Source organism: Aphelocoma coerulescens, chromosome 6, assembly GCF_041296385.1.
Source record: "Aphelocoma coerulescens isolate FSJ_1873_10779 chromosome 6, UR_Acoe_1.0, whole genome shotgun sequence".
Classification (NCBI taxonomy): Eukaryota; Metazoa; Chordata; class Aves; order Passeriformes; family Corvidae; genus Aphelocoma; species Aphelocoma coerulescens.
Genome location: NC_091020.1, coordinates 26,904,900 through 27,015,490, shown reverse-complemented (window position 1 = coordinate 27,015,490; position 110,591 = coordinate 26,904,900). Strand labels below are relative to the sequence as shown.

Here is a 110,591-nt window from a genome sequence, read left to right as displayed (position 1 = left end):
TCTTAGGGCTTACCTCTGCCTGCTCCCTTCTGGTGGTGTGACAACAAAGGGTCCACAGAAAGGGAGTAACAGGCTGAGACAGGCCTGGAGAATCTCAGCTCAGCCTGGTTTTCCCATATGGTGACTCTACTTTGTCACAAGGTTAGTGAGACAAGATGGCCTGTGCATTTTCTCCTGATGCGAGAGTTTCTCCTATTAAAGAGGGGGAAATCACCCTCACTGCAGCAGGGAGAGCACAGAAGAGCTATTTGCATATTGGCAATACTCCAATGTCATTCTTAAAGGCAGGTTTAAGTATCTGCTCTCCTCTCCCACTCCTCAGGCTGTCCTGAAGCAGTACAGAGCTCCTTGCAGGGGCCATGAGCAGAGGTGTGATGAGTCTTCCCTGCTGAGTGCAGACCTACTGTAGGTTTGGGACAAGACTGTGGAATTTCTCTCTGACACAGGTTATGCTGATATTTCCAGAGGCCTCAACCTGACCAGCTCACACTTTAGCCCTTCTTTGCCCTTTCCCTGCTGCAGCTTTAAGCCCAGAGAGATGAATCTGCCTGTCTGCTTCATGCTGGCCATTCACCTCAGCATGGTGTAGGTGGCTCTATTTTAAGATAATTCCCAGGTTTAAAAAAAAAAACAAACACACCAGGTGAGAGGTAGATGTGTCTGCTTCTGCTGCTCTTGCTGTGGGGACAGAAACCTGCAAGTGGGAGATGGGGCAGATGGATACTAGGGGCAATCAGTGCCCAGAAGGAGCAGCAGGTAGGCATCCTTCCCTCCATTAACACCCACCTTGGCACCATTTAGATCAGAGGCTGGTGCTGGAAGGTGCTGCATGGCGCAGCCCCCTTCCTACAGGCTTATTCCTTAACAAGAGGGCATTGTCCCTGCCGGCAGGAGCCCGGCCTCATGATGCTGAGCAGGACAAAGGCTCAATTTACCCTGTGAAAGAGCTGGAAACCAGGAAAGGGCCAGAGGCAGCCAAAGCCCACTCTCCCTGTCTGAGACACTTTGGATTTTGGTGCAGTGGGTTGGTCAGCTGCAGGCACAAGTGATCAGGGCGTAGAGCTGCCTGCCTTCAGCAGGAAGTGCTCTGGGACAGTGTGGAAGTGGGAGGTGTTGGGGCTTTATTCAACAAGAGAAGCACTTCAGATGCTTCAGACATGAATATACTCATACTGGCATTTAAGTTAAAGTCTCCTGCATTGCATATCCACCCTAGTGCACAAGAGAAAAAGTGGGGCCTGATATTTGGAAAAGCCACCTATGATTCTCCAGCTTTTTGCTGCTGGCAGTGCTCTGCCTGTTTCAGAGGACAATACACTGTGTGTTGTTCTCTACAAATGGTTTCTGCCCTCCAAAAATACTGAAATTCCTGCCTCCTGCCATGCACCAAGATAACCAAGACAGGAATTATGGGGAAGATTCAAACATCCCTCTGAATGCAGACCTGCAGAGAGGAGGAGGAAACCCTTGTCCAAAGCCAAACACAGGACCATCTCTTCCAGGTCGAGTCACACATGTCAGTCAGTGACAGAGAAAGACTCTTTGACTGCCTTTCTGGAGGGTGGAAAAGACCCTTTGTTTCACCATCTCTGGTTAAAAAAGACAAAAAGGGTTGAAATTAAGAAGATAAGGGAAAAATTGTGGCACTGTCTAAAGTAAGGCAAGAACATGCAACCACAGATGACTTAATTCATCGTGGAGAGGGAGGAGCTCAGGGAGCTACACAGGCATCTGATCTGGAGAGAGTCTTGACACTGTTGTGAGAAATGCCTTCCTCCAGCCAGAAATAAAGCAGTTTTGTATCACACCAGATGATGGCTTGGACAGGTTGATCCAAACATTCTCCAGGGGGCTGTACCCAGACACAAGCACACAAATGTGCAAAAAAACCTTCCACAGCCAAAAAGAAGAAGAAAAAAAACCCCAACCCCAAAGAACTTAATTGGAGGCAGGCTTTAGGACAACTTAGCACCTATCATTTTTCACAGCAGGCAATTTCATCCATTTGTTCAGCTTCAATTCTTTGTCTGCAAATTCAGCACTTAGGCAGAAGACATTTCTCCAGGCCAGTCACAACTGACAGGATCGTCACAATACATATTTATTCTTGTGTGTTGTAGCTGTCAGCCTAAGTTGGATCATTTTGAACACCCCAGGAGAAGGCACAGTGAAGCCTGTCACATTGGCTGCCATGCAGATGTTGTCTGGGGAGGCAGGAGGTGATGTGACATGCTGAGCTCAGTGCAGAAGGAGGTGGCCACACAGCCACAAATAAACTCTTTCTGGTGGTGGACACTCATTAAACACTTGGCTGCAAATGATTCCCAGTCCTCCCAGGCACCCATATCAGCTGGATATGTTAGAGAAAAACCAGAGGAGTTATTGACAGGAGTTTTGACTCTGACATTTGGGATTAGGAGACACTGTGAGAGCAGTGCTGTCACATCAAGTATCATCCCATCAATTCTCCAGTGAGCACAGGTCAGTGGGAGATGAAGCCCATCAACAGGCAACAATTGTGGTGGTATTTCCTTGCTGTTGAATGCTAATAGCTCTGGCGTGGAGGACTGCACTGCAAAAAACATCCAGATACAGAAATTCTCTCTTTCAGCTCCTTTTTTCCTTCTCTTTTTAGATTAGAGTTCAAGAAAGGATATGGAAGTAGAGATAGATTTTATATCAGATTTTGGTTACATCAGGCTCTGTCTACAAGATTAATTGCAAGGTTGTTTTAGCTGAAATGTGCATTGCAAAGGATTTATAAAAACAACTGTAATTAAACTCATATTGAAGCATTTTTCTTTTGCTCCCAAACATAAGAATTGGATTGCATCTCTACATAAAGCTGCCAGCCTGCTTATTCTGCAGAACTAAAAAAGATGCTCTTGCTGTGCATTGCTGTGGGCCTGTTTTTTGAAAGGTTCCTCCTAACAATGCAATCCCAGCTTGATTAGCCATAGAGTGCCTATTCCTGAAAAGGGATTTTTCTATTTCAGTTTCTTCTTCCAGCAGGGGATTCCCTCTTAATCAGCTGCAGTAAAAGATTGCAGAACAGATTTGGAGGCAGAGAGAGAAGAGAGTGTGGAGGTCAATTCTTTAAAGTCAGAAGGGTTATTTCTCACCAGCTGCTGCAGAATATTTTGTCCATAACTTCTCTGAAGAAAATAAATTGCAGTCCTCTAGAAAATTTTGCAGGATCACTAGAATTTGAACTTGAGTTGCTCTCAGCCATCTGGCTTATTTCCACTGCTCACGCTGGATGAGACCTGCACAAAAGGCAGCAATGGAAAGCAAAAGTCAACCAAGTTCATGTGAGAAATGAGACTCACATTTTTAGCAGCAAGAATTACTAACCACTGGAACAAACTTCCAAAGGAAGTGGAGGAGTTTCCCTATCCCAATGTCTTCAAAGCAAAAAGTGCTCTTGTCAAGTAGGAGTTACAGGGTTTGGACCAGGAATCGCTGGATCAGTTTGTCACACCTTAAAAACCATGAACTGCTTGTGCTGTGCAGACCCAGGGATCACATGGCTGTCCTGTGCTCAGACACACTGGTTGGAACCTATTAGCAGCTGGCTGTAGTGTAGCTACGGATGAGGTGCTGGTAACAGTTCAGCCTGGCCCCTGTATCACTGCGCAGGGAGGAGGCAGGAGGGCACATCCTGGGATGGCTGAGCAGGTGTGCTGTCCTGAGAAAGCTGCTGGTATACAGCTGTAAGTGTTTAAAAGCTGACCAGGACATCTTCCTGCCTGCTTGCAACACCAGCCCTCAACTAAATCAATACTTTTAAGGCAAACTCGCAACATGTCATCAAAGTAACTGATACTTGCAACATCAAGAGAAAAAAAACTATCTGGGAACACCTGGCTTTGGCACTGAATGCACCCAGAGACCAGAGCACTTACAGAAAGGAAATTGATAAGGAAAAGGACACCATCCTGTAGATACAGGAGGGATCAGAGCTGCCAAGTGTGATCATGTGTGGGGCTGGAGTCCGGGATCCCAGAGCTCCTGATGCTGGTCTTTGCACCAAGCAGAGCTCTGGGATAGTGCCACTAGCAAACTTCTAGGAAGGAGCTGACCTCCCCAGCCCTCACAGTGGGAATGGGGGTCCCTAAAGACATCACAAAGCTGGGATTCCACCTCACTATGGCCACTGTCACCTAAAAGGATGAGGCTCACATACAGCTGACAGAATATACTTGAAAAATTCTTCCAGCCTCAACACATCTGAATGACAAGGATTGGTCCTTGGCAGATTCCCACCAGCACAATTCCCCATGGTCCCCTATCTGCCCCTCTGCAGCCCTGGGGCCCAAACGTGAGGAGTGCAGTTCAGATCCTCAGGCAACACAGAAAAATGGGGAAAAAGTTGAATATTTATATCTGTTGTGGCTACAGCCCACTTGAGACCAACAGCCGTCAAAACAGTCTCTGAAGTACAGTTCTGCTTCCACCCAAACTGAGGACTACATTGTCCTTACAGGGAGGTCATGCTCTTAACTTCATTTCTCTTGCATCTGGTGTGAAGAGCACTCAAATGTGAGAGCACATGAGTCTCTTCCCTGTCCATGGGCAGAAAGATCACCAGTGCACACTATTAACCGAATCTATATTAATTTCCCATTTTTAAGAATTTGAGTGGGTGCAATGTAAAATCCTTCAGCAAGTTCTCCTCTATCGAGTAGGAGAAATCTCCTACTGCCATACTAGAAACAAACACAAAACCCAACTGGGTTATGTTTGCACTTCCAGCCAAGCCTTAGCCAGCAGACAGGCTAAAGGGGAACTTTGCTTTGACTACTACCCACCCAAAGGTCTGGCTGCCACATTTGTGCTCCTGCACTTGGCACCAAGACACCTCTTCAGCTCAGTCCTCCTCCATGGCCAACCTCCACACAGGGGAAGAGATCCCCAAGGGGAGCAGCCTGTGGGTTCCCCAGTGCCTACAGCTGTGAGAACACATATTCCAGTTCAGGCAGGCCATGACTGATACCTCAGTTACCTTTGATTTCACTCGAGCAAATTCAGAAGGGCTTCATTGTTCATCTAGTGCTCAGTGTTACTTACAGAGCTGTGTCAGCCTCCCAGGCCTTGTCTGGGGTTTTTAGCCAATACCAACCCTTCCCACTTTAATTCAGGGTGCCTGTCAGCAGGGCTGACATGCCCACCTGGACAGGGGACAAATTTCACTTTCTCCAAGGCTTCAGCTTGCAGGAATGCTGGAGTTTGAACAGTGTATGCAACTCATGCTTCCCATGGTTCTTTCAGATTCTCAAAAGACACAAATTCACTTAGCCTTCCTCACTCTGGGAAAGAGCCAGAGAAGCTCAGCCTGCAGAGATCCAGGGCACCATGGAAAGTCCTACCAGGTCAAGGGAGCAGAGACAGCAGCAATCATACAAACATTTGAATCCATTTATCATGCCTGATAAGATTTCTTCAGCCATGTAATCTGTCAAGAGTGGGATCTCAAAGGTGTTGATGAAGGGGGTCTGAAAACAAAGGTGATCTTCAGGACATCTTACTGCACCCCCTCCCTACATGCTGCTGCTCAGCCACCTCCTCAGCTGCTCCTCACTATAGATCACCCAAGAATTACTTGCCCAGGGCAACAGCAGCAAGACATTACACGGCTTTGTGCATCTTCTGATGCAATTTAATTGCTGGAAACAAAGCAGAAGAATGTTTTCCCTAAAAGTTCATGGAGTTACCAGGGATCATATGTATATTGGAGCTCTCCAGTGGGCTCTCCTTACACTTTGTGAGCACAAAATGAAAACATTGCCAGTGGAAAGAGACATGGAGAGAGGGGCAGTGCCAGAGATAAAGCAATAAGAAAAGCAGGGTGTCATCCACCTGATCCTGCAATCATTATCTTGGATAGCAATTCCCACTGCTTTCATCAGGTACTCAGGCAAAAGGAGGAATTCGGGATCTGGCCCAGTATGTGTGATGATATCAGTGGCTCATTGTCACGGAGCTGGGAATTACTGCCAGCATGCTAACAGCCCCTGCCACCCACACTTTTATTCTGTAACATCACACTCTCTAGAGAGTCGCTTGCTGCTGCTGCACCCTGCTCAAAACACCATGGGCAAAAAGGTTTAGTGGAGAGTCCTCAGCCTGGGGGTTCCTTCTGCCAGTCAAACCCCTTTGAGCTCCTAGCAAACCAAGCCATAGGGCTCCTGTGTGCCAAAAGCCCACGGCAGGGCTAAGCCAGAGGCGTGGGGAGGGGAGATTAGTCAGAGTCAGCAGGCAGAGTGGCTGGGCTCCCCAGCCCCTTGATTTGTTTGTCTGACTGTAAATATGATGCAACCTGACAGCAGCACAAGGGTGCAGGGGTTTCATTATATACCCACACACCACCTACATTTTCTGTCCCTGACCCACTGAGGTGCAGCACACCTGCAGCACAGACAAACATCAGCAGGTTTGAGAGCATTCAGCCCACAGCTGTATCTCTTGGCACTACACAGATCATAGTCAGACAGCCTGATTGCCTTCTTTAAAAAAAACAAAGTCTGTAAGAAAGAGGAAAGAGCTTTCATCTTCTTTCACCATTCTTACCTGGGGTTTCTGTCTCTCAAGGCAGAGGAGAAATGGTTCTTGCTCCTCCTTGCCTAGGGGACCACAGCTCTTGCTGGGAATCAGCCTGTGGGGTTGGGCTCTAGTTGCGGGCATATGTGGGATACACTCACACAGAGGGCAAACTCGTGCATCACCAGTTTTGCTGTTGCAGTTCAGGCCTAGAAGCATTCCTCATACCTGTTTATTAATAGGCACTGACAACCCCTCAGCTCCCAGGACTTCAGTCCTCTTTCCAGTGAGAAGAGGTGCAGTCACATCACTGGTGCAGATGCAGCATTTCCAGTGAATGCCACCAGCAGGGGAAGGAGCTGCGCACACTGCTTCCCTCCCCACCTTTCAGCAATGCTCCCAAAGACTCTGCAGGGAGCAAAAAGCTCTCAACATGAAAGCAAAGAGGACAGGACACAGCCTGATTGAATTTGCTCATGGTCAACAGCAATCTTTACCTCTCATTACCACTCTTTATATGTTAATCCATCCTCCATTTTCTCCCCCACTCTTCCCAGGTGAACTCCCTCCCTCGTGGGTCTGACAAGAACCTCACTCTCATTAGGGCAATTAATTAGATGGAGAAACACACCACTGAAGAAGCCAAAATCCAAATACGCTTTATATTCTCTTTCACTATTTCCTGTATCAGGCTTTGCTGAGATTTGTGTTTTTCTGTTGTGTGTGCAACTCTCTCCTGCTGGTTTCAAGCCCTGCCCACTGATCCTCCACGGATGTACCCAAACACAAGGGTGAGGAGTGACAGTGCTTTAGGCCAGGCTGTATGTCAGGGCTTTCTGAGTGCTCTTCCAGTCAAGGCCCTGTGAAGCCCCAAATGGCGAGAGGCTGTTCCTCAGGCACTGGGGCATTGGCTGAGGCAGAGCCCTGGTGTCTGGCATGACGTATCTACCATGGGACCCCACCTTCTGCTGGCCCATGACCAGACTGCCCAGAGTGTTTGAGCTCAAACAAATGCCTTTTCCTAACTCACCAAAACTACACTGTCACCTGACAAGCACGCAGGCACTGCACAGTTCAGTGCACATCTGATGTCTCTCTGGTACCTCAGTACCTTCCTGGATCTGTAGGATCTCTCCTTGGTCCCCCCTTCTCAGTGAAACACAGTGGAGAGAGCAGAGTAACACACCATTAAAGCCATGTCCCTCTCTCCAAGGAGCTCTTCTTCACAAAACTGCCTGAAGAAATTAGATGTTTTGGGCCCCTTTGCATTGCACTGACAGCTCTCCAGGGCAGCACTTGGACCAGTAAGGGCAGCATGTGCATCTCCTGGGTGGTCTAGCCTTCTTCATGCCCCAGTTGTGTAAAGAATTATCACAGGCAAGAAAAGAAAATCAGGGCAGTGAAACCACAGATGAGACAACACTTACTAGGCAAAAAAGATGCAGGGGAGGTGAACTGGAGACTGGACTCTGAAAGCATATGTGACAGGGCAAGTGAGTGGCTGCAGAGAAAGGGCTACCTTGGCAGAGAGAGGAGCAGTCTGGAAGGGGACAAGTCTGTCACTTGGAGACTTGCAGACCAAGGTGAATGGAACACAGGCTCTAAGAGCTGAAAGAATGTGGTAGGTAAACAGAAGCTGGAAATAAGCACAAAGCCACAAGTTGCCTTTTAAACCTGGTATTCAAAATTAACAACACAGCAAAGTCAACAAGCTCCTGAGAGTACCTGGTTTCCAGGCAGTTGTGTCTACAAACTCATAACGCACTCAGAGGCACTGTGGGAGAGCTGAACCCAGACTGAGGTCAGTGCTGTGCAAACACTGCAGGGCTCAGGTAGTGAAAAGCTCCAGAAACCAAGCCCCACCATTTGCTTTGCACTGGAAGAATGCGAATCCACAGCTGCAGCCCTGCTCTGCCATGTGTGGGGCTTGTAGGAGCACCCCATGCTGCTCCATCCATGCACATGTGATAGCAGAATGCCTGGACAGGGTGTGTGGGGGACAGGGAGCAGTGGTTCTCCACCAAACCCTGCCCACCACCTGAAGATAACCAGCTTTCCACAGAGCTCTGGCTCTGAGAGACATCCTGCAGTCCCTGTCCAGGTGTGCAGCTATCTGGCTCCCTCCTCACCCTCAGCAGGAGCACAGCCAGCACTGTGCTGAGCAATAACCCAGAGCAGGGCTACAACCCCTTCGGAGGAGGTTTTCCCTGGAGACTCACAGCAGACTGAATTTGTTCCAAGGCTCCTGTTCAGTGAGCCCTTGTCACTCTTTCATGCACAGAGGTTATCCTGCCCTCTCACCACAGCACTGCCAGCAGCCCACAGCCCAGACAGGAGCTGGTCTCATTTAAGCCCAAACCATCTCAAGGGTCCCATCTGTTGGAGTGCTGACGGAGAGAGCACATGGGGGCAGACCCCCCTAGACAGGGCACCACAGGAGGGACATAGTCTACTTCCTCCTGCTGCCGAGTTGAATTCCTGTTTCCCTCTAATTCATGCCATTGCTCACTGATGCCTGTCCCGATCGCTCCATGGCTGCTGGTGGGCTTTGGCAGCTTCTCCTTGCGGCACGGGTTCCCTCCTTCCTGTGCCCCTGCATCACCCCCACACAGCCCTGAAAGTGGGCAGCGAGGTTGGGAGCTGAAAACACTCTCCCCAGGCCTCCACACAGCTCCATGAAATGAAACAGATGAATCCAGACTGTTTCCTGAGAGACAAGAGTTTCAACAATCCCTAAAGCCTCTTAGGCAGCAGCAATATCCTAAATGGGAGCTTTATTCTCCTACACTGCTCAACAGAGCCTGTATTCAGGCATGAAATGCCGGAACACGCTCTCAGGAGCCCCCTCAGGACAGGAAACCTTCCCTGCAGGCGTGGGTGTCCTGGATCATCCCTGAGAAGCTGCAGAAAACTCTCCCACTGATGACCTGTAAAGGCCAGGGGGAATAGGATGCCCCAAACCAGAAAGCTCCTTGTTGGGTTCAGAGGTCCCCCTTGAGCTCTGCACTTTCAAGCCTTGCTGATTCTCCCTGTTGATAGTGGCAAATTTTGTGTTCTGACCTGTCCCCTGCACAGGGGGCAGTGGCACATGGACATGTCCAGAGCTGGTGGTGAAACCCAAGAGTGTGACCTTTGGTGCTTTTGAGGAAGCCAGAGGCTTCTCTACACCTGCAAACAGGGAAGAGGGAGGGCAAAGTGCCCCACTGTCCCCTGTCTCACACAGAGGACTTATCGCTGAGGGCGGGGCAGAAATGAATCTGGGTTCGCTGCAGCCACCTCCATCTCCTCTGGGTTTCACACACCTCACATCCCTGTTCTCAGCCTCCTCCTGGCCAGGGATGCACAGTCCCTGCTGGGAATGGTGAAGGGTGAGGGAACCAGCAGCTGCCAAGGGTTCACGTGAGCTCACAGCATTCCTCCAGAAGCTTCTCTAATCTCCGTGACCTCAGTGGGTGGATGGCAGCCAAGTGCCATCACTACATCCTTAGCAGACCTTGGCTGCAAAGCCAAAGTAGTGTTACCACTGGGGGAGTTAAAAGCGAGGGGGAGAAGAAAAAGGAAAGAGAAGAAAAAAACCAACTTGCCTGGCCGGTCTAACTGCATTTGGTTGATCTGATTTCAGGCGTCTGCTAAGACACAGCAGGCCTATTTATCATAATCAGCTTAGGGCACAAGGACAGTGTTAACTAGGCTTTACCAGATTAAAACCTGCCAACTAATTCATAGCACCTACCCAAGCAGTACAAGTGGGCTGAGTCTCTGTGCTTTGTCTAAAACATTTGAACTGGGCATTAAATAAAGCACCTGCAGAAGGTGGAAGGGTACAATGGCTCTATTGATCCACCAGCATTATGAGCAAGAAAAGGGCTTGGGAAGTAGAGTCTCATGGCCCAAGTGCAGGCAGGTTAATACAGAGCAGAGCTGTAAAAGCACTGAGCACAAAGACTGTTCCTGCCCATTCAAACTGCTCAAGGCTCACTCTGAAATTGCCAGCAATATGCCTTAGAATCAGCTGCAGGATTCAAACTAAACTGGAATTTTCAGATAAAACATGGTTAAATCAGCCTGGAAGTGCTAATATAAATGGATATTTTGAGGGTCTTGGCATAAAGAAATGCAATATATATTTGAAGTCCCAAAGAGCAAATGTTAACCACAGCAGAGCCCCCTCAGATAATACTAGTGTGAGCAAAAAGGGAATTTCACTGTTCCTGCAAAAGAAGATGTAAAAATAGAAATAATGCTTACAAAAAACCCATAAAAGAAATCCCCACAGTAGCATGGATGGAAACCCTCAGCATCCATGACAACACCCCTGAGCAAGCCCAAGTCTCCCCGCCTTCTGGGCTGTGGAGCCTTGCACATATAACCTGCCACCTAAGACTGTTTGGAGTGCCTGTAAAGCAGGAGACAATTTAAACATTTAAATATTTAAGGTGCTTCCTGTGAAGGTGATTACACTATAGAGAATTGCTTCATATTACAGTAAACTTCTGCTGGTCAATTACAAAGGAGTCCCTGGATCAACTGAGATGAGTTTCTGACAAGAACCAGCCATTCCTAAGCGCTAGGAATCCTGGCTAAGAAAAAACCCCAACACCCCAAATCCGGATGCCTTCCTGCCATGGGTATTATCTCATCCATCCTCCTCAGGGAAGTGGTGTCCAGACCATGAAGTGGAAAGGCCTGCAGCTTTACCAGTGAGTTACTTAGCTGTGTTGGACCCTCTACCCAACCCTCTCATCACACCTCCACTTGTACACAGTGCTTTTACTCCCAGTCTTCTTATTGCTGCAGGGTTCTGTGCATTGAACCATCCCAGTGACCCACAACACATCCCAATGATCCACATGGCAGGACCTGACAAGTTTTTGACTGGCTTGTCAGATGCTCTGCAAGCCCAGCTCCTGTGGTCCTACAGGTTACCTCAAGGCAGCCGCTTTGATTAAAGAAAAATGCAAACCATATCCCCTGAAGGCTTCAACATAAAAAGGAAGCAAGAACCCCAGTGTACTTTCTTTGCATGGAAAACCCACACTGGGGGACAACGGGAAGTGGGTTGACTTGGGATTTTTACATGTTTGAGGTCAGCAGAGCTGGTGTTTGTGCATTGACACATTAGATAATTAAATGCAGGCAGAGTCAGGTGTTGGCTGTAAGCTTCTCCTTCCTCCATTTAAGCCTCCACCTCCTAAAACAGGAGATGACCTCTGATTTCCCAGCAACACCCATATCCTTATTCAAAGGTAGGAGCTGCTCCTCACTGGGGTGGTCAGGGAGTTACTGCAGCTCCTACCCACATCCTGTAACACAATAACTGGTGATTTCCCTCCAGTGGGCCCTGCTCCTTGTGCTGCAGAAATCCCTGGATCCTGGAGCAGATGAGCGAATGTAGATGAACCAAAGTAAAATGGGGGGGGGGGGGGGGGATCCCAAGAATGTATTAAGCCATTCTAAGGATCTACAGGATGACCAAAGAATTCGTGTATCAACATCCCTCTTTAGCCAGCTGAGTCCTTAGAGTTGTCAGTGCTGTTTGTCTTCATCCAGGTACATCCCAGCAGGAAGTGTAGGAAATGGTAAAGGGGAGGATCATAACCACGCACTAAGCCTGGTATTACTGACTCCATGAATCCAATCTGCATGTTGCAGACTGAGTCCCTTGGCAAGAGTTGCCAGAACCCAACTCAAGGACTGAGCCCTACCACTTGGCTCCCTTTCTTTTCAGTGGGACTCTGTCATGGCAGATAAATCGTATTTACTGCCAACTCCCTGTTTATGCTGCTGCTTAATTTGCACATATGCAATGTACTGAGGTAAAGTGTCCAGCTGCTGCCTCTCAGCAGCAGCCAAGCAGCCTTTGCTGCAGCTGGGAGGAACTGGGGGAGAGGATGGGGCTGGGCCAGAGCAGGAGTGGATGGCACCACCCCAAATACTTTTTCCCTCCCACACACTCATGCTGCTACTGGCACATTTATTCCTGCAAGCACTGATCAATTGTGACTCAAGCAAAGCAAAGCAGACCTGGCTCCTCTGCAACACCCACATCCAACAAGAAAGTTGGTCCCTGTGTTAGGCACCTTTCCAAGAAGCCTTCTCCCCCGTTTCTTGACTCCTCACATTCACCATTGACACCTCTGCTGCCAGTGTGGCTAGTAGGGTATCATCAGCTGGGGCAGAGCAGCTGCAGAGTCAGGGATGCCGACATGTCCAGGAGGACAGATCCTGCTCTCCAGCCTGCTCACAGCAGCAGGTCAGAGCACACAGCTCAAGGCAGCTTGCTAAACCTTACCTGGGAGGCTCCCAGGACTGAGAACACCGTGATCTGAATGGAGCATAAAGGTCTGAACAGTGGATTTGTTCCCTCTCTTGGTTTCTGGTTATAGTCTTCTCCCCACCCTGCATCTCAGTTTCCTCAGCTGTACTCAGGGGTCAGTGGTGCTCAGAGCACAAGCCACTCTGAGTTGGCAAAGTGCTTTTTATGGAAAGCCTGAGCACAGCACAAGAGATATTTACTGCACCTCAAAAGCAGCACATGATACCTGATGTTTAATATGCATGAAAAAGGTCTGGACTTTCTGAACCGGGGCACTGTGAAGTCACACCCTACCAATGGATCTCATGTGTGTGCAGGTACTGCAGAGGTCTGGGAAGGACTCATCACCCAGCCATGCAAGAGGCTGAGGATTGTTATGATTAATCTTTCTCTGTGATGTGGAGGTACTAAAGGACTCCAGCACTTGATCAGACTGGCAGGAAGCCAGATCCTGGATAAACACAGACCCAATAGATCATTTTTGTCTCAAGGCATTTATAACCTAAGATGCTCAACAGGAATCATATATGCAACGGTGGAGAATCCAAAGGGAAGGTGTAGTAATTACATATTGAATGTGGAAAATACTCTGGGCTACTGCAAGTCAACTTTGCATACTATGGTGAAGAATTTTGGGGTGATAAAGCTAATGGTAATTTGTAATGCCTAAGTAAAATGGATCCAAGCTCCTTCCCAGGCTCAGGCTACAGACTCCAGCATTCCCAGGGGTTCAGAATACAAAGCACTAGTTAGCCCTTCCATAAACCCTGGCTAACACCTACCTCTTGCAGAACATGCTCAGCAAGGCAATCTGCCCTCCCACCACCTCCTCCAGCCTTGAGCTGGGCACAGAGCTGTCCTTCTCACCCAAGAGGCTGCAGATGGACAGCCTGGACACCTCAGGGGGACGTTTTGCAGCTGCACTGATTTAGTAGCCAGCGGCTTCCCTGCAGCCCCAGCACAGCACGAACTTGGAGCCAACCCCTATGCAGCAGAGCAGAGTGAACAAGCTCCTCTCAGCTCTCACACTGAAGCAGATGGACAAAGATGTGCCCCACATGCCCTTGACAACTCCTGTTCACACCAGCAGCACGTGAGCCCCACTGGCAAACCAGGCAGCTACTTACCAGAAATAAATATGTACAGCAGTGAAACTGTACAGATGGAAAGTTCCTGTTTTATCTGTGGCACTATCTGGGGTTGTTCCAACATTAGACAGAGATCACTTGCTGTTGGGTTCTTTTTGATGTACTCTCTTAAAAAAAAATCCCTTAATAACATCCTAAATTAGACTACAGAGAGGAAGGCTTCAAAATAGGAAAATCCACACCACTTCTGCTTCTTAGTTGCAGAGGAACTCTTGAAAAAAATTTCTTTGACTTCAAAAAAAACCCAACCCAGAAAAGAAAGGTACTGTCCACCTTTCACACTCTGTTTGCATGGCATTTCAGGTTCTCAGGTACCAATTTCCTCTCCTGAATGTGGCTTTCACAGGACTGAGTGGGCAAGCTCAAAATCCAGTCAATCACTCCATCACTGCTGTGAGCTTTCTAAAGTCTCTTACAAGGCAGTGATTCATGAGAATAATTCTTTCACCTGATTAATAATATTTGCAGAGAAGGTAGACAGGCTGTCAGATGACCAGTGCTTTCTTCCTAAATCTGTTTGTGACTCTGTACAATTTTTATCTACCTGTCAGTAACTCACTTTTTACCTCTCCATTTCTGTCACCTTTCCCTAGATTTCCTTTTGAGGTGGGGGAAATTGTCTCATGCCATCTTCTCCATAATGGGGCTGAGCTGTGGTTCCTGGAAGCTGCTGTACTGCTTTCCCTTTTCAAATGGAAGGTGGAACACAATTTAATGTCCCTCCATTTCAAATGTCTTAAAGCCTCTTAATTCTTGTCCTTTGAGAGCTGGGTGCTATTTTCATGTCATAAAGTAGGTACAGTGAGAGGATAAGTCTTTAAAAGTTGTTACTAAAATCAGAGGGATGTGGGTTTGTAACGGCTCAGAAAGGCTGTACAACATCACTTGCCTCCACATCAAGGGTCTGAACCTCTCCTGAGTGGAGATTTTAGCAATTCTCCAAACATCCTCTGTTCAGAGGAAACCCCTTTCATTAATATCTTATACAACACAAAAGCCTTTTGCTTTTCTTTTGGTGGTGGGCAGAACAAAAGTTATTACAGTTATATAAGCAGGATACCAAAATAACTATTTTTTTCCCATAAGGAAATATGGGAATCGGAGGCTTTTATTTTTAATAAGAACCTCAGACTATCTAACAGAATATAGCATGAAAACAACCACCTTGAGAGAAACCAAAGACTCTTCTATCCCAGTATCCTGTCTCCAGCAGTTGCCCATAGCAGTTGCCTAAGGGAAAAGCGTGAGGTTGAACAGGCAGCAAAGCTTCCCCAGCATGCTCTCCCCTTCCATGCCCAAGGGTTTCTTGAGCCAGAGACACTGTGCTGATGTCTAACAACCCGTGAGGGACTTGTTTTGCTCTGACCTATACCCCTGCAGACCCTGGGCTGGTGAAATGTGAGATGCAAACCCTTTGTGCCAGTACAGAACGCTCCTCCTGTCTTTGAGATGCTGCTCGTTCTCTGCTGTGATATAGGCCCTCTCATAGCTGCTCCCCACCTTCTGACATGAGCCAAATCTCCATAAATCATCAGAGATTTCCCTTTCTGAGGGTCTCCCTCCTCAGCCCCAACCTTCAGTAGGAATAGAAACAGGTCAATACAGAGAAACTACTGAAAATTCCACCCTTCATTAACAGTTGCTTATAATACTGGCTCATCCTGAGTCATGACATAACTCTACCCAGTAACCCACATATTGTACACAGGATATGTTTGCACTGCAATCAAAGAAATAATTATTGAGATGTTTGCTACAACCAGACGTTATATAATAGTTGTGGCTAGTCTTACTGGCTACATTGGTCACATAATCCAGTATTTCCATGCTGATAACATAAGAGTAACAGGAAACAAACAAGCAAAACCCCCACAAAAATCCAGTCAATAAAAACCTCTCCAAACACATTTGTACCAATGCTGCTGTTCTGCCTCCCAACTTCCTCCTGTATATCTCACTAGAGTATCTGGAGCACTTGCTGGGACCATCTCTGACCAGATTTTGAAAACATTTAGGTGTAGAGAGCCAGAGAAAGGTATCTAGTCAGGGCTTCTAAAGCACTGGACTTTTTAAGATTAAGATATTGATACAGTAATTTTAAGCTTGGGTTGAGTTCCCAGAGGAGCTGTGCCATTTGGGTGGCATTCCTCTTCTGCCCACGGCTGGCACTTAGGAGTTTCATCTTTCCCCATTGCCTAAGCTCCTAAACAAAGGTATCTCCAGAGAATTACTTATTCCATTAAGATGGCAGCTAAGAGGATAAGGGAACAGACTTTTTACAGGTGCTTCTCTTCTTTAACTACAGGAGGATTTACACAACTAGTTTACACCTTGTGTTTGGGTGATTAACAGTAGCTAAGAAGAATTCATTACTAGGTGCCCACAGCTGTGTTTTAGATGTGATTTAAGTACTGAGGACTTCAGATCTGCTTTTATATAACAGGACTTTGGTTTTGAGATGTTTTTGGAAACAGTCCTCTAAATTTGTATTAACTATGACTGCAGTGAGGGATGGGATGCAGTCTTCTTGCTCCATCTTTTGCCCATCAAAGCATCCTGTGAGAACACCTACCTGCTAATTATGGGTATGCACACAGGCCCAGGGCATTTGTTTTTGCCATGTTATTACAACATTGTACCTGACAGGGTGAGCTGGGAGGTCAGGGCTGCAGATCAGTAAACAGGAACAAAACTGGGAAATCATGAAGACAACTATAAAGCAGAGTTTTTCCACTCAAAGTTTGATCTATTATTGTAATGAATGTTGCATCCTGCAACAGGAAGACAGAAAAATAACAGGAAGGATTCCAAGGAGAAGAGGACAAACCTGCAGTCAGAGAGAGCTGGGCAAGAAAAGTCTTTGCAAGCTCATCAGCTTTGGCTGAAAAATGGCTTTCAGCTTACCATGCATAATGTGATTTGTATTCTGTCCAGAGCAATCATTAGACGAGGTAGTTATCTGGCTCTGTTATGTATTATGCTACAGGTGCAAGGTCTGGAACCCCATATAATTGCTGCATAGATCTAGATTTAGCTTATCATCATTTTTTTTTACGTTAGGTTTCAAAAGAACAGAAATAGCTTTGCAGCTGCCCTGGGCTGGGCTGTGCAACCAGAGTCACTCCCTCAGCAACCCCCCTGTAAGGATAAGGGAGCACTCTGGGCTAGCAAGTCCTGAGAAAGGGATGCCCAGCTCACACTGATGGGCAGTGCTGCACCCAGCTGCAAAGACTACAGCCAGATCCAGTATTTTGAAGAAGAAAAAACAAGAAACAGACAAGGACCATTCATTAGCTACCCCTCTGAGTATTCATGGGGCACCTTGTCCTTGGGCAACCCCAAAGCCTCCCTAGCTTCCAGACCCCTCATAGCCAGACCCGTGTGGAGACTGATGCGTGGAGAGGATATAGGGTTTGCCCAACGTCTCACAGAAAGCAGTGGCAGGGCTGCACCTACACAACGTGAACCCCTGTCCCAGACTTTAGCCACAAAAACATCACTGTTGTGTACTTAGGCTGACTTGGCAAGGGTAGATGAGTTTTGTTTAAAATCTACTACGAAAGCCATGCCCTTGAGGCTTGTTTTGGCAAGCACATCCCAGGGAGTTGTTTGCTGCAGCCCGTGCAAGGGGCACACGGCGTGCCCCTGGCACAGCTCACTATCCACAACTGTGCCAAATCCTGCCGGATACTGCTTGGGGCAGTGTGTCACGGCGTCCTACTAACCACGGCTCACCTGCCCTGGCAGAGTGACCCACACTGCTCTAATCTGTAAATCGTTCAGCCTAACGCAATCCCCACTGGGATGGCCAGTAATTAACACCATGCTAACCATGGGTGGAGTACAGGGTGGAACCACTGGGCGAGCAAATAAAACCAGGACACTGAAACCAGGCTAGCACCCTTCTAGCAATGTCACCTCTGCAGCCAGCAACCTGATTTCCCCATCAGAATCCATGGAGACTCTGAGTTTGCAGCTGTGACAGGGGTGACTCACGTGAGCTGGACGTGCTGACGTGCTTGCTGTACAGGAGGGTTGGCACAGTGCAATTCAAAGAGCATGTAAATGACAGAATCATAGAATGGTTTGGGTTGGAAGGGACCCTAAAGTTCATCTAGTTCCAATTCCCTCTTGTCCTATACTTTACTACAGGCCCCTTGTGAAAAGTCAGTCCCCAGCCTCATTGTAGCCCCCTTTAGGTCCTGGAAGGTGATAAAAGACCTCCCCTGAAGTCTTCTCTTCTTCAAGCTGAACCACTCGCTCTCTCTCAGCCTGTCTTCAGAGGAGAGATGCTCCAGCCCTCTGAGCATTTTTATGGCCTCCTCTGAACCTGCTTTAAAACGTCCATGTCCTTATTATGTTGTGGTCTGCACCTTTGGTCAGGAGCAGCCTGGCCTGCCAAAAATGAGGAGCAGGAGAAAGGAACAGTTCATACTCAAGAGTTTCTCTGGCTTGGCTGCTGTTCGCTAGGAAATCAAGCAGACATCCACAGGCATTCAGAAACAGCTCAGGTATCTGGGAATGTTGAATGCCAATAAGCAGGTTTTTCCACTGGTCGACTTTATTTAGTCTTAATAAATTAAATAGTAATAATAATAATATTAATTTTAAAAGCCCTTTTCACTTTTGAAATTACTTCAGATGCAGCTTGGCTGCCAGTTCAGGCTGTCAACAGGTGTCCTTTGCAGCAGAATTTTGCCTTGGTTCATGGGGTATCATGTCACCTGTCTGACATATCCAGTGCTCTACTGACACCACTGTGGTTTTGTGAGTGGCAGGATCTTGTGCACTTGCTGGTCCAAAAGCAGTGGTGGTTCATCAGTCCTGGCTCTTCCCCTACTGCTGCTCCTTGGGCAATACCAGAAGATTCTGTTGTCAGTGGAGCAGCTTGTTTTCTCTTCAGAAGCCCATATTTTAGGAGTCCCAAAATGCAGGGAATTGGTGAGGGAAGCTGGGAGTGTCAATTCGATTGTGAGAGCCTATAAAAAACAGAGATGTCAGAGAAGTCCAGGAGAAATGATCACTTTAGAAGGGTTGTGGTACTGATGCCAAAATTATGTTTGTGTGCACCAAATTGTCCCCTCTGAATCCAAACCCGTGATGGTGTAGGAAAATTTGGGTTTATACCATAGGGCAGAGTTTCCAAAGTGACCAGAGTTTCCAAAGAGAGTCTTTCCTGGTTGCACTTTGTTTTGTTGTAAAAGAAGAAAATCTAGCAAATCTCCAAACACTGCTCTGGAGACTCTTACATAGCCCTTGAAAAAACAGGCAGGGCCTTTCTCTTACATTGTCTGAAGACTCCAGGGCTATGTGAACATATGAAAACTGACACATTTGCAAAATATAGCTCCATTCACACATGAGAGGTCAGGCTAGTTGGCTACCACCTACTCAGGACCAGGTCATGCAGAAATAGCCCACACTGTAATCCAGCAAGATTTTCCCAACCCCCAAACATCCCTCTCCAATGGCATGCAGATTTCAGTGAGGGATGAGCTTCCTTATCACCACTGAGCAAAATTCTGCACTGAAAGCTTCCCCCAAGCAGGGAACTGAGCAAATGAGCTATGGGAAGATGGTGATTTTTACAGTGGGGTATTGTAGCCAGGGACAGGCTGCTCCTCGGGCAGCCAACCTGGCTGGTCATTGAAGGCAGGCATCCTGTCTCTGGCAGCAGCCCGTGACAGATGCCCAGGGAAGATGTAAATGACAGGAAAGCCTGTAGTGACCCTTCCCCAGAAATACCAGAGACTTCCTGAACCAAAGATACTATCTCCATATTTAAAGTGGATTTTTCATTCACCACAGTGTGCAAGACAAATTGTGTGGAAAAGCATACTCTACTGTTCTACAAACTGCTTTGATATTTTAATCTGATTCTCCCTCATGTAATGACTGCTCCCTCATCACCACTCCTGTGCCACCCCAGATGTCACAGGGCCTGGAGACCCATCCCAGCTGTTTCGAGCTTGTCTACTCGGTGCTTTTTACAGAAGCTGATCTGGTTCTTTGTCCTTTTGTGTCTCAAATCTGGTACCCTGTGGAAGAGATCCCCCAAGGAAGTCAAGGGAGGACCATGGCTGATAACGTCTTGGACTAGGTCACAAAGTAGGAGAGGATATGGCATAGATCAATGCTTCTCAAACCTTTTTTTTGCTATGGCTGTGCACAGTAAACTCTGTGTTAGCACCTGAGAATGTTTTTCTATGGTGACTGCAAATGAGGTCTTTGATAGTGACGCTCATGAAGGTCAGGCTCCAAAAAGACCTACCAATTTTCTACCATTATGACTGAAAGTTGGATCAAGTCACAAATTATCTGTCTGAAATGATGAAGCATCCCCCACAAGAGAAGAGCCCTGCCTGCTGTGACCACATCACTACATGATTCAGATCCAGGTAACCATCTTTAGTTTCTTCTGACTTTGCTCAGGTCTTAAAAACATTGAGTCAGCATAACCTCTTACCATTTTTTTCTTAGTGCATGAAGATACAATCGCTCAGCACCAGAACGATGACACAGAAATCTGCAGCAGAGGATCAAATGTGCAATAATAAATTGATACTGGAACCACCTCCTACAACTGATAATTGCTTAGTCATTTCTCTCTCCTCCTCCTGTGTTCAGTCCCAACACTGCTACCCCTTCCACAACTCCTGGGACATCCCTAACATGGTCTAAAAACTTCTGGCTGTGCTCTCAGGAAACTGGAGAAACAGGGAAAACTGTTGTCTTGCTGCTGAACCTGCTCTATGTGTGTTATTTTTAAACCATCATGCAGAAGGATGAGGTTCCCATCAGCCAGGGCATTTCTGAGCTTCTGTGAGACAGGGCTTTACATTTCAGAAGGTAGAAAAGTGGCATGTGCTACTGCTGTTGCTGTGGCAAAACCCATGTGCAGTGAATGCTGTAGCCTAAAGTCACATGTTAAATAAACACACAGCTACAACACAAACTAGCCCAGAGCAGCTGTTATTTAGATTGTGGACATTTTCTTAAATTAAATGCTTTCTTTTCAATATCCCTATGAGAAGGTGGAGTATGCAAAGTCAATCTCAGCTCACCAGAGACTGATTTATCTGCTTTCTCTCCTGCTGTGCACGACTGGGGGACACATCACCAGCTGAATCACTGAGACCCAGAGGAGCGGAGCTAGTGCTGGCACTGGCACTAAGGACCTCACTTGCTGCCCATGCTTGTACTGTTGTGGCAGTAAATAAAGTTGGGGCACACACAGGTACATGGCTGAATTTTATGGCTGGGGAGGAAAAGGATGAGAGCAGGTGCGAGGGGCACAGAAGACAGAATGCAGAGAACGATCCTGGATCCACTGCCTGTGCTGCTCTCCATTCCCAGGTAGTCCCACACTGTGAATCTCCAGCAAGTGGTGATGTCCACCTCACAGCACAGGCTCCCAGAGCAGGACACTGGTGCTTCCTCTCTCCCCTCTCTGGCAGCAGCCCACCTGTGAGCTCCCATTTAATTTCACCAAGAAGCATTTGGGTTCACAGGAGATGTGAAACCCCAACATGGCCAGCCAGCTCCTGGCTTTAGGACATGTCTCACTCTTGCTTTGCATATAAAAGATGAAGCCATCTATAATTCTCCCTGCAATGATCACTCAGTTGCACAGGCACTGTTTGAAGTCTGTGGGCTGGGTGGATAAGAGCAAAGTATTGTACCACTAAGGAAGGGAAATTCTCTTTCATAAGGAAAAAGCATTGGGCTCAAGACCTTACACCCCTTACGCTTCCTTCTCCAAGCTCACAGACAGCACTGGCTTCCTGTCACAGCGTTACTTGTCTGTCACTAGCTCTGCTCTTCCTCTCCTGGCATACTCCCATGAGGCCCCTATCCAGCCATCTTATCTTGAATGGCATCCAAAAGCTCTTCCCTTCCCCTTCCCTTTCCTCTTCCCCTTCCCTTTCCTCTTCCTCTTCCCCTGTACCTTCCCTTCCCATTGGCCTGTTCATTTCCAACACCACCTACTCTCTAGCTTTGCATTTCCTCTCCTTAGCACAGGGATTTTTGAGGAGCCCACACAACACAAGACGTCTTTGCAGTTTGTGAAATCCCAAAGGCACCCCAGGTGTCGCAGCTTTGCAAGCAGGTGCCCAGGACAAGGCACTAAGAGCCAAACATGTCAATCACCCACATGTATGTGCGTGTGATGGTTTGCATCTTTACGTTATATTTTATAGGGAAAAAGGCAAACAGTGCTAATAGTTCCTAAAAAGAGGCCTAAATAAAACCTCAGCTTCTCTTTTTCATGCCAGCACAGGCATTAGGTCATCACCCTGTCCTGGCAATAACTGCTGACTGCCCACGAACCCCTGCTGAAACAGGTTGGGGAACTTGAGGAGCTAAATCCTCCTTCAGGGTTTCAAAGAAGTTTCACAAGATGGTTCAAAGCCTCAGCAGCTGGAACAGTGATACATTGCCATGTGCTGCAGATGAAGTGCTAATACTTGTCCGTAATGGATTTGCCAGAATGTGTTCCACGTTTGCTTCCATCTGTTGCCCCTCTCTCTTGGCATCCTCCCTCCCCTGGGGTTTTGTCTTCATAACTTAAGATGCCTGTTTGTGAGGAAGTGGAGCTAGGTTGATCTTACTCTTTTTCACCTTACCTTCTTGTTTCATGCTGACACAAGAGTTCATCACTTCCCAGGAGCGGGGTGCATGGTCTGGGAGAAGGAAAGCAGGAACAGCCTTCTCCGAGGCTGTTAAGGTAACCAGCTAATTAAAAGCTTGCTGATTGCTCTTTTAAAAGAGCTACAGTTAACAGAGGACACACAATGTATATCTTTTTTGCCGTAAGAGATGCTTGTAAATGAATTTACATATTACACAAAGTGGGATTACTTGATTTGATATGTCATGTAATTGTCTGGAGCAGCTATTGGGGAGAAATCATGACCAAAATCAAGCTCCTGCTCTGCTGCAGAAATGGGATTTCTCTCCCCAGATTCACACATTCAATCCTGGTCCTGACATTTTTTCTGTATACACAGACTTGGTATATTAAATGAGATGTCTTTCCTGCCAAGCATATATGAACTTCAAGAAGTTTACACTTGCGGGAAGAGAAGAATAAAGTCTGCACTGTACCTAATCAGCCATTCTTTCAAGCATATGCTCTCAGACAGGCTTGGGGTGGAAAGGAAAGGTTAGATGGTTGGAGCTCAAGTCCTCTCTCCTGCTTGGGCCACAAATTCCCCGAGAAACTTTGCTTTCTGACCTCAATTTTTCCCCCCAAAGGTACCTGATGCTTTGTCCAAAGTGCCCATAAACCACTCAAAACTGTCTGGGATCCTAGGTACTTAGATTAACTCAATGAGAGTCTGGTACCTTAAACTGTAGGTAGTCACTTAAAACCAGATTAAAAACCAAAGGCACACATGTGAGGCGACAAAGACTGTCCATGGCCAAGAAAGGATCTAAACCCAGGGCTCTAGTTAATCACAGAATCTTAGAGTGGTTTGGATTGAAAGGGACCTTAACGATTCACCTGTTCCAGTCTCCTGCCATGGTCAGGGATACCTTTCACCAGACCAGGCTGCTCAAAGCCCCCCCATCCAACCTGGCCTTGACCAATTCCAGGGATGATGCATGCCCAACTCACTTTGAAAGTAGCTGGTCTGTGCCTCCATTTCCCAGGCTATGGCGTGAAAGGGACTCCCCTCTCTTACAGGCACAAGGCAAAGCTGTGTTTAGATATTGCAGTGATATATAAAGGACCGTGGGCTGGGAGCAGTAACAGGAATCATCAATAAGAAATTAAAATTACTTTTAATAGTGAAATAAGCCACAGTACAAGCAGGGCCAAATTTCTTCAAAGTTCAGTTGCATCAAAGCCTGAATTTCAATAAGGGTTGTGACAGAAATATTTTGGGGATATTTCATTATGGCAGCTAGCAGAGAAATGGAAACTGAACTTGCTCCCACGTCACAGTTGAAGGCCAGCGGACTAAGTCTGACCTTCTTACTACATCAGTCACGGTTTCCTCTCAAACCTTGCAGCTTAAAACTGACTAAGTGCAGCCTCCGGAAAGTCTCAGTTTAACTGGCTGCAGGAGATGCTACCAATAGTCCCAAAGGTCAGGCCCCTTCTGTGCGAGCGAGGAGGCCGGGCTCAGGTCACCGGCAGTTGTCACTGGAGGTGGAGGAGGAGGCGACCACCCCTATTTCCAGAGGAAGTCGCACGCTGGGTTCGCAGCCCGTCTCACACCCGTGCCACCGCCGGCTCTGCCAGGGCAGAGGCAGGGGCAGGGGCAGAGGCAGGGGCAGAGGCAGGGGCAGGGGCAGGGGCAGGGGCAGAGGCAGGGGCAGAGGCAGGGGCAGGGGCAGGGGCAGGAGCAGAGGCAGGGGCAGAGGCAGGGGCAGGGGCAGGGGCAGAGGCAGGGGCAGGGGCAGAGGCAGGGGCAGAGGCAGGGGCAGGGGCAGAGGCAGGGGCAGGGGCAGGGGCAGAGGCAGGGGCAGAGGCAGGGGCAGGGGCAGGGGCAGGGGCAGGGGCAGAGGCAGGGGCAGGAGCAGGGGCAGGGGCAGGGGCAGGAGCAGAGGCAGGGGCAGAGGCAGGGGCAGGGGCAGGGGCAGAGGCAGGGGCAGGGGCAGGGGCAGGGGCAGGGGCAGGAGCAGAGGCAGGGGCAGGGGCAGGGGTAGGGGCAGGGGCAGGGGAGAGCCGGCAGACAGGGCCGTGCGGCGGCTCCAGGACAGCGCCCGGCGGGTCCGGAGCAGCGCGGCTCCTTGGGGAGAGGCACCGACGGGCCAGATCCCGCGGCTTCCCTGAGGAACCGCGTACGGCCCCGGCTACAGCGGGGCGAGGCTGAGTGCCCACTGCTGCGGCAGGAAAGGCGTCTGTACGGCACGGCTGAAGTCACACTGACTGAACAGGGCTGAGAAATCCCACTCCCCTTCCCTTCAGCTCAGTACCCCCCTTGCCCTCTCACTCTCTCCTCTTTGCTTCCCCCATCCCAAAATCACTTCCTCTGCTGCGACCAGTGCAAGCCACGGTGGAACCGTGCTCTGGAGCTGATCCAGGTTCGTGCACGCCGAAATCCACCCAATCCCAAACCACAGCCTGTTTTATTTTAGCAGGGCTATTTTCAACCCCAACGGCACAACAGAGGGTGAAATGACACGTCACGGTGGAGCTGCTGCGGCCAAAAGTGGGAAATGCTCTTCCTCCTCCCATCCCTGTTTGTCCCTGTTCCCATTCTCGCTCCTGGGAGAAGTTCCCATTGCCTCCTTTGTGTTGGCTTTGGGGTACATAAGACGTGCTTCAGCTCATTAATCCAGCAGAAAACGATCTGTTTCAGCTTGCTGGGTTATTTCTCTCACTGGGGCGCCATGTGAATCCAGGTTAAGCCACTCTTTGTAACTTCCTAAAAACCCCTCTGGTGATTTCAGCGGTCCGGGTCACAGCACAGGCCGCCCACGTCTGCCCTGCGTGGGAGGAGCAGCACACAGCAGTGGGTGGGCACGGCTAGGGCAGGGATGGGGAGGGGAAACCTCTCAAACCAGCCTGAAAATCCTAATGGCTGGGAGCAGGCTTAAACAATTTGACAAGATGATCCACAGGGAGACTTGCAATGCTGTGTGAAAAGGGGACCTATATTTTTTGCGATTCCCAATGCAACAAAAAGTTTTTCGGAAAGGTCAAGGTTCATGACTGACAGTAAAATAACTGACCAGGTCCTGAAGAATGTCGAGTGCCTCTTTCTCCTTCCTAATTATACAACTCACTGATAAGATCATTAGGGGCCATTTAACATCTGATTGTCATGTTTGTTTTTGCTGTTGCTGTAATATTTTTGCCTTTTAAAATTCCAGAACTTGGCTTTTCATGAATGACTGAGGTGTATGCGAGAGAAGTCTGCATCCTTGCCAGGGGAACAAGGATATGCTTTATATCTGGACTGCTTAAAATATCCCTGAGCATCAAGGCTCCTGTTGCAGCTACTGTAATTTCTGTGTTGTGATTGTGTAGGACCTTCTTAGTCTAGAAAGGTCACTCCAAGACAAAGTGGTACTGCTTGCTTTCTTTTCCTGCTGGATATCATTGTTTAGTAACTTTAATTCAAAGGTCTCTTCTGCACTTGAGATGGATGGAGTGGGACCAAATTTCCTACATAACTCAGAACAGACAATTTCATCAAGTGGCTAACAGCAAAAAAGAAGAGAAGATATAGGATACAAATTACTGTGGCTTTGAGGAACTCTGCTTTGCTCTTTCTTCTAAACACTAGGAAACAGATTTCCAAGTGTCTGGACAGTGCAGTGGCAGCACACCCTCCTACTGAAGAGCAGTGCTGCACATGATTTGCTGGTCTGAAAGTGCTTTGTTGCAAAACAAGAATATGTTGAGGAGCAACATCTCTAAGTGCCAGACATCAACAGCAAACACAACTGTCCAGGCAGGACCCTGTTTGAGTTCCTTACTGGGGTGGCCATTTGTCAGAGTCATACTTTGATCTGTTGTCTCAGTAATGTCTTCTTCATACACCAATACCAATGGTCTTTAAGCTCTGCAATGGCCTTTGCTGACCCAACTACTGCCCAGATGTCTTGGAGACAGACTGCATCACATAAAATTCCACGAAGCCCCCTCAAATATCTAATTTAAAATAATCTAAAAGTCTGGTACAAGCATGAAGCCTTCCCAGGAATCCCTTCAGGACAGCAGTCCTCAGGAGGATTACACTAACCCACTTACTCAGCTATGCTAGACCATGGTACAGTGCTGTGCTAATCCTCACCCAGAGATAAACAACTCACGCCATGGGAATGACGTGATGCAAGTGCTCTGTCAAAATGCAGTAAAAAAATGCTGCCAACGCATTATGGAGCCCAGTTATGGATCAGTCCTACAGATGCCTCTCAGGTAGACCTGCTAACTACAGTGATTGACTTACAGCTGAACAAGCTGCAGTCAGGCACCCACAGAAGACCAGCTCAGGAGCTCTCTGATTTCTGTATGTTCATGGCTAGCATTCACAGCACAAGTCTGCTGCTGCTGCCCCTTCTCAGCCTGTGACAGACTGAGAAGTCCCAGTTATGATGTCCCAAGCAAAGCTGTCCAGGCACTGGAGCAATACAGTCTCTTCTCATCATAGCAGAGACAAGTCATTCTGCTCCTCCAGACAGCCTTGAAAAATCTCGCCCTCATTTTAATATTCAAAACATTTTCAGTTTTGTGGAGGAGGGTTTCCTAATATTTCAGAAATGTGAACTGCTTCATGATCTTGTAACTAGGGAGCAGACAAGAGCTCATTAGAAAATGGGAAAGGATTGCAAGGGAGTTGCACAATTCCCACCTAACTCCTGTGGTCTTTTGCATTACAATTCAGAAGCTTAAACGAGGCTTCTACCACAGATCTTGTGATACAAGGCGTCTTCCAGGAAACCCATCTTCTTGGGAGCTGGAGCAAGAGCTGAGACCTCAGGAGTTAATACCAAAAGTAAAAGCACAGGTTTCTACTTCACAGACTGAAAAATGTGGGCAGTAGTAAGCCTCAAGATTCAGAAATAGGTCACCTATCAAAAAAACCCACTCTGAAATCTCAGTTTTTATTGTTGGTTTTGGAGGGTGTAGCTAAGGGCTTTTTATCGCTTAAACTTTAACCCCCAAGCACAGTGAGTACTAATCAACTTCCCTGCATGCTGCCTTGGGAAAAAAAAGAAATTATTTTCTCATGTGGGATAAATTTAGCATGTACATCTAAAGATAATGCTTCCTGGTCCATATATTGGAAGGCCAGGAACAACCATAGAATTTTAATGCAGCCTTTCTGGTCAAGCTGTGGTTGAGATATACAGCCCATAGCAGACCAGAGAGCCTGTCTCCTCACACTAACATCAGCATTTTGCCTGAGCAGGAGTAACACGGCTCTTTCTCAGGTGGTACCATCTCCTCTGGGGAAATCCCACTCATCTGTATCCTGTTCCTTGTGGCATGTCGGGTTTTGCTTTACAGTCTCCCCATCAGCTGATGGGCCAGCACTTTTGTTGGACCCAGCTGGTCTCTTTCAGCTGGGCATAAGGCAGATTAACAAATAAATAAATATGCAGTTGATGTTTTGTGGTCAAAACATCAGTCTCCTTTCTTCCTTTAGTCTCAGCATTTTGTATGGGGGAAAAAAAGCTGTCAGAGATCTGGTCACTCTATTCAGCAGGTACAGATCTTTTCTGTTGCAATATTGCTACATTTCTTCTACTCAGAGGCTTTGGAAGAATATGATGCCTAAAATAATTATACTTGGAGCAACAGAAATAAAGTAAAATCCCCAGTTGTAGACAGTTCTTTATCAAGTTCACTATTGGTGTTGGATGTGCTTTTTCCTAGGGTTTTTTTTTTTTCTTAAGGGAACTATAAGGGAAGGAGCAAAAGGCCTGTTAAATAAACCTTTTCTATCCAACTGTTAAATTGTCTGTGATTTCTCCTGGTGACAAAGCCACAGTGGGCTGGTTACAAACTCCATTATAAAGAGACAATTGTAAAGAGTCACCTTGGAAGTAATTAATCTTATCTAGGTCTTTAATTGTAAATTCATGAAATGATAATATGCTAAGCTTAAGGGTGTTTCATTTGCTGTTGAATACTGGTAATAGGATAGGATTTGCGACACCTTATTGATCTGTGTTTACAGAACACCACCGAGCAGACAAGCTTAAGGGAAGGACCACATTTCCTTTGATGAGGGATATGCCAACTACCTTCTGATGGCCTGACAACAGGGAGGAAGGGAAAGAGCTTGCTCCGTTTGATTCAGAGATACGGGCTGTGCACAAGTCTCCATTTCATTAAAGACAGAAGATTTGCGGTCAATATCCTCCTCTTTGATATTCTTCCTCAAGAATTTCTGGAGGGAGCAGAGCAGACTAAGGTGCCAGCCCCTCCTTAGTCCTTCCTCCAGAAGGGAAGTGGACAGGGAAGTAATTACTTTTTTTCTCATAGCATTACTTCTCTCCCAGCTCAGTTTCCCGAAGTGACTAATTTTCCAGCCACAACAACGCTAGTGCTGGCTCGAAGGAGGGAACGAAACCACAGCAGCTCTGGTTTACAACTGCACGAGGATGCTGTGATGCTGCATGTGCCACTGCTGTGTCTGTGAAGGCTGTGCCTATTTCAGACGTCCCAAAACAGAGGTGAGGAGCTCTTCAGGAGGAAGAGTAATTGCCTTGCATGCACGGGTGAGCCAAGCACACTGCGAGCAGCCCCAAAATACAAATCAGAAGCCATCGTTTCTCTGATTACAATGTGCAGAGAGGCTGGCAGTCATTTCCTGACTGAAGAGTGGAGGGACTTGCAGTGTAAGTCCATTCATATACACACATTCTCTCTCTCCCCCTCCCTCTCCCAAGAAAGTAAATGCCACATCTTTTGTATTTCTTAAAATATCCTTTGTTAACATAATGAGGCCATTGACAGTAATCTCAACTCAGCATCCTACCATGATTCTGACAATTCAGCAGCATCCTCAGTGCTCCAAGGAATTGGAAAACACAAGCAGAGCGGAAAACACAAACATCAATGTGCAAAACAAACACATTTGATGTATCAGAACAGCAACAAAGAGCCTCCAGAGACTCCAGGGAAAGCACCTATTTGCTGGGGAGAGCAAACCCGGGGGACATAATGAGCTGGTGAAGCACGGTTCAGCTTCTTGGGATTCAGAAGGTAATTAAACAAGGCAAAAGTCAGCAGAACAGCATATTACAACATGAGTTTGTTAAAGTCATCAGCACTCACCCCCACTGAGGAATCTTCTTTTTCCCTCTACCCACAATCCCAGCACATTTTATTACCAAAACCCGGGGTCACCTCACATAAATGGAGAAGTTAATCTTACACTTGTTCAAGATGCAACTTGGAATCTTTGACTTTCTGTGCGGGAAGCATATAGAGGAAATAAAAGAAAATAAAGTAAGAAGAAGGTTAGTCAGACAGCGAAACGAAATGAAACTACAGCTGCAAAACTTCATGGATTTTTATGTCTGGGGGAACCCAAAGAACATTCTGGTCTCCTGCCAGCACAGGCAGCACAACCCCCCCCCACCATATGGTTCAATCAGTACATATCTGCCTCAAACTCTACTGAAACTGGGCCTGATACCTGGTGCCAACACAGCTCTGTCCTGAGCTCTAAACAAGTGTTTATTTTAACAACCAATAAAAGAAAAACCTACATTTGGTTGCCATAATACACTGATTAGAATGAGATATATCTGACACTGAAGACTGTGCTGGGCTAAAGGGTTGCTTTCAAGCCCATATGGTTATATACTTCCACATATTCAGGTCCTTGGAGATGGAGTTTTGGTAGGAGACTTTGCTGCCTCTCATTTGCTTTTTCATTTTCATTCATAGCTAAATATCATCTGTGTGATTGAAAGTGGACGAAACCCACTGTTATGAGAAGTGACATTTCCAGAAGTGGCATTTCCAGGCAGGCAGGGTACCTGGGCGTTGCAGCAGCACATTGCCTGTGCTGCAGTAACCAGAGCGTTTGGAGATCTTTCCAGAATGACGCAGTACAGGGAACAGCAGGCATGCCCACGCTGCTCTGCAAGGCCAGCACCACATGGCCCAATACATCATCCCAGATGAGGCCAGACCCTCTTTGCAAGCTTACATTTCCAGAAAATGGAAAAGATCAAAGCTGTGGGAGTACTTTTAAATATAGAGAGGACTACCTCACTCTGTTCTGCTGCATGAGAGAGGGACTCTGTTGGAGAATTAATTGCTTTTATATGAGAGTAACTTCCACTGCCTCCACCCCGTTCCCAGCTATGATGACCTTCATTACACCTTGACTCCTTCAGCCCGTTGGGCTATAAATTAGGAGAGACGTGTTACACCTTTTCCTTCTCCTGTAATGCACATGAACATCTCAGCAGTGCTATTGGCACATAAAAGCTTTTGCCCTCTCTGTTTCCCTCCCTAGATAATGAGCCATCCATTAAGCAGGCAGATGCAGTTCTAGCTGGTGATACATTATGTAATTTTGTGGGTGAATAACAGACAGATAGAACGGAAGATGGTGGAAAAGAAAAGCCAAACAGGCAGAATTTCCAGAGCCCCAAGAGCTGTAACGTCATCAGTGCTCTTCCCTTTGGTACGTCCTCACTGCTGGAGCGTGCAAGAAAAGGTTTGCTCCCCACAGCTCCCAAGCACCTGGACTGGACTGGACTAACTTTAAATAAGCCTTGAAGTCCAGTCTATCCCACTAGTGTAAAGTTCCTACATCAACCAGTCCAGTCATGGGGCTCTCCTCTGGGAGTTCACCCAGAGGAACAGGGTTTTGCCTGAGGTTTGTGTGTCTCCTCAATCCCCCACTCTTAACTGCCAGCCAATTAATATCTTTCCACTTACTTGATTTCTTTGGTATAATGTCCACTGTGTTTTTGCATGCTCTTCCTTAGATTGTGCCTATATCCACTTACAGATACTCTCCATGCAAAACTCATGCAACTAAGGCTGAAAACAATTCTTATTCAGGCAGTAAATATTGCAGAGGCAGTCTCCTGAACAGGAAAACAGGAATCTTGCTGTCGAACAGGGAACAAGGGTATAAAAAAAAGGCAAGAAGTTAAAGCATTTTTCAGACCTCAGAAGGTATGGGTAGAACAAACATTCACAAGTTTGTGATCCCAAACATTGCCTTGCCTCAGTGCAGATTTGTGATTTGTTCTAGATGTGGGTGCAAATACCCCCTGAGTCTTCCCAGCCTTCTGATCTGAAAGGCAAGTTTGGCCTTGAGATGTAAAGAAAAGGTTTGGGGTTAAGTTTTGGGCAGATTGCTCCTGATCTTCTAGTTCTGTTATTTTTACTCCAGTTACTCACCCCTCCCTACCCTAAAGCTGACTTAAGCTTGGCTCACAGACCTCTCCTGTGGGATCCACTGATAGCTGCCAGCCATGCACACACACATTAAATCTTACCTAATGAATAATTACCAGGGGGCTGGGACACTTCATTCTCCTGATAACAGCACTCACCTCAGGGAATGAAATAACGTTTCGAGGCTGGACACAAATGCACGTAACACAAAGATGTCATGGTTTACCCTACGTGACAGTCATTGCAAAGCCCAGACACAACATGATGAAACAGGTAGGAGAAAAAGTGCCCTATGGGACTAGACTCTGCATATTAACCTGAGGATGTGCAGGAGAACTTGGTGGCAGAGATACAGACACTTTTCTCCTTTGTACCTATTTCTTCATGCTTTGACTACATCTTCCTTTTTACTAGTGGTGTCTGAACCAAAGCACATGGTGGGGAGCTCTGTTTGCACAGGCATAGCTGGAGCAGCAAAGGTGACCCAGACTTTCAAACAGAAACTGGAAATCCAGCATGGATGTCCTGTCTCCAGCCAGGGGCTACACTTCAGCCCCCAGTCCCAAGAAAATAGGTGTTTTCCTAGGATACTCACTCCAGAGAGCTGTTACTCTGCTTCCTCTTCTGCAGCAAAAGTAGATATGAGCATCTGCCCATTACAAAGCCACAGACAGCTTTTACATCAAATGTGGCTGCTTCTCCCTAGTCTCATTCTTATTTCATGCTGGTGAAAAAGCACTTGGCTGATTGCACCGGGCTCTACTTACCCACATGCCAGAGCTATGAAATCTCTCTTTGCACCCACCCAGCCAATCAGCCAATGCATGTGCACTGGGATGTACTGGGGCCAGCTTGAGGCTGGAGGGGCAGTTTGGTTCTCATTGTTCACTCCCACATCAGCCTCTCAGACAAAAACGCAGAGAAAAGACTGCCAAGTGGAAGAGGTCAGGGAGGCAGGCACACACTTGTCTAACCAGATTTGCAGTGACACTTCTAACCCACAGGCCAGCACGCTGCTGCTGCTGGTGCAGGGTTGGTTTCCCTCCTGCCCAACAAACCCAGATTTGCATTCAGTAACATACTGTAGTCTTTGCTTCTAATTTCTTGCATGGCTGACTCCTTTACCCTCTGTGTTACAAGGGAATTTGAGTCCAAAATGTGAAAGAGCTCTCATGCAGGAGGCAGAATGATACTGGAGAAAACAAAACAGGATCCTGTAAATAAAGACTACATGAGAGGAAGCATTCAGAAAAGGTGCTAAATTAAACTTATGGACAACTTTAGATTTGGATGTAATTTAAATAGCTACATAGAATACAGAAGTGAATACATTTTCCAACCTCTAAAAGGGATAGTCTATAAATAGACTTTTAAATCTATTAAAGGATCTTTTATGACCCACTAAAACATTCAGCAAATACATTAAATTATATTTATCCCTCAAACTCACCACCAAATGGCTACAGCCTTACCCCAATTTTTCCCCCTTTGAAAAACAATAGGAAACAAACTGGTTTATCTTACTGTACCTGCTGCAAATACCTTTATGGCAAGGTAATTGCTAAGAGCGCTGTGTTGAACAATTCATTACTTTGTTACAGGAACATTTGTCATGCCCTTTGGAGATAGCAGAAGAGAATTCTCCCGTGACCTTTGAAAAATGAAATCAGTGGCATTACTCAGAAGCCAAATTCAAAGTTTAAAAACAGATTTAAGAAGTTTTCCCATGCCTCCTGAAAAAGAGACAATCTGCACTTTCACCGTAGCCGAGCTAGATTATTCCAGTCCTTTTAGACCATTAATGATTTGTGCCTAATGAGCATTTGGAGCAGTGATTCACTGATGAAAGCGCTGCAGGGCTCCCTGTCCTGTGCACAGCCCTGTTCTCGTCATCACAGCAGTACAGGACATAACACCGTGGGCTGCCTGCACTGGAGAGAAGATCATGAGCTTGATTGTGTGCTACACACAAAGGGAGAGCCATTATCAGACACTGCCTTGCCAGGCTGCATGAAAAACCGCCTCTGCAAATTGCATAATGCCCCTGGATATTCCCAGCAGTGCTATGGCAGGCCCACGGGGCTGGCGCTTGGACAGGGAGGAAGCCGGATCTCCTCCCTCCCACCTTCCCTCCCAGCATGGGAAAGCTCAGGAGAGCTGTTGTGTAGGCAAAAAAACCCCTCACTTATCTCCTGGGAAAGAGCTGTGCTGCTCTGGGGTGACGTCTGACGCACAGCGTTGTGGTCATGGATCAGAGGGAAGTCGGCATGGTGGGAGCCTTGGGAAGCACCTAGAGAGGGAAACAGGAGAGGCATCACACTTGGTCTCCTTGAGTGCATATCACATCCCTGTCCCTCATCCTGTGCTTGTCCTGTTCCCTGAGACAGTGCATCCCAGTTTTGATCAGTCCCGTGCATTACAACAGGAAACCATCTAAAGGACGGGAGAATGCTGTAAGCACAAAGCCTGTCTGTGCTGCAGAGCCCACCTCACACAGTGTGGAAGAGCTGCAGTTTAACAACACAGAGAGGCTGGGGTGATACCTTGTTCCTTGCTGCTCATGGACCAGGGAGTGCCTGTGCCTGCACCAAGGAGGGACACGAAGAGCAGCACAGCTGGGGCAGAGGGAAGGAGCTGCTCGATTGCCTGAGAGGTACTGTGAAAATGCAGCATGAGGGTGAAATCTCCAAGGAGCACAAAATTCCCACTGGAACAGCAAATGGTGATATTCCCAGCCGTTGTTGAGTGGGAAAGATTTCACCATGAGCGAATGTGACCACGATAAGCAGCATGTGTGACGTACTCAGCTTCATTTCCCTTGCCTGAGAATCCATATGCTTGGAATGCCTCCTCCTCCACCTCCTCCTCCTCTGCCTCCTCCTCCACTCTTGCTGGTGGCACCAGGGATTTACAAAGGCAGCAGGGAGCGTTTCCTCATATTGGTTGGGTGTAACTTTCCAGCATGACTGTGCTATTAACTGTGGCAAGGGGAAGAGCACAAGTGAGCAGCATGGGAGAGCACTTTAAAAACTGGAGATGAATGATAAGTGATATTAAATAGTTCAATGTATACAAAATAAACCTTTGAAGCTTTCAAGACTACTGTTATAGACATTGCTGGGTTTATTAGAAAAGGGGAAAGTTATATAGAAAAGTGAAACGTAGAAAAAAATGAGACCTATGTAAGCAAGACAGAAAGGAGCTGGGACTTAATGGAGTCAGAGTTAAAAAGGAGTTTTAAATTAAAGACAGGGTAAGGGAGAGGTGTGGAAGAATGCACAGTTTGGTTGAAGCTCTCAAACGTCTCTGTTAAGAAAAAGAATAGGACAGAAGGTGATGGAGATAAGTGGAAACAGAAAAAACAGGTCTCTGTAAATGAAGCCCTAATAAAGTAAGATGCACATGCACACACAAAGCACACAAAAATAGGAGCTAGTCCACAACCACCTTTAAAATAATTTCCGTATAAATAGCAGTGATCTGAAAATAAGGAAAGATGAACTAGAATGCCAGAATTCAAGTAAGGATATTGGCAATCTATGCATCCGGGAAACTTTCTAGAAAAAACTAATTAGTAAAATACTATTATACCAGGTTCAAACAGTATAAATGCCAGAACAGTTCATGCCAGAGAGAAAGATAAAAGTGACTCAAGTCCTCAGAAAAAGTACACAGATTGAATAGCAAGCTAAATGTTTGGCTTTAAAAGGGAAAATCACATAGAAGTAATGAAATTCATTGAAATCAGTAGCTAAAACCAGTAAAGTGCTTTTAGATGACATCAGATTGTTTAAAGACACTATACAGCAGACTCCTCATCAAATAAAAAATATTCAAAGCAAAAAGAAAAAGTAAGCCAACATGACTAAACCATTTAACACTTCTGAGATATCAAAATAATTTCTTTAAAAGATTAAGGGAGTTAAGGAAGATGCAAAACAGCACAGACTGACAAAGTCAATGTGAAAGAACCATAAAGTACAAGAAAATGAAAAGCAGTTTGCTAAAGGCATAAAATGGAATGATAGGACATTTTCAAGCACAGCAGAAGCAGGAGGCTGACAGAGAGTTCATGGGGTCCATGGATGAATAGGAGCACATAAGAGAGAGGACATTATAGAAAATCAAATTAAATTTGTCGTGTAGCTGCCCCCTCTGGAACTCCCATGCTGAATTACTCTTTAAGGAGTGGTTCAGAGACAAAGCAGATGGATGTCAGCCAGGTGATTCCTGGAGGCTACTAAGGGCTGGTATCCTTTACAGAGCTGACACAAAGTCATGTTGTGCTATCCACAGGAAAAAGAGATTTCGTACTTTATCCAGACCCAAGAATATCCAGACTTCTGAAATCAATCACAGCCAGATATACAAATAGATGACTGTCACAATATCTGACATGTTAACACTAAATAAAAAATAAATTAAATTAAGATAATGGCCTTTGATAATTGCCTCTTTTCCTGAAATTTGGTTATTTGGAATTTCCTAGCCACATGGATCTCCCAAACATAGAAGTCAAGTGGTTGATTTCTTTTCCAAGTGTCAACATGCTCTGTCTCAGGGCACTGCAGACTTTTCAGGGAGGTGTGGTTAGAAACACTGTCTCCTTTCCATCCTACCAAGCTCCTGAGCCACGCTGGTATGGAGGACAGGCAAGAGCACTGTTCACATTCTTCTGGGTAAAGGTAGAAATCTTGGCAAATGCTTTGGATGCACTGGGTGTTTTATTCCTAGCATGTCTTTCTGAAACACCACATGGTCCAGTCATGCCATATGGTCTAACAAACAAGCTTAAGGTTTAGGGTGTTGTTGCCTTTTCAATCAGACCTTAGGTCACCATCCCTTAAGCCTTAGGCACTTTGAAGCTCACATATGCAGTTAAATCCAATTAAATGAAGGCAAAAATCCATCTTGTCTCTATACCATCTTGAGTGCTGACCTGAAATAAGCTAATGTTGTATTTGCATTTTTCAATGATCTCCACAGTGGAGATCAAACACATCCCATTTCTCACTCTGGGATTAATAAGTGACTTCCTGGCTCATAGAACCTTTCAGCTTCCATGATGCCAATATATCCAACACTCTGATTTCCAAATATTTTAGCCACTTGCATGGTTGCCATTACTGCAGTGTCTGATCAGTCTTGAATGTGTCCATACCCATCACATCTCTGTGATGACAGCTGCTCTTTTGCCAAGACAACTCTGGGCCAGAGAAGGGAATACATATCCTGCACTGTGGCAGACACCTTCCAGCTGCCTGGAGTCCTTGGATGCTGGCACAATCACTGCACCAACTTTTTTTCCCATTTCCCCTCTAGCAAAAGACATGGGCCAAATCCCACTGGCATCTATGAGCATCTTACCATAGACATCACAAACCTTCTACTGACTTCAGCAAACTTGGCTCAAACCTAATTGCTTCTGCCAGCCTTCCTGTGTTCCTGGACTTTGCAGGGTAACTGCTAAGGACAGAAATAAACCCTTTGTTTACTCTGGTAACTGGAGAGCTGCTTTAACCTCTGGCTAAAAACAGGTGCATTTTCCTATCAGGTTCATGAGTCACTTGTCCCAGGAAAGACTGGTGAACTTGAAAAGCCCAGTGCTCATGGAACAACAGGAAAGGATGACTTTTTAATTGAATGGTGGCAAATCTCATAATCTGGTTTTCCTGGGTGGCTTTTTTCTTTCTAAGTCATGTTAAGTCATTGGTTTAACATAGCTCAGGCCTGTTCCTTGCAAATTCCTAGTATTTTAGCATCACATCCAGTTTGGGATGGAAAACACTACTGGTATTTGGCTCCTACAGGAAACAGCAGGTGTAATGTGTAACTACATAAACAGCACAAGCAATTAATACCTCCGTAATAGATTTTGTGCTTGGTCCAGCGTAATCAGGTCTTTCAGCACAGGTACTTGTATTTATTCTTCTCTTCTCTCTTCTCTTCTCTTCTCTTCTCTTCTCTTCTCTTCTCTTCTCTTCTCTTCTCTTCTCTTCTCTTCTCTTCTCTTCTCTTCTCTTCTCTTCTCTTCTCTTCTCTTCTCTTCTCTTCTCTTCTCTTCTCTTCTCTTCTCTCTCCCTTTTCTACTGAGCTGTTTTCAAAGAAAACAGTATTGCTTCTCACATACCATCTGGTCAGGAACAGCCAAGGAATTCTTAAAAGGTGACCTTCAAGGTGACTTTTTTTGGATGAATTAAAAAAAACAAACAAAACCAAACCTGCAATATTATTCCTCTCCAATTTTAACACCAGAAATTCAAGTCTTACCACCCTGTTTCCCACAACTGTAGACTTATGATGACATCCTGAGAAATATCAGGGGATATTTCTCCACTGCACAGTTAACTCATGTTCTGACTCAAAATCAGTGGCTCTTGGCATACACAGAAGAGAAACTTTTGACAGGCCAGAGTGTGCTCCCAGTCCAGTCCAGACCAGACCATGTGGTTGGCTGTAGGGTACAGAGCCTTGAACTGGACCTTACCTGTTTTGCCCTGTGACTGCACACAGGAAAATGAAATAAATATGATTTTTAAATTCTGGTGATTCTCCAATGCACCTCCTGTAGCTCCTCTGTGGCAGCCAAGTGGCTGCAAAATAATCACACAGCCTCTGAGCACCAGAGAAGTCTGGCTCTGTGGCCAGACACACAGAGATCAGCACAGCATCATCAAGGTCACAGAAATATGGGCAGGTGTCTGCTTGAGATGGGGGCAGGTTAACTGTGCAGTAAAATCAAAGCTTGGTGGGGGAACTGATTTAGCAAAACTGAGGGTTTTGCTAAAAATGCTTCACTATGTTAAGTGTTTTTGAAATAAGGAGAAGTCACCTGGTCCCTTCATGGCAGGGATGTTCAAAAGAGTCCCCTCTTGATGTCTGTGTCCTTTGAGGAAGTTCAGTGCATGAATGGTAAAGAGAAGACTCAACATTCTTGGCACTGTAAATTAAGTGGGTAAGTATATCTTTGGTGTAATGGAGGAAAACATACATAAAACCCTCTCAAGAGAGATATGAAGAGGAGCATGACCAAAGCATCTCTCCCCTTACAAAAATCAAAGGCTTTCTTTGTTTGATATAGTAAGCCACAAATATTTCCAGTTTCTGCCCATCCCCACCCCATTCCTCCTTCTCCCCCTGCCCTCTCCCACTTCAGGTGGCTTGAAATGACAACAGCACTACTTACAAAACCAGCAGAAAGTCAATTACTCACACATATTATTGCAGGGCTAATTTTTAACCTCTTCCAGCTGCACAGTCAGCTGGCTCGGTAAGACCTGTTCCTCTAGGCAGTTATCAGCTGGCAGCTTTCCATTCCTGTCATGCATGATTTGGAGGATGCTGCACCAGCAGAGTCTCACACAGCTGCACAGTGTGCTCACCTCCCCATCCTGAGGCTACTCTAGGACAAAAGAAAGAGGCCAGAGGACTGCAGAAGCCACATGTGCCCAGAGAGTTGCCAGAATGGATGTCAGAGGGATGTGAGACGAGTGGAACACATGCCTCTGAGAACAGTGGCATTAATTTGGTGTCATTGTGAGTCTTGGAGGTCTACAGGAAAGGTGCTAATGTCACAGCCAGTGCTTATTCACCATGACCAAAGGCGGTGTCAAAAGGTTCTTGTAGAGCAGAGTACTGGCCAGCATGAGCTCTCCAAGGAGCAGAGCACTGGCCAGTGTATGTCCATGAGCTCTCTGGGGACCACAGACCCCAGACTTGGAGAAGCAGACACCAGCACACACTATGCTTACTCCTTGCTGTCAGAGAGGATCTGCAAAGCAGAACTAAACCCTGGTGGAACACTTACCTGAGTCAGTTGTTGCTTGATTCATGCAGGGACCCACAGCCTTGCAGTAGCATCACCTGCCACCCAAGGCATGGGGACAAGGGTCATGTGGGGCCCTACAGTGTGGCGTGAGCCCAAATGAAACAGATTCTGCTCCTCTCTTGGTGCCCAGCCATATGCTCTAGCTGATCCAGCTTGCTAGCCCTGTAAGCTCAGAAAAATGTGAAATAAAATAATATTTATAAAAAGGGATGAGAAGATATTTTCTAGCATAATAATTTAACCAGCTCATTCAAAGCATTCCAGGAGCACCATTTGAGGAGCTGTTGTAAATGGTGGGAGAAGGTGGCAAAGACCAGGATTGTGGGGGGAAAAAAGATTTTCTGTCTGGTGACGGGTAGCTGCTAAAATGCCTTGCACTGTGATAAGAGCCACACACCTCTAGGCTGTGTGGAGGGAACAGCCACTTGAAATTGCAGATATCTGAGCAAGACAGGCAGTCCCTGCCCTCTCCCTGGCATTCTCCTTCAGCCTTCCCTGCAGTGGTACCCTGTGTCCCCACAGCCACAGGACTAATGCTGGCACAGGGGAAAAGAGATTAACACTGGATCCAAGTGTCTGTGTGCCATCTGGCTATGGCAGGAGTCTTACAACAACAAGGAAGAAAGATTTGTATCTTGCTGAGAAACACTTTTTAAAGTGTGTGAAGCTTGACAAGCCTCATTCTGGAACTACATCCTGTGGACTTTTCAATTGAAAAGCAATTTTCTCCTTTTGAGTTGAACAAGAGGTATTACCAGAGATATGACCAAATCTGAAAACACCCTTAACTGAGGAAAGCCACACATGTAAATATTTTTCCCATAGGTGTAGTTCAGAACAGAATAGGATTAGAAAAGCATAAGAAAAAAAAAAAAATCAAAACAACAAGGTTGGTAATGCCTGTACAGGCAGTGAAATCTCAGCCTCCAGCCCTGCTCCCAGCAGCCAAGCTCATGCATGAGAGTAACCTTTCCAGCTAGATAAGTCTGGAAGGGCAGATTTTAACAATTAACCTGCCTAAACAACAGCCCCAGCACTGCTAGCCCAAACTGTGTGAGAAGTCAAGAGTAAAATTCAGAAGCAGCAATGGAACCATGGTTAGACATAAAAGCGACCATATGTTCTACTTAAAAATAATTATTCTGATCTCAGCTGTCCTCAGTACCACTAGTAAGAAAGCTGGTTACGTTATTATGTGTGTCTTTTATGAGAAAAGAAATACAACTACTACTGAAAATACCTACGTCTGCAACAAAGTAGTAAAGGTTTCTCAGTTCTTCTCCACATTCCTGAGCCCAGTGGGATTAGCCCAGCATTAGGGCAGTTAGCATAAGATGCTCTGCAAGAACAAACACAATTATTTCTAGTTGTCAGCTTTGGGGCCAGTGCACTCCGTGGCCAGCTCAGCCTGATTCAAGTCCATCTACCCCAGACACCACATCCCAGGTGTGAGAACCCACTTCTGTTTCCATCACACTCCTTGCTAAGCCATCACCATCTCTCCTAAAGGCAGGGAAAGGGAACTGGTCAAAAACAGGATGAAAGATGTTTCTGCCTTGCTAACATTACAGACTGAAAGTGCCAGAGAATAGGAAGGTGATATTTTCACAGCAGAGAGGAGAAGGACGTCAATAAAACAGAAAAATGCACCCTGCAGCTCTCTTGGTACCAGTGCTATAACATGCATTTCTGGGCCAGCTAATAATAGCAGAATATTGATAAACAGAGGGCTGGGACTAGGCTGGACAGTGAGTGGGGAATGTGATGACGACAAAGGAAAAGCTGCTGTGGGAGGAGGCAGGAATTGATTAATATGAGAAAATTAGGAGCATGTAGTTAACACCACTATCTTCTGTCCACTTGCAGGTGAAGGCCATAAGTAGGCAGACTGGCCAAGGTGACAGCCTGGCTGCTGGAGATCTGGGGAGTTCATCACCACAGAGGTCAAGTGTCAGGTGAGAGACCATGGTCTGATGGGAGGAAATGGCTTCTGTTTCTACAGGGCTCAGTTAAACCCAAAGCAGCTTGAAACAGCACAGCCCCCACACCCATCAGTCCACTGTTGGACCAGGTGCTCTGCTGTCCAGTCCCCAAGGTGGAGAGGGAAGACAGCTTTATCACTGCCATGTACCCCCAACCCTGCATGATGCCCAGGCCAGGCTTTTACACAAGTGCTGATTTAACAGGATTCTCCACCTTTTGCAGAATCTGGGCCTTCAGAGGTTCCCCAGGGTGAGGCCATGGCAAAAAGAAGAGATAAAATCCAGCAATGGGGAATCTCACCCCCAACTAGAAGTGCCACAGTCTTTCTGCATGCCTGTTAAGTGCTCTTCCTGGGAAGTAAATTGCTTGTAAATAAATCAACACCTATGTCAACGCTTGATTTGTTTTTTTCCAATCTTTTCAAGCATGTGGTAGCTATGAAGAGGAATGGGCTGATCTAGTTTTTCTAAGGAATTAGTGAAATCTCGTAGTTCTTGTTTACGTGTCAGGCTCTGAGGAGCCACTGCTGAGCCCAGACTATGCACAGCTACCAGTGGGCTTCAAGCAGGTTGCGACAACCACTGGAGGGGAGAGAGAGTCGGAAAAAAAATCCCTTGTGGATTCCCGAAATGGCCACTGGCTGATCTGATCCTGAGGTGACTAATAACGATTTGGACTTCTTTGACTTTCTGTGGCTTTACTGGAAAGTTAACTCCCCTGCTGCCAGCATAAAGAGGCTCCTTCCCCTTGCTGGGTTCCAGGGAAATACAGAAGCAGCTCAAAATAACAATTTACTTCAATGCTGTAAATGTCACAGCAAGGGTCATGGGAGGGGGAAGTAGGGAATTTAATTGGATCTGTGCTGAAGTGTCCTAACTAGATTGTGTTCAGATCTGGCAGCTCAAACAGGCCCCACAATACACAGGGCCAAGACCAGAGAACAAAAACACAGTGAAGTGGAGAAATTTAAGCCAGTCTCTATCAAAGCACAGTGCAAGCTGGACCTTAGTGCACCTTGCTCTTGCTCAGCTTTGCTAATTATCCTTCCTGGGTCAGTCAGTTGTTTGCTTGGCTTTAAAATACTATTTCCCTAGTCTCTGGTTGAAACCTATTACTCTTGTTCTCCAGGCTTCATGGAAGGCATTATCAGCCTTCAAAACCTCCTGCATTCCTCCTTCATACTGCTGTTCCTGCACCACATCATCTTCCAGCAGCCCAGAGGCAGCAATTAGAGGATAATCCCAGGGCACTCATACGGTGCCATCAAGAAGCTGCCGTGTCACCTCCTCACACCACTTCCTTGGCACTCATTCCTGTGATCCCCATTTTGCTGGAAGGGAAGAGCAGGAAAACAAATGTGACCTGTGCTTCTCCAGGGCCCACTGCAACTATGTGCAGCAGCTCTTTCTGTCAAATCAGTAAGAGGAACTGGCAGAAGGCAGCCTGTTGTGCAAGCCACCTGATGACAGGAGCAATCGATCCCAAATGCAAATACAAATGTTACAAAATAAGCAAGACTCAGTTGTCTTTAAAAGAAGTTTGCAACCAGAAAATTGAATTTTTTCCTGTCATAGTAACAAGTTTGAAAACGGAAATAAATTTGTCAGCTGAATCATCTGAAGGTGCTTAGTCTGCAGATTTCTCAAAACAATGCTGGGATATTTTTAAAAGTTGGAGAAGAGAAATACAACCAAGCTGTCCCCTTCTACCCCCTTTCTAAGCATCCTTACTTGCATTATCAGCAGAGGTATGGAAAACATAACAGAGGAATTCAGTAAGCTCAGAAATGTTACACTTTTTCTATCAAATTCTTAATTTTCCAACATTAATCTTTTCAAGTGGGATAAAGAAAAAATTCTTTTTTTTCCCCTTAAGAAACAAATAAACAAAGAAGCCACCGACAAAGCATAACATGACAAGTCATCCAAATCATGGTTCACAGTGAGCATTTCATGTAAACCTAATGTCTAGTTTTGTGAAATTGCTCCTGAGAAAAGTTCTAAGCAGCTAAAAATTCAATCATAACACTTTCAGACCTGAAGTTCTCAGGATTCAAACTCTTTTGGAAATTTTGCATTTCCCCCTGCCCCTCATTTCCTACTTTACTACAGCAAATATTTCAGGGAAGTGTTTAAATGTAAAAATCTGCCTTCAGAGCTGACTGTAGTTTTCAAGTACACAGCAATGAGTAGGGAGAAGAATCTATCTTGATTTTTTTCTTTGTCCTGAATCACAGCAAGCAGATGGGTAATTTCAAGCAGAATGATTTTTATGTCTGATGGAGAAACACACAGAGCAAATGAGACCAAAAGCCAAGTGTCCTGCATAGCAAGTCCCTCCTATGGCAGTCTTCAAAAGGGACCATGAAAAGCATCCCTGCCCTTGCAAACCCCTCACAGATGGGAGTCTTCAGAGCATTTCAATGACACTTCATAGCTATATGCACAAAATTTATAAACCTGTTCTTTCCTTCATGGACAATCAAGGATGAACAGTGAAAGGCAAAGCTCTTTTTCACTCTTGTAATATAGATGTGGCCAATTCTTTTCTTCTTGTGCAGAGACTCTGTGTTCCTGTACTCAGTGTGCAAATAAGACAGTGCAATGTTATTCTGACTTTAATGTTATTCTGCTGTTTACCTCATTCCAAGTGGCTATAATAGAGAATAAACATTTCTATGAGTACATCTTGCTCTGCTCTCCAGCATTTCCTTCAATCCCTTTGCCACGACTTACTTAAACAATTATTTCTACACTTATACAATCCTGATGCTAACTGACTCACCTGTACCAATTAAACCATTGTAAAGAGATTATCTCCTTTTAATCCTTGTTGTCCTATAGACACAAATTAGAGCAACAATTGAAATGCACACAAGGCAACTCAACCTTTGTGTTTAACTTACAGTTTTCTTGCTTGTTGCTCTGTGGCCTCTCTGGCCTTAATGAATATATTCCTACTGTTTCCAATTCCAAAACTCAAACATCACATCCACGCCAACAGAATTCATCTGTTCCTATCCTGTGCCTCCCCATAGTCCCTTCTGCACTTGTGTCTGCTCTTTTACTAGCTACCCAGATTGCACTACTCTTTTACAGTGCAAATACCTCCGAGCATCTCACACACAGAACCACAGGTAGGTTTGTACCCATCCACTCAGAATAACCAGAGGCTCCATGAGGAGCTGCTCTGCTGGATACCCATTCCAACCAGGGCATGGAGAGGAAATAATTAGTCCACAATGGCAAGGCCTCTTTTGACTATTAATATTTCTTTTAAATTTGCATATTCTGTAGCTCTTCCTCTTTCGTGTGTTATGTGTCACGCATTAGACTGCAAACTCTTTGCTCTGTGCAGTGTCTGTTCCCAGTTTAACATGGTGAACTTCCAACTTGATTTCAGCCTTAGTGACATGATAAAATAACCAGTAACAAAGAAAGCATAATAAATTTCCCTCATTTACTGAACATAACTGAAACAAGCAGGTTGCACAACAAGCACCCCTTGTGATTACGTGAAACTGGTGGATCTAATACACTCCAAGATTTCTCTAAACCTGGAAGGAAACAACCTCTCTATGGCACCACCTGTGCTCCACCCACCAACTCTACTTTCAGAAAATAATGGGCAGTAAGTGAAAATGAAAGGGTTAATTTCTCTCTGTCTCTGGCTAACCTTTCCAGGCTATTCAGTTTCCTCTCAGACTCAGCCCATCGGAGGCATGCGAGGTGAAGGACAGAATTACACACTGGGCATGTTTCCTGTACTTAGTGGGTGGATAGAGCACAACTTCCGCACTAATAATGTCAAGGTAATTAGGACATCCTGCAAAACCTGTAGGGAAGAAATAACCATTGTTTATTGTCATTTCCATTGCTGAGGTGGTGGGCTCCCCTCACAGCTCTTCTTGCCTTTTGTTTTGAGCCAGTGTCTACTTCAGCAGATACACAACTGGGCCAAATACAAGAACCCCAGAATTCACAATACGGACTTGGGCTAAAATCTGAATCCTTTTTCCAACAGCATAATTTCTCCCAGCCCTGTCTAAGGGTCTGAAACAGTCACTGAAACTGGCACCTCTGTCCCTCATAAAGTCTCTGGGCCACTGGGCTGCAGAAACACAATTCTGGCTCAGTGGTGAATTAATTTATGCAGTGTGGCCAACTCCAGCAAGATGGATCAAGAGCATGTGTTGCACACCCCCTTCTTCCACAAAGCAGGCTCTAGTCTGATGGTCAGAACAGCTCTTGGGCAGATGAGTCAGGGTTCTAGAAAGGCATCTCTCCTCTTGAGAAGCGCCCAGTGTGCAACAGCTTGTTACTGAGATTCTGTCTCCTGGATTCTGCTGGAAAGAAATGTTTTTTGCTTGACTCTTGAAAGAAATGGCACCAGTACTGACCTTCAAGTGTTGCAAAGTCCAGCAGCCCAGATGTGGGCCACAGGATGGGGTAAAATTTAAATTATTCTTCTCAGTTTCCTACTGACTCCCTTAAAAAACTCCTTTATTCAATGTGGGCTTTTGGTAGATGCTCTTTAGAGGAGTGGAGATCTTCCTTTGCCCTTTTGCAAAGTAGATTTTGGAGAGAAGTAACAAACTTTGCCGGAGGCCATTGAATATAGTTGGGAAAAAAAGCAGGGAATTTTGGGTAACTGAAACTTTTTTTAGATCTCTGTTTCACAAGAATTTTAGCATCAGACTACTGACCCTGTGGGGTTGCTATGAACTGCCTCTTCTCTCACTAAAAATACGGCAAGGACGATATGGTTGCATACTGGGAACCAGTTGGATGTACAGCCCAGACTCCTGCTTAGGGCTCCACAGTGACCAAGGGGGATGGATGGGAAATGAGACAGCTGTGAGACAACGTACAAGCCTTTGCCTCTAAAAAAGAAGGATCCTTTGCTTGTCTTTTCTGACTGCATTCATCACAGGCTGTGCTGCACACAGATGCCAGCACAGCCCGTCCCACACCACAGGAAGCATCTATGTGGTCAGATGCAGACAGTCATATGGCACCTCTGCCTTGCCAGAGGGCTGGGGGCTGCTGGGCTCCTTAAGCCATTTAGGTGCATTAGCAGGGACCGTCTCAGGATCACTTAAGCCTGGGCAGGGGAACGTGGCTGTGCCGATGTACCCTGGCCAGGCACTGCTGGGCACCAACTCATGAATGCTCTGTCCAGCTAAACTGACCTTCTGTCCATACTGGAATACAGATAATGATATGTTAAATTATTGCTCTTTCCTTTCATAAGGCTTCCTGACTGCTGGGTGCTGATGTTCATAAGCGCTTTAAGGAAAGCAACATTGATTTTTCCTCAGGTGGAGAATTTCAGGATTCCGCGTGCCTCTTGTTTGCTTCACCAAACCTATTTCCAAGAGTTGTGGTTTTGTACACATTGCAAGCACAGCCTGCATCAATATCCTGGGGGGGATTGTGATTCTAATTAATGACAGAGTCCTTTTAAAGGTGTCTCTATCAAGCTTGTACTTAAGGGCACTCTGCTAGGAAATGTCCCTTCCCTCTCACATGGCATAAGCTGTTGCCATCTGCAAAATATATTGACAATAATGCTGAGCCTAAATTATTAAGTGCAGTGCTGCTGGGCTTGTGGGGACAGCTACATGTTGTAAATCCTGTCTGAAGCACCTCGTGTGTAATGAAATTCTGCACTGCTTTTCAGAACTGTCACATTTTCAGATTGCACTTGTGATTGTCAAAAAATTCAGCCTGTAAAAGAAAGCTGTGTATTTCAGATTTGAGGAAGAGGCAAGGAAAAAGGTTCTTGGGTCCTCAAATAATTAAAGATAACTCTGGAAGAGTCTGAAAAAGTGACACTGTTAAAATAATAATAGAATAAGTCTATACAAGATTGCTAGCAAACAGAAGATAATAGTTGTCTGTAATAATGCTTTTCACCCTGCTAAACAACCCTGGTGTCTAAAAGCTGGTCTTCACTCAGAACTTACTAATAATTATACTACTAAAAATACCAGTGTAGCTCTGTTTGGACATGCTCATTTCAAAACAAGAAAATTCGTATAGGGTGGAAATACATGTGTAACACGAAGTATAATTATTCTGGTAAAATTCCCTCTTTAATAAAAAACCACAACTTGTCTGGTTCATTATACCTACTGGTTTTAGAAGGAATCTCTGACCTGCAGATAAAAGAAAGAGCACATCCATCCAAAAAGGCAGGTCCCACATCCTGTGCACTTCCCTCAAATGAGAACCAAAAAGCTGAGACTTACAGAAAAATACACCTTTCCACAAAAGTCTGGAAGGAGGAGTTTGGTGGCCAAAGTGACTAAGTAGCAGCAATGCCTTTGGTCTAGCTCACTGTTTCCTCTTCACTGCTACAATGTGGGAACAAAGCTGTGGGATAACTGGGGGTGGGAGAGCTGCAATGGTTGGTCTGGGCAGTGCCTTTTCCTCAGAGACTAAGAATTTCAGATACACAGCAGCCTGTGCCTCTCAGCGTTCTGGAGGAGCGCAGGCCAGCAGAGGTTAACAACTGACCCTAACCCTTCTGCCTGGGAGTGGGCTGAACTGAGGCAGAGGCAGCAGAAATCCCTGCTGACAACTCCAGATGGATCACCTAGTGATAAACTTTAGCTGTACCCAAACTCTGAAGAATGTATCCCCTGCTTGCCAGTCTTGCTAGGCCACTGAAAAGTGAGGGTTTAATGCAGCTCCAGGATTTTCCATCCAGCCACTGGACCTGGGGGTCATCTGTGAGCAGTCCATGACCATTCCCCGCCTCAGCGCTTTGCTCAACTCAGCCTGTCATGACACAACTTTCATGGCTTTCAACCACTTCCTTCACAATGCTGCCTCATGGATATCCCCACGAGGAATGCCATTTCCTTTACTAAGCTTTTCATGCTATTTCTAGTCATGCCCAATTAGCTATTCTCCTGTCTGACTTACTCAGCCTTTGAAGACACACAGCTCCTGAGAGAGGCAGGTGCCAGTAAGCGCTCTTATGCGTCTAGCATTAAGACCCTTAATTGCTGCAGGATTTCAAATCCCAAGCAACTATTAATAGCCATGAAAGAAATGCTATCTTTTGCCCTAGAGACTCTCCACTACTTGTTTGTAGGAGAGGGCTTTTGAAACAAGACAGAGCTGTCATGGCCTGGATACAGACCAGAGTCAGTTCTGCTCATGGATTGCCTTCAGTTCCTCCCCCAGCCAACTTTCTAACAGAGAGAGGCAACTGCCCAAGACTCAGAGGTCTTCACATGTTGATTTAATCTGTGCTTAGAGGTGTGTCTTCCCACAGGAACTTGGAGATGTTGGATAGATATAAAGAAGAGCTTCTGGTGGAGGGAGTTTGAAGCAACCCTGCTATCTGCTCACAGCTGCTGGAAGAGAGCAGGACAGGATGCAGGGAGTGGAAGAAACCTACAAAATAATGCTGGTCATAGGCTTTGAACAAAATATTGTGAATTACCAGTGGAAACCCTTCAGGAGAGAAGTAAGTCATAGAGGGGAGCCTCAAAGCGGGCTATAGACATCCCCCAGCTGTCAGGGAGGAAACAAACGCCCTTCTTTGTGCAGTGCCATGCAACCAATGCATCTACATCTGGGGACAAGCATCATGTCAGGAAAGGATGTCCAGAAGGGATGACTGGTGACAAGCAATAAAACTGAGACCTTACTTAGAGGTCCTCTCCCGTTTTGCATGGTTTTATAGGGCCATGAATGGATCAGGTTGCTTTACGTGGTGCTGTCTGATGAAGGAGACCAGCTTGAGCGCTCAGAACCTGCACAGGGCCTCACTGAGTGAGCGTAGATAATCTCATAGTATCTCATCTGTGCTGGAGCTCAAACCAGATGAATTGGGACTTTCATCAGACAATGAAAGGTCACACAAAACACGTACAATCTTCTAACACCCTCAGAACAGAGGTGAAGTGTTTTCACAGTTAGTGCAGCTTTGTATAGCTCCAGTTGGCGAGAAAACCTTAAGAGTGCTCTTCTCATAAAAGCAACCACAGAAGAGATATTTCCCATTTCAGTTCTCAGTCTGCAAACAACACAGAGCTCAGACTTTGCTTCTGAGACATCCTGGATATCAGGAATGAGGTAAGTCTACTAATTCCCCTAAATCATGCATCCCAGCTCTTCAAAGAAAACAGCAGTCTCATTAAAGACATATTGCTCACATTATCTTTCCCATGCAGAAGAGAAGCAGAGCCCTTTTAAGGTGACCCTCTAAGCGACATTCTGCCCAGACTTGCTGACAGACTCCCACCCCACCACCACGGACACCTTGAGTGATCCTGCACTTCACAGGTGCTTTGTCCCAAAACTAAGGGCTTGGAGGATACAACAAATAGCAGAGATTGCCTTTCAGCCCCGCATGGGATACTCATGAAGTCATGTCTGCACTGAAAAACAATGTCGATTGTGGTTTTTTTTACCCTCAAACAATCCTTTGACTTGATCCTAAGCCAGCCCCATTCCTGCCAGGACACAAGTGTGTCCCAGCGCCATCTAGCCAGTGTGCCTTAGAAACACACAGCAGCACCTGGAGAGCAAACCCCAGTGCAGAAGTTATCCCTAAAACCACAAACTTCTCGCCACCAAATCCAACACCCATAGCTGCATTGCCAGCTCTGGGGCCAGCCTATACCTTGGCTTGCTGAGTTTGCTAAAGGCCTCTTGAATTAAGCTGATCATAATTCAGAGACTGAGTTTCCATGCCTTTGCTACCAAAGGTAAAAAGATAGCAAGGGAACTATTGTGGCTTCAACTAATTTTTGTTTCAGGTTTTGTACTTCCTTTGAATGAAAAGCAAGAAGTGAAACCTTAGGCTGAGGGTTCAGTGTAAATCCCCAGACAGATCTAATCAGATGAAAACTGGAGTCTCCGTTTGGCTCCATAATGTGGCCTAACCTACATCAAAGCTGGACCTTACTGAGAGGGAAGAATTTGCAATCAACTCCAAGCAGGGAATCCAGCCAGACCTCAAGGTAGGATGGCTGTAACACAGGTGGAAGGAGAACCAGCACTAACACAGAATAGCAGCTTTCGTTACGGATTTGTTTCCATCATCAGTTTAAGCCACTCTGAGTCTGCTTCCTCCCTGCCATGCACTGCCATCAGCTCTCTTGTGTGGGTACTGATCATCACAGGGTTAGGTAGTGGCAAACTGGTCTGCTGATCCAGTTGAAAAGCAAAATCCTGAAAAGGAAAAGTCTTGGGACACGCAGAAACTAATCTTTCTCCCCATCCGAAGTGCCAGCACCGAGAATGGACGTGGCAGGAAGATGTAGCCAGGTGTTCAGGGGAGGACAGGACTGCTGATTTTGGCTACAGTGCAAACCTAAAGCATAAATGCACACTCCAAGTACTCTAGAGAATCCATTTAAATGTGGAACAGCTTGCTAGAGTACATGCTCAGCATCCCCACTGAGCATGCTCACCTCCGTGCTGAACTATCATGTGAAACTGAAGATGACGTAGAGGAAACCAGAAACTGAACTGCAGTAGCAACATAATAGCACCACCTGCAAGGTGACATGTCTGAATGCTGACCTTTTTTACTGAAAGTTCATTCTGCATCCGTCAGACATAATAATAAAAATAGATATTTGTTTCAACAGTTCCAAACCAACCTGCTTTGCATGTACTGAGGGTCCTTAGCACTGGTAAGAAACAAATTAAAATAAATTCCAAGGTAGAGTGGTTTATTTATATTAATTGAGCCAATAATATTTCAGTATTAATTATATATGTAATTATACATTAATATATGAGAATCAGTACACTGCACAATTCCTTCTGGGAATTCATGTGGGTACAGGCCATTAAATTTTAGTAGAGGAAGCTCTGTGACAGCAGATTTTTCCTTTTTAGCAAACACTATGCTGGATATCTGTGCATGCAGTTCTGTAAAGATGGGCTGATGTGAAGCACTGAACATCCCAGTAATGAGTTTCTGAGATTATGGTTTGTGAACATTTAATTTTAGAGAATGTGGGAGTGGCAGCCCTATTCCACTCAGCTGAGCAACATCAAATAATCTCATGAGTGTTCTGCACCTCTGAAAAGAGTATCAGCCTCAAGCTGGTCCACCTTGGTTCACTGGCCATGGAAGACTGTAGCCTAAATCTGCATGCTGAAAGGAGACATTCTTCCCAAATGAACACTTTCCTTCTTTAGCACGGAAAGCTGCAGGGGAAGCACAACATAAACCATAAAGAAATACTGTAAACTTCAATTTAGAGACTTGAGCCTGATGCCTTCTCCCTGTGGGGTTCCCTGTGCAGCAGCATAAGCACCAGTTGAACGTGGGATGTTCTTTTAGCAAATATCTCAGCCCCGAGGGGATGGTCTCTCCCAGCAGAGACTTAGGAGCCATTCAGACGTTTCCCCGCAGTGCCCTAACACAGATGCCAGGCAGTGCAAAGGGCGCAGGCGGTTTTGGGCAGTGTGGAAACACAGCTCTCAACTGCCAAGTCATGGGAGAGTGACTTGAAATGGCCAGCTTTGCTTGTCCCTGGGGCCACAATTTCCTCACTGCAGCATGTGGACAAGACTGCTTTTCCCAAACTTCTCTCCACAGAGACAAGCTAACAGTTCAACTTTCACCCGTTGTGCAATTCACCCCCATCTAGAAGATTCATTGGACTGGCAAAAAGCAAAGGCATGTTACTTACGTGGGTTATAACCCATCACACATTTAAGAATTTGGCCTTTTGATTTGTAAATGTATCTTATTTTAATTTGTAAGGATTTTAGTCCAAACTGGAATCTGTGGTTTCACAAACACTGGAAAAGCAAAAGGCTAAAATCTTCAGTCCAGCCCCATCTCCAGGTCAGAATGTGGTGAAGAAACCACTGACAGGACCCAGTATTTCCATATTTTTCAGATCTAAATGCTGATAACAACCTTCTGCAATGTTGCATGAACTTTGATACAACTGCTTCAGTGGGCACAAAGAAGGTGACAGCTAATTTGCAGATCTTTGTTTCACTCTTGCATCACCTGTGCCTGCAATAACCATGGCAGAGTTGGACTCTCCTGTGGATTTTCAAACAGAAAACAAAGATATATAGCTGAGGAATGTGCTTTAAAAAAAACAACCAAACAAATCCACAAAAAGAAACAAACCCAGAAGTTACTGAGCTCAGCACCAGGATAAACAAGATGAACTTCTCTATAAAAACATGTTTCAAGTCTGAACAGCAGCAGTTAATTTCTGTGTTGTAAACCAGGGGAATGGGAACACAAATAGGGTTGATTCTGAGAGTGATCCAAGTTCATGCCATTAGAGCAGAAGGAGATGTGCTCTATCCCTGATTTTGCCATGAATATTGAGCTGATCTGGTCTCCAACACCGTGAGAGCCTGGAAATCTCTCCTGGTCACCCATTTAGTTATCAGGCTGCCCAAATCAGCACTCCAGGTAACAAAATGGCAAACAGAGTGATTTGGTGTCACATCATGAACCAGGTAGAAATTTATATAGGAAGCACTTATTTACATGTTGGCTACGTCAGAGCAAGTCTGTCAGGACCAGTTATTCACAAGGTACTAGGAAGATCACTGAGCTGATGCAGAGGAGGGCTGATATTTGGGTAGATTCTCTCTATTTATCAAAGAGACACACAGAAGAGCTGGCCTGGCAGCAGCCTTTTCTGTATAATAACATCACAGTGACAGGAAATGCATGCTGTTTTCCGGCATTGAATTTCTAATTCTGGCATCTTGCTTCCCTCAAACAATTTTTGTCTTGTATGTAGCTGCACTAAAGCATTATTATCTTTTGAAAGCCTGGTTTGCAGCTTTTTGTGCTATAGTCAAGCAGTTTTTTTGGCTTTGTAAAGAGGAGAATATTATTGCTTCATCAATGGGAAATATCAAGAAATTTCTTTTGAGGCAGAGAGGAGGTATGGAGGGAGAGGGAAGAAATATGTCTGTAGCTTGTTATGGGCTTGATGGACATACTCTGCTGTTCTCATCAGTAGCTGTACAGCCCTTATATAACATTTTTGGGCAATGGCCAGCTCAGCCCCACAGAAATGTTTTGATCAATGTTTTTGGAAAGCAGGAAAAGGAATTGAATATATGTGATACCTGTGGGTAATGGAACAAAACCCAAAGATGATGCAGTTAGAGCTGCAGGCCACATACAGGGCTTCTAAACACAATCCTCGTGTTATGGGCTTCTAAACACAATCCTTGAGAAAGGGATTTTATCAGCAACTCTTCCCTGGTTATGTGTGGCAAAAGTACAACTGAGTGCTGTGAAGACTAAGAATCCCAGAAGTACCCCAGGCACTCCTATACAGGGAGATTGTACTATGCATTAACCAGTCCCCCAGTGCTGCTGCTGGAGTCTCATCTGTACCTAGCAGAGAGTTGCAGTTTGCAGAGCAGGAAGGGAATAAGTTGTGCTGTATAAAGAAATTCCTCTTAGAACAGCAGCACAGTCACAAGCAGCTTTTAATCTCTCCTGTGAAAAACAAAACAGAAGCAACCACACACCTGATCAGCACAGTTACACCAGTACCACGTCCCCCTGACACGTACAACAGGACACCAGGGTGGGTCAGATGAGCACCTGTGATTTGGCATGCCAAATAATGTATTTGGAAATTACTGGATATCAGGAATCCTGAGCCAGCCACCAGGGACAAAAGTATCCCTGCATTACATAATACCTATAACATTATCATGGTGTATATATTTACCTGAGGGTAAAAGGGAATTAATTCTATTGTGAAATATTTTTCCTGCTTCAAAATTATCACTGTTCCAGTAAATGCTGAAAAGCCACTGGATATGTCCCTGTTGATGCCCTACTCTATTAAACCTGCTCCGGTGCAGTAATTGACTGTCACTGTGATTACTGCCTTTGCTTGTCCATTCAGGCAAACTAAGCACATGGCACTGTAATTTCGGTCTTGCTGAGCAGATGACTGGTTTGAATAGCCTGAAGTCAGTCTCAGAACTACAGCATCAATATCAAATTATATTATTCCAGTGATTTCAGGATATACCTAAAGCAACCAGATGCTTTCTTGGATACTCCCCTTCAACTGCACCTTCAGCTCACTCCAGTGTACTAGCCATTGTTCCAGTTCCCATTTTGAAGTGCTGTGGGACACACTTGTGCAGGGTGCAGCATCATCAGAGACTCCTGAGTCCCCAGAAGTACCAGCTGACATCAGGAAGGTGAAAGGAAGTGGTGAAGCGTCATTCCTCCTGGTGGCATTAAACCATGAGATTGCATAATGTGAACAAGAATAACCTCATAAACCCCTCTGTGCCTGCCTAGGGATTTTTGATTTCAATTTTTAATTATGAGCTGTGGCCAGATTTAGTTTCAACATATGACATTCCTTTGTCATATTTGTTCCCAGCTATATTCTTGGTCCATCCTAAATTAGCCCATGGCCCAATCTAGAGTGTAACAGTCAAGGACTCAATTACAACTTCTGTTGCAATCAGGTCTGGGAACAAATTATTTCCGTTTTGTGGTGTTGATGGGAACTGTGCCCATGAAAACTTGAACCCAGAGAAAGCCAGATGGTCACATCAACTCCCTTAATGGGGGAGAGGAGCAGTGCTGGCAGAGCTGCTTTTGCACTGTTGTGGTGGACTATTATGAGAGCAAATTTCTTTCTCTGTCCTTTAACCCAATCTCACATACCCTTTTTTTGGTGGGTGGCACATCTGGCTCTCAAACTTATTGTTTCTTGACTGACAGTTGGCAGAGGTTGGTGGGTGATTTTCATGACAAAAGGGCTTTTGTTTGCCACTCCTTTCCAGCGAGTAGATGAGAAGCAAAGACACACAGCAATATTCAATGAACACAGCACAGCTTTCCAGGGATATTTTCTTTTTGAGCCTTTCCTGTAACTAAAATAGCTCCTCCACTGAAGTCTACACATTTCTGGAGAATTTTTATGTCTATCTATATATATAGATACATATACACTATTGGTGTTACTCCTCCAGAATAAACATAGATATTTTAGCCTATCTGCTGGGAAGATTTTTCAGTTTGAGCAGCCTCCCCAAGAGAATCTCAAAAATGAGCTGAACAGATTGAACTCAAGTATCAACCTCAGATTCCCCTAAGCAGTCTATCAGAACTGAATCCTGTAAATATGAACCAACTTCCTCATACTGCTCTGAAATAGGGAATGACTGTCTGCATTATATAAAAGATTATTTCAGTCTTGCACAGAAATCTGCTTGCCCAAGGTCACTAGAATATTCTGGCAGAGGCAGGAATAAAAATCTTGATTTCTTGTCTCCAAATCTGCTCCATAGGCAACTAAAACCAAACAAGTACCCTTGGGAAGGAGATATGCACGCACCATGCCAAACGGGGAAGAGGAGGGGAAAAGAATTTGACATTGTGACAGGACAAATACTCTCTTCCTCATGGGAACATGTATCTCTAAGGCCCCTTGCAGCAGATGCTGGAGCTCAAAGAAAAGGCTGATCTTTGTTCCTGTACCTCAGAAGCACTGGGAGTCCATAGACAAGCAGGAAAACCAGAGCATTGACTTTTCCCATCCCCTTTCTGACATGCCAGGAGAGTTCATATCTAACACCAATTACACCACTCGCCCCAGATGGTTTTCAGATACGTCTTGGTAAATATTTAAGGTGTGTTTTTCCTTTTTAGCAAATGCTTTTCTGTATAGCTTAAAGAAATGCCCATGAATGAAAGGAAAAGGGAAGAAATGAAAAATCAGAGAAGTGTGATTTTTCTCCTGCACCTCACTTCCCAAATCACTTAAAGACTTTAACTGTGAAACCATTTTTCAGCACATTATAAGACATTAAATCAAAGCTCAGTTCCATTCTTTAGATGCCCAGTGGTGCCCCTTTGGATGTCTCAGCCCACCAACTCCAGCAGCTGGCACCCATCACCCCAGGTTCTCCCACCATCTCTGGCTGGTGGCATTGCACTGGCTCCCTGTGCCACTTTCCTTTCACTGCTGTCCCCTGGCTGGTGCTAAAGAGCAGGCTGCCTTCATGAGAAAGGCCAGACAAACACCAGAGGGGCTTCTCAGCTTCAACACCCTGGAAGGCACGCTGCCCCACAGCATACCCACCCCTGCACATCTGTCACAACCCAGGCATCCACCAGTCCATGAAACCTACTATGCAGCAGGGCCCTTGTGTGGCATCAGGATGACTCCACTGCCATGACAGGCTGCAATGTATACTTTTTCTACCTCCCTCTGAGAAAACCTCCACAAAATGACCAAGTAGCACCTAGCTGCTGAGAGGAAGAGCAGGTCGTAAACCTTCATAATGCCATGCTCACTCAGAAGCACCCTTTGACAGAGAACTGATGAGCACTGGTTTTCTAAGTCTGAATTTGGAAGGGGCTAAAGGTATGCACTAGGAGGAAACAAATGTCTAAATGGGGAAAAAGCAAATGAACTGTTAGACACCGTGCTGTCAGGAAGGTAATCAGGACTGGCTCGCCTGGATTACCACTGTTGCAGCAATGCCTAGGGACTGGTCCTGGGCTGAGCCCCCCCAGGCTCCTCCACATGGTGCAAACACAGAAAGAAGTCCACCCTTATGCAAGGAGCTTAGCACAGGATACACCAGCCCAGAGCTCCACCAAAGCCACTCATCTCCAGCCACTGTCAGTACAATGACTTGTTCAGGTTAGGAAAAAAAAGAAAAATCTGTAGAAGCCTGCTGGGATCATTGGAAAAGACCCAGAGCCCCTCCTACATGACATCTGTAAGAAAAAATAGGTTATATTGTATTGGCCTCTGAGGACAAGTCCTCATAATAAAGCCTGGGCCTGCTTAACTTAGCAGGCATTAATACTGACAAGAGTTCAGGGTTCATCAGTCAAGCCAATTTGTTCAACATTACCCTGCTGTTGCTTATCTGGGATAATCTTTCCTGCTGGAGGAGGATAGCTGCAGGCTAATGTATTTGGTCCCCCTTTGCATGAACTAGTTTTATCTTTCAGCCAGTGTTATTGCTCTGTTATAGCATTTCTGCTTAAAAGTAACCACAAAGAGAGAAAAATACACATAGGTGTCCTTTTTCTTTCTATTTTGCCATGTGCCAAGTAGCCAAAGAAGGATTATTCATTATAATCTTTGCAGTTTCAGTGGCAGCACTAGAAGGCTGATAACATGAGGAGGTGAAAGGATTTAGGAATAAATCAGTTTTGAGAAGCCTCTGTGAAACTTGTTTTTGATAACCCTGATTTTATTTTCCCAGTACACACTTGGGAGAAAAAGTTGTGTAGGAGATGTACCTGATTCTCTCATCAGGAGCTGAGAAAACTTTTACTCATTGATTCACTTGTGAAATTTCCCAGCAGAAACAACTGCCTGAAACCTTTCAAAACCACAGAATGTGCAATACTAGAAGGAATCTGAAAATAACTCTTCTTTTCACAAAGACTTCAATGAAGGCAGAATAAATTGTGAGACCAGAGCACTTTAGCAAGGAACCATCAATGGAATGAAGCAGGGGAAGGGCTGAGAGAGCATGTGTTCACTGAAGCATATGGTTACCAATTTGCTGGACATATGTTGTATTCCCCACAGGGCACGGGAGGACTTTTGGATTAAAGGGTGTAAATCATTGGTTATCACCATAGAATTAAGTTCTATTCTAAATGTAGAGAGGCTAAATATATACCTTTTTCTCCCCAGAGATTTCTTTCCCTAGTCACAGCTCAAAAAAATCCACCAATCACACTGTGCAGTGCTTTTAAGAAAGAAAATGAAAATAGCAGTTCACACAGAATTTCTTCCCTTTATTATAATACTTTGGGGGGCCAGGAGGGACAGAAAAGGGCAGGGAGAAAGTAGAAAGACAGAAGAATGTCTTGGGACATTTCATCCCATAATTTCCAGAGGAAGCCATTGATGACAGATGTGCTTTTACACCACAGCAGCACCTAATTATTTTTCAGGACTGTTGCAATACATGTTGAGGAATCTCTGAATAATAGAACCATATGGTAACATTGTCAGAAGGAGAAAATAGGAACCCAGTAGGCTGGGGGGAGGGAGAAGGCATTAAAATGTGCTGGCTGTAAATAGAAAACAATTTGTCAAACAAAGAATGAGGAAAAAGCAGGCATGTGAATTGTTGAAGATAAAAATTTTCTTCACATTCTCTGGAGAAGATTCCAAGAGCCTCATTCTTTGTTGTTCCCAGAACATCTGTCCTGTGAGATGGGGTACAGAGCTGTAGCAAAACTTTTGGAGGAGTGAGGAGGAGCTTGGACAGTAGCTTTACACCAGGGCAGGAGACCTGGACATGACGTGTAGCTCTGGATGTGCCATCAGTTATGTGAGGACAGGTATTCCTGTGAAAGCTTCTCCTGGTGTCCTGAAAGGTGTTGAAGTAGCTACAGAAATACAAGAGGCTTTCCCATGGAACCTTTTGCTTGGGACCATCTCCAGCATCACAACCATACGAACACAGACTTGAAGCACCACACTCTTTCCTGAAGAAGCTAAGCCAGGAACCACTACGGGTTTAGCTTTCGCAGGCACGCCAAAAGAGTTCCTTATAGGCCCAAGAATATCCAGCTTTTCACAGGGCACCTCAGAGGGAAGTCGATCTGTATGTAATGGATAACATGAGGAGGGTGTGGTCTGGTATGTCCATGATGGTGTGAACTCCATTTTACATTCACTGTAATTAGAGTTCACCCAGAGCCCAGTTCACTCCACATCTGCAGCTGGACTGTGAGATTTCTTAAAATCCCAAACCAGTATGCAAAATCCTCAAAATCCCCCTGGACAAAATGCTCACTTAGAAAGAAGAGAGCTGCCTGAGGAAAACCCATGCCCAGTAACTGGTAGGAGCATGCTGGAACATTACAACAACTGAACTCTTTTCCCCTGACTTAATCTACAGCCTCCTGCAGTGTGGGCAGGTCAGAGCTCACCTTCAAAAACAGCCTGGGCTGTAATCTGCCTCACCAGATGGACAAGAACACAAAGGCCAACAGTGTGTGTGCACTGGCATAAAGACTCCTGGCCTAAGCTTTATAGCATCTGGAGTTAGGGTAAGTTTCCAGGATAAACCCACAAGGCAGCACCGAACACAGAAGGGACAAGCACACATGCAGGAGGAGGCTTTTTCCACCACACAGCTTGAGGTGGAGTGACTCCACGTGCTGCTCATCCACGGGGGTGTCTCACAGGGCAGGAAACCCATCCATCTGAAATCAAGGCCTCAGAAGGTGCCTGGGGCTGTGCACGGTGGTGGAAGGAGCCTCTCCTGAACAAAAGCATGCCACTGCAGTGATCACAATGTCCCCAGCATGAGGCACGGGTAGCTGTAATTGTGCAAAGTGCTTTTTATTCATTAACCTTCACTGAAGCTGTGTTCTTGAGTGAACCTCTCATAAAAACTTCAGGGCTACTTCTTCCTTGTCCTCAGCAAGATGCAATTGCCTTTCTCCTCCTGGAGAGTACATTTAATCATCCTGCAAGGGACCAACAAGTTTAATTGGCCCAATGAGCTAATTTTAGATCTTCATTCCTGACTTCAGATTCACTTCAAATACACTTTAAGAACAAGAAATATAAATGCTAACAATTTTAGGATCACATTTTTCCAAGGGCCCCAGAAACTCCCACCGCAGCTATATTCTTTTGCATATATAAATAACCAAAGTCACAAATGATAATTGTTAATTATCTGCCTAACGTGCAGAAAGCATCAGGTAGCCAGATCTCCTGAGGCCTTTCACTGCAACCACAGCTGATTGCAGGAACAAAATTGGAAACTGCTTCCCACACAGAGGCCCATAACATCACTGAAGGATTGGAAAGCGGAAGGAAATATGAAGACCTATGTTCCTCCCCTTAAAAAACCCCAAGGCTAAAGAACCTGAAGGAAAGCCAGGAGAACTAACTACCTAACCTTTGACAAAACCAAAAATGACTACCCGTGTATTCAAAATAACTACAGATGATATTAAGATATGTTGCCATCATCCGTGCTTAAATAAGAGTTTCAAAGAAATAAGAATAAACTCTTCATGCTTATTTCTTTTATTTTTTTTTTTAGCTAACTATAAAGGAGCTAGTCTGGGCACATATAATCTCCCTGCACACCAGGAAACTCTCTACAGGCTGGTTTATTCTGCTAAGACTCAGTTTACTGCTGATAATTAAAGCTATGTAATGTTTTGTATTGACCTGTCATTAATTTTGGCCCACATAAATCCTTTTGGACTGCCTCAGGTGCTAGTTAAGGAAGGTAGTTACCATGTGTGAGTTAGATCCAGACTCAATTGTTTCTCCTGATCAAGAGCCAGACCTACTACTCCTCCAAACACTTTCCAACTTGACATTCTTTCTGCTTTCCCTTAATCTCCCTGTACCTTCTGGCTTTCTTTAGCACTTACAATTTTTTAAATTTCTCTTTTGCACAATATGAATTTTGAATTATTTTCTTCTCAGCGTTAAAAGCCTGATCAAGCCAAAACTCAGTATTAATTCTGCCCACATTTTTAATCCTCTGAAATAAATCTGTACTGTATTTGTCAATGGTGGTTGTCACAAAATCTCTCATATCTTGCCATGACCAGATTTTAAGTATTTTATTAATCCTTTTTGCTCCTGGAAGAGGAATCTTTTAAATTTCCAGCTTGGCACTAGAAGACCCCGCACACTGCTCAGGGGCCAAGGCATTGCACAGGAAATATGTTCCCTATAGACATTCTTAGATGACAGAGTGGAAGTTGCATGTGACAGACAAAACTGTTTTCTTAGTGATTCATACAAGATTTGCATGCACAACAGACACCCAAGATAACAATAATTACATGTCTAAATCCTTAACAAACCACACTGCTGAGAAAGACTTCACAGATGCACTTATCAGAAAAAGCTTCAAGGGATGGTTTCTTCCGCTGCTGTGCTTGTATTTCTGAAGAGACACTGCTTTCAGGCCAAGAGCAGAGTTTCAGCTCTCAAGGCTCATGTCAGCACTACTTAGCACTTATTCTTTTATTAGTGAATCGTGGCAAGTGCCAACAAAGAGACTATTTTCTGTAGATGTCCATGGGAACAAGACCCAGAGCATCCTATAAAAGAAATTAAATAACATGAGAACACACTTGGTGCTCCAGACACAATGGGGCAAAAACCCAACAGTGTAGGCTGTAGGTGAAAACATTCCTTGGGTACTTTGTCTTATTTATGCTTGCAGACATAGCCCTATTCTCTGAATAGCCAATACACGCAAAATTGGTTTAAATACAGACACTTTAGGTAAACTATAAGGCTTTCTGGTTGGACAGCAGTCAGTCAGGGGAAGCCTTCTTAATGATGACATGAATTTGAAAGCATATATTTATTAAAATTATGGAGGTGACAAGTGGATTCAATTAATTCATCCTGTGATCTACTATTAGCTGTCCTTGGCCTACACCAGCTATCAAAAACATCTGGGCAAGAAAAGCCTCCATGGAGCTACGGTTGGAGGCTTGTACACACTCTCTGAGGATGCCAGTCTTGGAGTATAATCACGCCTGAGCCCACTCTTGTTCAGCTCCTTTTCTGACCCAGGAAGATAGTTGAGTTTGAGGCTCAACTCTTAAAAATGGTCACATAAAGGATGGGTGTATTTTCAGGTTCTGCCATAATACAAGTGAGTAGTGGGTATGTAGCAACAGATTCACATTTCCAGTACGTCAGTGTCACTGAGCATCCCTTCACAGTTTCTTTTTTGTACCCTGACAGAGACTAACATGCATGAAGCAAGGTAACACGACTGAAGAGCCTGAGAGATATTAAACTAAACACATTGCAATGAAATTTGCATCATTTTAACTGCTTTTCTTTCCTTTTCCCTTTCTTGGGGAGAGCACAGGTGGGGAGAAACGAGCTACTTAAAACCAGAAAGGGACTTAAAAGCAACTCCTAGGAATCCTTCAGTCCAGTAACTTGAAAGCTTGCCTTTACTTAGGAAAGTTCCCAGCAATGCCAGTAAGCAGGGAGGAGAACAGAGAGGACCTCGATGCTACCAGGACATTCCCTATGCTGACAGTGTGGTACTGCCACGGTTCAGCGGAGAAATCCCCAGATGACTCAAGGAGACAAGCAACACTTATTAGTTACAACCTTAATTTTCTGCCCTTTATGCCAAATCTGAATCTACTCTCTGTTTATATTTCTGGTTTAAGTTACTTCAGTTTTCTTACCAGACCTTTTGCTGGGAAACTCCTGGTTCCTTCAACCTTAATATCGTAATGATACAGTCTTCCTGAATGAAAGAAACCAGTGAAAGACAGAAAGGACAGAAAGAAGAAATGGAATAAAAATAACTTGTTTAGCAGTACTACCAAGTTGTACTTAAAAACGACACAATTGTTCCTAGACCCCTGCACCAAAATCTAGCTATGATTAGCCAAAACAAAGCTCGTGTAGCATTATAAATGACAATAACAGGTAAAATTACAATCAAGTTTCCACTGATTCCACAGTACTGCAGCTCCATTAGATTGGTATCCTATTAAAGAAACCTTAGGCATCTATTTAAAATCACTTTTTCCACAGAAATACTCTTACGGGCTATTTATAAAACTATAAATAATTAACACAATGTGATATTGCTACTCTTTTGCTTTCACGGAAATGGGACCTACAATGTCTATTGAGATATGGAAAATATCAGATTTTGCAAGAAGCAAACCTCATTTTTGTCTCTTTATGAAGGGATTTTCTAACTGAGGCTAACATCTTTCTACTTCTTACTTTTTAGCTGATTAAAATTTTTAATTCTTGACTGAACATGTCTTTTTTTAAAGTTCAATTTCAGCCTACTTTTGCACCCCTGATACTTCCAAGTGATACACTCTTTCCACGGTGTAAAAATACTTTTTTTTTTTTTTTTGGTCATTCAGAGCATCTGCTGGTGTTCATATCGTTCATGCACCTCTTTCAGCATTGACTCATTCCTGTGATGTCCACTATTATCTCTCCATATCTGTCATTTCTAATTCATGCCTTACAGTATTATGACGCATTTTCCCTTCTACACTGATGGACAGATATGGCTCAAAAGAGAGAAGTGATAGAAAAAAAAAGGACTTTCCTACTGATCTCATGTCAGCTGGTTACTCCACAATGACACATTTTTCATTAGAATCCCCACCAGCACAGGAGGAAACATCTATTCCCTCAAAATAACAGCCTTTCTTCAGCTGGATGTCATTAATCACCATTTATTAATCCACTACATTCCCCCTCAGTGCTGTTCTATGCACATTTTTGCACTTGTGTAACTAGAGGTTAAAGATGAGCCATTTCTCTAGGAAATGTCTATAAAACATAAGCTTTAAAGAGGTGCATATATGTCAGTAAGAAGTCCTACTGACGTAGGGACCTCTATTCTCATTTAACTGCTCCTGCTAGCAGACAGCTCACACCGTCCCTGCGTTTACAGTCACATCGGCACACACCAGGCACAAAGGTGTGACACACATCACCTCTGGCCCCAGAGCCTCCTGTGGCAGTCACCAAGAGTGGTTTAACCCCCTCAGAGCTAGAGAATTCAAGGGTAATTAACCTAATCAAAGAACACAACAAATAGCTACACTGACACGTTTAACTGAACTTATTAATGTTCGTCATTGTCCTAGGTATTTTCATGGGTTTTGGCAGAAATCTCATTAATGCCCATACTTGTGTGGCATTACCTCAAGCCAGACTAACTCAATAAGCTCTGCTTTAAGGAACAGGAATGCACTAACACAGAAGGTTTCTTCACATGAGAAAGATGAGTAGATAACAGGTGGTACTTAACAGCCCAAATGAGTAGCGAGAGAGTAGGATGTGATAAAAAGGCATTATTTAGGGAGACAGAAAAGAGACAAATCAAACCATTGGCAACAGCAATCTGAGGACAGATAGTCTGCCCAGGAAATAGCAACAGGAAAATAACATTTTATATTGTCACCTACTGTTGTCCTGCAATCACCTTATGGCCTCATCTCACTGCCATCAGCAGTGGCCCGTGCAGCTATTAGCACTGCTCCCAGCTCAGCACTCTGCTCCCTGATTTCCCACTTCAGTGCAACAAGTACTTCGTGCTCTGATCACAACTCCTGTGTTGTTCCCACCAACGCTTCTGATGGAGACGTCTTTCACAGTTCTCCCGGAAATCACATCTGTGAAAGACATCCTGAGTATTATACCCACAGGTGTAATATTAGAATAATTCCTAATAAAAACCAAGTGAATCATGGTGACCTACAAAGAAGGCTGGAGGCCATCACCCTCACTTCTTACTGGCCTACAACTCTGAGAAGGTAAATTATTGCACACTAACATCATATGTGGTCTTCCTGTGAACTACAGCAGCAGCAGGCTCCCAAATCTAGGGACAACAATGGAGAGAAAAACCAGCACCATCTAGTCCACTCTCATGTAGGCTGCAGAGCCCTGTGAGAAGAGGTCTGTGATGGGGGAAGCTTCTGACCTCCAGTCTCATACAGCTTGTGGTCAGTGAGCATCACCCCACAGCTGCACTCTCCTCAGCTTGAGCTGAGGTTTCAGCCACACATTTGTGTTTTGCTCCAGGACTGGGGAACTGCTTGCTGTTTTGGAAATTTGAGGCCAAGGAAACCAGCAGACTCTGCAGACTAGTCAGCAATACTGATTTATACACCTAGACAACTGGACTGATCCAAGACAGACCATGTTTGGGAAAAGGAGAGCTGCAAGGAATCAGCTTTGCTCAGCAGCAGATGATGTAATGTCTCTGGAAAGCAAGATGGGCAGAGAGCTCCGATGCATCCTCTCTCCGTCACAAGAACTGGGGATGGAGAATATTCACACAAACGTGAGAAAAAGCGGAACAGAGGGAGGAAGGAACAAGCAGACGGGGAGGAGGAGGTGCTGAAAACCGGCAGGGGAACAGCTCTTTCTGGGAGAGAGTAGAAAGGATTTTGCACTGAGGAAAGCTGTCGCCAGTTATTTTTGTACAGATTTAAAAGTTCACCGAACCCAGCTCTGGAAGCTGCATGTTGTGTTTTTGGCTGGCAATATCAACATACCATATGGAGAAGCCTCAGTGTGAGCTTTACAATATTGTTTGGATTTGATATTGATGTCTTTTCATTACTGAACCTGCCTTGAATTGTATGTTCTTTTCTTTTGGTGTGCTACAGATGAAACAAACACATAAAACAAAGAAGCAAGAACTAAAAACAACAAAAGAAATGCACAGGGAAATCCCTGTATTTTGAATTAGACCAGAAATTCATTGACTTTAGTAGCCTGTCTTTAACAGCATCTACCAGATATGGTAGATTCTAGACAAGAGGAAGAGGCAAGAAACACTATACTACTGTAGATACCATGGATGCTGTTTCTCCATCTGTTTGTCCTGCTATATTGGACTGCTTCCCTGTTTTAGGGATTTGCTAAACTAGTGGTGTAAAGGAAGGGAACAGTCTAAAGACACTCCTTATATTTACTAGTGTAATAAGAAATGAAGGACAAATGGGCAAATGAAGGCAAGCTCTCACCATCTATGCTCCAAGAAGATCCCTAGCAGAAAATAATCTGGAACAAAAACTTGTATTGGATGAAAGCACAGAGGCTGAAGGGACTGTAACATATGGGTAACATGAAGGGCACTGAAGAATCAGATTCCAGAAACATGGAAGCTGCATCCTCTTCCTAGTTTCCCTCCCTGTAAAAGTACTCCACTGCTGAAATTATGCTTTCTGTGCTTTGAAAAATTCAGGGCTTTTGTCACTCCTGACTACTGATCACAGCTACAAAAGGCAAGATGGCCAGTTAATTAAATGCCATGCAGCTGCCCTGCTCACAACACTTGGCATTGAAGCCTGGGGACCCCCTAAGGTGAGGAGAACCACCATGGTCTTTAAGGGCAGCCCAGCCTGAATGGAGCTGCTGAGAAAGAGCAGGACAGGAAAAGCCAGAGGGTGGGTGCAAGTCTCCAGCCACGAGAATCACTGTTGAGAGGGGAGGATGGCTTACTTTGCAGACCTGGCGTGCTGTAAGGATATCAATTAATTACATGGGCCATGGGCGTGTGGAATAGGAGAATCACAAGAAGTATCCTCTGAGCTGCACAGAGGTGCTGCAAGAAACAAGGGTCTCAGGGAGACCATCTTCCTGAGGCCAAATCCAGCATATGGGTGCCTGAAACCTGTTTGGGGCTTTGTTTCTTTATTTGATTTTGGCTTATTGGGTTTTTGTTTTGTTTTTCACAAAGTATTAAGATTGTAAACTTTTTAGAACACTAGCACTGTTGACTACATTGCTGTTGTGCTTAACACCTTGTGTCCATGTCCTGGATAGGGTTGCTTATTCCTACTGTAATATGAAATCCAATATCCAACAGTATCCAGCAAACACCCTGGACTAGATTTGAACCCAAGACCTGTACAGTGCAAGATTTTGCATTTTGCAAGTCTCTCTTCAGTGAGTCACAGGTTCTGCCTAATATTTTTTGCTACAATACACACATGTTAATAAAACTAAACCTTCCTTTGCTAATTACCAACACCACCATGAAAGGAAGCAGTAGTGAAAAGCTTTCCTACACATCTGTTCCTCCTCCTTACAGCCCATGCTGCACCAAACCACGTATTTGCATTTTCAGAGACTGCTTGCCTGAAATGTAATTGAAGACATACAGATCATCTGTTTACAGTAACACATCACAGTAATTTCAGTGAGGCTTTAGTGACAATTTCACTGCTAACATGGCTATTTTTGATATGAAATTAAAACAGAAGAAAGATGATGGTGAGATGGCCAGAAAACATGCATTGGGTAAAAAAGAAACACTGTAGTGTTCTTTGCTAGACAAAAGATATATAAATATAAGAAAAACTATACTGTAGAGAATCTCTCTCTTTTCCCTTCCTGGAACTCCAGATGAGGCAAGTTACAGCTACGTGACTGCAGCACTGTGTGATACCAATCTGTAGCCAGTGTGGGTTGTGCTGGGCAAGAACTCTGCTAGACATGATCCTGCTCCAAAACCTACCTTGAGCATCTCTCTGACAGAGACCTCTCTACTCCCTTCCCTTGGCATCTCTGTCTGAATTTTAGCTGTTTTACAGGAGTATATCCATCTTCCAGGTAGCTGCAGGAGCCAGGCAACACCAGTTCAAATCGCTGCTTGATTCACCTCTTGAGAGTTTCTACTACTGGTTATGGCCTCTGGTTTGCATTTATTAAAATCTGGTGACATGGGTTCCCCACCACTCTGCTGCAGAACCAGAGACATGAGAATCTTCTTCACTTCCTGTCACTATAAGTTGCCGAAAACATTGTGTTCGAAAAGATTTAGAAAAAGCACAGATAACAAAGGGAGTTTTCCCATTAGGGTTAGAACCAAAGGCTCCCTGCAGAAACAGTTTGCTCATTACACCAGGCACTGGCAGAGAAACTCAAGAAGCCACTGGCCAGTGTAGAACCAGGTCTCTGATCTCCCTGTAAATACTCACTGGCTGAAAAAGCTCCATTGGATTAGATATGTTCCTGTACAAATGGGAAAAACAAAGGGACAAGGCATAGACTTATTTTTAATTTGCACTGAAGGTCACAATTAAAAACTGAAACTACACCTTGGTGGGGCGAACAAGAGAAAAACCTGCCCTTGATAATATCACTGACATAATTTACCTAAACTGGTTGGTGGACTGATATCCTACTAGCCTGCCTACTTGCTGTTCAATTCCTGACACTCTGCTAGTGCTTTCAAGACATTTTTCCACCTCTGCTTGTGCTGAGGTGAAGTTGGAAGAGTGGGAAAAGAGAAAAAAACCCTGCTGCTGAAAACTCAGCACTACTACTGTGCCCTCATTTCTACTTATAAGATCATTGGTACAACACTAACCCAGCTCTGTCACCTCACAATCTTTGCAGTATTTATTACCACAAGCACTGCTGAGGTAGGAAGCTGGCATATCATCCCCACCACAGGGCAGACTGAACCTCCAAGGGATCAGATAATTTTCCCAAAGATCCAACACGACTTAGGTCTGGCAAACCAAAGCACAGAGCTATGCCACCTTTCAATTGGTTCAGCTGAACTCCGTGTTTCTCTTTTTTCCTATGCTTTCAGAATAGTCATCAGTTAACTTCCAGTTTTAAAAGAAATTAAAAGAAACAATTATTTGAACAAAGACCAATTTTTTCTATCAGAAATCACAGCTGAGCACATTAAAAGTCATTCTGTAATGCACTTTCTCCTTGAATTTCATGAAATGATTGGTTAAAGTTCTTAAAAATGGGCCACAGTCCAAGTCCTATTAACAGATTACTGCTGTTAGCAAAATTCTTTCATCTCATCACATGAGGGAGATTATAAAGCACTGATGAAATGATGTAGATTAATAGGATATAGCAAGTATTACTCAACTACTCTGACCCCATTGAAGTAGCCCAGTTGTTTTTATAAAGCTCTTGCTCAAAGAAAGACAGCGCTGGACAACTGAGCACATGTGCATAATTGTCAATTAACTTAAGACACTAAATGGACATATAAAGTAGTATTTTTGGGAAAGGACAAACCACAGAGAGTTTCAGTCTAAAAATAACAGCAGTATGACAGGGCAGAAAAGTCTGATCCATATCAGAAAGATACAACTTCATGTATTTCCTTTTCAAGGAACAAAGGAAGATATGCACATCAAACAAATAGAAAAATTCTACCAGCAGCCTGGAGTTGTCCCATTTATAAGGCAGATGAGTATCAAGAGAGTAAAGTAGCCTTGCAAAACTGACTTCATAATTTTTTGGTTGGTGGATTTCAGTTATATTTTTGAATTCTTTTCCCCATCTCTGACCTTCTGGTGAGAAATGAAATACTGATCTTTAGGAGAAACAGCCAGGTCAACCCTCCTGCACTTTTCCAAACCCACTCAGTACATGGAAGGATGGTTCTGTGGTTAAGTCAACTCAGAGTCAGATTCTGTTCCCAGCTTTCTCTGTGATCGTGGGTGGCTAAAAGCTATAAATCATGCCTCTGATAAAAGAGAGGCTGGAGAGGAATTTCATTCATCAGCGCATGCAAACATGCTGGAAATGAGAGCATTAGCAAATGACAAAGTCTCCATGTGCAAACTGCCTGCATGTTTTGGAGGTGTAATTACCACTGCATTTGGGTTCAAGCCACAACATTTATACCCAAAGTCAGCCACTCCCCATACTCAGGTATGTTGTTGCAAAGGCAGTCAGTGTGTGCAGGGGAATACAACATGGATTATTTTGCCACAATCAGTCCCAAAGTTTTTGTGTGGCACTCATACAGGATTTACTTTTTTAAAAAAAAGTTACTCATGTGAGAAGAGCAGCAAATGGAGGAACCAGCCCAGCAGACAAGTCATCACGGCCTATAGCCAAAAATGTCCATTAGAAACACAGGAGGCCAGAGGCTGTGAAGCATATATTGCTTCAGCTCTATTTTTACCTGTATTGCCTACAGGCATTTCAGCTTTCCATCTCTCACCTATTTACCTATTTATATTGTGTCTGCAAGAGTATTTGAGCTGGTGGCAAGGTCTGCTATCTACCAAGCTGAAGCTGAAACAAAATCAGAGATTCTCCTATAACAAATAAATTGATGTAGACAAAGACTTAAGACAAGCCAGCAGATGATAGACACAGAAAACTCCCCTTTCACTGCCTCTATTTCTGTAGCATATCTCTAAAGAGACAGCTCTGCTCCAGTCTACCACAGAGTTCATTAGGCAGACAGTGCATGATGCATCACATGTAGGTGTGTGTGGGAAGAAAAGTTCATCATTTCACAAAGCATTTTGCAAATGCTTTTCTAAGCACATGTGGTATAGTTTGCCTCAGCTGTTTAAACCTTTGCACTCAGGACTCTGCTCACCAGAATACTTCAAGCTACACAAGAAAATATTAATTAAAGCTTCATAAATATCTCTGTAAAGAAAGTTAAGTGAATTCTGTGCAAGTAAAGGAACCAAAACTGACTGACACCTCTATGAGCTCAATTCTTTGGTTTACTTACAAAGCAGTCCAAGGGCAAACACAAGGCCAATTTTACTCCTACTCAATACACGTCAACCTGAGGAACTTTCCAGGAAAGACAGGAAAGAATGCATCCATTCATTCAATTCTGTCCTAAAACTACCAGCTAATGAGATATAGCTGTGAAAGGAGAAGAAAAATAAAAACTCTATATGAGACAGCCCTCTTTGTTACTGGAGTGATAAAGGCGACTGAATTATTTTAGATAATCTTTATAAGAAGCAACACAAACAAAAAAAAACCCAGGAGGCATTCCAAACCAAGCTTTCTTATAGGGAAAGAATAAACACCTACCTACCCTGCCCTTAGGTGATTCCTTCAAGAAGAGAGATGAAAACAGCACAAAGAAAACTTACAGTGGTGCTAGAACCATATGAACCATTTCCATTACTAGGAGTGCTTCAACTTCCAGATACATAAAGAGAGAAGTGACATTTATAACCCTATTGAAAACAGAAATAAAGAAAAGCAATGAAGAGACCAGTTGTTTTCCCATCCTTCCTTCCTTCCTCTCTTGCCTCATCATAACTCATATACCCTCCAGGAAGAAAGATTTGACTTTTCTTTGACTTTGCAGAACAGCTGGTCTGTCTCTAACAAATTAGGTACCCAGAAGAGGAAGTTTTGGAGTGATTGAGTTGCTGAAGAGACACAGCTGACCTCAGGGCATCGCCTCCCTTCTACTGGAGAAACCCAACCCTTCCTAAATGCCAAAGTTGAGACATTTCCTCACAGCAATTCAGGGAAATCTCTGTTTGTGAGATGTATATTGCTAATACTTATCATTGCTCAAATCCCACTCTCTCTTTCATTGAAGGAATGCAGGGGCAATCCAGCCACTGCTATTTTGACCATTACACCATTGACAACAGCTGTGAGCCTTACCCACAGGGAGCTATGATTTTAGGTAGAAATTTTACAGTTGTTTCTAAACAAGCAGTGTCTTCTGACTTCTTTAGAAATGTGTCATTTGTTAGTGATTTAAGCAGTGCTAGGTTTCCCCTAGGCAAAGAGAAGCAATAATTTCAGATCAGAAAAAGAGCTGCTGCATTTCAAACCAGATTCATTAAAAAAGCTTTCATGTCAAGTGTTGCAATGAGTGGGGAGAGTCCCACCATTCTGCACAGCCAAGAAAGAGTTTCATAGTTAATAGAGAGAATAATACTGATAGCAGGCTATCTGCATCATTGTTCCACGTCAGTAGTAGTGCAAGCTGAGAGCTACAGTCAGGGCAAGCCGAGGGACATTGTGTTCATTAAGGGTCACAGATGGTATTTAAAACATCAGCAAAATGCTGCAAACATTCTTTAAGCACCTCAGTTCAAATAGTAAACAGAAAACACTACAGGAATTGCGCATTCCTCACATCATTTCCAAAGGACTGGCCTCAGCAAAGACCAGGGGACCAAAAACTGCTAATGAATGAGCAAATGGGTCTTTGAATGATGCCCCACACTCAGTGTCAAAGGTGGAGTAGGGTCCGCAGCAATACTTGTCAGAAACTTTTGTCCAGCAGACTGAATGACAAAGGGGGATGTTTTAATTATTATTGACAGCAACCCATTTTTTTAAGAGTTCCTAAGTTTCTTGAAATTGTATCCAAAGGCCTATAGATTATCCAGAGAAGCCACTCTTTGAAATGCTTCATCTTGAAACTCCCAACCATAAATCTGCCTCCACTGTCCCTGCATCCACATGGACCACTTGGACAGCATTGCATCAAGTCATTGAACTCTATATCCAGCTCCTATTAGAGATAGTTTGAAGTGGCAAATTTCTTCAAGTAGAGCTTCATTGTGCTACAAACTGTAAGGAATTGAGATGCAGGATCTGAGCCCCGTCTCCTATTTCCAGCAGGTGTGCAAAAAAGCTAACTTGAGAGAGTTAAGCAGCGGCAGTCTTTAGTTCAAGCATGCATTGCCATAACATACCATGAAATTTCATCTAGCAATGACTTAATCTGTGACCTGAGAAGGAACCCCCTGCCCAGGAGGGGAGAGCAACACTGTCCAATCAAAGGCTGTCACTCACAAACCAAGTGTAATTAGCCAGAGGCATGTTGCTACTGATAATAACTATAATGAATCCCAAGCAGAGACACCTTCCCTGACAGGCTGCTGTTTGGGCTTGAAAAACAGTTTCAGAATAAATAAAACAAAACCAGAAGCCATCACATTAGCTACTGATTTTTCACCTCCTACTCAAGCACTCCACAGAGATCCACTCCAGGCTCTCAAAAGCAAGCAGTTACTCTCAATCAGAGATATCTGGCATGGAGGGAGTGACTTAGTGCATTCCTAGGGGTGGGTGGGTATTTTTATACTGATTCAGATAATGGAACTGGCTTGCTGAGTGGGAGAGAACTACTCATTTCCAAGACTACCTCCCAGCCCCCCTTCCACTCCATTTCTTGATTTTTAACATACACCCACTGCTTTATGACTGGTGCATTACACATAACCAGCTCCTGAGGTGACTGCTCCTGGGGTAATAGGAGAGAATTGTTCACATTCCAGTGTTGGGAGAGCTGATTTCTGTTCTTTTCTTTTTCTGTTCCTTTTCTTTTCTTTCCTTTTTTCCTCTTCTCCTTTTGTATTGCATATAACAACTTATACAATGTTTATTACACTGCACTGCAGAAAAATCATCTTTTTTCCCCCACCTGCCCTCAAAGCACATGATTTAGAAAATTGAGAATGTCAGGAACAAAGAAATCACAGAATGACATGCTGTGGAAGGATCTGGCCACAGCTTGTGCCTAGTTGGGCACAGCTGGTCTCAGAAGGTACCAGAGTGGCGAGCAGTTATCTCAGCCAAAACTAGGATGTGAAAAGAACTGATGTGTGACTCCAACCTGACATTTCTCACCTCTCTGGCCAGGGCCTTCGAGCCAATGTCCTGGGCTGATGGCTGGTCTGGGCATGTACAAAATGCTCCCCATCTTGCTAAGCCAACATTTATATTTCTGGTCCCTTTCACTTGTCAGAGGAGAACGTGAGTCAGGAAAAAGCCTGCACAGGCAAGCCAGGACAGTCCCAGGCACATTCCAGGCATACTACTGGTACAGGCAGCTAATTCCAAATGACAGCCAAGACCTAGCCCCCCCCCTTTCCACTTCCAGTTACCTGAAACTCATTACTCCTATCTTGAGTCCATCAACTGGGTGTAAAATGATGTATCTCTACTGCCTTGCAAGAATTTGATGGTGTTTGTACACTACTCTTTAGTACTTTATAGCTTTTTACAAAGCTACTTATTTATTGATAACATTCTTTTTGTAATCTTGTCAGTACATTTCAGGAAAAGAAACACAAGGGAAATGTTAATGTCATTCCCTAATAAGGCACTCCCCTATTAAGCACAGTAGACCAATTATGCCACATTATCAGTTATGCCATGCTATCACTGTCAGCTTTACAGCACAGAGGTGCCTTCCTAGATGACAATTTACTAGACCTATTTTTGTTTAACCCAAAGGTTTCTCTTCCCTCCACTTTTGAGTACATATTCTCCAGAGCAGAACTTGAGAAGTATTTACCCCAGATTGCTGAATGAGAGAATTAGTGAAATCTCTTTCTAGCTTTATCTGTGCTAGACAGCTGGCAACTGTGGTTGTCCGTGGCATCAAAGAGAGCTGTTTTCAGGGGTTGTACTGGCAGCACACTGCTGTAGGAGAGCCCACAGTGTAACAGGACTGGGGTTTTTAGCACAGAATACCTCTCTTGCAAAAATGCACTTTCCTTGCCAGCACAATGCTGCCTGCTGTACACCAACTGCAAAAGAGCAAATAAATTAGAGTGGCACATCCAAATCTCAGCATTCTCTACAGGGAAATCTTGTGAGCAAATTTTTCACCATGGGATACATACTGTGGTCTTCAAATACATTATCACTACTAGTAGACACGTGGAAGCTGAACAGCAGCTATAAACCCCTTTGAGATCTGACAGTGGCACCTTACAAATGGGTATTGTTCAACACCTGTTATCATTTCTACCACTTTATTTTCTCCTCCATTATGAATCATGCTGGTTTCCCTGATATAATGCACACCCCAAGCAGGTAAGGTAGCTGGCCAAAGAAAGCAAACCTTAGCTCTGTATGATTCCACAGTGAAGGTAATTAGTCATATCCTTGCTCTTATCATTTAAAACAATTCAGAAGAAGGGACCTACCTGCTATTGAAAGTTTATTTCGATTAAGATAGATAAGATTTAAAGACAATAGTAATCTTTGAACAATTTGGTGTTATTAACTAGAATAAAGGCAGGACTGCTGTGATATATCTTCTTCAAAGCCTTGCCTTGTAAGTAAAAGAAGTTAAACTCAAGGAGGTACCATGTCGCTAGAATAATAACTTATATATTAAACCACTAAATTATCATGGAATATTGTGCAGATAAGTCCTCAGATCTTTTGAAAAACCACAACTCTTTACTATGAAAAAAGAGAGGATCAGTTATTTCTGAGGTAGCATGTCAAAACAAATATGCAAAAACAGAAGAGGAGGGAAATATAGTGGAGAAGGAGAAAAGCTTTTAAATTGGGTGATGCATGAGAAAACAAAAATTATTCACTTCTCTCAACATAACTATGCCGAGTTTTTCAGTTATATAAAATTAGGTTTCAAATCCAGAGTCAGACCTGCATCAGTATCACAACACAGTCACTCAGCTGACTGACGCAGACACACTCCAACTTAAGGACTTATGCCTATGCCAATTAAAAACAGACACAGGCTTCCTTTTTTTTTTTTTAAACATTTTTTTCTCCTTAGAAATATTGAGAGTTTTAAAATGGCATAGTATAAGTGCTAAATTATCTTTTTGGAAAATAACCATCCTCCAACCTGAAAACAAAAGTTACTTTCCGTGACAGCCTGGTTCATTTAAAGCTTAAAACCGATTTTACCCCTTTGTTTAACTTCCCATGAGTAAAGTAGAACTGTGGTCATGGGAAAAGCCACTGCTGAAGTACTATGATGTCTGACAAATGGACACTGGTTTTAGTGTGAAAGATTTAGAAATAATCCCCATTGTGCAAGTATTCCTGGAACTCTTGAAACCTGAAAGCTAGTTAGTTAGTTGTGAAAGGCTAATGAATACTGAATGTACTAACAAAAATGGTATTTTGTAACTCACTTCAAGAAGTTCTGACCACAGTGGTTGCTACAATGATCTCATATTATGATGTATTTAAAATGAAGGGGATTTAAATGAAACTTGCAACCCAATTGTGTATCTCACCACTGATTAACCAGCACGTTGTCTCTTAAGCCACTATTAATAAGTAAAGACTAGCTCTTTGTCACCCTAGCAGATGAGAGCACTTTCCTATTAAAGAGTCACTTGCCCATAAATCAGAGCTTATCAAAAGCAGCATTTGATGTGCGTAAGCAGAGGAGTAAGAGAGGAACTGGTGGAGCGAGCAGCCGGTGGAGCGAGCACACACAAGCGCGCTATACGTTGGACCAAATGTGTGCATCACACAGACATTCAGCACAGCTAATGACATCTTTTCTTGCCAGGCACTAAGATCCCATTAACTGGTGAATCATTCTACCATCTGCAAAAAGCAGGTCCTTCCTCCCCCATCCCCTCACTCAGGACAAGTAAAGGGGAAGCTTGAAAACAACTTTCAGCTCTCTTTATTTGTCCTTGTGAGCAGCTTCATAGTCTCCCTTGGTGATATAACAGGTGAGAGCCTCACTTCTCTCTCAGTGGACTTTATTAGAGTGCAATGTAACACACAGAGACCAAGAGGTTTCCAAGCTGCACATACAGCAGCATCCAAAATGTCGACAAAAACTGACACCTTTGATGGCAGTTGCACAGATAGACTGTTTTGTGTTTACTGCCATTAAGCAAAGTAACATTCATTATAGAGCCAGGATTGAAGGAATACAAAATATTACAAGTCGGGAGACTAAAAGATAAAACTGAATCTGGCTACCTGCTAAGCCCTCAGTCATCTTGTAGTTCCCAGAGACCCCAGGAATCTCCTGGCAGGTCAGACACAAAGGCTTTACTCAGTGGTTTGGTGCTCTGATGCCATACAAAAATCCAGACAAAGAAGGAGCTCACATCAACTGCCTATCTTGAGCTGCCAATTGATAGCCACATGCCAGGAACTGCTTATCTCCCTTGTTCCAGGGAGGCCAGTTAGTCACTCATCAGGATGGCCAGAGCCAGGACTGTTACAGTAGAGAGTTCCTGGTTCAAAAGTTACTGTGCATGTGGTTCCCCCAAAATATCCTTTGTAGCAATCCAGATCCCACATAGTTCCCACTAGAGCTGGCATGGCTGTTTGGACACCCACAGTGGCAACCAGACTGGATGTACTGGATGGTTTTTGCTTCCAGATGCAAAAAAAGATAAAAAAAGGCATTTTTTGCTGTGCTAGTGTCATGAGGAACCTGGCATGAAAGCTGGTCAACATGACTTCAGCAACATTGCTGTAAAAAGCAAAGCCACAGACAAATGATCTGCTGTGTCTAGGAAGTTGTTTAATTATTTTATTTTTTTAAAGGTAATTTTCAAAATATTGAAAGCCGCAATTCAAACTGCATTACGCAGTATTTCCTCCCGCACAATTTTTTTTTTTTTTAAACACTCATCTGGCTTCCAGATCTAAATAAGAGTGCCAATAATGGTCTTGAAATCAGATTAGGGAAAAAAAACCCCACAAACAAACCAATTCAGACAGTCTAACTGATTCCAGAGGCATTCAGAGAGATTCTTTCAGACTTAAAAACAACAGCCCGCAACACTAAAACCTGCTCCCTCCCCACACCTGGTCAAGAACAAGGGTGGAAGGAGCTGGTCTGAACAACCTCCCACCCTAATCTGTTATTCACATTCAGGCTCCAATTTCTATCATGATAAAGATGACATAGGGGTTGGACTAGATGACTTTGAACGGTCCCTTTCAACCTGAACTGTTCAATTCTAAGAGAAGAGCAACCCAGTGCTTAACAACCTTTTTTCCTAGCCATTTCCCATGAAGTCCCATATTTAAATAAACAAAAATTGAAACAGAAGAAGGGGGAGGTTGGGGTTTTAGTTGCCCCACTTTCAAGGGCTTCATGCTGAATTGAACACAACACTCTTAAAATTTTTGTGAGCTGCCTTGTGAACCTGAAGGATCATTTCTATCCCAAGAATCACTTTTGCAGACCTTGTGTTTTTGGGACTTACTTTGTTTTTCTGAATACAGACAAAAACTAGCCTAGCAAATTGTAGATATTGTTCAGCTAATGTGCAAAACACCCATGCTTCATCATGGCATGAAGGATCTAATTTTTTCACTTTATATTGTAAAGAATGCACCCCTAGGTTTTTTGTTTTGGCTTTAAAGAGAGCATCATTAAGTGCTGTGCCAAGAAACCTGATTAATACACCATTCTAGCTTATAAGTTCTTCTAAAACAAGCATTCATTTGACAGCTTTAAGTAGATGACAAATTAGCTTCTTTAAAAGAACATTTTAAAATCAAAAAGGTAAACCAGTTCTATCCTGCAAGAGGCAAACAAATTATCAATTTGTTAGACTAGTTTGACACACATTCAATCAACAAAAGAGTGCAGATTGTCACAACTGTCTTAACCGGTGATCAGGAATGAGTTATTCAGATGTACTATCCCTTCCTTGATAAGAATTATGCAAGTTATTTTACTACCACTGAGCATGATGGCACTGCACTGACAGTCTCCTGATGGCTCCCCAACATCCCCAGCAGCTGGAAGTGGCAATTTTGCACCTTCTGAAAGAAAGTTCCTGAGCATGGGCAGTAGGCTATACCCAAAGAAAAATGACATACTAAAACTTTACTGAACTCTCCAGGAACCTAGGGGTTCCTGATTTTTTCCTTCTGTTTTCTTCTTTCTATTTCCTTATTCCAAGATTCCACAAGTAATCCGTTAATAACTTAGTGATTTAAGTTCCCTTTATTGGTCGTGAATTCTATATTTCATGAAAAGTGCTGCCAGCAGCAGCTGCTCAGGCAGTTTAGATGATGCTGTTTGTGCTCTCCGATGGGATGCGCACCTCAGCACTGCACTTCATGGCACCACTGAGGAAGCCCCTGTGCCTCTGGTGTGCCATGGACATCACCACGTCATAGTATTTCTCTTTCCTTCCCCTGCCATGTCCTCTGTTACCTTCAGCTTGGATGCTGGCCTTTTTAGTTTCCACACAGTCCTCACTGTGGCCCTAGTGGCAGATGGAGGAATCTGGGGAGAGGGAACAGGTATCTCACTGTTCTCTCTGCATGTCGGTGCCTCTCTCAAATCACTATTTTATTACCTGCACAGCAGCTCAGGTAATGCCTCGGTATTAGACTCACAGAATACCAGAATTACAGAGGAGGAAAAGGATATGAGTAGCAGGAGGAAGTGTTTATATGACATGTTTAAAGCAGCTCTTTCTGTCATCTTGCATCAGGCAGGTGTCAATAGCCCAACAAGATATATAATTTAAAAAGAAATAAAATGAAACCATGCTTTTTTGGTAAAGAAATGTGTTAGAGTCACCACACAGAGCAAACAACTTTCTGTGCAAGTGTATGTGGTGACTCTCCCTCTGGGAAAAGTTTCATTTTTCCCTTTGCGATTTATCCACTGCTCAAACCCCCACATCCACCCCAGCCTTCAGCTGCTGCCAGTTCACAAAGTGTTCTGTGACATGATTTTCACAAAGTGTTTTGTGGCATGACTGACACCTATGCATCTCATGAGGCTTTAAAATGACACCTCAACTTTCCACTCTGACCAACTCCCCCCCCCCCCCGTATACTTCATACAGGGAAAGAATTTTAAAGAAACAAAGTCACCTAACCTCATATTTGCAATGCGTGGCTGCAGCCCAAGCTGAATCAGAGTCGTTTGAAATTGAGTCATTTTGTCTAGTTTGCTCTAATGTGATAAGATAGATGGGATAGAAATTCTATATATTATTACACAGAATTATTTCAAACATGGAGCTAAGATAAAATCAAAGTCCAGGGAGGGCTAATCTGTGCCATCAGCCCACACTTTAATCACATGCCGATTACTTTGTTAGTCATCTTTTCATCAGTGCTCTCAACCCACTCCTGCTCCTCCTGCAGTAAACTTTAATTAACCAAAGAAACAGTGGAGTTACTCACTGAGAACACAGAAACAGAAAAATGGAGGAGCTGAATGTTGAATGCCTCTCATCACAAGTGAGAGTGAATCAGTTTGGAGGTAGTGGAAAAGTCAAGTATTTAAACCCAAGCAGCAGGAATTCCTGCCTGTAAGCAAACATTTTGAAACAATCCAACAGGAAGACTTCTGTACCATTGCACTTTCATGTTTCCTTCCCTGGCATATGTTTTGGTTTAGCAGCTGGTCTTTTACAATAAATTAAACTGAGAAAAAAGCAGACCGAACAACACATGAGTCACCTGTGTGGAGAGTCCACTAAAATCACTGCTCTTCATCTGCTGGGCATTATCCTCACTCTGATGGGACAACTGTTACCGAAAAGTCAAAAACAAGCAAGTCACACAATAACAATATTTGTAGTTTGGGCTGAGCCATCAGTTCTTTCTAATTTTAATGAGCTAGCACACCCTTACAGGGTAGGTAATCGTGCCAATTACCACAACAGTAACAGCATCTGTCATGCCACCAGCAAGTAACATCTGAGGCATTATGGCTTTGTTGTGCTCCTAGGGATAATGATTAACCATCGATGGAAAGGAAACCACTGCAGTAAAGGATGATCCCACTGTAAAAACCAGTTGAACAAGTTGTTATGACTTGCTGAAGAGAATCCATGACAGAACTAAGGTATTCTCCTCCTGGATCACCATCCTTGCACTAGCACTGCACCCCACCACATCAAAGCAGGCAGCATGAGATCTGGAAGGTGATTAGTTACTCACTTGGGAACATTTCCATATAAGTTCCAGAGTGTAAAGAACCTATTACATGACCTTAGCTATCAGGTAGCATATTGGAGAAACAAAACAGACTGCTGGATTTTCCAACAGCAGCCAGTACTGTGAGTCACGTGGAAGAGCCGTGCTTCGGACAAAAGCTGTCTATTAGCCTTGCATGCTCATGAAGGATTCTGAGCAGCATCCTGCACCCAGCATGCACCTGGCACATTTGCATAATGTGCAGTATTAGAGTAGAAAGAGGATTATGAAAACAATGACTGAGGTAATATTCAGCTCCAAATGGATGTGCTGCTACTACCCTACCATAGCAGGCTACTGACAGAATGAGCTTTAGATAGATTTGTCACATCTTTGGCCTTGGTGTCCCTTCATTCTTCTCTTAACCTCTCTATTACTCCATTAACAACTCTCCCAGCTTCTCTTTCCTCCCACTTTTCACCATGATGTATTCAGCCACTGCACCACTCTCTCCCACTCATGATGATGCCTCTCTTCGTGTCTCTTCTTCAGCCACAACAAACCATGATCAACTGCACCAGGATCCTCCTTTTGACAGCAAGTACTGACACATATCTGAAAAGACAGTAAGAATCAGCCTCTTTTTCCTGCACTTATGGAGCCATCCCACTTCTGCCCCTCACCTTGCTGTCAGTCAGCCATTGCTCTCACACCTGATCATGTGAGGATACAAAAGATCCTAATAACTAGGTTTGAGAGGAAAAGGAGCAAAGCTTTACAAGAGCTCACCATCTGGGCAGTACTTGGTATAGAGCTGTCACTCAGTGCCAAATTCACATGCCAAGTCAGATCTATCACTGCAGAGATGCCTGTGTGCATGGACCATATTCACAGCTGAAGCAGGACAAATCTCAAAGAATTAATCTCTGTTTTCACACATTTTCATCTGAGGCAATGCTACAGAAGCAGTGTCCCTGATCTAGCATTTCAAGATGCTATTGCTGCATCCCAAACAGCAAAACAAGCACCAAGATTAACGAGGTACTGCTCCTCCCAAGCATGCTGTGAGAGGCAGAAAGAATCCTACCCCGTTACCCTTAAACAAACTCAATTTTGCTGCAGCAAACTGCCATCTCCCCTGATCAAAGTCCCAGAGTGGCAAGTGCACTTGGCCACCTCTGTATTTCGCAGTCTAGGAAAAGAGAATGCCTGTTGTGTTGGCACAGGAAGGAGGCACAGGCAGCCACGCACAAACTTGCTGACCTGGCACAGCACTCAGCTGTAACACACAACTGCTTTCCCTGGCAACTCATTGTTAGTGTTTAATTGCGAACACTGTAGAAAAGGCCAAGGGATTTGGATGGAGGTTATGGGAAGCAAAGCATGATCTGGAATGCTGTTCTGCAGTCTAGAAAGAAGCTGGGTAAAGACAGCAGAGGCTGCCTGGGTAAATGGGGAAGGCTGAAAGAAGCTAGTACCATGCAACAGCCTCTATACAAGCGCAAGTAAGACTGGATTGCCACAGAAATCAATTTTCACACCTACTCTCACAGCCACTATAAAAAGTATATAAATCACATCAGTAATAAATCATGTAAGCATTGCATGATTGGATTTAGGGGTGGAGGGAGCAAAGGGAAGATTCATTTTGCCCATCACAGTTCTCTTCCTTTCATCTCTGAGGGACCTTTTAGTACATTTTGATACCCAATTCCTACCAGGAGCTGTAACTTTCCATGTCACCGAGCTGAGACCCTGCTTAGGATATTAAAAAGCAAAAAGATATGCTTCTCAACAGAACTCTCTGGATTACCTCATTGATTTTAGAAATTAACAATAATAATGCTAAAACATCCAGCAGCCTAATTATCAGCCACTTCTCATTTATATTCCCATTAAATTCACAGCTGCCTTGCAAAGAGACAGGCTGCTGTATGAAGACTGCCTTGTATGCCCTCACCCAAGCCGCTTCCATTTATTCCATTGAGAATGACAACACAAATAACTGAAATGCCTGCTTGGTATTTGGCAGGTGCCATTGGTGTATGACACACTATTCAAAAGGCAAACAGCAAGAGTGACATGACATTCTAAAGGAAAAAACCAGGGCATTTTATTCCTCTCATGGTAATAAACCCATTAATTTTCAGGTATCAAATGACCTTTTCACCATTCAAAGGAATTTTACTGTGAGCTAAATCTGCCAGCTTACCTGTATTGTAATGACCCATAACTGAAAAGTGGGGAGCTGTGAATACTGCAACTGCTGTTGAGGGGTGGGGGGAGAAGAACTGACAAGTAAGGTGTCTGTGTGCCTGGCACACTGCAGATAGGACCCCGAGGTGTCAAAGTGCCATCTTCCAAAACTTACCCAGCTGGGTTCCTTGGCAGGAACACCACGAAAAGAACGAACCTTCAATTGCATTTTGTTGGCTTTGAAACATGCTAAATTGATTGAATACATGTCAGCTTTATGCAGTGAGATATTTCAGCATCTCTAAAACGTATTTGCAGGTGTATTTCTAATTTGCAAGGACATTCTCATGCCAAGTACCATGTGAGTACTTACATGATGACACAAACCGACAGTAAGAACAAGTCTGCATCATCTCAGCTAAGAAATGAAGTAGTTTTGCTAGACAGAACTAGGCTGACTTCAGGCAGGATGTTATAAGGAAACACAGAGAGGACTATTATACCCATGGATTACATAGAACCTTAGTATAACTCCATCTGCCAGTGCTTTGGTCCTGGAACTATTTGTTGCTCGTAAGGTGGTCCGTCAAAACCGATGCAGTTTTTACACACGAATTCCTGCCCACTGACATGCACGTTGGGATTCTCCCATCTGTTTCACATTTAAGAAAAGCTTCCCACTGTAAAATTTTACCTACTGCGTATTCCAGATGCAATAATAGAGATGATTTAAGGACAAATAGTCTAAATAATGAACAGACACCCTGAGGTGTTTTGTTTTTCGGGATCAGCTAATCACACCCTGCCCAATAGCTTGATTCAGTGCATCCAACAAAAGTGAGAAGCACAACTGAGAAGCACGACTGAGATATTTTCAAGTAATTACATTTTCACAGCAACCAATTTTATCACCATATAAAATGAAGTTGTTTCTATCCACTCACACTACCCATAACTACAAAAACAGGAAAAAATACAGAACATGTGAAATACTGTTTTTATAGCAGCCCTCAAAGGCCAAACATAACCTTTGTACTCAGATGATGTTTGCTTTTTCCTGACTTCAAACAGCAAGAAAATTGGTTATTTGGGACATATTTGATTTAAAGGCTGTCTTAAACAGACTATTCAAAGCCAGCTATAGGATAGTGAACAAAATATGTATCTAAAACATTGAAAATGCTCAATTTCTGAAGACATTGATTATATTCAAAGAAGAAAACTTTGTCATGAAAGAATGCGTATGGAAAAATTATGCAGGACTCAAGCAGAATACAAGGTTATACAGAAAAGCTGTTTGGCAGTATTAGTTGACATGAGAGGTGACAATGCTACACTTTAGTGTTTTAAGAGTTGTAAGAAAGCATCCTTACTAAGATCAGGGCTGCTGCACTGACAGCAATACTCCCAGTACATTTATCCAGAGCAGAGGTTCCTACATTTTGTGCACAAAGATCTTGGGGCAGGTGCAGTTTATAAACACCAAAACAACCCCAAAGTACAAGATGCAGGCTTAAATAACCACAAACCTGAGCTAAAATGAGAAAGAAAATTGGCACTTGTGATTTGAGGGGTTGACTTAGCCAAAAAGTCATCAAAACCACAATGGAATATAGGAAAGTATAACAAGCCTAACAGCTTTGCAGGAATTTGTGATAGGATCTGCGTGCCTTGGTTCCTGTTTTAGAATAAATTAGATGTCAAGTTTGGATTCAGCCCAAAATTTTGCAGGGTTTTTTATTATGGGGTAACAAACTACAAATAATATACTTATTTGAAGTTCCGTTTCCAAGTCCATCAAAAAACCCTGTGAGTTTCACGATGCAAGGAGGGTTGTGCTGATTTCATTGGGCTAAACTGTCCTGTTTGACTCCAGACTGCTGAAATCTGCCCTAATCCTATCACTGTTCGTGTCCTTTCTGTGATTCATTCATTGTTATTTGAGGTAACTTTTACCTTTTATTTGCAAGAATCTTGTTTAAATTCTGAGAGAATTTTGACAGTTTTTTCAGCCAGATGTGCCATCTTTTTTTTGAGCTGTTATTATAAATTTATACAGTATGAAATTGCCTAGAATGTAATAATTTTTGCCTTATTTTAAAGGTATTGAGCCTTTGCTGCTCCCATTGCATAAGTGGTTTCTCATCTAAAAAATAAACAGACCACCTTGGACGGCCTGAACTTGATCAACTGAGGATTTGCAGCCCAGCTTTTGATGTTGGGTATTCATGTATTCTTATTTATTTGAACTTTTTGTGGATATTTTTGCTAGTAATTGTATGGGAAAGTAAATTGTGTGATCTTGTAAATCAAAGGTACCATATATTTGCTACATTAGAAGTGAGATACTGCTCTGTTTGTTGCAGAGTTGTGTTTTCTCTCAAGATGGCACCACTGAATTTTCTTGGAGAAAATTCCAGTATTGCAATGTTGGGTGGAGGGTGTAGCTCAGCACATCCCAGCTCCTGCTGGCGACGGGAAGCCATGAAAAAACGGGTTTTTCCTTCACCTTCGGTCAATTCCATCCGGGATCCAGGCTGAGGGGAAAACCCGGACTGGATTCTTCCCGGAATACGGAATGGGGGAAAAAAACCCGGACTGGATTATTTCTGGAATACGGAATGGGGGAAAACCCGGACTGGATTATTTCTGGAATACGGAATGGGGGAAAACCCGGACTGGATTTTTCCCGGAATACGGAATGGGGGAAAACCCGGACTGGATTTTTCCCGGAATACGGAATGGGGGAAAACCCGGACTGGATTCTTCCCGGAATACGGAATGGGGGAAAACCCGGACTGGATTTTTCCTGGAATACGGAATGAGGGAAAACCCGGACTGGATTTTTCCCGGAATACGGAATGGGGGAAAACCCGGACTGGATTATTTCTGGAATACGGAATGGGGGAAAACCCGGACTGGATTTTTCCTGGAATACGGAATGAGGGAAAACCCGGACTGGATTTTTCCCAGAGTACGGAATGGGGAAAACCCAGTATGGATTTTTTACAGTCTCTTTTAATCAACCTCAGCCAACATACACAGGTTACCGATGATATAAACTTGATGAACTACATGTGGTTTCATCACCTTGCAGCTCATAAACCACAAAGCAGACCAAAATCATGTTTTTACAAAATAATTTGGAGTCAGGTTCAGAGATTTAAGATTTTGAACTTGTGAATCAGAAGCCAAACACATGTGAATTTAAGGCTGTGTGTTTACTATCAATGATGTTTTCTCTCTTGCATAGCAATAAACATTTGGGTGGCTTATTTTTGAAGGGGTAAGGAACAGGCGATGAAATTAGATTAGATGATTCTGTTTGCTACGAGAAAACAAGATATTTTTATTTACAGGCTTATAGCTGAGTGCTCGGGGAGCTCTCCTGATAAATGCTTCACCAGCTGAGTCACAGTGCGCACAGGATTAGTCACGGCTGAGGAAATGTCCCAAGGTTTCATTTACAGCCGCAGATTTACCTGATGCATATTAATTTCTCCTGCGAGCGGCAGCTCTCTGAAGATATGTGCTTCAGAAGCTTTGGCTCCGTCATCGCCTCCACGTCACCACAGCCTCGAAGATGAGGGTCAGAGCGCCAACACACACAGAGGAAGGCAATGTCTGCCGGCCGCGTAGGGAAGAGGAACAGAGGGCTCCCAGCCCGTACATCAACATATGTTCTGTGGGCCTCAGCAGAGCAGAGCATGCGTCACGCTCACTTGATGCTATTTTAGGCAACAATGGGTAAACTAAATGACTTAGCTGAGCGACCCAGCACACTCCTTTCATTACATGCTCCAGCAGAGAAGCCTGAGCAACCGGCAGTACTTCTGTGTGTTTGAGCTTCTACCCATGGTGTTCCCATTCTGCAGATGGGGAGCAAGGACAAGAGGTAAATAACTATGCCCAGGGTTTAATTGCAAATCCCTGGCAGAATAAAACCCCTACCAATACCTCAGGCATCCAGGTTTCAAGCCACCCTCTCCGTGTAATCCCTAAAAACCATCTGCCTGAAATATATGACCTAGCAAAGCCCGGCTCTTCCATGAGAGTTGTAAATAACTGCCTTCATTAGATTACCAAACAAATACGAGGCATCTCTGTTACCTTTCCTCACAAGCTTGAGCAGTCTGAACATGGGTGGTGCACAAGTTGGCTGCATGTCCTCTGTTTTGAGAGGTTCACATGAAGAAAAAAGGAAGATCAAACCTGCCCACTTGAGCAACTGTCTGAAACCAGAAACGCAGGATTCCTAAATGGCTAAAGAGTGTAACCAGCCTTTGAAACACTTTTGTTTCTGCACCGAACATCCAGTTTTTGAATTTAGTTTTTGAATACATCCATATGTTGAATTTAGACATGGAGAGACCTTGCACTGGTGCCCACATCCTCATGCTACCTGTGTGAATGATGCTGCTTTTCCCCAACAGGCTGTTCACATTCTACCCAAGGAATGTCTACATCTTGCTACATCTCAGAGACTTGTCCCCAGCCAAGTGAACTACTGACACACTTTAACTTTCTTCAAGTGAAAGTCTGTCTTAATGAAAAAACATTGAAAAAGAGAAAACTGTAAAGTAAAAATTATTAAAACTGCACTTAAAGGCTATGTTAGTACAGTAAGAGCCCCTAAATAAATTTACAATCACTGTTAAATACATTTTTACACAAAAGCAAACCACAGTGAAGCTGCTCCATGCTGGCTTACATTGTTTATAGCTTTAAAGTCAAAGGTCAATTTGTCTAATGAAAATAAACAGCTCCACAAGACTGTTCTGTTTCTTTTGAGGTGAATATACATTTCATCTAGTTTCGCATGTCCATTAAGTATGTACCAAACATTGGCTCAATTTTGCATTTCTTCCTGCAGCAGAACACAAATTGTTAACTCTCACCTGTAGGTTAGAATTTCCTTCCTTTTTTCCTTCCCTAGTTTCCTTCCTTCTATTATTCTGTATTCTCCTTCCTCTCTTCCTGTTTCTGTGCTAAGGATACTGACATCTACTTACGATGAAATTTTCCTCCTTGCTTTCAACAATTTCTCCAATAAACAAATTGTCAATTAAAAAAAAATTCTCCAATCAACACATTTTTGTAGAAGCTTCTTTGATCCATAACAGAGAGCTCTTTAACACCACGTAAATGTAAATATATTGTCTGAAAGCTTGACTAGTTCTGAAAAATAAGTGAATCAATACATACTAAACACTCTGTACTAAAATTACTTGTATTATTAATACAACTGATGACAGGACTAGTTCACAGTGATTTAAAGTTTCAAAACCAATAATGTTTCCCTGTTCAGATCTATACAGATGCCCCAAAGAAAAGGAAGGTTATTTCCCAACTGGTTTCAGTGAAAGAAAAAAAAAAGGTATTAACATAGCTTATCTAATATTTCAACCACTTTGCACCACAGTTCCTGACAAGATCTCCATCAAGGTTAGCCTTAAAATTATATCACAGCCTAATTTTGCCTTGTTTTACATTAGTCTGAAACCATGTCTAGATTTTATTGAACTTTGATTGTGTTATTGGTTTTACATATTATCCAGATTAAACTTTTAATATGGTTTCATGGTTTGAAAAGCATCATCCTCTGCTGGTAGGGAGTTTTTAGTGCAGCAGGAAATGAAATTAGGAGAGATCCACTGACTTCATTGAAGATGCCACTAAACCTTTGCCAACTGCAAATATCCTGCCCTTCCAACTTCAGCAGTGATCCTGGGAGGAGAGTGTGAAGCAAACTATGCTCCATGTACACAGCAACTCTACTGTAGAGGAGTCTCTGACACAGAACAGACCTGCTGAGGTACATCACATCTAGGGGTGCATTTACTGCCTTTAGACCACTAACTTTATCAGTATGATTTCAGGATGTGCAATAATTTGATACGATAATTGTGCTGTGTTATGCCTGCCAAAAGAAACACCTCTACCTTCTCCACTGCTGCAATGTATATTCAAATCCCCAAAGTGACTAAAAAAAATGTACTATGAAAACTCATCTAGAGATATGGCAACAGTATTTCTTATTGTCACCATTCTGATTTACCAGGCAGCTACCATCCTCATTCTATTACAATAAAAGGGAGGTGAAGACCCCAAATGAATGCCCTAAATCTAGGAACACTGACACCATGAGTGTTAGTGAAATAGGTCTGCTTGGAAATATCTCAAAAAATGAAACAGGCAGAAGAAAAAAATCCCTGTTTGAGTTTTGCACCATGTTTTCTCCCTCTATCTTAAGATACCAGTGTCATGACTCACTCTGGAGATTTGAATTGCTCCCTGGGCGACACGACCTTCTCATACCAGCTTTGTTCCGCACGCTAGCAAAAATTGGTCATCCACAAATACCAAATGAAGACACTTCCTTATTAGTCATCTCTGGATCTATAAAACTAATACCGGAAAATGGTGTTTAAACAAGCCCACTGCCACTTCAGGTATGTGGCCTTCCAACATTTCAAATCTAAATAGTTTCATCAGGTATGGGAGGAAGGATAGAAAAGCAAAAAAAAAGTTAGATACATAAGACATCTGGCTTTAGATAAAATCTGTGGATCAGCACTCCTTGCAGCAGTTTGAAAACCTATATTTAGGTTTTCATGTTTATACGCTCGACTGGCAAATCCCTTGGCGATTTTGAAACTGATGCGTAAAAAAAACCCCAGACTTGAAAACCCACCAAGCCTTCAAACTCAGAAGGCTGAGCTCTCTGTTGCACTTTAGCTGGTTAGCTGCCCATCCTTATGTATGCTCTAAAACACTGTGACTTCTCATACTCAATTCAAAACTACAGATCCAATTTTCCTTCCGAACACAGGAAGGACAGGTGTTTGTCTACACGTGGTCTTGCCTGCACCTTTCCTGGAATAGTTCAGTACATTCCTGACTTGGCATGAAACTAAAAACTCAGAGCAAAGCACACTGCATCTCAATAATTCAGGTTACACGTTACCTCATTCAGAAAATACTGCAATAGCATCAAGTCATACCCATTATAATGGTCGCTGACAAAAAAGATCACCTTGTTCCCATGAACATTGGTTGCTTTTTTGTTTAAGCTCTCCCTGCTGGTAACAGTACAGGCTCAAATGCCATTGTACAGCATATTTTACTCTCTCACCAAATTATGTGAATAGGATTGACCAAGATGAGGACAAACATCCCCATAGCTGCAGGGGACCTAATCAGAATCCATCATCTATCCCTGAGTCAACAAAGTACTAAGCTAAGTGCTAAATGCTCCTGCAGATCCAAAACTTTGGAGAGACTTGAGATCTATAACCATACTGAAGAACTGAAACCTTCTCTCATAGGAAGCATAGCACAAGTAATCAAAATCCTCATGGAAATCCTCATTCCAGCATATGAAACAGCACAACATATTAACTACATCTTTTCTGCTTTGTAACTAAAGGGTGTAGATAGCACTGCACTTAGGCAGTGCAAGATGAAATTGCAAAAAACTTGAAAGAAAAAAAAAATTTAAAAAATCCAACCAAATCCCTCCCACAGATTTTTAGGCAATACACACACAATGAGTAAAAATTATCCCAGAGCCCAAATATGGTGATGACATCTCTGTGTGAATAAGAATCCAAATCTTGTTGTATCTCTAAATTGCCCATATCTTTCTATATCCTTGGCAACCTGTTTCCCATTAAGATGGATACCACAATATGTTTTTATTAAGTTTATCATTTAAGGAAATATCAACCAGTGGCTCCACTATTTTTTCCTTCAAATGACATACAAGTAGGAACATTGATAAAAATAGTTCTAGATGCCCATCTGATATACTCTTCTTTTATTAAGAGTCTCTGCAAAGTGCCATTTGCTGGCCAAGGATACAATCTGACTTCATCTGTAGATGGCTGCAATAACATGCAAGACAATTTCTGTAAGAGACATTTAAGTTTCATTTTCAGAGGAAACATCTTTAGAAGGATTTCCAGTTTCTCTAAGTGTTGAATCAGCTGTAGGATGTAAGACAACACTCTCTGATTACCAAACATTCTACTTACCAGGAACAGGATGCTAAACCACATGAAAGCAGTCTCACTGCTCAAGTAGTGACTAACATGACGTGGAAGGAATGTTTAACAAGTTCGTTCATGCAACAGGATGGATGAGTGCCATCTCTCACTGCTACGGGCACACTCCAGAAATTCTCTCACTTCAGGAAAATGTGTCTGAAAGTCTGTCAGTAGAATGAAGAATGGAAAAGTTTGGAACAGTGATGCACATATTTTGCATTTTATGTAAATTGTATATGTTGCTTATATTGGTAAAGGAAACACATCGATGTGTGTGAATTCTGCAGCTACTATGGCATAGTTAACCTTTTTAAAGGTTCATATACACCATAGTTAGCAAAAATAAACTTATCAGAGTTCAGAAACAAAAATGTTAACTGGCAACTTCTAGGTTCACAGGATGGAAGTACAATATGGCATGACAATGTCAGACTACAATAGTCCTTGATACTGCTCTAATGCCAGTTAATCACAATCTGTTTCTGCATCAGTAGAACTCCCTATTTGCCATGGACTCCTTGAATTCTATTTTAGAAAGAGAATTCTTCATTTTCTCACTGGACTTCATTTGAAATTCATCAGTACTATGTGGCAGCGTTTTTAAAGTATTCATTTATACAAAATAAGGTAGCTGTGTTATCCCTTGCTCTAAAGGAGTGCAAAGAAACAGAGGTGCTGAGGTCCAAAGGTGTCCACGTGACTAATTAAAATTTTGATGTTGCTAACTTCAGAAGAGGCAGAAAACAATCAAAACCCTCTTTATAAACAAGTAACACTGTTTCAAATCTCTTCCTATTTCTGACTGCACTCCAAAACTACTCATATGGCCTAAGTAACACTGATCAGGAGTGGTAGCTCTTCCAAGCCAAGATGCTATGAACTTTCAAAACCTAGGAATGTATGACAGTTCCTAAAATCAATCTAGCCATGCCCCTGTGGTAGCAAAGTTACCTCCAGATGAATCAGAGCTTTTGTGGTCAGTTCTCAACTACAAGTACCATGGGGCAATTAGCTCTAAGTTTACACTCTGAGCTTGTATTCCATTCACAGATCTACATCACTCACAATATGTAGGTACTCCTACACAGGAGCATAAACCCAGTTCTTTACACGGCTATACAGTCACCCTCTTGCAGGGCTCTCTTCCTCTTCTTTCAGCTCACTTTCCTTTAAAATTCAGTAAACAGCAATACAGGACCCACAAACAACTGCCTGTTTTTAACTGCACATTCTGGGTTACTGTAAATTCTGTGTTCAGAACAGAGTGCTCAGAGCAGGCCTGTGCAGCTCCCATGGGGGTGGACCACCAAAGACTGACTGCTGGCACTCAGCTGCAGCTGTGGGACACAGCAGAGCAGCTCCCCAGCACCCAGAGGCCACACAGCTTGTGGTGGGCGGCTGCTGACCAGCTGCCACAAACCCCAGGCAGTGCATGGCACACAGCTGGCAGCAACCCTGTCCTGGGGAAAACACACACAGTCATCACTGCTGTCAGCTGCACCTCATATCTCCTTCCCTCTCCTTTCATGTGCTCATGACAAGCTGCCCTCACCCTATGCATACAATATCATCCTGTTTGTCTACGCTCACTATGCAGGATTTGGGTCTCCTCTCCCCCACAGCAACCCCACAATCCATCACAGCAGTCTGTCTTGTTCCTTACTTCCCAGGTCCCTCCCCACACACAAACACAAAATACCCCCACGCTGTTCCCATATTAACCTCAAGTTCCTGCTTCCCAAACCTCCCACACTGCTGGCTTGCTGCTTCAGCTCCTCTCCTAATCCTTCCAGGCTCCTCTACCCACTGCAATGGCCCTTGCTCCCTACTTTCCAAACTTTCTTTATCTTCTCAGCATTCCTGCCACTCAAACACCTTCTGGACATCAGGAGTCTCAGGACCACAGTTCCTGGCAGCCCGAGAAGAAGAATCAGCACATCCAGCTGCCTTCTCCTGCAGTGCCCAGGCCTCCACGGCCGACGCTCCCTGACACAGATGGCAGAGGGCCTCAGAGAAAGAAGTTGCACCCTGAGTTGGAATATTGCTCCAACCAAAGGCTCACACGAAGCTGCAAATCCCATCTGACAGTCTGTATTGTGTAGGCCTGATCAAGACCTAGCAAACAGACCTGCTGCTTGTGCCAGTAAAGTAAATGATCACACTGGCAGGTTGTCATCTCCCATGTAAGATGGTATTCTCACAAGCTGTCAGTTACAAGGGAATGGAAATCCAAGAGCCTCAAATCCTTCTGAAGTGGATGACATCATAAAGGATGCAAGTTTCCAGTCCATTCTTCCTAATTCTGACATTTTCTCCTTATCCCCATGCTGCCCCACCCTGGATCTTATTTTTTATGAAGTTCTGATTCACTTTTCCTCCTCAGTTTTAGTCACTGTGCCTTTTTCACCAATGGGACATAATTTCTACGGTCATTCAGAGGACAGAACATGTTTAAACTCTCAGTTTGTTTGCTTAGCACTACAATTTGCACTGATTACCTGGGCTGCACAGAATCAAATTATCTTCAGGAATGTGTACACAATTCACCTACCTGACCTCACTTTCACACAAACTTCTGTGTAAGGAGGCATTGCAAAACCTGACAATTAAGCCAAATTTCAGGAGAGTAGAACGGCAAAAAATGGAGACTTAAACCACACAGCACTTCCCTAAGAAATGTTGAGCCCATGCTTTGAAGCAAAGAGGCACTTGAACCTCTCAACAGTGTAAACGTGTATCTTAATCAAGTGCCTGGGCAAGCGGCATTTCTTTCTATAACTTGATTTTATATGTGCCAGACTGCTGAACTGCTAAGTTGAGCCAGACTCAAACAGCCAGTGCAGAAAAAAACAAACTCAGGCTGTAGAAATAAATTTTGCAGAAGCAACAACAACAAAATGCCTCATAATAGGAAATATTGCATAATTGCATCTATGGACAAAGTTGACAGTTCTGCTCATAATGACAAATGGCAAAAAAAAACCCTAAAAAAAAGAAAATTTTGCTTAGAGGCACAGGACAACTGAACAAAAAAACTGTACAGCTTCAGGAAAACAACCCTAATCATTTAAATACTAATAGAATATTTTCTTAATCCAAATTAATATACCAATAACTTTCAAGATTGCCATATTGCCCCACTGACAGGGCAATGCCTGCTGTGCAGGCAGCCTCCCAGAAAAGCCTAAAAAGCTCCAGTGTCTCCATTCTGGCCTAGACTTGGGTTGCAGTTTCTGTCATCAGGACAGACTGGTTTGTTTGCAGAAGCCAGTTTTTTGCTAGTGGCTAGGTCTCTGTGCTGAGCACAACAATACACCCATACAAAGCTGAAAAACAAGACGTTAAACCATTTGGACATAATAACATCTTCTCAGCATTGGTTGCTGCTCAGCACTCCAATCTCTGATCCTTAAGCGCTTCAGGATTTAACTTTTAGGAATGCAGAATGTTGTGGATTTAAGTCTTGTTCACCAAAGCACACCCACGTTTCAAAAGACTGTATAATGCTAGTTACCTTCAAAAACAACTTCCTATATATGTTCCCATTATCTAGCCATAAAAATCACGCCGCAGACTGTAAAAAAGAGGCAGAATTGTGGACTTGCAGCAGAGTCGTTTCCCGAGTTGCCAGTTAAACACGGCTAGCGATGCAGACGTCTTGCGCAGCACCACTACCATCTCCTGGACAAACCATGCGTGGCTGTGGGATGCGCCAGCGCCTCTTCCAAGGCATGCCCAGCGATCCCGGGTACTGCAAACCTCACCTTCCCAGCCAGCTGTGCCATTCCCTGCCGCTGCCGCCTGCCCTGCAGCGCCAGCGTGGCCACAAAGGCTCCAGTTACACCAGCCTTCCCTCGTCCTTCTGCAAGTACAGTCAGGTGAGTCGGACACTTTCCCACTGGGAATCACAGCTGAAAGCCCCAATGCTAATGGCAATAGAGTTTGTCTTTAGTAAAAGCCAATTAAGTTGCCTTTTCTTTCTGTTGCTACGTTGTATATATTGCTATAAGTAGCGCTAATGTGCTACTATGCACGTATCTGTCCAAGCACCGAACATTTAATGAACTATAAAACATAGTTTTTAAAAAGTGTAATCTGTCAGACAGCATGAAGATTTCCTCCTTACGCTGTTTTTCTTCAGTATAGTATAAAAGAGCTTCTCTAGTCAAACACAGAAAAAAGGTCTCTATTTTTGGGTGTAGATAAATCCAGTTTTAAGGTTGCAATTAATAAGAATTTTCAATTTGTAGGAATTAAAGATCAGCAGTTTCAAGATCTGGCTTGTCTTCCTATATATAGCATATATAGCTTATAATGTTGGTGGCTCTTTTTGGATGTCTGCAGACCGCATAAAACTCCATACTCTACTACAAACTACATATGCTACTACACAAGCATAAAACTATTCCAATATTAACTCTCACCAAACCTTTTATAGAAATAAAATGCTTCTTTATGCTTGGTCCTGATGATGCAACCATAGAAATGTTCTTTTTGCTGTTGCTGCCTTTGGAGATAGCTGGACAGTGGATGCCTTCTCAGTCCCTCTCTGTCACTTCAATCCTACAGATACAGCATAGATTTCTTGTCCTGAAAAGTGAAGTTGAAATTGATTGTACTAATGCCCATTCTAACTGATAGTTATGCTCACAAAGTCATTAGGATTGCTCTGTATCGAAAAATGCATACATATTTCAACAGTTGCAGATCTGTCTACAAAGACTTATCAGAAACTGTTTTCTTAACTATTTCTAGTTTATTATTGCATAATAATGAAAATACTAAAAAGATGCAGTTGCTATTTTCATTGTTACGCTTGGTCTCATCAATCGTCTCTGAACAGTGTCCAGTAATTTCCGCATTTTAATTATCAAATCGTACACCAAGATACAGAAATGTGTTTCATTCCGGGTCAGGATATCCTCTGAGGACATAAACCAGGTGTCATAGAACACAGTAGATATATTTTCCTTATAATATATAAACAAATCCAGTGAGCGAAGTCAGCTTCCTGTGCAGCAACATGTGCCTGTGACCATGAGGGACAGGATGTTTGCAGGAGACACTGATCCTCCTGCTAATATGAAGAAAATTTTTGGGCATCTGCTTAATTTCCCTGGCTCACAGGCTCACAGCCAAATTAATCACTGGCTTTCCACCAGAAACATATTTCTTCCTGTGACAGGCTTGAAGAAGCCACTGAGCTCTTCCCCTCAGTTTCCTCTCCTGTTGCAGGATGAATACTGAAACTTACTCTCTTCTGAATTGTTTGGTGGTAAGTTTTACATGGTTCTGATGACCATGTAAGTAGCCTGAGGGTGTTTTTGTGTTTGATAGTGTCAGGAACAAAGATGTGAGTGAGTGAACCCCCTAGGACAAGGCAGGCTCAGGGACTCCCGGTGTGGTCAGACAGGAGAAATCTGCCATTGCTCCTCTGTGAACTAAGAATCACAGAATGGTTTGGATGGGAAGGAACTTTAAAATTCATCTCATCCCAAGGCCTGCTGTGGGAAGGGCCACCTCCCACCAGACCAGCTGGCTCAGAGCCCTGTCCAGCCTGGCCTTGAGCACTTAGAGCCGAGCTTTGCCCCAGAGAGGTGTTGATGCCATCAGACGCACGATGAGAGGACACAGCCTCCCCTAAACCAGGGGCGGTTTAGGTTGGACACCAGGAGGAATTTCTTCACAGAAAGGGTGATTAGACATTGGAATGGACTGCCCAGGAAAGTGGCGGAGTCACTGTCCCTGGAGGTCTTCAGGGAAAGACTGGTCATGACACCTAGTGCCATAATTGAGTTGACATGGTGGTGTTGGCTCCGAACTTGGACTCGATGATCTCCGAGATCTTTTCCAACCGAACTGGTTCAGTGGTGCTGCTGCCGTCAGTCCTGTCAGGGCTGGAGCCACGGGCCAGCTCTGTTCCCGTCCTGCGGAGCCGCAGCGGGGCCGCCTGCCTGATGAGGAGCTGCTGCTGCCGCTACGGCCGCCCCTGTCCCCACACGGGGCTGGCCCTGGGACCAGGGAGTCGTACGTCCCCTACTCCGATCCCGATCCCGATCCCGATCCCGGTCCCGATCCCGATCCCGGTCCCGGTCCCGGTCCCGGTCCCGAGCTCCGCCCCGCCCCCTCAGCCGCGGCCCCGCCCCCTCTCGGGGCTGTGGGCGGGGCGGCATTGCCACGTGACCCACGGGCCGCGTCACGCGCTCGCGGGCCGGTAGCACACGTGACCGCTCTCGCGAGCGCGGCCCGGCCGAGGCCCCGCCCCCCGCCCCGCCTACCCCCGGCTGCGGCGGCGGAAGGAGCCGGAGCGCAGCGGCCGCGGCCTGACGGGACCCGGAGCGGAGCCCCCGGCCCGGGCACGGCCCGCACCGCCGAGGTGAGACCGCCCGATGGGCCCTGTCGGCCCCGCGGGCTGAGCCCCTTCCCTCTCTGAGCGACCGTGGGCCCGGGCTGGGCCCGGCCTGGACCTGGGCCTGCCCGCGCCCTTCCAAGGCCCACGCCTTGCCCAGGCCCGTCTCTTCTCCCGCGCTGCTCCGCCCGCCCCGAACCCACGGGGAGCCCCGGGAGGGGCCGATTCCCAGGTGCCGCAGAGGATTTTGGTGCTGAGGCTCGCAGCGTGCGGGAGCTGGAGGGCACACGCCGCAGTGCGTGGGGGTTTGCTGGGGACGGGCATTCGTTTTCTTAAAGAGCCGGGAAGTTGCGAGGGTTGCTCAAGGCCCCGCTGCTCACACGCTGTAAGCTATGCGTGTACCCCGTACACAGGCACGTGTTTAAGCCTTCTGTTCTTCAGAAGTCTCTTGAGAGCAGCTGGAACTGTACAAAAATTAAATGAGCAGGTCTCTATAGTAAAATTACTGAATAAATGCTCATTATTGAAACTTAATGAGCTGTGTTTCTAATATATTAGTAACAGCTTTTTTTGTTGTCATTTCACCTCACTTGGACCACAAGGCCTGATTAAAAAGCAGCCAGGCTGTTGTTTTGATGTGGGGTTTGTATGTGTTTGTGTTCCTTGCAGATGTCAGAAGACCTTGCTAAGCAGTTGGCCAGCTACAAAGCTCAGCTCCAGCAAGTCGAGGCTGCCTTATCTGGCAATGCAGACAATGAGGATTTACTGAAACTGAAGAAGGACTTACAGGTGAGAACTTGAGGGTAGGTGAAATCTCAGGGTCTTTTACAAGTGTTTTATCTTTCTTAAATATTTGTCCTGCAATAAAAATAGACACTTGGTGGGTTGGTTACTTTCATTTCACATAGCTTGATATAGCCATGGTAGGCTTAATTTGGAAAAATCCAAAATATGGCCTATTTTTAATCTATTTTTTTGGATGAGTAAAAAAGATGTACTAATTTATACAGCAAACTCTTTTACGATAAACTTTTGCCAGAGAGGTGAAAGATATGCCAGTGCTGTCTTTACTATGTGTTGGTTTTTAATTTTTTTCCCTGAGGCATTTCTCAAAGTCATTACTTTTTGTTGCTTTTACTAATGCTGAAGCCTGATGGTTTGGCTTAACATGATGTTCTTATTGAGTTCTCAGATAACTTGATCCAGAACCTGCTTACTCATTAAATGCATTTGCAATGTTAAAAGCTTTGGAGTGTAGTTCTGTATTCCTTGTGCATCTGAGTCTTGATTGTTCCTACACAAGAAAGGAAAAGAGTTGTGCTTTTCATTTCAAGAGCATAGTGTGTTCTTAACAGCTAAAACCTGTTTCTGGTCCTTGGGATGTTGTTTAGTGACAGGAAGGCCACCAGCCTAATTTTAAATATGTGGGTGGTCTTTTAGATTCTTGTGCATATAAAGACACATTGGCATATAGAAAATCCCAGCAGTGCTGTTAAAATCATGAGAGTGCAAGATGCTACTTCATTTCTGTTGTGGATTGCTTCAGCCATCAGGTGTAAAAATATATAAAACTACCCAGTGCAAGGTTCAGTGTCCACTACTCTGTATGGAAATAACAGTAATAAATTGGGGCTTCAAAGCCAAAACACAAGTAGTACCTCCAAACAGTGATCTTTAGAATTCCTTTTAAACTGCAAAGGCTTTGTGCCCACAAGGCACTTTATAGATCATCTGAATGTGCTCTGTTGTACACTGTTAAAAGCATGTGTATATTTTTATATTTTTAAAATGCACAGCAAAACCCATATGGGATGATATTTCCGATACCAACACGACCTCGGCTTTGATATGCAGAGATCATTGATGTGAAAGGACAACTTGCAAACTTTTTAATAAAAGCTTTCTGCACAGAATGGGGAAGATCTTTACACTTTCGTCCCCAAAAGGTTTGCTATCCATATGTTCCACCTTGAAAATGACATAATGTTTTGCAGACTTGATATATGCCAACTAAGCAAAGAACTGTAAGAATGGGTTCGATGCGTCAGTGTCCCAACTAAACAGCTTTTTGTCTGTTCAAAAAGATGGTTACTGTGTAATTGAAACATCTTTTTCCTGTTATAAATACTGATACATCTTGTATGCTTAGATTATTCTTGAGTAAGAAGATTAAATATTAGAAGAAATTGTTAGAAGTACTTAGCTTTTCCCTTTTTGGTTCAGCAAAGCGTTTCTAGGACAATGTCTGTGCACCCAAGAACCAAACTTACCTTTTCTATCTAGTAGGATTGATGGCAGCTGTCATCTTCTGTAATTGGAGATAAGATCTGTGGGTGTTGTGCTCTGGAGTGTAGAGCTCTTTCTGGCTTTGTAAAGACCACTTGGTCAGGAAAAATCTTGGCCAACTCTTAAGTAGTGTTCCCTGTGGGTCACACCTCCATATCACGGGGATGTGGCACCATTGTTCAACTTGTCTGGCTGTACTGAGCTGCTGTGGTAGTCCAAGTCCTGCTCAGAAATTTTCTTGGAATGATCTCTTAAAAGCTTGAGAACTGTCTCATGGCTTGCAATAAAATTAATGTCTCCATCTTGTGTGCTGATATCCATTCCATGCTGCAATGTGGATATCAGATGAAGATTTTTACCAAAAGTTTGGTATTTTAATAGCCTGGCGTGTAAGAGGCTTTATTAAAATCAGAGAATTCTTGGTAGACTTGTCACATCAAAGTTCTACAATAAGCTATCTGAGTGTGGCAAGAATTAGTCAACAGTTTGGTGTTACTGGTAGTTGCAATACTTGAAACACTTGTCTTCAGGAGTGGCTTGTGCCTAATGTGATGTATGTGACCTGCTGAGAGGAATACTTGTCTCAAACCATGATGCCTCTTGGATTTGCAGAATTCAGCTACCTGTATGTTGAGGAATAGTTTGGGATTTTGCACCTGGGAGGGAGAAATCAGGCTAATGCTGTATGTTCTCAAATTAGGGAACTTGATAATCAAACTCTGTTGTGCTTCAGCTATGGTATTAAGAAAATGGTGAGCTAAATAGTAGAAGTAATTGTGTGTTCCTGTGCTCACAGTTGCTACTGATTGTGCTCACTGGAGTACTTATTAACCAGCAGCTCCTCCAAAGCAAAGAGCAAAACTTTTATTAGCTGTTGGAAATTGAGACATTAACATGCTGCATCAGAAACAAACTGTTAGGCCATTGATGCTAGTTGTATAGTTTATCAGATAAAAGTGCATGTAAGTTTATATTGTATTAACTTACTTGGGAAGTGCTTACAATCCTTTAGGTTCTTAAGGGATGATGAACAGCTCCTTTACTGCATCTTCCTGAGTCTTTGTATGCCCCTAGCTGAAGTCAGATGTGAAATGGGGAGGAAAGTTCAGGTTCCACTGAGGCTCAGTTGAACACAGTTTATGTGTAACCCTCCCCTGATTTAAATGTTTACTGTTTGTTAGGAGAGTGACAATGGTTCATGCTGAGGTACTCAAAGAACTGAAGAATTTTTCTTCCTTAGGGCCTGCAAAGTTTCTTTGCATTGTACCGAAAGTTTACGTGGCCCTTTAGTGCTGTCTCCTTTGGCTTTTAAAACCAGTGAAAAAGAGAGGTCTTGATTGCTTAGTCTTCAATGTAATATTTACAGGAAATTGGGAGAGGCTTTTGCCTGCAAGTGAATAATGTGTAAGGGAACTGGGAAATTTTGATACTTTGTCATCTTGGATTAGCAAGGGAAGGCCTGACCTGAAATCTCAAGGTCGGGGAACTTAGAAAAAAGTACTTCTATCAAAATGACTTAAGGAACCCAGTTCTTTAGTGGGCACCTGGATGCTTTCTAAGAAAATGAGAAGGCTTCACAGCTTGGAGGGTGCTCTGCCACCCTGGCTCTGGATGCTACAGTTCAGCCAATGAGAGAAAGGCTATAAAAAATGATAGACTACTTTTTGAAAGTTTGAGGAGGGCATGGGCAGCTTTACAGCAGTACAGTGAGGACCATATATAGCTTTTTCTACAATTGCAATTAATTAGTTAAATTATTAAAAAACCAAAGCAAGTGTATTTCGCACATCAGCTATGAATTTAATACAGTAACTTAAAAACAAAACAAACCAAAACCTGTAAGCTTGGGGTAAAAATATGCTTGGTAAGAGGAATGTGAAAAATTATTCTTTGTGGGTTTTTTCTCTTTTATAGGAAGTCATAGAGTTAACCAAAGATCTCCTTTCAACACAACCTTCGGAAACTCTTGCAAGTTCTGACAGTTCTGCGTCCGCCCTGCCCAGTCACTCATGGAAGGTTGGGGACAGGTGTATGGCCATATGGAGTGAGGATGGACAGTAAGTGTAGAAAACTTCTCTAACAGTTACATGAAATAGTTCAATGGTAAGAGACTTTCATTCAGTTTGAATTGACCTAGGGTGACTAAAAGCAAAAAGAAACTAGGAAATAAATGTGGTATTAAGTATTCTTGTACTGTTTATTAAAGGTTAGTATTTTAGGTAGCAAGGAGATGGAGGGTTATTTTATAAAAATGCCCCTTTTGTCACTAACCTTATAAAAGTAATTTACTTCCATAAGTTACCATTTGTTGATGTAATAAATGGCAAATTGAGAGAATTGGTCTGCCAGGATCTTTTGGGATGTGTAATTCATAATTTGTCATTGCATTCATATATATGTGTCACTGATTCCTATGTATAAAAATTCTTGCCATATCTCAGTTTGGGCCTCTAATTGGAAATTAATTTAAAATTTTTAAATGAAAATGCAGGGTTTGGCTATAAAATAACTAACTATGTAATGTAACTATAGAATTAATCAACATTTTCGGTTTGGTCTCCTATATATTAGCCTGTGTAGTTCTGGGAACCCAAGCAGATCATTCTGACTCCATAAAATTTGAAATAAACATTCTGAAGTTATTTTTCATACTGCAAATACGTAACTGTTGCAGCTTTAAAAGAATAACTGTTTATGCAGGACCAATATCCCAATTGTTACCACTTAGAGAGAAGCTCTATTGTTCAAAGAATGTGCTTCTCTTAACAATGTAGTAACCACATAAAGATTTTGGTATAGCTGTTGATGTCTTAAGTAGAAAACTAACCTAAAAATGAACAGTTCTTCTGTTTATTAATGAGTAAAATGTTTTTGTGTTAGAACTTAAAAATTGACCCAACCCAAGACTGAGAGTCATTCTTTTTGGTCTGATCCCTTGGTTACAGGATCAGAGCTTGGGGAAGTGTGTGCCAGAGTGTTCACTGAAGTGCATCTTACTGGACTTAATTGTTCTGCTTTTTTTAGAAAATCCTGCTTCTGTTGCAGCATTTCTTAAGTGAGCAGTGTTTCATAAAGAGCTAGCCAGACTTTCGGGTTTTCATTTGTTTTCACCTAACTCAGCTCAAGGTGTTGGCCCACTGAAAACACAGAAGAAATTAATTTAACTAATGTTAAGTGGAATATTGTCTATGAAACAATTCATTTTTTCCTCTGTTTGCTCTAGATGTATCCTTTTGTCCTGAATTTAGACACAATTGCTTTAAATATTTTTTGGAAGTGTCACTTGTCTTTTTTTTCTTTTTCCCATTTTGAGGTCAGTTTGACCAAAGCATTTCATATGCATAAATATGAAATGGACTGATTTCTGTGAAAATTTCAAAATTGCTGTTTTAAATCAATAAGAAAACTTTTAAGCTTTAAAGTGTTGAAGAGGGAATGTTTTGAAAGCTTCAGTTTTTCTTAATTCTTTGTCCTATGGAGAAAAATGGAACCAAAGCTTTGCACTTCTGAGCTGACATTTTTCTAAAACTCCTCAATGAATTCCATGAGAACTGTTCTGTGAATGCAGTATTTTTTTTTTTTCTATATCATGACCTGCCAGAACTAAAACTAAATCAGGATAGCTGATTAGATCAGCCCCAGCATTAATCTTTAGTCGTGATAGCTGTGAGGGCATTGCTTGTTGAAGCTAAAGGTCAAATACAGCAGATTCCAGTCTTTGTACCTGTGTCCCTTTGACCTTAAGACAATTATCTCTTGGTTTGTGTATTGCCCCTGAAAATGAAGGCTGGTACCTGCAAATTTTTCACTTAGTGGCGTTAGCTGGCTGATGTAGGTGTTGAAGGGCTGAGTATTAAAGCTTTACTCACATGCTTACAGCCATGATATCTTTACAGGTGTTACGAAGCTGAGATTGAAGAAATAGATGAGGAGAATGGAACAGCTGCGGTTACATTTGCTGGATATGGCAATGCTGAAGTCACACCTCTGTTCAACCTCAAGCCCGTGGAGGAGGGAAGGAAAGCAAAAGAGGACAGTGGCAACAAACCCATGTCCAAGTAAGTAATACACAGACAGAAGTCTGAATGCTGCTTTGTGGGCTGGTTTTGGGTTGGTTGTTTTTTCGCCTCAGCTATAAAAATTGGTTAATGAAATAGGTGGTTTTTTGGTTTGTTTTTGTTTTAAATTTACATTTACTTGGTATGCTGCTGTGTCTAACACAGGAAGGTATTTGTAAGGGCTGAAAACTTTTTTTTTTTACTTTGGAATAAAAAAGATGGTATGATTTCAGAGTTTGTTACAGCCAGTGATCCCTCCTCTAAAAGGTTGTTTTGAGGGCGCTGCATTGCGGCATAGATTGACTCCTTCAACTTCCTTATCTTCTCTGTAGTAATCTTTGTCCTTTTCCTTCCATCCCTGTCCAATACATGGTACCATCAGAGTCTGCAGACCTCCAGAAAAGCTTGGGCTTTTCACTCCAATGGGCTATTTACATTTCCAAACCCAAGATGCTTCTGAAATGTAGAAGTGCTGATAGGTCCCTTTTCACTTTCAGAAATGAACTGCACCCAGTCCCATGGGTTGCTGTGTTGGGCACAGGCTTCTCAGGTGTGCTGGTGGTTGTTGTTATGCCAAATACATAAAAAAGTGAGGTAATGCTTATTAATGGGAAAATTCAGTTTGGATTTTTTTTTCTCCTCCTAGAAATGCTGAATATTTGTAAGCTTTATTTCTGTCATTTACTTCTGGAAAACTAATGGGCATGTCTGTTTTACAGACAGGTTTTAGTTTGTTGAAGGAAAAGGCACAAACATAAAATGTGGGGTTTGTTTTTTGTTTTTCCTTTTCTCCAGAAAAGAGATGATAGCCCAGCAACGAGAGTATAAAAAGAAGAAAGCTTTGAAAAAAGCTCAGAGAATTAAAGAACTTGAACAGGAACGAGAGGACCAGAAAGTCAAGTGGCAACAGTTTAACAACAGAGCCTATTCTAAAAACAAAAAAGGCCAGGTTTGTTTTGCTTTTGTCAGTATGTGAGTAGCAACAGGGCATAGACTTCTGTGCAGTACCTTGGGAGAAAGGAGGAGGTGATTTTTCAAGGGAAGTAACATGGGGATTTGGGTGTCTTTGGGATTCTGAAGTGTACAGTTTTGTATTTTGTACTTTAAATGCCTGGTTGTTTAGTGGGTTGTTTGGAGGTGTGCTGCTCTGAAGAGGCTGAGCTTGCACTTGGCTGGGAGAGCTGGGCTTGTATCAGTTGCCAGCTGGTGTTTGTTGGAGCCAAGAACCTGAGGGCCCCTCCAAACCTCCAAGCCTGGCTTCTTGCTGTGTTTATGACCCAGCAGACACAGTGCTGAGGACATGCCCTGGAACAGCAAGTGTAGGGCAAAAAAGGTAGTGAGGACATTAAGTCTTACTCCATTTCTGTCTTGGCTTGACCAAGAGCTGCCAGACATAGTGAGAAAACTTCAGTCTTCCTTATGATGAGCAATTATTAGAGATCACCTTATGGGAGGTGAATTTTATTCATTATGGGCCTGACCTGAGATCCTCAGTAGCATGATCACATCCAGTACTGAGGTGCCAGGAAGTTCCCAGCCCCATTGCTTTACTCTGTGACAACACATCACAGCTGAGCTGGCCTTTAGACAGTATGCCTGTCTGTAGGGCAGAAGCTGAGAATGTTGAGGCACTTCAGATGGTAATGATTGCTTGGTTTTTTTGTAAAATCCAGCTAGGAATTATTCAGAAACAGTGTTTTCTGTTTTATTTCCAGGTGAAGAGGAGTATTTTTGCTTCCCCTGAGAGCGTAACTGGCAAGGTTGGCGTTGGAACATGTGGAATTGCAGACAAACCTATGACACAGTATCAAGATACCTCTAAATATAATGTCAGGCATTTGATGCCTCAGTAACAGGTGAAAAAGGTGGAACTTCATCTCTGCAGGGCTTTACACTTATCTTTTTATCATTATATTTTTCTAAAAGTAAATTATTTGTTGGCACATAGTGAGTAGTCCATTTTGTCACCATCACTTTGGCTTCAGCTGATATGAGCCTTAAATCTCCAGGTATTGATTTGAACCACCCCCCCCCAACTATTAAACTTTTTGTAGCAGGTAAACGTTCATGAAATGCTGTTGCCTGTTACTTTCAAAGCAGTATTTGTCTGCAGCTTTGAATCTTTCATTCTTACCAGTAGTAAAGGTTTGTTTTTGTTTTTAAGAAAAGTGGTGGTATAAAAATGGCACCTTAAGAGCCTCTCTGGTTTCTGTAGTCATGGTGCTGTCTGTGACACGCTCAGCATTACAGAGCTGCTGCAGCTCTGGGAGAGAGCTTCTATGTCACATGGAATTGCTAAGGAAGTTTAAATAACTCCCTTACAAATCCACTGCAGATCGATTTGTACAGCTGTAAGTGAGGGCAGAACAGGGCTGATAGGATCTTTATTACTAATGATCACTTAGGTTCTAGAAACAATAAATTTGACTTAATTCCAGTCCAAATTTCTTGCGCTTGAATTTAAGCAGAGGAGATGCTGTTTCTTGTTGGTCGTTTTTCTTTGTTTGTTTGTTTGTTTTATAAATTCTCATAAAATTATAATAGGAAGTTAATGAAATGTAACCAGAAAACCATAGGACAAGGAACTGAACTTAAGAGTCCCCACCCATGCCCAGGGATCAGAGCTGGAATGTAACTGGTTGTGCTGTGGAAAGGAGCTGTCCTCTCCTCCCTCGTAGATCTCGTCGGTGTGTTGGTACAGTCACAGACCTGGAACGCAGCAGTGACAGCCCGTGCCTGGGCCCCCATCCAGACAAGGAGAACCACGGCACAGCAGATACAAATGCCTAAATCCCGCTTAGTTAGTTGTGAGTGAGTAAAGGTTAGTTGGGAGTTTCTGTCCTTACATAACTGACTGGCCCTAGTGTCCATTGTACCTTCAGCTGTATTACAGTGCTGCTGAGCCCCTTCAGTTTTCTTCAGGAATCCACGTGTAAAAGCTCTTGCTTTTTTGTACTCTCTCTGTGATTTGCTTTCCTTTGTTACTTGTCTCGCACTTACGGTAGTGATGCCACCTCTGAACCCGTAATGTGTTTAAAGAAGTTAATGGGTAGCCCTGTATACAATGTAGATATTATTTTTGTAAAATCTAGGGCTGAGTTAATGGACAAGAGTACATCAGCTATTTCCCCCATTAAATAAAATGTGTGTCTTGTCCATTAACCCTGACCATTATCCCTGTATATTATGTTAATGTAGCTCATTTTGTAATTTGTTAACTAGATCAGGTCACGTCAGCAATTGTTGATGCACTGATTGGTGGAAATGTCCATCAGTTACCTGAGTCACAACTCAAGCTAAACTCTACAAGCGGTAGTTTAGAATCCATACATAGAAAAAGGTTCTCCCTATAATGGGAGAAGGTGATTTTTATGAATACAAAGTGTGTTAATTTCAGTTTTGTATGTTTAACTTTTATTAAATAAAGTGTTTAAAATCTGCTGGATATATTTGGTGAAGTGGAATTATTCACGGGGCAGGGGAGGATGACAGTAAATCATCAGGACGGGTGAGTACAGCAGAATCTGCTGGACAGAATGTAATACTCAAAAGTGGCTCTGGAGTACCACATACTGCAAGATGAAGTAGGTGTTGCTTAATTCTTCATCTTCACTGGTAGCAGGGGGGTTAAATTTTCTTTTGCATAGAAAACATCTCAAGAGTCAAATAATCTGCTTTTTAGAAAGGGACTCCATACTGCAGCTACAAAGACACATCCCAGCAGTGACATTAAATAGGTGACTCATGCCACACTGACGGCTCAGTGCTGAGGAAGGTCACCTGTTGTCTTTCACAGGTGGCTGTGATACAGTGTCCCTTTCACTCATCCAAAAGGAGCATCTTGAAGCTAGAACTGCACCATACTCAAGCAGGCAGAACTGGGGTTTTCAAGAAGCCTATTCTGAACTCCACCTGTTCTTTTAATAGAAAATAGTCTTTGGAAAAGAAGGCTCAATCCATACCTGCCATGCACTACATCTGCTTATCTTTAATGCAATAAATACAGTCAATAGACCATCCCAGGGATATTTCTCTTTATCTGTTCACCAGTCCTGGAGAGCAAAAGAGTGAGTTGTCAGAACACAGCTGAGTGTGTGAGCCTCCCCTGCAAGGAACAATCCAGCCCAAGTTGTTTTAGCTGAACCTTTCAAAAAATTTAGCATAACTTGTAGTTTTCCATTGAGTAATTTACTGTCACCTCTCTTCTTATGGGGGTTGCCTCATGAACTTTGCTGTAACTCTTCTGCTGGGCACTGCAAAGAAGTGCTGAAATTTTTGATAGGCTTTTTCCTGAAACACCTTACCTGGAATAAGTGAAACAATGAGACCACTGTGCCTGGGGTAGTCTGATCTACGAAGAGAAGACATCTGGAGAACAACTTATATGAACAAAAAAGCCCCACCAAAACTGCTGTGCTGGCCACACAGCCATTCCTTATAGCACATCAGGTTTTTTTATGCTCTTGCCTCACCTGCAGGATGGGGCCAGTTCATTGTAATCTGGCTTTGGTACATAGCCTTAGTAAAGTGGCTTGAGAAATTATTGTAATAAAAATAAATCAGCAATGCTGGTAATTGCCAAAACACAAGAGTTCCTTATATTACGAATTCTGAGTTGACCTGAAATGTGGCTGATGGTGTTTTAATTGGTTTGGGGGTTTTTACAATTTATTACCCAGATTTATTAACTGGTCTACACAGCAAGGGGTTCTGCTGTGGCAGGGTCTTGGGAAACAACCACTGTCTTGCAACAGTTACGTGAAGAGTGAGGTTATGGAAAATATTCCTGGGCCAGGCCCAAGAGAAGGATCACTGACTGGCAGCACCCCAAACAGAACCCCCCCATAATCGATACTTAGTACCACAGCCACAAGACCAGTACCCACAGACTCCCTGCTCCTGCCTCTGGCTAACAACTGCAGGGATCGGTCCTCTGCAGGAGGAAAGGAGCAGAGAAGCAGAGGCCAATGCGGGCGTATTATTCCCAATGAAAGAACCTGCCTCACAGTAAAAGGAAAACACTGTGCAGACACCACTCTCCTGTGTTCATCCTCCCAAACATCAGTCAGATCTGTTGGCACATTTCAAGAAAATGTGACAGCACATCAGTGTTTTCTAGGTAGTTTGTGCAGACTGGGGAACAGAGGGGAGAAGGACACACTCCTCTTCCCCAAGGGTCCACAGGACAATTCAGAGGTTGCATTGCTGATGCAGAGGAGTTTCAGTCACTATCAACTCACGGAATTTCTCACTCACTGGACAATCTGTCCATGGGAGAAAGCTCCAGGAAAAAAATAGGACTTTATTCTGCTTTTATATAGTTTTTCATTATTATCACCTCCCTAACCCCAGAACGAAGTCCTGTTTTTACCATTCTTTTCCAGGAAGTGACCCTGATTTCTCTTTCCACTGATGCATGGTCGGTGTCAGAAAATATGCCACAAGAAAAGCTTATGATCCTGTGTGGGGAGGAAACAGAACAATTACCTCCAGTTAGTGCACCCAATGGATCTCACTTCCACTGAAGCCAAATGTTTCATCCATTCCAAAAGGGCAACACAACACACAAGGAACAGTGAGTACAAGAGAATAAAGCAGAAAAGCAGGAGGCTGGAGCTCACAGACCACAAACAGATGGTAGCAAAAAAGCAAACAAACGGACAAAAGGAAAACACAATTGCAAACCCCAGAAAATGATAAGTCTGTCTAGTTAACCCCCTTTCTATTGACCTACAGATTTCTTGAGACAGACAGATCTGAGACCGCCACTAATGGAACGGACATTAAAATGACCTTCAAGTGACAACTCGCCACAGGATAACCGTGACAAATGCAGCCAGATAGTCATCTCCACCTTGTCTGCAGACACGAGATGACATTCCATAATACACTTGTGTCAAAAGAAGGGAAATGCTGGATGGTCTTTTTAATGGGTTTGTCTGTAGCAAAGAGACCCACCGGGGATCTAATTTACAGAGGGAGGACTTGACAGAATGAGCTTATGAGGCAGCAGCTGCACGTGCATGTGTGCCTATAGCATGGGAAGGCTGCCTCAGGAACGTGCATCCAATTCTGCTTTTACAGGAAAAGTCACCATATTCTTGTAAAATTACAGCAACTTCTCTAAAAATTGGTCATCTTGAACACTGCAATACAAGAGACCAGACCAGTGAAGGGAGATGTGAGGAGGATGACAGCTGTGTGAGGTGAGAAAAAGCAGAGGCCACAAGGCAGAAATATAGTAGGGCAACACAACTTTGAAAGGCCAGAGAAATGTTTCCATCACATAAGAAACTATCAGAACTCTAGCTGAAATCTGCTAGGATCTGCTACAAAGAACCCACAAGCACCAGAGCAATCAACACGAGGTCTTTGGAGTTATTAGAAAGGCTCTTAGTTTTGTTTTCTTCCTGGACCTCCTCCTGGCTGGACCACTGCCTGCTGGCTGAGCGGTCAAGGCAGGTGGCTGGGTGATGGAAGTTCATCTCCTGTGACATTTTCCCCATTTACTTGCACTTGAGATCAGGATCCCTTTGAGACCACAACACTAGAAAAGGCAGGAGATACCAAACTGTCCCAGAGCATTACAAACAAACATTTCAAACACATTTATTCCAACCCTAGACAAGTCACTGTTTTATACCAACTAGGAGAGCACGGCCATTCTCTGTCCTTTGAACTTCAGTGTTTCTCAGCTGTGGTATTGCTTTCCCAAGTGGGAATTTAACACAAACAGGAATAACAGGAAAGAGGAGGTGCTGAGACAGCTATGGAAAAGGGCTCATAAATAAATAAATCCCACTGGTATCCAACTGCTCAGCACCAGCACTGCCAGTGGTCAACACTTCCAAAGAGAATAATAATGAATAAATAAATAAGGCCTTGCTAGAGCTGAAGTTTCCTACTTTTCACCACTCTACAGACTGTTCCAAGCCTTGTGTCATCCAGAGATTATATGGTCCCAAATATAAATTCAAGCAGCATTTCTTCTTTCAAAGCCCTTGGGTTCCATTTGTTAACCTAGAGCTTAATTCACTGCGTGGCAGGCTCCTGCTCCTGCCAGGTAACTTCCCAGAAAGAACA

At 43.8% G+C, this 110,591-nt stretch overlaps 1 protein-coding gene and 1 long non-coding RNA gene across 8 annotated transcripts; one reads left to right on the top strand and one right to left on the bottom strand.

Moving 5' to 3' along the window:
* Positions 1–58,409: 58,409 nt before the first annotated feature.
* On the bottom strand, positions 58,410–94,675 carry LOC138112622 (uncharacterized). Of its 5 annotated transcripts, none has more exons than XR_011151784.1 (4): positions 94,330–94,675; positions 90,804–90,979; positions 62,847–62,908; positions 60,128–61,727 (listed from the first exon to the last, which is right to left on the bottom strand). It is a non-coding gene; the product is annotated as an uncharacterized lncRNA (long non-coding RNA). The 5 variants fall into 5 exon arrangements; XR_011151786.1 differs by having other exon boundaries at positions 62,852–62,908; XR_011151788.1 differs by lacking the exon at positions 62,847–62,908.
* Positions 94,676–97,085: 2,410 nt separating this feature from the next.
* SMNDC1 (survival motor neuron domain containing 1) lies at positions 97,086–106,953 on the top strand. Of its 3 annotated transcripts, none has more exons than XM_069019993.1 (6): positions 97,086–97,191; positions 97,834–97,953; positions 101,365–101,507; positions 103,347–103,508; positions 104,304–104,457; positions 105,224–106,953. In XM_069019993.1, the coding sequence occupies exons 2-6, from the start codon at positions 97,834–97,836 to the stop codon at positions 105,359–105,361; spliced, it is 717 nt and encodes a 238-aa protein (XP_068876094.1). In that variant the 5' UTR covers positions 97,086–97,191; the 3' UTR covers positions 105,362–106,953. The 3 variants fall into 3 exon arrangements, with proteins under 3 accessions (XP_068876094.1, XP_068876095.1, XP_068876093.1); XM_069019994.1 differs by lacking the exon at positions 97,086–97,191 and adding an exon at positions 97,290–97,549; XM_069019992.1 differs by lacking the exon at positions 97,086–97,191 and adding an exon at positions 97,290–97,577.
* The last annotated feature ends 3,638 nt before the right edge of the window (positions 106,954–110,591 follow it).

Excerpts from the sequence above, each read along its gene's own strand:
- SMNDC1 (XM_069019992.1), top strand. The coding sequence starts at position 97,557 with ATGCGTGTACCCCGTACACAG. Across the intron at positions 101,508-103,346 it reads ATATGGAGTGAGGATGGACA|GTGTTACGAAGCTGAGATTG; the intron begins GTAAGTGTAGAA and ends ATATCTTTACAG. Across the intron at positions 103,509-104,303 it reads GGCAACAAACCCATGTCCAA|AAAAGAGATGATAGCCCAGC; the intron begins GTAAGTAATACA and ends CCTTTTCTCCAG.